This window comes from Rhinoderma darwinii, chromosome 7 (assembly GCF_050947455.1).
Source record: "Rhinoderma darwinii isolate aRhiDar2 chromosome 7, aRhiDar2.hap1, whole genome shotgun sequence".
Lineage (NCBI taxonomy): Eukaryota > Metazoa > Chordata > Amphibia > Anura > Rhinodermatidae > Rhinoderma > Rhinoderma darwinii.
The window spans coordinates 7,764,124-7,900,230 of record NC_134693.1 but is presented as its reverse complement, the minus strand read 5'-3'; the positions used below and the strand labels follow the sequence as shown (position 1 = coordinate 7,900,230).

The 136,107-nt window shown below is 43.5% G+C and overlaps 1 protein-coding gene across 2 annotated transcripts; it reads left to right on the top strand.

Annotated features, from left to right (window-relative positions):
* Positions 1–25,000: 25,000 nt before the first annotated feature.
* Positions 25,001–76,517, top strand: PLPP3 (phospholipid phosphatase 3). 2 transcript variants are annotated; one of them, XM_075832682.1, is made up of 6 exons: positions 25,001–25,558; positions 50,397–50,554; positions 59,242–59,522; positions 60,095–60,152; positions 68,371–68,547; positions 74,872–76,517. In XM_075832682.1, exons 1-6 carry the CDS (start codon positions 25,420–25,422, stop codon positions 74,983–74,985), a joined length of 927 nt encoding a protein of 308 aa, XP_075688797.1. In that variant the 5' UTR covers positions 25,001–25,419; the 3' UTR covers positions 74,986–76,517. The 2 variants fall into 2 exon arrangements, with proteins under 2 accessions (XP_075688797.1, XP_075688796.1); XM_075832681.1 differs by lacking the exon at positions 50,397–50,554 and adding an exon at positions 50,763–50,920 and having other exon boundaries at positions 25,004–25,558.
* Positions 76,518–136,107: the final 59,590 nt, after the last annotated feature.

Here is a 136,107-nt window from a genome sequence, read left to right as displayed (position 1 = left end):
AGATATGAGATAGATAGATGATAGATAGATAGATAGATAGATAGATAGATAGATAGATAGATAGATAGATAGATAGATAGATAGATTAGATAGATAGATAGATAGATAGATAGATAGATAGATAGATAGATAGATAGATAGATAGATAGATAGATAGATAGATAGAGATAGATAGATAGATAGATAGGAGATAGATAGATTAGATAGATAGATAGATAGATAGATAGATAGATAGATAGATAGATAGATAGATAGATAGATATTAGATAGATAGATAGATAGATAGATAGATAGGAGATAGATAGATAGATAGATAGATAGATAGATAGATAGATAGATAGATAGATAGATAGATAGATAGATAGATAGATAGATAGATAGATATGAGATAGATAGATAGATATGAGATAGATAGATGATAGATAGATAGATAGATAGATAGATAGATAGATAGATAGATAGATAGATAGATAGATAGATAGATAGATAGATAGATTAGATAGATAGATAGATAGATAGATAGATAGATAGATAGATAGATAGATAGATAGATAGATAGATAGATAGAGATAGATAGATAGATAGATAGATAGATAGATAGATAGATAGATAGGAGATAGATAGATAGATAGATAGATAGATAGATAGATAGATAGATAGATAGATAGATAGATAGATAGATAGATAGATAGATAGTCAGTGCATGGAGAACGGATTATAATTATTCTGTCCTGAATGGCTCTGTTCAAACTTCGTCCTCTTTTTCTTCTGTTGGAGATATACATCAGGAGTTGCTGGAGGCCACGGTCAGACATGCAGTAACATACGTTGCCAATAAATTCATAATATAAAAAGAAAACATAGACCATACCGTCCTATACAATGAAAAAAGGACATGCCGGCAGGAGCACTTGTTTGGCATCAGCTGGTTGCATGGGGCCCTCTGTAAATGTACGACGCGTGCTCCGGAAGATTTCTCGGCACATATGACGACCAGAACTGAAAATCAAAGTGCGAACAGAGCCTGAACCACGAGAAAGGGAGGACCCAGCTGCAGATAGAATGAGGGGAGGAGCGTCTATGCAGGGGAGGAGCCTCTATGCAGGGGAGGAGCGTCTATGCAGGGGAGAAGCCTCTATGCAGGGGAGGAGTCTGGAGAGCGGCTTAAAAAAAATTAAATGTATAAATATTATATTTTTTTTATTGTATTTTTTTAATGGTCTGGAGAAGCTGAGCGACGAGCCCACTGAGCGCTGCAATGGCGGCCATATTGGTTATCGCCCAGCTTACCCTGAAATGACTAAATAGAATAATAGGAGCCGGCAGTATTGAGTCAGCTACATAAACCCTCATGTAAACACTCCAAAAAATCCTTTCAGAACTTAAATGACTAAATGCTTTCAGCACGGATTAGAAAAAAATGTCATATTAGGTGAAGGCGAGCAGCGGACGAAGGAAATTATTTTATGGTGGACCCGAAATTCAGGACGCAGGTGCAATAACACAGATATGAGTGAAGCCCGGAGTCATCGCGCCTCCGTGTAATAAGCGTTTCCATGACTCGTTTTCCCAGGTAAAAGCTTTTTTCTCGGCCGGTCCTGGGCGGTGAATGATTTAAGTGTCGCCGCCGGGTGTAAGAAGCCATTATTGCCCTCTGCTATTTGTAGCCTTGTCGATGAAGGTGCAATAAATCTTCAGCTTATTTTGGATAGAGGAACAGAAACATTTCTAGTAAACGCCGGCGTCACCTCATAAAGTCCTTGTATGTCACCAAAAATGTTATATGTGGATCCGCAGAAGAGCGGAAGCAGCGACCGCACGCAAATGTTCAGCAGCCTCGGGAAAATGACTGACTCAATGCCTGAGGCTGAGTTATGGGATGTTACAGGGGCCCCAATGTTATAAAGTTTCTCTAAGAAACCAACTCCATAAATGATCTTAAGAAATGTTCTTATATATTTGGTAAAGCTCCGCAGGGGCGTGTGCCGGAATTTATCCACAAAGGGTTCACAGGTATAGTATATACAGTGCACACAAACACACACACACACACACACACACACACACACACACACATACATACATATATACAGCGCAACACACACACATACATATATACAGCGCAACACACACTGCAACGTCTATGGCCAGGGGCCGTCGTTCAGACTTACCCTCTGACGGCCCCGGCCATGGACATGTTTCTTCTATGTGTCAGCTCCCTCCAGGGAGACGCCGGCACTCACTTCCGTTTTTCTAATAGGGCGCGCGCGCCCGCGCGTGCCCGACCTTAAAGGGCCAGTACGCATCCAGCTGTCACCAACCAATAATTAGCTCAAATGGCTGCTGGACTATAAAAAGGGGCTCTGCCCACTTGTTCCTCGCCTGAGCGTTGTTGTATACCTAAGTTTGTCTTGCACATGGTCTCCCAGTGTTTTCTAGTTCCCAGTGTTACCCGTTCCCAGTGCCTGTACCCTGAATCCCGTGCTGTGAAAGTCAAGTCGTGTCTTCCACTACTGTCTACATTGCCTCAGGTACCCGTTCTGAACTATAGACCTTGTTTTGTACCTTGTCGGCCAGCTGCTATCCCGCTACGCGGTACGGCCCAGTGGGTCTACACCCCGTGCCGTGACACACACACACACACACACATATACATACAGCGCATAGACACACACACACACACATATATATATATATATATATATATATATACACAGCACATACACACATATATATCTATATACAGCACATACACACACACATATATATATATATATATATATATATACTCACACACACACACACATATATATATACACACACACACACACACATATATATATACACACACAAACACACACACACATATACATACAGCGCATAGACACACACACACACACATATACATACAGCACATAGACACACACACACACACATATATATATATATATATATATATATACACAGCACATACACACATATATATCTATATACAGCACATACACACACACATATATATATATATATATATATATACTCACACACACACACACACACACACACATATATATATACACACACACACACACACACACACACACACACACACACACACACACACACACACACACACACACACATATATATATACACACACACACACACACACACACACACACACATATATATATACACACACACACACACACACACACACACACATATATATATATATATACACACAGCACGTACACACATATACAGTGAAGGAAATAAGTATTTGATCCCTTGCTGATTTTGTAAGTTTGCCCACTGTCAAAGTCATGAACAGTCTAGAATTTTTAGGCTAGGTTAATTTTACCAGTGAGAGATAGATTATATAAAAAAAAAAAAAGAAAATCACATAGTCAAAATGATCTATATTTATTTGCATTGTGCACAGAGAAATAAGTATATGACCCCCGACCAACCATTAAGAGTTCAGCCTCCTCCAGACCAGTTACACGCTCCAAATCAACTTGGTGCCTGCATTATAGACAGCTCTTACATGGTCACCTGTATAAAAGACTCCTGTCCACAGACTCAATGAATCAGTCTGACTCTAACCTCTACAACATGGGCAAGACCAAAGAGCTTTCTAAGGATGTCAGGGACAAGATCATAGACCTGCACAAGGCTGGAATGGGCTACACAACCATAAGTAAGACGCTGGGTGAGAAGGAGACAACTGTTGGTGCAATAGTAAGAAAATGGAAGACATACAAAATGACTGTCAATCGACATCGATCTGGGGCTCCATGCAAAATCTCACCTCGTGGGGTATCCTTGATCCTGAGGAAGGTGAGAGCTCAGCCGAAAACTACACGGGGGGAACTTGTTAATGATCTCAAGGCAGCTGGGACCACAGTCACCAAGAAAACCATTGGTAACACATTACGCCGTAATGGATTAAAATCCTGCAGTGCCCGCAAGGTCCCCCTGCTCAAGAAGGCACATGTACAGGCCCGTCTGAAGCTTGCAAATGAACATCTGGATGATTCTGAGAGTGATTGGGAGAAGGTGCTGTGGTCAGATGAGACTAAAATTGAGCTCTTTGGCATTAACTCAACTCGCCGTGTTTGGAGGAAGAGAAATGCTGCCTATGACCCAAAGAACACCGTCCCCACTGTCAAGCATGGAGGTGGAAACATTATGTTTTGGGGGTGTTTCTCTGCTAAGGGCACAGGACTACTTCACCGCATCAATGGGAGAATGGATGGAGCCATGTACAGTCAAATCCTGAGTGACAACCTCCTTCCCTCCACCAGGACATTAAAAATGGCTCGTGGCTGGGTCTTCCAGCACGACAATGACCCGAAACATACAGCCAAGGCAACAAAGGAGTGGCTCAAAAAGAAGCACATTAAGGTCATGGAGTGGCCTAGCCAGTCTCCAGACCTTAATCCCATCTAAAACTTATGGAGGGAGCTGAAGGTCCGAGTTGCCAAGCGACGGCCTCGAAATCTTAATGATTTACAGATGATCTGCAAAGAGGAGTGGGCCAAAATTCCATCTAACATGTGTGCAAACCTCATCATCAACTACAAAAAACATCTGACTGCTGTGCTTGCCAACAAGGGTTTTGCCACCAAGTATTAAGTCTTGTTTGCCAAAGGGATCAAAGACTTATTTCTCTGTGCACAATGCAAAGAAATATATATAATTGTGACAATGTAATTTTCTGTTTTCTTTTTTATATAATCTATCTCTCACTGGTAAAATTAACCTAGCCTAAAAATTCTAGACTGTTCATGACTTTGACAGTGGGCAAACTTACAAAATCAGCAAGGGATCAAATACTTATTTCCTTCACTGTATATATACAGTGCAACACACACACATATATATACAGCGCATAGACGCACAAATATATATATATATACATGGCGCATACATACATACACACACACACACACACACACACACATATATACAGCACATACATATACGCATATATACACACACACATATATATATACACACACACACACACATATATATACTATATTGACACAATCAGCGCCCTCATTCTAAAGTTAATTAATAAAGCCATCATTCAGCATACATAACTAATGCCACCATATAGTAGACATAAGCTGTGATGTGAAAAACAAAGGGTACGGTGCATATTTTTTTACATATGTGGACGTACACTATATGGCCAAAAGTATGGGGACCGCCTCCTAATTATTGAGTACAGGTGTTTCAGCCACAACCACTGCCATCATGTGCATAAAATCAAGCACACAGTCTATGGAGGTCGCATGGCTAGCATTACTAGTAGTATGGGTGCACTAAAGAGCTCAGTGACTTTACACGTGCCACTGTCATAGGATGCCACATTTACCACAAGTCAGTTGGTGAAATTTCTGCCGCAGTCACCTGTAAGTGCTATTAATGTCTGCTAGATTTTCCCCGGACACTTGTAAGTATTATTATGTGCTATATCTGCCCTGGTCATCTGTAAATGTTACTATTATATGCTAGATCTGCCCCGGCCACCTGTAAGTGTTATTATTATCTGCTCCGGTCACCTGTAAGTGTTATTATTATTGGCTAGATCTGCTCCAGTCATCTGCAAGTGCTTTTATTATCTGCTACATCTGCCCTGGTCACCTGTGTTATTATTATCTGCCAGATCTGTCCCGGTTACCTGTAAATTCTATTATTATCTGCTAGATCTGACCCGGTCACCTGCAAGTACTATTATTATCTGCTAGATCTGCCCCGCTTACCTGTAAGTGCTATTTTTGGTTAGATCTGCCGCAGTCGCCTGTTAGTGCTATTATTATCTGCTAGATCTGCCCTGATCACCTGTAAGTGCTATTATTATCTGCTAGATCTGCCCTGTTCACCTGTAAGTGCTATTATTATCTGCTAGATCTGCCCTGTTCACCTGTAAGTGCTATTATTATCTGCTAGATCTGCCCCAGTCACCTGTAAGTGTTATTATGTGCTAGATCTGCCCTGGTCACCTGTAAGGGTTATTATTATCTACTAGAACTGCCCTAATCAGCTGTAAGTATTATTATTATCTGCTAGATCTGCCCTAATCAGCTGTAAGTATTATTATTATCTGCTAGATCTGCCCTGGTCACCTGTAAGTATTATTATCTGCTAGATCTGCCCTGATCACCTGTAAGTATTATTATTATCTGCTCCTGTCACCTGTAAGTATTATGATCTGCTAGGTCATTTGTAAGTGATATTATTATTTGCTAGATCTGCACTGATCACTTCTAAGTGTTGTTATTATTATCTGCTTGATCTGCCCCAATCACCTGTGTTATTATTAGCTGCTACATTTGCCCAGAATGCAACACTCTGCGCTTAATTTCCATGTTGGCTCAGATACTGGCTGTGTGATGGGTTCATGCAGCTTTATTTATATTCCACTTGCCCAACACAAAGGGCTGGTCCCATTAATGGATGTTTCTTCCTTACAACTGAACCTTAAAGAGGCTCTGTCACCAGATTGTGCAACCCCTATCTGCTATTGCATGTGATCGGCGCTGCAATGTAGATTACAGTAACGTTTTTATTTTTAAAAAACGAGCATTTTTGGCCAAGTTATGACCATTTTCGTATTTATGCAAATGAGGCTTGCAAAAGTACAACTGGGCGTGTTGAAAAGTAAAAGTACAACTGGGCGTGTATTATGTGCGTACATCGGGGCGTGTTTACTACTTTTACTAGCTGGGCGCTCTGACGAGAAGAAACATCCTCTTCTCTTCAGAACGCCCAGCTTCTGACAGTGCAGATCTGTGACGTCACTCACAGGTCCTGCATCGTGACGGCACCAGAGGCTACAGTTGATTCTGCAGCAGCATCGGCGTTTGCAGGTAAATCGATGTAGCTACTTACCTGCAAATGCTGATGCTGCTGCAGAATCATCTGTAGCCTCTGGTGCCGACACGATGCAGGACCTGTGAGTGACGTCACAGCGTGATCTGCACTGCCAGAAGCTGGGCGTTCTGAAGAGAAGTGGATGATACTTCTCATCAGAACGCCCAGCTAGTAAAAGTAGTAAACACACCCCGATGTACGCACATAATACACGCCCAGTTGTACTTTTACTTTTCAACACGCCCACTTGGACTTTTGCAAGCCTCATTTGCATAAATACGAAAATGGTCATAACTTGGCCAAAAATGCTCGTTTTTTAAAAATAAAAACGTTACTGTAATCTACATTGCAGCGCCCATCTGCTGCAATAGCAGATAGGGGTTGCACAATCTGGTGACAGAGCCTCTTTAAGTCTTCAATATAATTAATAGGGGTTTTCTGCTTTGGACAATCCCTACTTGTTAGAAGGGTGTCTTGACAATAAGAAGATCACAAAGTGTCCCCCTGCTGAGACCCCCAGCGATCACCTCCAATCAGTGGGGAATCCTGGCAGTAAGTATTCAATTTCCCTGCAGTGCCACCACAGGTGATATAAAGTATTACACAGGGTCCATTTATATCAATGTGTTGTCTGTGTAATACAGGACAGGTCCTCCAGAGATAGAGAGATGCTCTATGTAACCGCTCCCCACTCTGACCGAGAGATGAGGAGCCTGAACAGGGGACCCCCCCCCCTCTATTAGCTCAGAATTCACTTATAGGGGGTATGAGACGGGATTTTGAAGTATATTTTCCTGAGTCATTTTATATCTCCCTCTTTAAGCCCTGAGATTGATGGACTGGATAGATGTGGATTTATACCTTCATCCACTTCTCACTATTGAGGTTGACTTTCTGGAGATAAGGTCTGGTAAATCTCATAGTGGAGGAGTCTGGTTCCTCAGACCTTGTATCCCAAACCTTTTATGTATCCTTAGTAGACGCCATGGTGGATAAAGCTGAGCTGAGGGTGCAAGGTTGGGATGTCATCTTGGCATCTACCGGCCTCAGTGAGGTCATAGGGAGCCTGCTCCACACTCAGGTTACTAGGTTCTTAATGTAGCCACAGACAGTGCGGCTCCTGCACAGATCTCTGGTGTAACTGAGATCCTGGGGTGCAGTCCTGGTTCGTACTCGTTCCATGCACGCAGCTCACCACTAATGTGTTTATTTGGTTTGATGTTACATTTTTGCAATGCGACATTCTACCTCCAAATAGAATTGATCTGGAATCCACAAGAATGAATGCAAAGTAGCAGCAGTGAGGTTCTGGATTTGGGTTCGGGATTGGTGGAGGTGTTAAGAAAAGGTAAACATCCCCATAATATGGCTACCCTGTCCCCTTCCCCTGCATGGACCCTGGGGAGGGTCTTTGAGTTAGAACGTTGTCGAAAAGGATTATGGTTAAAATGAAACATAATTTATTATTTTTATATAATTGCCAAAGACTTATAAAATAAGGGATCTACAAATATTATATATGTGAAAAACTGCAAGACTACTCATGACCACTAGATGGCAGTATGTAGTAACTGTTTATCACTGTTATGTAGAAATGTGGTCAGTTTAGTGGGAGGTCACAGACTGAGAGTTACATAGTGAAAAAAGCAGCCTCCATAGAGTTACATAGTGAAAGATCAGCGTGAACTGATCTTGTAGGGGCAGTGACCTGTACTCTCCTGTGATGATGTTGATGATGACAGGGCTGCATGTGACAGACACAGTGTAAGGCCTTATTCACACGAACGTGTTATACGTCCGTGATACGTGGGTGATTTTCACGCGCGTCGCACGGACCTATGTTAGTGAATGGGGCCGTTCCGACTGTCAGTGATTTTCACGTAGCGTATGTGCGCTGCGTAAAACTCACGACATGTCCTATACTTGCCCGTGTTTCGCGTAGCTCGCGAAGTTGATGGGTGCGTGCAAATCGCGCACGGCACACGGAAGCACTTCCGGGTGATGCGCGTGATTCGCGCTACAGCTGGTAAAGAAGAGAAGGGAAACATAAAATCCCTGTCACATAAAAAGGGAGTGACATAATGATGCCAGCTGCGTGAAAAACGCTAGTATCGGCTCTGCTCCGGGACTCTGGAATTCTCTGACATCGCTGTCCATATATGGACATTGTGTCAGGTGTTCCCCAGAGCGGAGACCCGGGCAGAGCGCTAGTATCGGCTCTGCTCTGGGACTCTGGAATTCCCTGACATCGCTGTCCATATATAGACACGTGATGTCTGGGACTTCCCCAGAGCCGTAGTCCCGGGCAGAGCGCTAGTATAGGCTCTTCTCAGGGACTCTCTGGAATTCCCTGACATCGCTGTCCACGTATGGACAGCGAATTCTAGGGCTTCCCCAGAGATGGACAGTAATGTCAGGAGCACAGCTGGAGTCCCAGTAGGAGCGCTACTAGCGCTCTGCCTGGGACTCCAGCTCTGGGGTTGCCCCTGACATCTCTGTCCATATATGAACAGTGATGTCAGGAGCAGAGCTGCAATCCTAGGCAGAGTGCTAGAAGCGGCTCTGCTCCGGGACTCCAGCATTGGGCAAGCCCCTGACATCACTGTCCATATATGGACACTGATGTCAGCTGCTTCCCCAGAGTTCCGGAGCAGAGCATATACTAGTGCTTTGCTCCGGGACTCCGGCTCTGGGGTTGTCCCTAACGTCACATTCCGGTCCAGGAGGATCCCCTGACGTCACAGTGTATGGACAGTGACATCAGGGGCTCCTCCAGCAGAGGAATCCCTGGCCAAAGCGTCGGCAATGCTCTGGCTGGGGATTCAACTCCTAGAGGGAGCCCCAATGGAGCTGTCTAATGGGTGTGTGTGTGTGGCACTATCTACAAGGGGTGTGTGTGGCATTATCTACAGAGGGCACTGTGGCATTATCTACAGAGGGCATTGTGGCAGCATCTATGGAGGGCACTGTGGCAGCATCTACAGAGGGCACTGTGGCAGCCTCTACAGAGGGCACTGTGGCAGCCTCTACAGAGGGCACTGTGGCAGTATCTACAGAGAGCACTGTGGGTGTGTGGCAGTATCTACAGAGTACACTGGCATTATCTGGGGTTGTGTGGCATTATCTACAGAGGACACTGTGGCAGTATCTACAGAGGACACTGTGGCAGTATCTACAGAGGGCACTGTGGTAGTTTCTACAGAGGGCACTGTGGCACTATCTAAAAAGGGGCTGCCAACTGAGCCGCCGGACTGCATTTAGCAACACTTAAGCTGGAAAACTGGATTGTTGAAATAAGCACATGGAGAAATCTCGCAAATTTCCGTTACGTTTAAACCTAGCGGTATTATTCTAGTAATGTAGTATTATTATAGTACTTCAAATAACTAATTGATTAACAATAATTTTGTATTGTATCAAATTTGAAAGTAATGCGGCCCGTCAACTTTACATTTTTTCTATATGTGGCCCACTTACCCGGCCGAGTTTGAGACCACTGATGTAATCTATCTATTCTCTCTAATGTCTCATTATGTCTCTTCCTTGATTACCACTAGATGGCAGAACTACCTAATTTTTAAAGCAACATTTGCTGCTATCTCTTTTACTGCTCTTGTGTCTCTCAGTGGCAAATGTTCAGTTCTTTTATAATTGTTTTAACATTATTTTGTAGAAGTGATTAATATTAGTTACTGATATCTTACAGTAACATTCATCTAAAGTTAATAGTAGTAATTATATTCTTGTATATAGGATCTATAGAGAGAAAAAAATAGATACACAGCACACATAGTGCAGGTAAAAAGATAATAGTAAAAAAGTAGCAACAGCAATGTGCTCACCTATACAGGCTGTGCTAAGTCCCGACACAACACTGATGTAATCTGGCCTGATGAAGACGTTGGTCCGGCGTCGTAACCCGTAGCCTTTTATGAATAAATACGATCTTATTATTTAATGCCAACTTTGAACTTCATGTATAGCAGCGCTACTTTTTGGTCAAATTTTTTTCTATGAACATTTCTTCCAACTGTTTGCAGGGGGCAGTATAAGGGCATGTTCACACGTGGCGGAGTTTTTCCGCCGCAAATGGTGGTGCAGATTTGGGGCAATTACGCAATGAATCTGCACCAGCATTTGCATATTTGACAGGTAATTCAGACGTTGCAGAAAAGACAGCGGATTTGCCACAGATTTCAGTTTTTGCATTGCAGAGGCTGAAATCCGCAGTGAAATTCCGCTTCTTCTCCGCAACAGTCAGTGCATGCGGCGGAGGGAAAATTCTGCACCGCAGCCAATGATCCGCAGCGGAGTTTTCCGCAACGTCTGAACTAACTTGCAAGAAAATGTATTGAAACAAATGTAAAAAACGGCCGCAGGAGAATTCCAGAGCAATTCCGCCACGTGTGGCCGTGCCCTTATAGTAGTTATATTCTTGTATATAGGGGCAGTATTATAGTAGTTATATTCTTGTATATAGCGACAGTATTATAGTAGTTATATTCTTGTATATAGGGGCAGTATTATAGTAGTTATATTCTTGTATATAGGGGCAGTATTATAGTAGATATATTCTTGTATATAGGGAGCAGTATTATAGTAGTTATATTCTTGTATATAGGGGGCAGTATTATAGTAGTTATATTCTTGTATATAGGGGCAGTATTATAGTAGTTATATTCTTGTATATATGTGCAGTATTATAGTAGTTATATTCTTGTATATAGGGTCAGTATTATAGTAGTTATATTCTTGTATATAGGGGCAGTATTATAGTAGATATATTCTTGTATATAGGGGGCAGTATTATAGTAGTTATATTCTTGTATATAGGAGCAGTATTATAGTAGTTATATTCTTGTATATAGGGAGCAGTATTATAGTAGTTATATTCTTGTATATAGGGGCAGGATTATAGTAGTTATATTCTTGTATATAGAGGGCAGTATTATAGTAGTTATATTCTTGTATATAGGGGGCAGTATTATAGTAGTTATATACTTGTATATAGGGGGTAGTATTATAGTAGTTATATTCTTGTATACAGGGGGCAGTATTATAGTAGTTATACTCTTGTATATAGGAGCAGTATTATAGTAGTTATATTCTTGTATATAGCGGCAGTATTATAGTAGTTATATTCTTGTATATAGGGGCAGTATTATAGTAGTTATATTCTTGTATATAGGGGCAGTATTATAGTAGTTATATTCTTGTATATAGGGGCAGTATTATAGTAGTTATATTCTTGTATATAGGGGCAGTATTATAGTAGTTCTATTCTTGTATATAGGGTCAGTAATATAGTAGTTATATTCTTGTATATAGGGGCAGTATTATAGTAGTTATATTCTTGTATATAGGGGGCAGTATTATAGTAGTTATATTCTTGTATATAGGGGGCAGTATTATAGTAATTATATTCTTGTATATAGGGAGCAGTATTATAGTAGTTGTATTCTTGTATATAGGAGCAGTATTATAGTAGTTGTATTCTTGTATATAGGAGCAGTATTATAGTAGTTGTATTCTTGTATGTAGGATCAGTATTATAGTAGTTATATTCTTGTATATAGGGGCAGTAATATAGTAGTTATATTCTTGTATATAGGGGCAGTATTATAGTAGTTATATTCTTGTATGTAGGGGAAGTATTATAGTAGATATATTCTTGTATATAGGAGCAGTATTATAATAGTTGTATTCTTGTATATAGAAGGCAGTATTATAGTAGTTATATTCTTTTATATAGGAGGCAGTATTATAGTAGTTATATTCTTGTATATAGGAGCAGTATTATAGTAGTTATATTCTTGTATATAGGGGGCAGTATTATAGTCGTTATATTCTTGTATATAGGGGGCACTATTATAGTAGTTATATTCTTGTATATTTGGCCAGTATTATAGTAGTTATATTCTTGTATATAGGGGGCAGTATTATAGTAGTTATATTCTTGTACATAGGGGGCAGTATTATAGTAATTATATTCTTGTATATAGGGGCAGTATTATAATAGTTATATTCTTGTATATAGGGAGCAGTATTATAGTAGTTATATTCTTGTATATAGGGGGCAGTATTATAGTAGTTATATTCTTGTATATAGGGGGCAGTATTATAGTAGTTATATTCTTGTATATTGGGGGCAGTATTATAGTAGTTATATTCTTGTATATAGGAGCAGTATTATAGTAGTTATATTCTTGTATATAGGGACAGTATTATAGTAGTTATATTCTTGTATATAGGGACAGTATTATAGTAGTTATATTCTTGTATATAGGGGCAGTATTATAATAGTTATATTCTTGTATATAGGGAGCAGTATTATTGTAGTTATATTCTTGTATATAGGGGGCAGTATTATAGTAGTTATATTCTTGTATATAGGAGCAGTATTATAGTAGTTATATTCTTGTATATATAGGGCAGTATTATAGCAGTTATATTCTTGTATATATGAGCAGTATTATAGTAGTTATATTCTTGTATATAGGGAGCAGTATTATAGTAGTTATATTCTTGTATATAGGAGCAGTATTATAGTAGTTATATTCTTGTATATATAGGGCAGTATTATAGCAGTTATATTCTTGTATATATGAGCAGTATTATAGTAGTTATATTCTTGTATATAGGGAGCAGTATTATAGTAGTTATATTCTTGTATATAGGGGCAGGATTATAGTAGTTATATTCTTGTATATAGAGGGCAGTATTATAGTAGTTATATTCTTGTATATAGGGGGCAGTATTATAGTAGTTATATACTTGTATATAGGGGGTAGTATTATAGTAGTTATATTCTTGTATACAGGGGGCAGTATTATAGTAGTTATACTCTTGTATATAGGAGCAGTATTATAGTAGTTATATTCTTGTATATAGCGGCAGTATTATAGTAGTTATATTCTTGTATATAGGGGCAGTATTATAGTAGTTATATTCTTGTATATAGGGGCAGTATTATAGTAGTTATATTCTTGTATATAGGGGCAGTATTATAGTAGTTATATTCTTGTATATAGGGGCAGTATTATAGTAGTTATATTCTTGTATATAGGGTCAGTAATATAGTAGTTATATTCTTGTATATAGGGGCAGTATTATAGTAGTTATATTCTTGTATATAGGGGGCAGTATTATAGTAGTTATATTCTTGTATATAGGGGGCAGTATTATAGTAATTATATTCTTGTATATAGGGAGCAGTATTATAGTAGTTGTATTCTTGTATATAGGAGCAGTATTATAGTAGTTGTATTCTTGTATATAGGAGCAGTATTATAGTAGTTGTATTCTTGTATGTAGGATCAGTATTATAGTAGTTATATTCTTGTATATAGGGGCAGTAATATAGTAGTTATATTCTTGTATATAGGGGCAGTATTATAGTAGTTATATTCTTGTATGTAGGGGAAGTATTATAGTAGATATATTCTTGTATATAGGAGCAGTATTATAATAGTTGTATTCTTGTATATAGAAGGCAGTATTATAGTAGTTATATTCTTTTATATAGGAGGCAGTATTATAGTAGTTATATTCTTGTATATAGGAGCAGTATTATAGTAGTTATATTCTTGTATATAGGGGGCAGTATTATAGTCGTTATATTCTTGTATATAGGGGGCACTATTATAGTAGTTATATTCTTGTATATTTGGCCAGTATTATAGTAGTTATATTCTTGTATATAGGGGGCAGTATTATAGTAGTTATATTCTTGTACATAGGGGGCAGTATTATAGTAATTATATTCTTGTATATAGGGGCAGTATTATAATAGTTATATTCTTGTATATAGGGAGCAGTATTATAGTAGTTATATTCTTGTATATAGGGGGCAGTATTATAGTAGTTATATTCTTGTATATAGGGGGCAGTATTATAGTAGTTATATTCTTGTATATTGGGGGCAGTATTATAGTAGTTATATTCTTGTATATAGGAGCAGTATTATAGTAGTTATATTCTTGTATATAGGGACAGTATTATAGTAGTTATATTCTTGTATATAGGGACAGTATTATAGTAGTTATATTCTTGTATATAGGGGCAGTATTATAATAGTTATATTCTTGTATATAGGGAGCAGTATTATTGTAGTTATATTCTTGTATATAGGGGGCAGTATTATAGTAGTTATATTCTTGTATATAGGAGCAGTATTATAGTAGTTATATTCTTGTATATATAGGGCAGTATTATAGCAGTTATATTCTTGTATATATGAGCAGTATTATAGTAGTTATATTCTTGTATATAGGGGGCAGTATTATAGTAGTTATATTCTTGTATATTGGGGGCAGTATTATAGTAGTTATATTCTTGTATATAGGAGCAGTATTATAGTAGTTATATTCTTGTATATAGGGACAGTATTATAGTAGTTATATTCTTGTATATAGGGGGCAGTATTATATTAGTTATATTCTTGTATATAGGAGCAGTATTATAGTAGTTACATTCTTGTATATAGGAGCAGTATTATAGTAGTTATATTCTTGTATATAGGAGCAGTATTATAGTAGTTATATTCTTGTATATAGGGGCAGTATTATAGTAGTTATATTCTTGTATATAGGGGCAGTATTATAGTAGTTATATTCTTGTATATAGGGGCAGTATTATAGTAGTTATATTCTTGTATATAGGGGCGGTATTATAGTAGTTATATTCTTGTATATAGGAGCAGTATTATAGTAGTTATATTCTTGTATATAGGGGCAGTATTATAGTAGTTATATTCTTGTATATAGGGGCAGTATTATAGTAGTTATATTCTTGTATATAGGGGCAGTATTATAGTAGTTATATTCTTGTATATAGGGGCGGTATTATAGTAGTTATAGTCTTGTATATAGGAGCAGTATTATAGTAGTTGTATTCTTGTATGTAGGATCAGTATTATAGTAGTTATATTCTTGTATATAGGGGCAGTATTATAGTAGTTATATTCTTTTATATAGGGGCAGTATTATAGTAGTTATATTCTTGTATATAGGAGCAGTATTATAGTAGTTATATTCTTGTATATAGGGGCAGTATTATAGTAGTTATATTCTTGTATATAGGGGGCAGTATTATAGTAGTTATATTCTTGTATATAGGGGGCAGTATTATAGTTGTTATATTCTTGTATATAGGGAGCAGTATTATAGTAGTTATATTCTTGTATATAGGGGGCAGTATTATAGTAGTTATATTCTTGTATATAGGGAGCAGTATTATAGTAGTTATATTCTTGTATATAGGGGGCAGTATTATAGTAGTTATATTCTTGTATATAGGAGCAGTATTATAGTAGTTATATTCTTGTATATAGGGGCAGTGTTATAGTAGTTATATTCTTGTATATAGGAGGCAGTATTATAGTAGTTATATTCTTGTATATAGGAGCAGTATTATAGTAGTTATATTCTTGTATATAGGAGGCAGTATTATAGTAGTTATATTCTTGTATATAGAGGCAGTATTAGGGCACGTTCAGACCTGGCAGAGTTTTTCCGCTGCAATGTTGGTGCAGATTTGGGGCAATTACGTAACGAATCTGCAGCAACATTTGCATATTTGTCAGATAATTCAGACGTTGCAGATATCACAGCGGACTTGCCACAGATTTCAGTTTTTGCATTGCAAAGGCTGAAATCCGCAGTGAATTTCCGCTTCTTATCCGCAACGTCATGAGCAGCTGCGGAGGGAAAATTCTTCACCGCAACCTGATTTCCGCAGTTATTTTCTGCAAGGTCTGAACTAACTTTCCTAAAAATGTAAAGAAAGAAATGAAAAAAACGGCCACTGGAGAGTTCCACTGCGGACTGTCCGCCACGTGCCCTAAATGTATTGTTATGTTATATTCGCGATGATGTTGTACGTTTTTCTACTTAGTTTGTCAGGTCAGTGGCTGAATTACTTAGCTTAGAGACATAATATTTCGGGTGTTGCAGGTGACTGACCGCTGGCTGATGGGCAGCACTGGGCAGGATATTTTATACCATCTGACGCTCTTGCAGCTCTGCCCATGCAGGTAATTGCTCTAAGATGTGACAGGGTTTAATTGCTCAGGAAAATAAACCATCAAAATGCATTTAAGTACAAAGTAAATGAATGCGTTGAGTGAGCTGTTGGGCACTTGCTCTGATGCTTTCTTGCTGCGGCTGATTATTTCTGTAGGGTTTCTTATATATAGTGGATTCTATGCTGGGAAGGTGTCGTTCAGTTTAGGGAAGTGACACCCGCTCTGTTGTTGGTTCCTGTTCTTATTCACAAAGAAGCAGCAGGTAAAAATAGTGGCACAGTAATATGATCGAGCATCTATAGAGAGCATCTCCCCTAAAGCCATAAAAAATACCACTGAATGAAAGTTATATCTGTTCCTGGGAAAGTTGGGTGACAACCGTTATAGGTAATACAGCTCCCACAAATTTTGTCACCCTGCTTTTCCAGACTTCTGAATGCCAAATGTGCTTATTTATGACATGTTCTGTCCCCAGCTCCCTTTTTTGCTTTTGCATATACAGGTAGTATTGCCTTTTAGGATTGTAATGGTGGCTCTAATGGTCACTCAGCTTTCCCAGAAACAGATATAACTAAGAATTGGCTACATGATAACCAACATGGCTGTCCATACACAGGGGCTGTCAACCAGACTTTTGAATGGCAAGTGTGATGCTAGATGTCAATCAGGACTCTAGGAAAGCTGGATGACAACTAAATGTATTATTTACATTTATTGTTCTTTTGTTTTTTCTCCATCCTGATTCCTATTTAGTAAGGAATTCCTGAACCGCAGTTCGTTTGTGTGTTAATCTGCCCCTTTGTTCAATATTATACTGTGGTCCCCTCAACCCCTCCCCCGCAATACCCCCCCCTTAATTTTATCTACAACATGGGGTGTTAGTCATCAGGGATTAGAACACAAGAACATGGTAGGAATCTGCTCATAGTGTCAGGAAGGACAGAAATAGTAGGGATCGCCGGTCGTGTTCCGGCGCGGTTATTGTCCGGAATTGTTACAGGTACGTACTTTTCCGGGATAACATCGCCACCATGTATATATAGTATATATGATAAATCGGAGTCATAAACGCCAATCTATAAATATCTCAGGGTAATCTCATATTGTAAGCTGCTACAGAGTATGATAGAGGATAGATGAGTTGCAGCTATGCTTCTTAAAGGTGAGCTCCACTTTGAAGCACTCAAGCTCCAAATTTTCATGTATGACTGCGGTTTATCCAAATATCTTTATGTCAGACTCACTGGAGTCCAGGAAGCTGAGATACGGGGAGCTGTTTGTAGGACCCTTACACTGTAGAGCTGCTTTAGCTGTACCATTGCTTTCTATGACATGCAGGGAACACTATAGTCACTGGAGAATTTCTGCAGAGTCAAAAATTCTTTATTTTTTTATTTATGTAAATAGGCACAGAGTTCCCTCCATGTCACAAGAAGAGACGTTTAAAATGTACCGATAGTATCTAAATAGAGTAAATATTCTGTGTGGATTCATTTTATAGTGAATATTTATAGTGTTTTTATATGAGAGAGTAGAAGAATTTTATCCTGTAACTCTATGGGAGCTGTATATATCTGTATGTAGTGAGCTCCCCCTAGTGGTGGCTGCAGGTAGACAGAATGTTATCATGTAACTCTATGGGAGCTGTATATATCTATATGTAGTGAGTTCCCTCTAGGTGTGGCTGCAGGAAGCACAATCTTATCAAGTAACTCTATGGGAGCTGTATATACCTGTATGTAGTGAGCTCCCTGTAGTGGTGGCTGCAGGCAGCAGACTCTTATCATGTAACTCTATGGGAGCTGTATATATCTGTATGTAGTGAACTCCCCCTAGGGGTGGCGGCAGGAAGCAGAATGTTATCATGTAACTCTATGGGAGCTGTATATATCTGTATGTAGTGAGCTCCCTCTAGTGGTGACTACAGGGAACAGAATCCTATCATGTAACTCTATAGGAGCTGTATATATCTGTATGTAGTGACCTCCTTCTACTGGTGACTGCAGGCATCAGAATGTTATCTTGTAACTCAATGGGAGCTGTGTACATCTGTATGCAGTGAGCTCCCCCTAGGGAAGGCTGCACATAGCAGAATTTTAATTGATAACTCTATGGGAACTGTATATATTTATATGTAGTGATAGTGAGCTCCCTCTAGTGGAGGCTGCAGGCAGCAGAATATTATCATGTGACTCTATTAGAGCTGTACATATCTGTATGTAGTGAGCTCCCCCTAGGGCAGGCTGCAGGTAACTGAATTTTAATATATATCTCTATGGGAGATGTATAGATCTATATGTTGTGAGCTCCCCCTAGTAGTGGCTGCAGGCAGTGGAAACTTATTATGTAACTCTATGGGAGCTGTATATATCTGTATGTAGTGAGCTCCCCCTAGTGGTTACTGCAGGCAGCAGAATCCTATCATGTAACTCTATAGGAGCTGTATATATCTGTGTGTAGTGAGCTCCCTCTACTGGTGACTGAAGGCATCAGAATGTTATCATGTAACTCTATGGGGGCTGTGTACATCTGTATGCAGTGAGCTCCCCCTAGGGGAGGCTGCACGTAGCAGAATTTTAATCGATAACTCTATGAGAACTGTATATATTTATATGTAGTGAGCTCCCTCTAGTGGAGGCTGCAGGCAGCAGAATATTATCATATGACTCTATCATAGCTGTCTATATCTGAGTGTAGTGAGCTCCCCCTAGGGCAAGCTGCAGGTAACAGAATTGTAATATATATCTCTATGGGAGCTGTATATATCTATATGTTGTGAGCTCCCCTAGTGGTGACTGCAGACAGCAGAATCTTATTATGTAACTCTATGGGAGCTGTATATATCTGTATAAACCTGACAATGGAACAGATATGACGATAAGGACACCAATTATTGGTATACACTCTTGTTTTCAGTTGGACCAGACAAATTATTGAGGCATCTATGGCCCATCTTCCTCTAAGGCAACTGACTTGTTGCTGAGCCACACGCTATCTATGGCATCTAGAGTCATTGTCCTTTTGACATCTATGATCCCGCTGCAGTCATAAATGGGTTAACATTGCATGATAGTGAGTGGAACTTGTAGGACATAATGAGTTCCTTTATCTGTGGGGTGTCACAGCCGCAGGAATCCTGTATGGCCAATGATATTTTAACAGATTTCCTCTTTTCTCTTGCAGGAATCAGCTAATTGTTTTAGTGTTATTGATTCTCGGAGGAGATAATGTGATGGGACCTTTTGGTGGAATTCCAGAGACATTTCTGACAAGTGGCTACAAGTCACCAGTCATCCCTATGAGAGGGGGAGAAAACCGAGTTCTTAAAAAGCAAATATACATAATAACCCGATAATAACCAATGCCATAGAGCAGAAGGAAACAATGTAGCAATTTCATCAACCACCGGCATTGGGAACCCAGAGATTTTTGGCACAATGGGCCCAGAATCCCTCCATACAGGGACTTGGGGGCTTCAGGTGATCAATGGTGCTCAATATTGGAGATGGCCATGCTGCATAATCTCCTTGGGTTTATATGAACCTGAAAGGAATGGGTCGGATCTCACTGCGCTGACGGCACTACTCTGTGTGGTCACAGTAATGTCGACCACACAGGGTGAGAAGTCTCATTGACACCAACCCCCACTGTCCATAGTAGAGGTGTAGGGTGGGCTGCAATGCAAAATCTTTACGAGGGCTCCTAACCATCATATGCCATGTAAAGTACTGCTGTGGGAGAGGGACCGTTGAACGCTTTAGGGTCTAATTGTAACCAAGTCCGCACTTTGTATAGCTACACCACTGGTCCATGGTATGATAACAACCGAAACTCCACGAAAACTGTTCCAGTCATACTAAAAACCAGTCATTGCCCCCAATGTGAAACTCCTGTCCTCATTATGTAGTCTACATTACCCAGGAACATGCGCTTAGCTGATCGTATATGTTATGGCAATAGAGCAGGGGGAGTGGGAGAGTTGTCAGACGTATTTGGCGCCGCTTATCTCTGGGGAGAAATTCATTGTCACATTCTATAGAAAGCAATAAGACACAAATCTATTGTCAACTTTGTCTACACACATAATTACACAACGCGCCGTATTTCACCAGCGCAGATGTTACGGAAGGACGCAGATCACATGTTACGTTGTAGCGTTAGGAATGTCAAACCCGATTAGTCCCGTTAACGTTTTCTGTTTTGTGGGGGCGGGTAGCAACTTATGAAGCGACTCATTTTACCCTAACCAGACTAGTTCCAGAAATGACCACAGAGATTTGAGGAAATTAGGCAAAAAAAATAAGAGGACCCTTAAATGCAGAGCAGAGTATAGATGAGGTGAGATAACAGCTGACCATAGACAAGGGATAGCTGCCGGCCCTAACCGCTGACCCCCTCCCCCAATAACATGAAAGCGCAAGTTATTTCAGTAGAGGAGGTGGCGAGATAACCATCTGCCAAACAATTCTGGTGCCCCTTATCTCTGGGGAAACAATGGATATGACAGGTAAAAATCCAACCTGTCGGAGACTGGTGGAATCGGTTGGCTGAAATCTAACATCTGAGTTAATGGATCTATGACAAGCTTTTATCCTTAAAAATTTTTACAAAATCCTCAATAAATATATAAATCCCTGAGTCATCCTATTGTGGCTAAAAATTCCGTTTCACTGTTTACCTAATTCCATCTGTTTCTATAGCTTCCCAAGAGATTGTCACTCAGCTTTCCTAGACTCCTGAACTGTAAATCCACCCAGTGATGCACCCTAAACATCACTTTCTCTGGTCCTAATAGTTTGTTACTTTTTATCTGCACTGATACATTGTATCAGTCTGGAGTTCAGATTGTTTAGCTCACAGAGGATTGTCCAGACTGAATACAATTGTAGCAAAACAAAGCCTTGAGATGTCATAGTTATGTACGGTCTCATTCACCAACAGCAAACAGTGATCTTGAAAATAGTATGAAATTGAAACACAAAGTCTATTAAAAAGTTTCAGAATTTTCCACTACACAATTTACATTAGACTGGAAACCCCCATTAAGAAAAGACAAAGAGCATCTTGGAACCTCATAGAAGACGTCTTGGAGCTGAGTCCATCCATTCCAGGCTGTCTTTCAGATTACTGACTGCTGCTCTGGATCTGAGAGACATAGATGGAGAGATACAGGCAGATCTCTATCACCTGTCACAGCGGCTCAGCATCCATAGGAGTCTAGACTGCACTACAGAGAGCGCATCCTATGTACATTCTAATGGACGTCTCACAGTCACTTTACTCCAAGACATCTGGGATCATCAAGGCCTCTCTCAGCAAGCCCCTGCCTCTTACCTGTGTGCCACCTCAACTCCGCCAGGGGTAACATGTAAGATTAGACTCGACTGACATCTCAAGAAGTTATGCAACCAAAGTCATTTATAGGTCACTAAAGAAAAACCTGGTTGTTATGTCAGTCCAAATAGTTTTACAGTTTATGGGTAATAATATATACTCCAGTCCAGTTACATTATACTCTAGTGACATCCAGAGCTGCATTTGTCTTCATGTCTAATGATACTCATTTGGCATAAACCCACATACCAATAGTAACAAGTGTTATATAAGATAATAGCCAGTAAAAATCTGTTTATCAAACCTTTATGTAGTATTAAAGAATACATTCAACGTATACACTATTTACATATAATAAGCTGTGTCACTGTGTACATACATTACATTACTTATCCTGTACTGATCCTGAGTTACATCCTGTATTATACTCCAGAGCTGCACTCACTATTCTGCTGGTGGAGTCACTGTGTACATACATTACTTCTCCTGTACTGATCCTGAGTTACATCCTGTATTATACTCCAGAGCTGCACTCACTATTCTGCTGGTGGAGTCACTGTGTACATACATTACATTACTTATCCTGTACTGATCCTGAGTTACATCCTGTATTATACTCCAGAGCTGCACTCACTATTCTGCTGGTGGAGTCACATACATTACATTACTTATCATGTACTGATCCTGAGTTACATCCTGTATTATACTCCAGAGCTGCACTCACTATTCTGCTGGTGGAGTCACTGTGTACATACATTACATTACTTATCCTGTACTGATCCAGAGTTACATCCTGTATTATACTCCAGAGCTGCACTCACTATTCTGCTGGTGGAGTCACTGTGTACATACATTACATTACTTATCCTGTACTGATCCGGAGTTACATCCTGTATTATACTCCAGAGCTGCACTCACTATTCTGCTGGTGGAGTCACTGTGTACATACATTACATTACTTATCCTGTACTGATCCGGAGTTACATCCTGTATTATACTCCAGAGCTGCACTCACTATTCTGCTGGTGGAGTCACTGTGTACATACATTACATTACTTATCCTGTACTGATCCAGAATTACATCCTGTATTATACTCCAGAGCTGCACTCACTATTCTGCTGGTGGAGTGACTGTGTACATACATTACATTACTTATCCTGTACTGATCCGGAGTTACATCCTGTATTATACTCCAGAGCTGCACTCACTATTCTGCTGGTGGAGTCACTGTGTACATACATTACACATAACAGTGACTCCACCTGGTGGAGTCACTGTTATGTGTAATGTATGTACACAGTGACTCCACCAGCAGAATAGTGAGTGCAGCTCTGGAGTATAATACAGGCTGTAACACAGGACAAGATATGTAATGTGACTAACTTGTTATGTAAATTTAATTAATTCTTTATGTAAACTGTAATAAAGTGTTTGATTGTGGGTATTGACTGTGTTATATAAGATCAGCAGACAGTGCAGTGTGTAGCAGTCTAGATATATAAAATATACAGTAATAGAGACAACCTATTGACGTTCTGTAACAATGACCTGGGGAGCAGTGCACAGGTAGGCGACTTAGGTAAACACAATGTGCAGAAGGCTGTAAACCTGTTGTATTGTAATGCTATAGTTAATGAGTATACAACACTAGATTACCTGAGGCCATGGGTGGCTCTTAACCCTTTTGTGACCAGCCTACCTGAGTATCTCCAACTGTGACTCGTCACCCTGATGTGACTGCAAAACACATAGCAGCAACCTTCTGCCTGACAGCTGTTGTCACACTACAAGTTCCAGCATGCCCTGTCAACACAGTGTCTTTCTGTCCTATCTTTGCTGCTTCTGGGGTGCTGGGACTTGTAGTTCCATGCATACCTGGTTTACAGGGAGAGTATTATTATGTCAAAACAACTAACCTGTCGCTGAACTACAACACCCAGCATGTCCTATCTGCCCAGTGGCTTAGAAATACAATATCTTTGCACCCTCTTCTTGGGTTACAGAATCCAGCTAGAGATGAACTATAAGTCCCAGTGTGCCCTGACATGTAAATAACACAGTAGCTTCCTGATGAACTAAAATTCCAGCCAGAATTGTCACCTTCATCTATGTTGGAACTTGAATTTCCAAGACCTGTTTAATATGATGAACAGTCTAAGGCCACGATCACACACACGGTTTTGATGCAGTTTTTGGCTCCGCTTTTTTTAACCAAAGTCAGAAGTGAATCCAAAAGGAAAAAAATATATAAGAAAAATCTGATGCGTCTCCTTTGCTTTATGTCGGTTTCTGTGCGCAAAAAACAGAGCCAAAAATTGCACCAAAAAACTGCATCCAAACTTGATGTGTGATCCTGACCTTAGGGTGCACAGCTATGGCAAGCAAAGTGTTAATGGCCCAGCCTCTTTGACATGCCAGCAAGTTTCTTCTCACAAGTTTCTACATGCTTGGCATCAAGTGAATGAATATAGGAGAAAAAAACCCAAGGGATTTACATTTCTGGACCTCCTCCCCAATCTTTACCTGCACTCAATAGGATGACAAGGTGAAGGAGCCTAAAAATTGTCACTGCAGGAGGAGCCTGAGTTTACAAGTTTTTAGAGAAGAAAAAAAGTTATGTGAGAAGTGAACACTAGGGGCACCCTCCTCATTCTGCAGGACTTTGCATGGACTCTTTTTCTCTGCTGGAAACAAATGTGCTCTTAATTATCATATGTATAAGTGAGTTTCAGGAAAGGGGCTGAACAAGTCAAATCCCATCAGAGCCAAGAGCAGGCAGTAACTTTCAGGGGGCTGGAAACACAGCTCTGGAATAAAAGTGCAAGAGGACAGGACTGAGCAGCAGCAGAGCCACAGACTCGCAGCTTCTTTATCAGCAAAACTGACTGAGCCTTTGTGCAGGAGGCTTGCAGCTCTGTCCAGTGGCACCACAGCCCCCCTGGCATTCACTGGAGCCTTGGATTGTACCCCAAGATACCCTCCATCCACTTTCCAAAAACTTTTTCTGACTTTTTTCTTATGTGCCTGTGCAAGCTGGGAATCTGATCTGGAAGGACTTTGCTCCCTGGGATTGTCAACAGAGGACAAAGTCAACGGCTGCCTGTCCTGTCAGTGACTGAGTGCAAAGCTGGGCAGCCTGGATTTAAAGAAAATTGTCTCCAGTTGCTCCACCAGCATGCAGAACTACAAGTATGACAAGGCAATGGTGCCAGAGAACAGGAATGGGGGCAGCACCACTCTGAACAACAATAATGGCACTGGGAACTGCAAGAAGATTCTCCTCATCTTCCTGGATCTATTCTGTCTTGTAGTCGGTAAGTCGGGTCTTATGTTTCCCTTTGAATCCTTGGTGCTCAGGTCAAAGCTGCAGGGTTGTCACTGTGTGTCACTTTGTGGCTTTGAAGATCTGCAGCCCATAGGGTGGACTTCTCTGTGGCATTTACTCCTCTGACAATACAATGGTCCCAGATACATCTCATATTTGATACATTCATTTGCATGGTATTTTGCATTTTTATGATACTTCCTTATTGCAGAACAGCCCATAGTTTATAGTGCAGTCTGGTGCTCATCTGGTGCCAGTCACCCCCCTCCTTCCCCTGTTTAAGGTTTTACACACAATATTTTATTTCACTTCATATTTGTGGCAAATATTTTTGTTAGGAAAAAGTGATGTGTAACATTGTATCCTGTCTACTCCACTTCTCCAAACTTTGACTGACTTCATATCCCTGGTGTATGTGCAGTGTTGAGTTTCACTTGTGGTGTAAATTGTCACAGCAAAAGGGAAAGTGTGTGATTAATATATGGAAAACACCTAGCAGAGCCAGACCTACGGCTTTTTAGTCCTTGATAATGACGTTTTTGTATTTAAAATGACATACAAATCACTTTCGGAGCTGTTTACATGGAGGTGGTGTGGATAGGTGGATTTATGGCATGTGGACCCTGCAGGTAAATATAAAATGGAACTACAACTCCCAGCATGCCATGACCAGGCTGCTCACTACTGCTGTGTATGCTACTCTATGTTCTTCTGCTGGGAGCGTGTGTTTGTGTGTGTGTGTGTGTGTGTGTGTGTGTGTGTGTGTTTACATTGTATCTTTTGCTATATAAACCATATACATGAAGTTGTATACACTACTGTGTGGTCCTGGAGAATATAGATTGTATATTGGAGAGGCACATGATATCCCCTGGTGTATAACGTAGGGTCCCTGTGAGTGAGCAGCTGGTGCCTGTGTGATAGGGGTAGCTGCCTGTGGGTTATGGTATTGCCTGGGTCTCTGGAGGAGCAGATCTGTCCTGGCAGGAATGGTTCAGCCTTATCAGATTTAAGAGAAAACCTTTCAATATCTTCAAAGAAAACCCTTATCGTTTGGTCTGAATTCTCCACATTGCATTCTGCAATCACTGAGGTATAACTTCTCCTCCACTCAGCTGTACAACCCTTATGATATGATTTTCCAAAACCACAATTCGATGCAAACCCCCCTCCTTCCAGGCTAAAATCTGCAGCTTACTGTGGGCTGTAACTTGATAACTAGGAGTAAGGAGAGGCGCCGGGTCCACAGTCACTTACTCCAGCAGATATACGATCATTACATTATCATTGCATTGGGGTCACTTTTTGCCATATGCTGTCCCTTTAAGAGCATCCACATCGGTGACAAATGTCCCATTTACCATGACCATAAGAGCAGCCGCAGTGACTTTTATCCAAAGGTCATAGAAGCCTAAACATATCAAGCACATATTGCAATGACTTGGCTCTATGGCTAAACTGCATGTCAGCAATGTAGTAAGTAGCCGGTCAATAGTAGATATTTAAAGTTGACTTAAGGGGTTTCTAAAGCTGAGCTCAAGCCATGAATTATTATATAATTGACATCTGGTTTGCATTGTATTCCATGTAACTGAGAATGGTTGGGGATTGGATAGCATTAGGTCCTTTAAATCTACTAAGCGCCCCCTTGATATACAGTCTGAGTTGGCGCAGGTCCAGCTAGTACAGTTGAGATCTCTTTTTCTCCATGACATTGTAGTGGACGCTCTTTGAATGGTTATGTTACAACGATTAGGGGAGATTGCAAGAATTTTGCCTTCGAGGAGCCCTCCAAGGCTACAGAAAAATTCTATCCATACTCATGGCTCTACCATTGACACCTTATGATAGCTGACAGGTAATCCCAGCATCAGTGCGCTGTCCATCCAGATTAAAGGCACAGATTCCAGATAATAGTATCATAGGAGGAGATAAGACTTGGCAGGTTACTCCACGTTTGCACTGTAAACTTTCCAAATATAGGAGCTAATCCCATGCTGCCCCAGTTAATCCTCCACCGTAATCCTTAGATTATTACCAGATCCTTTTTATTTTGAGGTTTTGTCCTTTGATTTTGATTATTCAGCTTTTTCTACTCTTGAGCCTTTTCTATACATGAGGGGGGTAGTTGTCTTCTTTGTGCACAGGGAGTCTCCAGGGATCCTTAGTAAAATGTTCAGTTGAGTGTTGAGTACACGACTCCTCTGAGGACACTTTGGTGTCACAGGATTTTTCCTAAATTCACTTTATGGCTGGCAGCTATGAAATACGATGTCCTAATGCTTTCTACGAGGAGCAGCTATCGTGTGACATTGTGCAGACGCCTCTCAAACATGGCTATTCCTGAGGTTGACTGGTAAAGAAGATCGGGAAGAAGATGTTGAAGATCTTTGTATCTGGCAGTCAATGAATTTATAAGAATTTGTATTCTTTGGGTGAAAAGTTTATGTGACTGGAGACTAGGAATTGTCCAATGTTACAGAATTTGTTCGAATACAATTCAGCTTGTTGGATTTTGGATCTTCCTAGTGGTCTCGTCAATAGTCTATTTAGACTGCTCCTTTAGTCCTTGTCCCCAGTAAAAATCCACAATCTCCTTGCCTATGTCCTAGGGCCGGTTTCTTAGAACCTAAGCATGTTCTGGAGTGTGGGAAGAAGCCCAAGGGAACATGTGAAGAACATACAAACTGGATTTCGAGGTTGCCCTGGTCCGAGTAGAACCTGTAGCCCCAGTGCAGCACCTAATGGGCATTTTCTTCTATAAAGACTTCGCTATCCAGCTGGGGAACCTGCTGCTATGTTGACTAATTTAAGATGAAAGGTATTCCAACTGCAGGTTTCTGGGTTATACCATAACACTAAAGTAAAGGCTACTGTATCTTAAGTCAGATGTCTTAGGCTAAGTCTATAAATCAAGGAGCGTAGACATTGACTGTCAACAAGATGTTTGCTTTGTCAGGGGGTGGCAAACGTTTCATTAGTAACTTCTGATCCTCGTTATTGCAAAATTCCTCAGACTGACCCAGTGGGAGTCATATATCTTGTCAGCCGATGTTCTGCATTGCGCCCCCTGACTCCTCCAGGAGATAGGTCAAAGGGACAGTGCAGAAATATGGAATAAAAATTACCATTCAATGTGTGTCAGCGTTTACAGTAAACCAAAAATAGTCAATCTGTCCATTGTGAATAATTGCTGCTGCCTCTAATTATTATCATTATACTCAGTTTCATCTGATGCCCCGTCACACTGGAACGTCTTGACAAAAGCTTCATTAACGCGTCTTCCGCATCTTAAAGAACCTGCACCAATCAAAACATTAACCTCATTTACATGACAAATTGCACAGGCAGTCTTGTGGTATCACCCATAATAAACAAGCATGGTGGAGTTTCATCATCTTGTCTAAGGAGGTCACCATAGAAGAAATAAGAAAAGAAAATATCAAATAAACCATGCTAAGACAACCTTTATAACATTTTAGTCCAAGGCAGTAATAGGTTTCATCAGTAAGAGATACCCCTCTTTGTCTTGAGGACGATAGTGGTTGCTAGGACATGCTTGAAGGCATCTGAGATAAGAACCAGGGCTTCTACTCAACACCAACATTCCCTGACAGACTCAAATGCATTACCTTGAGCAGATATGACTGGAAACTGGGGGCAGAACTCAACATCTGGTCATTGTGAGGGGAACTGGAGGTTATGTAGACTGGTACGGCTGTGTACAGTCAATGAAGATAAGCACCTTGGTCTTCAAACACTTCCATGACTATCTATAATGTACCTTTTGAGAAACACCTTGTATCTACAGAGCCTCATCATGAGTGACTGACAAGGGCAAATACTTTTCTCCAAAAATGTGCTTGAAGGCATTACCAGAGATACCTGCCTTTGACTTGATGAGGATAGAGGTTGCTAGGACATGTTAGGAGACAACTGAGATAAGAACCAGGGCTTCCACTTAACACCGATATTTTCTGGTTCCTTGGCAGATGATAATACATTAACAATAACAAAAATAACTAGAAATTGAGGGCAGAACCCACCATCTGGCCATTGTGAGGGGAAGAGGAGGCTATGTAGACTGGTACGGCTGTGCACAGTCAATGAAGATAAGCCCCTTGGTCTTCCTACCTCTTCACCATTCCTTTCGAGGAACACCGTGTAGATGAAGAGCCAAAGTTTTCTTACTGAATGACTGACAGGTGCAAACACTTCTGGGCTTTCCTTAAAAATATGGATTGAAGGATTAACAAGAGGACTCTCTTCATCCAAATTTTCCATAGTCTTAGATGGTATCACAAACTTGAAGGCAGTAGGAAAATCCCAACTATTTCATAAATGCCAGACAACAGATTGGAGTAATTGAACCCACCCTGTTAATAATATTTACAGAAAAGTTTCTTATTCCTGTCTTGCTAGAGTGGATGGGGTTTTGGGACCATCTGGAATAACTTTAGAGATGCAGAACTTGGAGGGTGGGGGGGGGGTTAACCCTTCATGGCTTCACCAACCACATAACGTTGACTATACCACGTCCACCTCACTGTGGCCTCAGCTGGGCCATTTGGGGACTCCGTCTCTGCAAATACAATAAACTTGAACGTGTCTGTTATGTGGGTACAGACCTAATGTAAACTTTCCAGGAAACACCTAATGAAACAGCAAGTAACGTGCAATCCTCCTTTTGTGGTCAGAATTTTCAAGAGAAATTCTGTTACTTTTTGTACTTTTTTTTTTCTTAATTAGTCTCTTTTTTTTAAAATGGAAACAGGATCTCCCTGATGGTCTTTTAAAGGAGAAGGAGGGGAGCTGGCTTCATGCTCCACAGACAAGCCTGACGGGGTCTGGAAACTGGCAGTCTGATGAGATATATGTGTCTGTTGACTTTTTATTTCTCCAGAATATTTTTGCTACTTATTTTTTTTTAAGCAAAAAACATTCATAATCTTATAGAGCTGAGTCTGCAGTCTTTGATCTAAGCCTTGAAATATGAGAAGCCTTAAATGGAATCTGATTTGTAGCTTTGGAGGTGACCTTGAGCGGGTCATATGATTCTTCATAGGAGGGACAGGACATTTTTGTAGCTTGATATGTAGCAGATCTAGAATGTGTGTACGTATAGGTTTGCATACACCTGTTGGCCCCAATCTGCCATGTAGGTCTTTATACCTCATACATCTCTGTTGGGGGAAGGTTATCTTAAACTCCTATGATTTATGTGTAATTCTATAGACTGATTTAGGTACATAAGCATTTATAAATTATATAGAGCTTGAGGGTACACGCGCCACCTAGTGGTTAGTTATTTTGAAAAATTACAAGTTGTCATGGTTTTTTATTTGCAGCTAGCTTCAGGTAAAACGTCTTTAATATCATCCTGTATGAGTGATGTGTCGGGTATCGGAGTGGGCGGCTGGGTCAAAGTCCCAAATATTCATTCGTTGTTGCAAATTCCTTTAAATGCTGCTTTAAAAGTTTTCTAAGTATAGGCAGCGCCATAGAACATTATCCAATTATAAAATCACTTAACTGCAATTCACTCAACGCCATCGGCTACATAATCAAGGAACACAACGTGGAATATTTGATATTTAAAAGATATTAGAGCCCAAAAAACGCTATGGAGGGTGTTGTAACCCACATTTCCAATAGTCCTGGAAGGCAAATATTTTACATTTTAGGGAAGGGGTAATTGATTTCCTATAAGAAGCCTGGAAAAGAAGGGTAAGAATGCCTGTTGGGAGTTGTAATAGCTGAATTTGTTGTGTCCCCCCCCCCCCCCGAACCAGGTAGAGGCTAATAATAGAAAAGGACAATTCAAGGTCAAATATTCACTGGGGAATTTCTGATTTGTAGTGGAAATACTAATATTGGAATTACCATTCTAAACGTTTCTTGGCTTCCTGCTCAGTTACAAATTAACTAAAATATATTGTGAGAATAGAAGGTGGAGGACGGAGGCGCTCTGCGGGCGTGGAGCGAGGTCAAAGTCTTGTCAGAGCTTGTAACCAGGGGAGAAGACGTCAGGAGGGTTTCTCTGCAGAATTTACCTTTCAAGGATTTACTCACGTTTCCTAAAAAGCGTCTTCATGCGCCATCGTGATACGAGCCCCGGGGATTTCTGGACACATGACCGGGATTTGCTGCAGCATATTTCCCATTTTCCTGTTTGATATTTTTTCGCATTTATTTCTGTATTTGTTTCTAGAATTCTTTGTGCATTTTGCAGGGCAGTTGAGACGTCTTATTTTCCTTTTCTGTAAAGCTGTTGGCGAGAATTCGAGGGAGGGTTGTGGGAGGCGAAATATATTAAGACTGGCGCATGAAACGCCATTATTAAACTAATTTACGTTGGCTGAAAATGCAGCTGTCCGTGCAACAAGAAGCTGCGAATCTACGTCTGCTACGAGCTTGTGTAGATTTGCAGCATAAACTAGGTCTGCTTATGGCGTAAATTATGATATATCTGTCGGGGGCACCGCCCCCTTTGGCTAAATCCTGCCCCTTTTCTCTGTCGAAAAGTGGCAAGAATAGTAACATAGTGCGCCAAAATTTGCAACCTTTTTACGCCAGAAAATTGTCGGAAACCTGTTGATATATTCCCCTACAAGGATTTTGCATCTATTGGGGACTAGGGAACGGCCCAGTCCTTCCACTTCTCATCCTGACTAATTCCACTTTCAGGATATGGTAGATCGGTGATTATCTTGTACCTGGCCATGCGTTAAGGGCCTTTTACACCTGCCAATATTCTTCCGGTGCAGCGAGCGCCGATCAACGAGACATCACAGATAGGCCCTCGTTTGCTCCTGTCACACGGAGCTATGGATGGGGACGAGCGGTCGGTCGTTACTCCAATCGCTCGTCCCAATACATTATTATCATGTCGGCAGCGCGTCGTTGTTTACACAATGATTCTATGAACTAATTATATGCCCGATAATCGCCCGGTGTAAAAGGGCCTTTAATTCCATTAGATGATGGGGGTCAATGACTGGACGTGGAGATATATTTGCTGTTCCGAAGCTTTTCATTCAATATCACAAAAGGATATTTCACAACATATTATTTTTGTAGAATAGGGAAGGCTAAGAGGCTAATGCCACCACTTGAGTTGGCAGTCACACGTCTGAAAAGTGGGACCAAAAAGTGGACTACTGATTCCACCCAAGATCAGTTGTCAGGATCGTCCATTAGACAATCACCCACAGACATAAGACAGTCACCCCATGCCAGCGAAATGGGCCAGATCGGCCTATAAAAGCTTTGGACCAAAGATTTAGGTTTAACTCAGATTAAGGTCAAGACGCCATCTCTAGTTATACTCTATTGGAGTCACCCGACTTAAGTCGTCTTCTAGCCCAACCTTGAGTTGAAGCAGAAAAGTTTTGACCTGTAAATCCCCCCAATGGATAATCAGATTTACTCAAACCCAACAGTTCTACCCACCATCTCCTTTATCTATTGGTATTTACCAGCCTACTGATAAAATGACTAAAACGTAATGTCTCAACATGGAAAGTCTGAAGACCGACGCCATCATCTAGCCCAGACCTTCAGAGTCTCTGACTGGTCAAGATCAGGCAATTACATTATAACTATATAAACCTCTAAACTCTCCTGAAGGCCGCATCTTTGTATCACCTTCCGTAACAATGTTGCAGAGATGTCTTCTATCTACAGTCTGTGCTCAACTGCTGTGACTTCGTTGTCTTGTGTCGCCATCTACCATTTTCGGGGCTTCCCTCCCGTCAGCCATTTGATTAGGAAATCAAGAAGAGCGGAGAGGGAGCCGAGAACAATGCCCCTTTCAACTGCCTGATCTAATTTAGTATCTTTGAAAAGTGAATACAGCCTTGTACTCTGCGCTTTAACCGTCCATAGAAATGTCTCTGTGAATGCCAATTCATGCCGTACAAAACTCTGAGAGAGCCCAATGGCCGTTATTTTTTCCCACCAATTCTATTGAAAAGTTTGCACAATGGACATTGTTTCAGAGCCGTCTCCTTGGCAACCACCATTGATGCCCAATCGTACATCTCAGTCTAAATAATCCATCACCGCTCATAAATAATCCAGATATTTCTATTCTAAAAAAAAAACACAAAAAAATGTAACAAATTTTGGAGCCAGTCAAAAAATAAAACAATGACATCATCAGTCATCACCTTCCTAACACATTCCCACAGTTGTACATGAATATTAATTGATACTTTGTAACCTGTTTGGCCGCGGAGCCGCGTTGTGTTCAGACTTGCATGAAGTCTCTTACAGAAAGTGAGGATCGTTGCGTCCTTAAATTACACGGCATCGTTTTATGAGCTCTCACTAATAAGAGCGTGAAAACAGTATTCTCCCGGAGTGAAAGGACGGAGCTTTGTGGAGCAGGTTCAATACGCCTCTGGCCCATTGTCAAAAGCCTATTCAGGCCGAGGCTTTAGTTGAATGGTGCCGCGATTAACATGGGAGACAGGAGCTGGAGCGCTGGTGTTCGTGCCACTTCTCTGTAATAGGACAAGGCTTCATTCTGAGGTGACAAACACTAAAGCAGATGGTGACAAATACACAGTGAGAAAGAGCGGAGCGAAACACCCGGAGTAAAAATAATAATATTAATGATGTATAAAGAATAATAGAATTGTATAACGGTCATGTCCAGTGGACGGTCATGTTGGGGGTTGTAGTGTTCTATGTATAGAGTAGAATAGAATTGTATTATGGTCATGTCCAATGGTTTGTCATGTTGAGGGTTGTAGTGTTCTATGCATAGAGTAGAATAGAATTGTATAATGGTCATGTCCAGTGGTTTGTCATGTTGGGGGTTGTAGTGTTCTATGTATAGAGTAGAATAGAATTGTATTATGGTCATGTCCAGTGGTTTGTCATGTTGGGGGTTGTAGTGTTCTATGTATAGAGTAGAATATAATTGTATTATGGTCATGTCCAGTGGTTTGTCATGTTGGGCGTTGTAGTGTTCTATGCATAGAGTAGAATAGAATTGTATAATGGTCATGTCCAGTGGTTTGTCATGTTGGGGGTTGTAGTGTTCTATGTATAGAGTAGAATTGTATAATGGTCATGTCCAGTGGTTTGTCATGTTGAGGGTTGTAGTGTTCTATGTATTTTTATAGTCATGGTCACTCTCCTTTGACTAGTAGATTGCTTAGCCAAAAATGTCTTCCAACTTCCAGCCTGTTGACCCTGTCCTTGGTTTTTAGTCTGAAGGTGCTCATACATATTGGATTAAACTTGAATGAACTCAACTGGCGATCTGATGTATATGGGGCCACCCGACTCTTCGCTGATGGCAGATATTTAAACTTCCCTGATCCTTTGCTCCAACTGGAGATACACCGCTGCCAGACGTTCCCTGCATGTTTATGGGGGAATCACAAGAAATAACTGTCAGCTGACAGTTATTTCATGCTTATGACCACCTTAAAGGGCTTCCCCCCTTTTGTACAATCCCTACTTGTTACAAGGGTCCCTTGACAATAAGCAGATCACAAAGTGTCCTCCTGCTGGACCCCCAGCGATCAGCTGTGATCTGTTTGGAAACCTGGCAGCAAATGTCCAATTTCCCTGCAGCGCCACCACAGGAGAAATGAAGTATTACACAGTGTCCATTCATATAAACGAGTTGTCTGTGTTAGGCCCCATGCACACGACCGTAAAATTGTCCGTAATTACGGGTCCATTCATTTCTATGGCCGACGGACACCTTCCGAGGGTGTCCGTGCCGTAGAAACTGGCCGAAAAAAATTTCCTATTTTTTTATTTTAAGGACCGTGCTCCTGTACTTTATAATGGGAGCACGGCCCATAAAAACGGTCGGCTGCCCGCGGCCGTTTGTGTGCATGGAGACTAATACAGAACAGGACAGGTCCTCCAGAGAGAGGCGCTCTATGTAACCGCTCTCCACTCTGACCAAGAGATGAGGGTCCTGAACAGAGGACCCTCCTCTATTTACTCACAATTCCCTAATAGGGGGTATGGAAATAAGTTTTCTAAACTGGACAAGTCCTTAAATTGTCCTCCAACAGTCCCAACTTTTGTTACTTTCTCTGGAAAAAATTTTTTAAAAAAAAAAACAGTAAAACACAAGAGTTTATTAGTGCAGGTTAATCTTCAAAATCAACTGTAAAGCAGAAGGAGCCCTGGACGCTGCGAGTCTTGACTTTATCATGGAGCGTAGTCACAGAACTTTCTTTGAACCCGCTACACGTTGTTAATCCCTCTTTGTTTTTCTTTTAAGAAATTGCTTTTATTTCCTTCCCATGAAAAGGTTTCCTTGGAACGGGCCGTGTTCTAAGATTTCGAGGTCTATTATGAACCACAGACCTGCTGGCAGAACTTGGTTTCTTCTCAAACATTTCACCAGTTCAGATCTTTGGGGTTCAAGTTCAGGATACAGAGAATTTGAAAGCTCCTGGGTAAAAACAATGAGGCTTTTCAGGAGGACAGCGGCCCGTTGGCTTGAATGCAAATCTATTTCTATAGAGGAGAACACTTGGGAATGTGCGGAAAACAGGAGTGTACGATTTCAGACATTCGATTTTATTTGGATTTCTTCACTCTTGTTTCTGGTTTGGTTTTCTTTGCTGGGAAATTCATTTGGAGAAGTGGAAAAAAAAATCTTCAGAAGTTTTTGTGTTTGTCTTAGAGGTGGAGCCGGCCATCCCGAATGCCCATAAATTAGCTGGGAATTGATCGGTCGTGTTTCATGTGAAGGGAAGTGGCATCTCAGGGTTGGAGTAGCGATCGTTTACATCCATTTAAATTCGATTAAGTTATTTTTTTTTCTTCCCTCTCTGACTTTTTGGCAAGTTCATGTTTAACATCTGCAGTCATTTCCAACTTTTTGATTTTAAGGATCAATATTTAATGTTTGGGTATGTTTGATCGGAATATATTCAATGCAAATGGTAACAAACTTACCATCCATACGTCATAGTACAAAAAAATGTAGGAAAAATTTGTACGTTGGGATGGGGGGGTTTTTTGAATCATTTTAGTTTATTCTGAATTTTTTCCATACATCAGGGATTTCAGACGGCCGTCTCCTAAACGTCTTGTCGTTCATGGTTGGTCTGTAAATGTTAACGATTTGGATACCAACACAACAAATGGATGATCAATCTCTGCCTTGATTTGTGGCCTGGTCTTGGCTACTATTGATGGGATGCAGATCTGTCGTTTGGTATGACTATCCAATGTGTATGCGGATGTCCCGCACCCGATGGCTGATTTCGGGGGAAAGAAGGATATGTCATGTTGAAATCTCCTTTGTTCCCGAACTATTGTTAGTGTATGGGCAGCTGTAGTCACAGTTCCCACCATGCACCCATTGCTTTCTTATCTCTTTAGATTGCTAGCTCTTGGGAACGCCATCCTCCATAGTCTGTTCCCAGCGCATATACATGATTATAGTCCAGTGTCACAGATTATATTGGTGCTATAGGAGATAATATTCTTCTCGGGACCTTTCTCTCTTCCATGCTGTCATATCCTTCAGCCTGAACTGCCCATCGTCATCACTTTATTGTGGGTTCAGTCTTCAGATCCCCCAGGCCCCAGCGATATTGTGTCTGCCATACCGCTCGGGTTTTTTTTCTGCAGCTTTCCCACTCGAGCTGTCTCCAAAGACAATGGAGAGACAATCTGTCAGCACACGCTTATCTGTAAACTCTGCTTACAAACCAGATAGCAGCTCGCTCTGTAGAGGCTCTCAGGCGTTAATCATTAGATGGTGCCAACTCAAGATGTTGGGTGCTAGAGAGTAAACATAGAGGCTGGAAAGAATGTATTTGATCTGGAGGATGGTTACAGTAGAGAGCCCGTGGGTTTACAAAGCGGAGCCTGCACTGACGGGCAATATGTTATAATAGACGGTTATTTGTTTGGCGAGTGTAGGGTCCTTCATGAGGAATAATAGAGGGTGAATGGAGCTGTCCGCGCACTTATTGATCGTCATTTTGTTTCAATTGACAACGCAAGCTAAATAACCAGGATACAAATTACAGGGGAAAATCAATTATTCAACACTCTATTAAAAGCTGCCTTTCCTTTTCCACTCTGGTTAATGATAGGCCTCACAGACATTTAAAGAAGATAATTAGCCTTAGCTTGTGGTTGGGAAAGGGTTTTAAATACCCCTTCCCCTCCTCTTCACTTCTCACAGACACTTACAGTAAATGTCACCATATGATCTTTGTATTTTATCATTTTGGTTGGTTTGGAACTTCAAACTGTATTTTTATATCCTAGTTGGAAATCCCAGTGACATCACTGAGAATGCAGCCTGTCCATTCACTAGAGAGCGGTGACATCACTGAGAATGCAGCCTGTCCATTCACTAGAGAGCGGTGACATCACTGAGAATGCAGCCTGTCCATTCACTAGAGAGCGGTGACATCACTGAGAATGTAGCCTATCCATTTACTAGAGAGCATAGACATCACTGAGAATACAGCCTATCCATTCACTAGAGAGCAGTGACATCACTGAGAATGCAGCCTATCCATTCACTAGAGAGCGGTGACATCACTGAGAATGTAGCCTATCCATTTACTAGAGAGCATAGACATCACTGAGAATACAGCCTATCCATTCACTAGAGAGCAGTGACATCACTGAGAATACAGCCTATCCATTCACTAGAGAGCGGTGACATCACTGAGAATGCAGCCTGTCCATTCACTAGAGAGCGGTGACATCACTGAGAATACAGCCTATCCATTCACTAGAGAGCAGTGACATCACTGAGATTGCAGCCTATCTATTCACTAGAGAGCAGTGACATCACTGAGAATGCAGCCTATCCATTTACTAGAGAGCAGTGACATCACTGAGAATGCAGCCTATCCATTCACTAGAGAGTGGTGACATCACTGAGAATGCAGCCTATCCATTCACTAGAGAGCAGTGGTGGCATCACTGAGAATACAACCTATCCATTCACTAGAGAGCAGTGACGTCACTGAGAATGCAGCCTGTCCATTCACTAGAGAGCGGTGACATCACTGAGAATGCAGCCTGTCCATTCACTAGAGAGCGGTGACATCACTGAGAATACAGCCTATCCATTCACTAGAGAGCAGTGACATCGCTGAGAATGCAGCCTATCCATTCACTAGAGAGCAGTGACATCACTGAGAATGCACCATATCCATTCACTAGAGAGCGGTGACATCACAGAGAATGCAGCCTATCCATTCACTAGAGAGCAGTGGTGGCATCACTGAGAATACAACCTATCCATTCACTAGAGAGCAGTGACATCGCTGAGAATGCAGCCTATCCATTCACTAGAGAGCAGTGACATCACTGAGAATGCAGCCTGTCCATTCATTAGAGAGCAGCGGTGGCCTCTCTGAGAATGCAACCTATCCATTCACTAGAGACTGACGACATCACTGAGAATACAACCTATCCATTCACTAGAGAGCAGCGGTGACATCACTGATAATGCAGCCTATCCATTCACTAGAAACCAGTGACATCACTGATAATGCAGCCTATCCATTCACTAGAAACCAGTGACATCACTGATAATGCAGCGTATACTTTCACTACAGACTGGTGACATCACTAATAATGGAGCCTATCAGTGATGTCACCAGTCCGTACCAGCAGTGGCCTGGGGTTCATTTAATTCCCATTTTATTGCCCTTCATTTGCTATGTAATTATAAATATAACGTTCCTCGCTTCCCTCCCCAGCTAAGGCTTTAGAAATAAGATGAGAAAAGTCAAGCCTGCGAGCAATAAATGCCTCCATCCTTCTGTAGGTAAAGCTGCTCCTCATAATTACATAATTACACAGTCACCGTTGGACACTACCAGTCTTACTTGCTCTCCTGATTAAATCGTTTTCCAGGCCGCCCTAATTATTGACCCCCCAACCTCCTCCCTTGATGATGTTTTAGCTGGAAAAGCCCCATATAATTACAAGCCCCTCGGTCCTATTCTGAGCTGCTGCCAATCCCTTCTCTCTTTATTAGGTGCTGGAGTCTTCTTGTCTTTCTGGGTCTTGAGGACCTTGTAGAAAATCCTCACCCCCCCCCCCCCCCGGTTGGTCCCTGATTAATTGGAGCATTCAGTGGAGCGGTGACTAATGCGTCCGAGTGTCTGATTATTCCAGCGCAGAGTCCTCCATTAAATGAGGGCCCTGAATCGTGACCGTCCGTCCGTCCGTCTGGGTCTGTGGGTTTCCATGTTTGTTTGCGGGCACCTGAGCGGGATACAGTTACTTCTAATCATCCATTTCTCTAACATTTCAGCCAAGTTTTCGCTCTACAGCTGTAAGTTCTCCCTTCCTGGCAATTTGTGACCATGATACAATCGCTTCTATGTGGGAGAAAGGCAGTGACAAGACCTCTTAGTGCCACAAGATGGCGTTTAGAGGGGTGGTCACTTCTATAACTCCACCCCCTGGACACTGGACTGTTACCTCAGTCCTACAGTTAAAGGGGTATTGGGAGAAACGGCAGTGACAAGACCTGTTCGTGCCACAAGTTGGGTGGCCACTTTTATAGCCCCACCCCCTGGACTCTGAACTTTTTCCACTGGGGACCTGCGCTGCAGTTAAAGGGGGATTCTAGTTAAACATAAATACTTAAAGGGCATGTCTACATTGGACAACTCCTTCCAATATACATAATGGGATACTTTCCAATGGTTGGTGGTTCTGCCAATGACAACAGCTGAACCCTCACCCCCGACCCCATTATCAGCTGGTCACCACTATAGTCTCCTGTCTGAAAACTGAACAATTCCTTTAAGACTTACACCATTCATTTAATGCCGAGTGGAGGTCACTATCCCAGGTCCCCCTTGATCATTCCAAGGCAAAAAGGTCCTAAAAACACATTAAGAGTGACAGCCATGTACGGATTGGCTGTATGTTCTCCAGCCAATCAGCAGGCACCGTTCACTCCTATTGGTTCAATGTTGACTTTTACATCCCACACAAATATCCTGTCATTGCCAATTGGTTCCTGGTGCTTTTCGACTTACTGGAACTAGGATCCTCAACGATCATCATGGATCATGTAGAAATAGGTATTCTCTTTTTTAGGCTGTCCTTCCCCTTTAAGAAATCGTGGCACATTCTGGCGGAATTGGTCCATTTTTGGTGCTAGGCCTATGAAATTGCTGCAACATTGGGTTCTTTGGGTTTCATATAATATGGAAAGGAGGGTTTCCGTCTTGACACTGCTGCCCGTAGAAGCTAAGAGTGGACGCCTCCCTCCGCGGCCCGTGTCGCTGCCAGGACGGTGGAGCGGAGCTTTGCCAGTGGGAGGACATTCTGCTGATCCATGTGATTTTCTATAACAGGACAGTGCGGATATTGTGCCGGGGACGCGGTGAATGACAGATTTTTTTTCATTTGGTCGTAGAGCTTAACCTGTTCACTCCTGGTGGGCATTGGACAGACGGCACAGTTAGGAATATAGAGGGGGCACACAATGCCTCCTTCATAGCAGGGTCTTTGTCTTTCTGGGAGTAGGAGAGCGGTGAATGGAGGTCAGCGGCTCAGTCACCATCCTAGTGAAATCCCTCCCGTGGGAATTGAAAGAACTCCCTTGTCACCATGTGATCCTCACAAACCTGCGTGCCACCACACAAAGGCGGGGGATTTAGTGCGGCAGAATTCCTATTCAGTCCAGGTGATTGAGCAGATGTAAGCGGAATTACCCCACAACTGAATGGTGCCCCTATTCCCGGGCGGTTCAGATGCTCCTCACGTCAAGTTCTTCTCTCCAACACCAGAAACGTAATGAATGTCTGCGATTCCGGAGATCAACAAACTATCCTGCGCTTGTCTCCCGGCTTTATAAATATTTTAAGCATGAAATTGGGTTGGAAAAAAATCTGATGACTTCTTTGTCTCTGCACCTGTTTACCAGAAACGCACACTAAGGCTGAGTTCACACTGTGCGTTTCTGTTGTGTTTTTAACATGCGTTTTTTTTTGTTTTGGTTGATGGACTCCCATTGAGAGACATAGGAGGAGATTTATTAAGACTGGTGTTTCATACAGACCAACTATTACATGAATTATCTAATCAAGGGGAATTTACTTCCAAAATATCTATCTATCTATCTATCTATCTATCTATCTATCTATCTATCTATCTATCTATCTATCTATCTATCTATCTATCTATCTATCTCATATCTATCTATCTATCTATCTATCTATCTATCTATCTATCTATCTATCTATCTATCTATCTATCTATCTATCTATCTATCTCATATCTATCTATCTATCTATCTATCTATCTATCTATCTATCTATCTATCTATCTATCTATCTATCTATCTATCTATCTATCTATCTATCTATCTATCTATCTCATATCTATCTATCTATCTATCTATCTATCTATCTATCTATCTATCTATCTATCTATCTATCTATCTATCTATCTATCTATCTATCTATCTATCTATCTATCTATCTATCTATCTATCTCATATCTATCTATCTATCTATCTATCTATCTATCTATCTATCTATCTATCTATCTATCTATCTATCTATCTATCTATCTATCTATCTATCTATCTATCTATCTATCTATCTTCGTCCAAGGGACCTTTGAAGCCGTAACGTTTGTGAAGAAATGATGTCTGTGTACACACCTCCGTAGAGCCGCGGCCTCCGCTCGACCACCACCCGCCGCCTCATAACACGTGGGAAGTGATTTGTGGGGCCTATTAATGCCCGTGTGTGTTCAGCCGCCAGTATTTACCCAGTGCATGGAGCTCTGTCCTGACATCTACCTGTGCCGCCTCATGTCACGATATATCTAATGGTCTTAGGAAAATTCTGGTTTTATTTGGTTGAGGAGGAAAACGTTTCAGTTTTGCTCTCACATCCCGAAAAACATAGAATATCATATAGTAGTGCGGATAGAACGTGTGCTGTGGTATCTATCTATCTATCTCTCTATCTATCTATCTCATATCTATCTATCTATCTATCTATCTATCTATCTATCTATCTATCTATCTATCTATCTATCTCATATCTATCTATCTCATATCTATCTATCTATCTATCTATCTATCTATCTATCTATCTATCTATCTATCTATCTATCTATCTATCTATCTATCTATCTATCTATCTATCTATCTATCTATCTAATATCTATCTATCTCATATCTATCTATCTATCTATCTATCTATCTATCTATCTATCTATCTATCTATCTATCTATCTATCTATCTATCTATCTATCTATCTATCTCATATCTATCTATCTATCTATCTATCTATCTATCTATCTATCTATCTATCTATCTATCTATCTATCTATCTATCTATCTATCTATCTATCTATCTATCTATCTATCTATCTATCTATCTATCTATCTCATATCTATCTATCTATCTATCTATCTATCTATCTATCTATCTATCTATCTATCTATCTATCTATCTATCTATCTATCTATCTATCTATCTATCTATCTATCTATCTCATATCTATCTATCCTCATATCTATCTATCTATCTATCTATCTATCTATCTATCTATCTATCTATCTATCTATCTATCTATCTATCTATCTATCTATCTATCTATCTATCTATCTATCTATCTATCTATCTATCTATCGTCCAGTATCTTAATAATCTTATCTTCTTTCGCAAATCTAGAGGAACAGGGAATATATCAGTGAAGGTTTTATAATCAGGAACATGACAAAAGTTGCTGACAACCCCTGTGGGACCTCTAATATTGGCCAAGCCTAATAGTAAAAATTGGAGCTCCCTATATATTTTTGTTATGAATATTTTCAGTAAGATCAGTGAGCGACACAGAAGTAATGGAGAGTCTAATAGACCATATATATATACAGTATATAGAAACTTAGAAAATACCTTAACCCCCCCCCCCTTTAAGAAAAAAAAAAAAAGCAGCGATTAGTGCATTTTTTGGAGGGACTCTTAATATTTCCGCTCTGCGCAGTCCCTGGATTTTCATCCTCATTCATAGCGTGCGCTGTTTGTGCAGGTGGCGGCTGTCGACACTGAAGAGAGATTTCCACATCCACAATAGATACATTGACAGAGCGGCGGCCGGAGCTCGGCCCCGGCGCACAAGATACACAAAATCGCTGCTTTACGGCCGCATCCTGGGATTCTGCTGAATCGGATATTACATTAATCAGCCATTCACTAAGCGACGGCAACTGCGGAGCTGCAGAGACCCAGTGTTTACTATTATTGCTCTTTACGAGATTCAGAAATGTCGTTACTGCGGCGGAAATCGCCCATTAAAGCCGCCGCGTACAATTCTACACTGTCCTGAAATTGGCTACTGCGACCGTTAAATGCCCCTTTATTTCTATTCACTGTTTTACTTTAAAGTGGCGCTGTCTCATTAAAATCTGCATTTCCCCATAAATCATAAAATCCCTAATCTGTTTCTTAGTTATATCTGTTTCTAGGAAAGCTGGACCAACCAATATAACTCTCATAGGAGTTGTCACCCAGCTTTCCCAGACTCCTGAATTTCAAATTTCACTAGTTATGCGATGACACATGCCCTACTTAGACTAAGGCTGCTGTTTTGTCCCTCAACCATGCTTTACACTGCAGCTCTGCTTGTATAGATTGGCTGTTTTGTATAAACACAAGCTTAGATAGGCTCCTGAATGGTAAATCTGATATGTCCCCGGCTAATACTCTGCCAGTCCATCATGCTTAACTCTGCAGCTTTGCCTAATCTGATTGGCCGGTATGCAACTTTATTGGAGAGAGGAAAGTATGACGTCTTAACAAGGCATTTATTAAAGGAAATCTGTGTGACTGCCCCTTTAAGAGCTATAATGACATCCTGATTGGCTCTCACCCAGCTTTCCTAGATATTTGATTTTTTTTCTACTTTTTTTTTTTTGGGGGGGGGGGGGGGTCCATAATTACGCCGCAAATCAGTCCTAGGGTGGAGCCAATTGAAATATAGTTGTATCTTATCTGTTTCCTTCCTCTCTTATAACCCCTTCCCACCTTTCCTGGAATTGTTCCTATTTTGGTGGAGTCTATCAGTTACCTGGTGCCCTGGGATATTGTAGCATGGCGAGAGAAGAATGGCAAAATAAGGGCTAATGCCAATAGATAAGGGGTTCAGGTGGCTATAAATATAGGAGTGGGGGGCACAGCCCTGGACTGGATGACAATTGACGGTTGGAGAAATAAAGGGAAGCCTTTTGAAGTTTGTTTTTCCTATTATTAACATTGTTGCTATTCAGTTCTTCGTCTTCTCGATACATTGTAACTATTTGTATCAGCCGTATTTCCTGAGCTTCTATATACAGAGCTATATACGTGTTATACTGTATTCCTGCGGGCCGCAGATTATCAGGGGTCAGATATGGACCCCTCTCCGTCCCGTTCTCATGAAGCTGGAATGTTCTGAATACCACTATAAGGTTATTTAACATCTGCTATTTTCCCAGGGAATTCAGAACACTGGACATAAAAATAAGGATGATCTGCGGCTCCCGCCTGTAGAGACGTCATATGGGTCAGTATATGGGAGATTAATGGGCTGGAATCACTTTATATTCTACTCTTACGGAATGTTTTCAACACTTGGATCTTTGGGAAATGTTCACATGCGGCAGATTCGCTGCAGAAATTTTTGCAAATGAATATTTGTTCCATCTGAATGGGATTGTGTGTGGTTTTCTGCAAGTCTCATCAGATGAACAGGACAAATCTGCCGCATGTGAGCAAACCCGTATGTGACCGCGATGCCCCACGAGGGTCACTGCTAAGGACGTGAGATACAGCAGACGTGGCCTGGTGGGACTTTCAACTATTTATCGTGTTGATTGTGGGGTCAAGTATCAGAATGAAAAAAAAAAACTTTTTGTAAATGGTCTCAAGATTCAGGCCCCATGAACACAACCGTCGTTTTTATCAGTAATTACGGATAATCTGCAGATTCATTCATTTCTATGGACCACAGACACCTTTCCGTATATTCACGGATGTGTACGGGCCGTAGAAATGAGCCGCAAAATATAGAATATGTCCTATTCCAGTTTGTAATTGCGGCAAGGACTCCCCATAGAAGTCTACGAGCGTGTACACACTTGTGGACAGCTACGAATGTGCACTCGTAGCCATCCGTAATTGCGGAAGCGTCGCTATGCGACAACAGGGGATGATAGATAGATAGATATGAGATAGATAGATAGATAGATAGATAGATAGATATGAGATAGATAGATAGATAGATAGATAGATAGATGATAGATAGATGATAGATAGATAGATAGATAGATAGATAGATAGATAGATAGATAGATAGATAGATAGATAGATAGATAGATAGATAGATAGATAGATAGATAGATAGATAGATAGATAGATAGATATGAGATAGATAGACAGATAGATAGATAGATAGATAGATAGATAGATAGATAGATAGATAGATAGATAGATAGATAGATAGATAGATAGATAGATGATAGATATAGATAGATAGATAGATAGATAGATAGATAGATAGATAGATAGATAGATAGATAGATAGATAGATAGATAGATAGATAGATGATAGATAGATAGATAGATAGATAGATAGATAGATAGATAGATAGATAGATAGATAGATAGATAGATAGATAGATAGATAGATAGATAGATAGATATGAGATAGATAGATATGAGATAGATAGATAGATAGATAGATAGATAGATAGATAGATAGATGATAGATAGATAGATAGATAGATAGATAGATAGATAGATAGATAGATAGATAGATAGATATGAGATAGATATGAGATAGATAGATAGATAGATAGATAGATAGATAGATAGATAGATAGATAGATAGATAGATAGATAGATAGATAGATAGATAGATAGATAGATAGATATGAGATAGATAGATATGAGATAGATAGATAGATAGATAGATAGATAGATAGATAGATAGATAGATAGATAGATAGATGATAGATAGATAGATAGATAGATAGATAGATAGATAGATAGATAGATAGATAGATAGATAGATAGATAGATAGATAGATAGATAGATAGATAGATATTAGATAGATAGATAGATAGATAGATAGATAGATAGATAGATAGATAGATAGATAGATACCACAGCACACGTTCTATCGTCACTACTATATGATATTTTATGTTTTTCGGGATGTGAGAGCAAAACTGAAACTTTTTCCTCCTCAACCAAATAAAACCAGAATTTTCCTGTTTCTTTAAGACCATTAGCTATATCGTGACATGAGGCGGCACAGGTAGATGTCAGGACAGAGCTCCATGCACTGTGTAAATACTGGCGGCTGAACACACGCGGGCATTAATAGGCCCCACAAATCACTTCCCACGTGTTATGAGGCGGCGGGTGGTGGTCGAGCGGAGGCCGCGGCTCTACGGAGGTGTGTACACAGACATCATTTCTTCACAAACGTTACGGCTTCAAAGGTCCCGGGCAGAATATAAGTCGTTCGCTCTCAGCTACTTTGGCCTGTGGCCAATTTCAATAATTTGAGCTTCTATTACAAACCAAATGAGGTTTACAGCCCCCCCCCCCCCCCCCAGGACCAGTAGCCCTGAACTGCTTAAAATAGCACCCAAGTCACAAGCGTGCAATCATAATATTTATAATGCGAGCCCACCTCCAGTATCACATGCCCCGCCGGGCGCTCCCGCACAGACCTGGCAAGGTGTTTTCTTTTTTTTTTTACTTTTCCTTTCTAGTCATTGGCCCGGTTCCCAAAATTAAACAGCTACCAAATATTAAAGAGAAATTTCCAAGCTCCGTCATCAGCCCACTGAACCTTGTCATGGGGAGATTAGTGTAAAAGTCACTTTGTGGCTCCATGCGCCGGGCTGGTAATAAATGGCTCCTTGTTGTATTGAAAAGTAAAGGGACAGCATCTAAATAATTCAGGGGGGAAGCTGTAAGGGGTGCAGAGATAGCATTCAAACCCGGGCCCTGGTGTCTGAGGGGGCCCAGTGACCCCTCTGTGCCACACAGTAATATAAATGGTAGATAACTGCCCCCTTACAGATTTTGCACTAGAGCCCAGAGGCTTCACATGACCCGACTGTTGATATTTGTTGCTAAATTGTTACAAAAAGACCAAAAACATTCATGTCAGTTAGTTCCATTCACGCTACGCATGGTATATCATATTGGAAGCCTCTGCATCTGATATAGGCGCCCTATGGGGGTGGGGCCCAACTTCGGTTGGCCTCACACCCTCTGACCAAGTTCAGGGCTCCTCCTCCGCTCCTCAAGGGAGGTAACTGAGCATAGGCCACACCTCCAGCTCAGGTTGTTCTCACACCCTGTGAACCAGTGCAGGGCTCCTCCTCCGCTCCTCAAGGGAGGTAACTGAGCATAGGCCACACCTCCAAGGAATGGTTAGATTATAAGATATACCAGCACTGGATCCTCCAGTCTTGGCATGAAGGCATAGTAGGGTGGCATGAACCAACACACTCCTCTATGTACATGTCTGTCCCTTGTCATGTTTAATAAGACATTATTGATCACTTGGGGCACATATTGCTAGGACTAACGCAACCCTCCACCAGGACAGTAAGTCATACAAGACAGTATGTGAAAGTCATGGGTTAAAGTTGTTTCCATCCAAAGTTTACTATATAATTCACAGTATTGGGTCATTTGTGTGACTAATATTCTGCACTGTAATCAGGCAGCCATAGAACAGCGCCACACAGTGGTCAGATGAGTCATTGACACTCTTGCTATATGATCGATGCCGTAATTAATGAATAGAAATTAAGACGATGCTCAGTGTTATTTAGAGATGTAATGTAAATGTTTAGAAAGTTCTTTTTCTACAGGATAAATCTTTACATCAGCAGAAGCAAAACGTTCCCAGAAATTGCTTCATATACGAACCGAACTCCCCCTACTGTCGACTGAGTCCAAAAAAGATGCCATGAGATTCAATATGCAAGAATCTGATTGGTTGTATCCAGTCTCGACAATCCTCTGTAAGTCTGCCTCCAGGCTGATACATTTCCCTTCACTGATACATTGTAGCAAACAATCAGGACACGATAGAAATGTATGCTTCTGGTGTGTTTAGCTTACAGAGGGTTGTCTAGACAGGATACAATTGTCACAGACCCTCAGCTGTGAGACGTATTAGGTCAGGAGAGAGTTTCAGTCTCTGGATGTAAAGAAGAAAGTTTCCATTCACTAACAGCAAGCAGAAATGTTGAGGAATTGAAACATAAACTATATTAGAAAGTTGCAGAACTGTTCATTATACTGTACAATGATTAAGCTTTAGTTGCACACGACTGGACGATCCCTTTAATTGTGCCCTGGTCGGCCATTTCTATAATTCTATTGGTCATATCGGATGGGAGTCTGAACATTGTGTCCAGTAAACATCTTCTTCATCCTCAGCATCTGAAATCACTTAACCTCTCGAGTACTCATCCCTTCCAGTAACAAAAGGATTAAATGGCTTCCCCTGAAATAACGCAACATGTGTCAATTTTGTCACGTGCGACCATCTTCCAGGGATTAAGTGGTTAACGTTCCCCCGCAGCAACATGTGTTACACAGATTTGTCATGTGCGAGCCATTTGTAGAAGAAGCTGCGTGTAAAATAATAGTAATGACACAAAGCCACGTAATGCAAGTACCACAGACCTGGCTGCGGCCGCCTTGTCTTCCTCGTGCAATCTGATTGGTTGGATCTTGTCTGCGCCAAAGCTTCTTCTTACAGTCCAGGCTTCTCGTGACTGCACAGACTCAGTCTCTTTTGCAAACGTTTGGCACGCAGGACGCGTAGCCTGGCCAAGTTGGCCGACTCCTAGAATATTTAGGTAGTGAAATAGAGATGAGCGTGGTTTATATAAGATGATTCGCTGCTTCTCTCCCAGGTGCTGAAGGCTTCTCTGTCTACAGGAGAAAGATGTTACTGTGTGCAGCCTTTGTTTATTGTGTCAGAGGAGTAATGCCTTTATTAAGAAGTAACTTGTAACATTGTTGCTGTATTTTTATGTTTATTATAAGGCTGGGGCTGCCTGACAACTTTTTTCTCGCAAAAAATGTCATAGTCCGCTTTTCATAGGAAAGCATTGAGTTGCACAATTTCGGATATTTCTATAAACTGTTGTGCAGCAGCCCCAGCTTTACATTTTCTGTACATTATTTTCTTGGAATAGAAAATAAAAATAAATGCCAAGGTAACTTTCTCTCAGTGTCGGTCAATCAATGCTGGGTAGCTCCACTTTTCACCAAAATTGACAATGGAAATCTGCATACAATGTCTAGGAATGGCAGATATTTTGCTTTTCTTATCTTGACCTCAATCATGTATTTTACTCCAGTCACATCCAGAGCTGCATTTATTATTCTGCTACCTGCCACTTCCAGTCTGTCAGCACTATCATGACAGACCCCCCCCCCCCTATCAGTTTATATTGTTCTGCACTCTTCTGCATGGCATTCTGGGAGATATAGTGTTGTCTACATTACATGTTGTGGGCAAATTCAGAACCAGCAGTGGGCAGTAGAGAGTTTGGAGGTTTTGTAGCCTGTCAAATAACAGTCAATCAGTAAAATTGTGATTGCAGCTTTGGATGTGAATGGAGTAGGATACAAAATGTATGTCGATTTCAACTGTAAAATGATGTTCCCTGGTGAAGCTTTGTTTTAAAAGAGACAACAGTTAAATTTAAGTGCAAAATTTCTAGTATTGATCGATCGCCACTGGTGTTTCAGAAGTGCATTGTGATTTCTGACATTTGACTATTTGTCCTCACAGCCTGTGCCCCGGCAGTCGTGACCAACTGTACCTCTGCCATCTTACCCCACCAGAGGGGCTTTTTCTGCAGTGATGAGAGCATCAGATATAAGTTTAAGAAAAGCACAATATCAATCCCACTGCTTCTTGCACTGGGGGTGCTGGTGGCGCTGGTTTCTGTAAGTGACATGTGGCACAGGAGCCCGGCCCCGCGGAGCCCTGCCCCCCTCTCATAGTAAAGATGGCGTCCTGGCCATCGTCATTACACCTGGGAGGTCCTGCATGGCTCCGCGCCGCCTGCCCTGCGCATTGATCTCATGTGTATTATTTTGTGCATTGACCCTGTTTTCCGTTTTTTTGTGTTTCTCTCTCTTGCGCTATGGCTAGCCGCCCTCCCTTTCCTGATAATTGAAACTAACAGAATCCAACCGTATCATCGGGGGTTCTACTGTAAGGATGAAAGTATCCGGTACCCCAACAAATCGGGAGAGACCATTAATGACGCTGTGCTATCTGCTGCTGGCATTCTTATTTCCATCCTTGCTGTAAGTGCAAACTGTCAATCACAAAAAAATCTTTTTTCCGTGTCCTTCAATAATGGGGGGTTCTTAACCTTCGGGCCATTGACTTGAGATGTAGAGGGGACCCCTTAGGTTTCCATTTTCCATACATTCTCAATTGGAATTGACCCTTTCCAAGAAACCTTGAAAACCACCCTATAGTTTGGGTGGAGTTTTCCTTTAATTATAGAAACAATGTTATAAGAAAAGACATTGAATGATGACAGAAAAAGGGGCGGAGCTGTGACAACTTGTCTGTCTTCATTACAAATACTGTCAGGTGTGGATCTTAAGACAAGTGAACATAAAATTAACAAAGGGAAGGTGGATTTTATCCTTTAATATCATTATTTGGTGTAAAGCACCTGTACATTATTAGAATTGATGTTACTCTGAAGATCACACTGACGCAAAGGGGTTGTACAGGATTAGAAAAACATGGCTGCTTTCTTAAAGGAACAGCTCCACACCTGACCATGGGTTGTGTCTGGGATTGCAGCTCAACTTCTTTGAATTGGGTTGGGCTGCAATACCGCACACAACCTGTGGACAGGTGTGGCACTGTTTTTGGAAGAAAGCAGCCATATGCTTTTATTCTTGTACAACCCCTTTAAAGAACCATAATCTTTCAAAATTTTCACAGATCTTATCAGCCCACAAGAAGGTTAAGAACTCCTCAGCCAAATGTTCTGTATCAATTCTGTTTATTGAATATCTGAAATAAAGTCCGAATTGAGAATTACAACAAGTCACTCAGTGTCACTCACATAACTTTACCATTTTCATCTAAGCAGATCCAAAATTCTGTGGTGATTCAATTAATAAAATTTATATTTATCAGTCTGAGATCTGTTTACCTGATACAAAGCTCCAAATCCTCTGCATAGACATAAATTTAAAAGATAGCATTCTGGCCGCCCCCAGCCACCACTAGGGGGAGCTTACAGTGTACGGTATTTACATTGATCTCTATAATAACACAGTATGCAGTAAGCCCCCTAACTCCCCCTAGTGGTGGCTGCAGGCAGACAGAATCTCTATACAGGGGATTTTTTAGCTTTTCGTCACAAAAACGTAGCTACAACCCTATGTAGATAAATAATGAAATGAATCAGCTCAGAATTTTGGATCTATAAATTACATGGGCTTAAAAGATAAAAATTCACTTTAAAGGGGTTTTCCGGGACTATAATATTGATGACCTATCCTTAGGATAGTCCATCAATATCTGATCATTGGTCGTTTGATACTGGGCACCCCTGCCAATCAGCTGACTGAAGGGGCCTCATACCTTACATTATTTACCTGGCACAGTGCCGTACATTTGGTAGTGGCTGTGCCTGGTATTGCAGCTCAGTCCCATTCACTCGACAGTGAGCTGCAGTACCAGGCGCAGCCACTACTAAATGTACGGCGCTGTGTCCGGTAAAGAATGAAGGGGATGAGGTCCCTTTAGTCAGCTGATCGGCAGGGGTGCCCAGTGTTGGACCCCCACCAATCAGATATTGATGAAGTATCCTATAGAGAGGCCATCAATATTACAGCCCCAAAAACCCCTTTAACCCCACATCTTACCAAGCAGCCATTTCTCATCCCGACATTTCCATGAAGCGCCACAATTACAGTTCATCTCAGAGTTCAGTGCATTTATTTTTCTTCTCTCTTTTCTTGAAGCAATTATTGGAGTTTTATGGGATCTGGTCTTAATTATTTCTGATTTATTCCACGTTATCTCTGCTTCTGCATCGGTGTTGGGAAAATCCTTTGCTTTTCTTCCATATGTGGATTAATCCTGATTGTCCCGGGGTCCCATGCTAGAACTTTCTATATAGAAGATGGCGCTCCAGGGACAGAGGTCGAGGCTCATTGCACAATCCGCCTCTGTGTCTGGCTCATCGTCCTTGAATCAATCTTCAGCTTTGTGATTATAAAGCCTCTAGATGTCACCCTGATTATGTTTAAAGTTACATTTCATGTATGGAGGAGGGAGGAATATTCAGGCACTCAGTGCGGGGTTAATTCTCTGTATGGGACAGGTAATGTATATTCTAATAATCATCTGTATAATGTTAAAGGGCATTTTCACCGCTAAACACCAATAAACAGCATACATCTAAATAAACACTACTTAGGAAACGATTTAGTATTACTTATACTGATCTTGAGTAACATCTTGTCTCATACTCCAATCACAGCCAGAGCTGCATTCACAATTCTTCTTAACACTTTTTGAAGTCAGTCAATACTGTGGGGACAAACACACCTCTAATAGCTGAGCCACGATCCTCTAATGTATTGCATTCTGGGAGATGTTTTTTTCTATATCAGACTGCCCTTCAGTGCTTGGTATAAAGCAATTCTCTACGCAGACAATGAACCAGCAGGGAGTGATGGAAGTTGAAAATTCGAGCTGAGAGAAAACCAGCAGAATTGTGAATACAGCTCTGGAGGTGACTAGAATATAAGACATGATGGATACAAGTTTTTGCAAATGTTCTCAACATATAGATTGTTGTGAACTGTAAATAATATTAGTAAGTGAGGCTATACATTAAACCTGGCAGCATCAGTGCTGTGCTCATCTTGTGGGCATTGGGGTTACTGACCTTCTCAAGCCGCACCTTGGCCACTGTCTATATGGTCTCCCAGAATTCAAAGCTGTAGGAACACATTAAAGGGCAGAGGCTGTAGACACATGAGATTGTGGACCTCCCCAGTTCAATCAGCACAGATGCCAATTTCACAATTCCAAGTGATTCCTCGTTGAGCTATTAAGTTATTAAGTCATAGAAAGTTAAACTGACGCATTTCACAAACGTCTCATTATGTAATAACATCAGTCTGAAGGACAAGATCTAATATGAGTTACAAAAGGCAAAAAACTGAAGGCAACAAAGTAACAGAAAATAACATAAAAAGACAATAAAATGAGGGCAACAAAGTAAAAAAGAATAACATAAAACTTGTCTCAAACCCCAAAAATGCTACCGGTCCGGCTCCCGGTGATCTGCCGTTATCGCTGGGGGTAGGTAAGAGTGACTGCATATTTCTCCGATGACGGGCAAATGTAATATTACATGCTAAGCATTCCAATGAATGGCCAACAATGTAATACATGAATGGGCCGAGTCCCCCGGAGTAGAGACGATTTTACTTAGAGGGGTCCCGAGAGGGTCATGGGCTTCTTACCCACCACTAGAGCCTTGATACACTTGGTTTAGGTTAACAAATTGCATTAGAAGAAGACTCAAGGAGGATCTACCACTAGTTTATTAATTCCCTATCTCGTAACTAATCTAATAGGCGCTATGATGCTGATAACTTCAGTGGGATTTTTTTTCAAAAACGTTTATTATTTGCAAAGTTATGAGCATTTTTTTTGAAATATGCTAATTTGGCTCTAATAGCCAAATAGGAGGGGACTCTAATAGCCAAATGAAGTGATTCCCCCTTCCCTCCAGCCTCAGTCTCTCACACAGTGTGAAGCAGCTTCATGCTGATAGGACAGTGTCAGAGGCTGGGAGGAGCTCCACCTCAGGAGAATCGTTGATGGTCACACCCACTTGTCTAGTATAGACTCATCTGCATATTTAGAAAAAAGCTCATAACTTCTAAAATAATAAACTTTTTGGGACACAATTTTCACTATTATTATCAGTGTGACAGCGCCTATTAGATTAGTCAGGAGATTGGGCATTACTAAACTAGTGACAGATCCTTTCTGCATGCCCTGCACTCAAATATTCTGAGTGCTGAAGTGGCCCCTCTAGCCATGGGCCCCCGGGCACTGCCCTGATGCCCGAATAGTCACCCCCCGGTCATAATGATAATAATAATAATTGGATCTTCAGTCCTGATAATTGGTAATTAGACAGAGTTTGACATTTGAGAGCCCCTTGTTTTCTCACCTCAGCTACATCTGTGAGGAGTCAGGACCTTTACTTGCCCCGATGCCCGGCACAGAATGGACGTCTGTTCTGTGTCCTATGTGTTTATCTACAAAAAGAAAAACTCTGGTTACTTAGTAAATTCTCCAATTAATTCTTTACAGCTTGTTGCATCTGTGTAACCATGAAGACCACCAGCAGTGTCAGAAGAGGGGGGATGGGACCCTGATAGTAGCATAAATATAGATACAGAGTGCCCCCGGGGGCTTTGTGCTTGGAGAACTTTTTAGGATCAGTATAAACTTTTGATTCCTATATTTTGGAGGACTCGATGAGACCTCAACACTGAGTGAGACCTCAACAATGAGTGAGACCCCAACACTGAGTGACACCTCAACACTGAGCGAGACCTCAACACTGAGCGAGACCTCAACACTGAGCGAGACCTCAACACTGAATGAGACCTCAACACTGAGTGGGACCTCAACACTGAGCGAGACCTCAACACTGAATGAGACCTCAACACTGAGTGAGACCTCAACACTGAATGAGACCTCAACACTGAATGAGACCTCAACACTGAGCGAGACCTCAACACTGAGCGAGACCTCAACACTGAGCGAGACCTCAACACTGAATGAGACCTCAACACTGAGCGAGACCTCAACACTGAGTGAGACCTCAACACTGAGTGAGACCTCAACACTGAGTGAGACCTCAACACTGAATGAGACTTCAACACTGAGCGAGACCTCAACACTGAATGAGACCTCAACACTGAGTGAGACCTCAACACTGAATGAGACCTCAACACTGAGTGGGACCTCAACACTGAGCGAGACCTCAACACTGAATGAGACCTCAACACTGAATGAGACCTCAACACTGAACGAGACCTCAACACTGAGTGAGACCTCAACACTGAGTGAGACCTCAACACTGAGTGAGACCTCAACACTGAATGAGACTTCAACACTGAGCGAGACCTCAACACTGAATGAGACCTCAACACTGAGTGGGACCTCAACACTGAGCGAGACCTCAACACTGAATGAGACCTCAACACTGAGTGAGACCTCAACACTGAATGAGACCTCAACACTGAATGAGACCTCAACACTGAGCGAGACCTCAACACTGAGCGAGACCTCAACACTGAGCGAGACCTCAACACTGAATGAGACCTCAACACTGAATGAGACCTCAACACTGAACGAGACCTCAACACTGAGCGAGACCTCAACTCTGAGCGAGACCTCAACACTGAGCGGGACCTCAACACTGAATGAGGCCTCAACACTGAGTGGGACCTCAACACTGAATGAGACCTCAACACTGAATGAGACCTCAACACTGAGTGAGACCTCAACACTGAGCGAGACCTCAACACTGAGTGGGACCTCAACACTGAATGAGACCTCAACACTGAGTGAGACCTCAACACTGAGCGAGACCTCAACACAGAATGAGACCTCAACACTGAATGAGACCTCAACACTGAGCGAGACCTCAACACTGAGTGAGACCTCAACACTGAGTGAGACCTCAACACTGAACCTTATGGTGGTCTCCTACCAGGAAAGTAAGAATTGCGCAGCAGAACCCGCGGTCCATGTTAGAGGCAGCAGTTTATTACCACCATTGTGTTATTAAGGCAGCGGATTCCTGTCCTGCCTCATTAGTTCTCCTTCTCCTGCCTGGGGCACAGATACCGATATAAATTCCTTGCGCCAAAGTTTACAGGACGTATAAAGTTTTATAAATAGAGTCGAGTTATTGTAGTTTTTTACAATGCGGCCATTATCTTCCTGTATATCTAATCCCAATTCATCCCATTTTTGTGCATTCTGCATTTTTTGATCTTGCCCCCTATGGGCAGTGCCAGCCCGGTAATATAGCGGGCACTCTCTGTGCTGTAGAGATTCCGCCCCATGGCCTGCAGTCTATACTATGGAGGGGGGTTGGCATGACCACTTGGCGCTCAGGCCTGTCCCCTGCTGCAGAGGTGAGAGAGTTGGACCCGGTTTCACAGTCTGATTTTAATTATGTGCCCTGTCAGAATGGCGGAGCCTCTCCTCGGGTCATAACTCTGATTTATAGCCGCTCCGTCACATCCAAAAGTCTTCACTGTGAGTTGTGGAGTCCATGATCACAGAATTTACAGTCCACAGTCTGGATCAGAGGTTATAACAAATGGGGCCGAGTAATGGTCCCACATCTGCTGGGAGGACCGGTGTTATTGGGGGAGGGGGGATCGGACTTGTGGTCATGAGGGGATATTCTGGAACTATTATTCATGTTTAATATGGAGTTTAATGATCTGAAGAGCAAATAATATTATTACATCTGTCACCGCAGCGCAACACTGGCGATGGGACACAGCACCGAGTCCAGGAGAAGTTCTACAAGTACAGTCACCGCACATATTATACACTACACACATATACACTACAGATATATACACCATACATATATACACTATGCATATATACACACTATATATATGCACTACACATATACACTACACATATACACTACACACATATACACTACACATATACACTACACACATATACACTACACATATACACTACACATATACACTACACACATATACACTACACATATACACTACACACATATACACTACACATATACACTACACACATATATACACTACACATATATATACACTACACACATAAATACACTACACATACACTACTTATATTCACTACACATATACACTACACACATATATACACTACACATACACTACATATTTACAATACACATACACTACACATATATACACTACACATTTACACTACATATATGCACTACATATAAGCACTACATATATACACTACACACAGGTATACACTACACATACACTACATATATACAATACACACACTACACATATACACTACACATATATACACTGCACACATACACTACACATACACTAAATATATACACTACACATATATACACTATATATATAAATCACACATATACACTACACATATAGATCACATATATACACTATACACTGCCCATACACTACACATGCACTACACACATACACTACACATATACACTACACATACACTACATATATACACTACACATAAATACACTACATACATATATACTACACATATATAAACCACACATATACACTATATATATATAAATCACACATATACACAACATATAGATCACATATATACACTATACACTGCCCATACACTACACATATACACTACACATACACTACATATATACACTACACATAAATACACTACATACATATATACTACACATATATAAACCACACATATACACTATACATATAGACCACATGTATACACTGTACATATATACACTACACATATATACACTACACATATAGACTACACATATACAGACTACACACTTATAAACTATTCATATAGACTACTCATAGTCTTTATACATTTACTCTATTTCAGGTCATGCATTGATATACAACAGACTGAAACTTAAAATAACTTTATGGGAAAGCGAGTGATCTCCGGCTTATCAAGATATATACAGCATTCATGTGTAAATAGGGCTTAATGGATGGAATACTTTGAAAGGGTCTGGGAAGGAGCCCACTCTGTTATAGTCACATTTCTGCTCTGATATCTTAGTTATAGGGTCTAGGAACGTCAATGCTTTATCATTGTATTATCACCCTCCAGAGCGGAGGCCGCGGAGGCCATTGTGGTTCATGGGTGGTTGGATACTCTGAATAAGCATTACTGTGCTACAGGTTCTATAAGCCCCACGTAGACACTTGTATCTTCACATAATCCCCGGGAGCTCAATTTAGTCTTTTGGTCGTCATAGTGATAGAAATGACGGATATATTAATCTATAAAATAGGTGACAAGGAGACTAGAGCACAGTTCTTATGTTTATTGGTGATATTTTAGATTTTGGGTGAAACTGCTCTTTAAGTTTCATCAACTCAGTTTAGACTCATGGTGCCCATATGGACAATGTTGCTCCAGAATGTCCCGTCTTGTGTTTGGGTGTTCAGTCTTCTGAATGGATCAAGGTTTGGGATTCTTGTGATTATCTGTATTCATCTTACTGGTCTTCCTCTTCCTTCAACTCTTCCAAGTATAATGGTCTTCTCCAACGAGCTGAGTCTTCTCATAATATGTCCAGATTAAGTTTATGCTTCAGTCTGGTCTACCGGAAAGTTGGGCTTGATCTGCTCAAGGATTGACTTTTTTGGGTCCTCCGACATGAGAACATCAATTCTTTCGATGAACTGGCTGCTTGCGTTATAATTGGTGGTGGGTCGTGTTCTTCTTCCGTTTATGTCTATAACATAATAACACATCTTGCATTTCTGTAATGAAGGTTCGCTGTCTTTTGCAGATCATAGTGGGTGAATTCTTCCGGATATACTACTTGAAGGAGCGTTCTTATTCTTTCATCCAGAATCCCTACGTCTCCGCCCTGTACAAGCAGGTTGGGTGCTTCGTCTTCGGCTGTGCGATAAGCCAGTCTTTTACGGACATCGCTAAGGTGTCGATTGGACGTCTGCGTCCCCATTTCCTGGAAGTTTGCGATCCAGATTTCACGCAAATCAACTGTTCCCTTATATACATCCAAGATTATAAATGCAGAGGTCCGGAGAATAAAGTCATTGAAGCAAGGTATGTGATATGCTGCATGAATGTCAAGTATTTGCTCATAGATGTGACTAGTTGTTGGCTCAGGGTATTGGGAGAATCAGTGGTGTATATAGAGAAGTAGGGGCCCATAAATAGATTACAACGGGGCCCCTCTTCTGGTGCTGGTTCAAACTTGGTTCTTTTTCTCCCATTTCCCCGTTCATTGTAGAACAGAAGGGCAATGTCCACCAGGCCAGGTCCCCTTCGCATGTCTGTTCACACCCGCCATGGGTTTGGGCCAGCTTGAGTGGTACCGCAGGGGCAGTCCTTTGCCATTTGTAACCTTGTGTAGAGTTACATCCCAGGAGGTCTTACCCCCTCTTCACTGATGACCGGCAACATCCTGTGCTGTAATAATGAATCATTCTGAGGATATGATTGTGTGATCGGGTCCATTATCTCCCAGTAAACATTGTATGACATTCCTTCCATCCCTGACAATCTGTATAGATGTATTTATACCTGTACATGTACTAAAAACTGATTAACATCAAGATAAGGCCATGAGTCAGGTCAACGTCATGTCTCATCTTATCTACTTTTATCTTTTACAGAAAGTCGTTTTTCTCCGGCCACGCCTCGTTCTCCATGTATACCATGCTGTATTTAGTGGTAAGTTATATACGTTGTACAATACATGGCATACAGTTCTTCACCTTGTATTTAAAATGTGGTCAGTGGAGAAACCAGTGGTTGAGCCCATCTCCAACTTCCCACCCCCAATCCTAAAAACAAGGGGTTCCAGACTCCATTCTTGGTGAAGAGTGTCTACAGATGCCCGGTCACCCTCCATTACAACGTACCATCTCTACCAAGACTATAAATTCCTTTAGTCTCTCATTTTATCTTTCATCAAAATTGTTGTTTCACATAAAGTTTTAGTTAAAGGAGAAGACCACATGTAAAAATTTTAAAGGGGTGCTCCACCTGCCAGACACCTACCAGTATTTTGATTTAAAAAAAACTCTTGATATAATTATAGCAATGATTTATTTCCTTTAGACACCTGTAGGAACTGTGGATATGGCTGAACTACGCTGTACTGATTCCACCATGCAAGGGGCGGGGCTTGTACAAAAGGGGTGTGGTCACAGTGAATAGGTGATTTATGTCAATTGTAGGTCTTTTACTATGAAGATGAACTGCTCTACTGCTTCATAACAAGTTCACATCGTTTTGTTCCAGAGCAGAGGTTGTCACTTCCCCTCCCCCACATCGCAGTGAAGGCCAGACTAGGAGAAGCCCAGACTAGGAGAAGCCCAGACTAGACTAGGAGAAGCCCAGACTAGGAGAAGCCCAGACTAGGAGAAGCCCAGACTAGACTAGGAGAAGCCCAGACTAGGAGAAGCCCAGACTAGGAGAAGCCCTGACTAGGAGAAGCCCTGACTAGGAGAAGCCCTGACTAGGAGAAGCCCTGACTAGGAGAAGCCCAGACTAAGAGAAGCCCAGACTAGGAGAAGCCCAGACTAGGAGAAGCCCAGACTAGGAGAAGCCCTGACTAGGAGAAGCCCTGACTAGGAGAAGTTTGACTGCTTGAAGCAAAGATTGAATAAGACGTATAGGAGTCATAGTGATAGCACCTATGTATAATAATATTCCGGATGGAACATATGACTAACGCTTTACGTATCTAGATAAAATTGCAGGAGAGTGCGAGCAGTAAAATAATTCCTAAGACGACCCTCATAGTGTTATAACAGGGATGTTGTTTTCCAGCTGAGATTCTTTCTTCACTTTTACAGTATTTATTTTGCTTAATGTCTGGAAAATGATTTGAAAGCCGGGCTCGCTGTAAAATATTACCTGCTGCAGGTGTTAGAGGGGAAAGGTGGTGCTGAATTTCCTTCGTAGTAGTGTAAGACCCCCACATCCCCCCATCATAGTGTCTGTGAGCAGTTATACCCCCATCCCTGCTCGGATACTATGAAAACATTTAGCCAGCTAAGCCCCTCTATAAAGGCCGTCACTTTTATTTCTAAATGTTTTTGTAAGCTCCCTCCCCCAACATTTATTAAAACAGAAGTTGACCTATTTCTTTTGCTGAATGAAAGTTTTGTTTTGCCCCCCTGACTTCCATTTTCTGAGGTGTCCCGAAAATTGAACAGTGAGTTCTATTTATAGAAACGTTTTTCTATATTTAATTACAACAAAAATATACATTCATGTGTTAGATAGGAGACTAAGGCGATTAATGTAGATTTGCAACTTTTTTTTAGATGGGGGGGGGGGGGTCAGCAATGGTTGGTACCTAAGTCACCTGGAAGCCTCAAAATGTATCTCCACTTTCAACAAACATATAACAATGTTTAGGAACCCGTAAAAAAAATCATCAATGCTCCACTCACATCCAAAGCTGCCTTCAAAATTCTGCTGATTGACCCTTGGAAACAGGCTACGGTTTATCTGTACTCCAAAGTCAGTCATGTGACCTAGAAGCTTAGCTCTTAGGCTGGGTTCACACGAGCATGTTCGGTCCGTGATGGACGGAACGTATTTCGGCCGCAAGTCCCGGACCGAACACACTGCAGGGGGCCGGGCTCCTAGCATCATAGTTATGTATGACGCTAGGAGTCCCTGCCTCTCCGTGGAACTACTGTCCTAGCGTCGTACATAACTATGATGCTAGGAGCCCGGCCCCCTGCAGTGTGTTCGGTCCGGGACTTGCGGCCGAAATACGTTCCATCCTTTACGGACCGAACATGCTCGTGTGAACCCAGCCTTATAGTCTTACTCTTATAGGAGCTCCAATGCACTACACTCTGGTAGCATGAGCATTTTTGAATGCAGCTCCGGATGTGATTGGAGTAAAACAAAAATAATGTAATTTTTCTAAAGAGCTCCTCAGCGTTTGTAAGCAATCAATGCAGTTTGGCAAGTACCTTGCGAGTTTGGCGAACATTCATCTTTTCCTTTCAGAAAATTACCACGGCAGAACCTGTCCCGTCAGATATGACATCATCGCACTTGGCGGCGAGATAGTGATAGAAATGGTGTTTTAGCGCAGAGGTGCCTGGCGTATCGGATTTGTTTTCAGAGTAGTGTTCAGATCTTTGGACGCTGGGGGATAAGATTGTTCTGCGGGTTTATACACGACTAATATCTTAGAGACAGAAGGAATGAGAGAAGACGACTTCCTTATTAGTATGAAGCAAAATATGAATCATGAGGCCGTTCACCTGTCTTAAATAAACATTACGATAAACAGGTCAATGGCTTGTAATAAAGCCACGCCTGTCACTTTAAATGTAACGTTAGCCTTTTATAAATGATTGCTCCTTAAAGGACGCGTGTCACCGGCTCAGACTGCCCTTAGATTAGGGCATCTACATGTTGTCCTATCAAAACCTCACCAGTGGGCACAAGTCCCTACACCAAATAGTCCCTAGAAGAGCCAATAAAGGGACCAGGATCTCTGTTACCATGAGATTCCTGTTTCTGAGGAGTCAGTGCTACAGAGAGGTGTGTCATGTGATGTAGTTTGGCTCTGCTGACTGGCTGAAAGGGATTATTGAGGGGAGGGGCTTGATAAACTTTTCCAGCTCCTGACTGGCACTTTAGAGGGGAATTTAGACTAAACTTCCCTCTAAAGTGCCAGTCAGGGGCTGGAAAACCGTTTATCATTCGTTAGTGCTCATAATTGTGCCCTCTAGTTCTGTATTATTAGGGCATCATCTAAATGTAACAAGGGTTTGGGTTGGGGCAAATTTCCCTTTAAGGGCCAGTTCACACTGAGTTTTTTTTGGAAAATTTTTTAAGCGGAAAACGCGCAAAAAAACGGCCGATAATGCCTCCCATTGATTTCATGCATAGGCATAGGCTCGCGGAAAATCGTCTTGCGGGAAAAAGAAGCGACATGCTCTATCTTATGTTTACGTCTCTGACCTCACATTAACATCAATGGGAGGCAGAGAAAGCGTATTTGGCAGCGCTCAATGCCGCAGGTGAAAAACGCCGCATAAACGCGGCAAACAGCGTGCAGGCAGATGAGAATCTGCCTCAAAATTCTAGACGGAATTTTGAGGCAGAATTTCTGCCTGCAAAAAGTTCTGTGTGAACAGGGCCTAAGTTAACTAGAAGACAATCCATAGAAATCGCATTGATCCTTCGACACAATGTAACAAATGTTGCTGAATTGTATCATATAATGACATAATAGTTACATTGTCGTCATTAACATCTTCATTTCCAGCTCGGTTGACCATCAGATTAGTATTTGGTGATGTATTTGTCCAGGAAAGCTGGGTGACCATCAGTATGGCTGCCTTCACAGCTTCCACAGGGTTTATCACCCAACTTTTCTTGACTCCTGAATGGTAAATCTATCTAGTTCTGCAGTTTCTATTACTGTGATTCATGTATAATCAGGTGGATATCCTACTCATGTATATGGGAAATCTAACAGATTTCCTATTGCGGCCATATTGCATTTTTTTTTATTCTTGTTATTCTAAATGATTGATACATCTGGATCAGTAACAGAAAGGCAGATAAAAAATATTAACCCCCAGGTACTTCCCGTGTAGAAAGTCCTGAGATAATGTCAGATAAGAGGTTAATAATTCAGCAGACAGATCTGTGGATTCCTGTTCCGCGTTGGCGCCTGAGTGGAGTTATTGTTTTTCAGGTGTTTCATTTCCTTATTTCTTCCCCTCGAAGAGCAGCGGCGCCCATGTCACTTATTGATCGGCCTAAATAACAAAGGCTCCTGGTAGTGATCTGGGTTTATTGCCTTTTGCAAATATAAAAAATATCAATTACATGCCATAAAATATAGACGCGGTAGTTTTATATTAATAGTGGATCCCCAGCCCCCCCCCCCACTAAGACCCCTCTCCCTCAGTCTAATCTGTTCTTCTCACTGGTGGTTTAGAATAAAACTGTCCTTGCACTAATTGATATAAGATTCCCATACCCTAGGAAGTTTGTGGTCATACACAGCAGTTAATCTAAACATTCATAGCAGCAGCAGTGTAAAGCATGGGGGAAAGAGGACGTTTCAGGTTTAGTAATAGCCGGTAATGTATCAATGTATAACTAAGGAGATTTTTGATTCATTAGTTTGGACATGTTTGTACTTATACACATTGGCCAATCTGAAGAAGCAGAGCTGCAGTGTAAAAAATGGGGGAGGGACAGAGCAGAGAATGTATTGCTATATAACTAGGTAGATTTGACACTTAGGAGTCTAAGAAAGCTAGTTGACATCCTCTATGGGATCTATAATGGTGGGCAGATGTGAGTATAGGTTTGTGTAGAAGATAACTGATCTCCTGCACCTATTGTGGGATAATCTTAGTCGATCACTGATTACTTTTTGGGAATCTGGTCTGTTAATCTGGGAGCGGGATAAGAGATCGGATTACCTGCTGTCCCACCACACCCTGGGGATCCCTATCTGTGGCCATTGTGCGTCCTTGTGATGGGGCTGATAATAGGGACTGATGGAGTCTGATCCGCCTCCGCGGCAGTCGACATACATCATAGGGACCATCCCTTACCCCATGTAGACGAGGCCGGAGGTCAGGAGTGCCCGGCCCGCAGCCTGCGTTGACATGACTTTATTCCGGGTCACTGTTTAATGCCACAAACGTTTCGTTAGCACTTTAATATTTGCTCTGGAAGCTGAAACTCCTTCATTAACAAACAATGGGAATTCCAGCAGCTCTAATATAAACAGCCGAGCTGCGGGCGTGCGGGGTCAGCAGCCAAATATAGCTGCTTGTATCTCCAGGGTTTATATCAGGCTGTTGGGAAACTACTACTCCCAGCAAGCCATGGAGGCCTCAGGGTCATCTAATTATTAAGATTGCCATTTTTTCTGCCTTCCCACAATGACCTGCGTTGCTGCCCCCTATAGTCCTGCTCATCCAGAGCTTCCTGGTTTATGAATAGAATGCCAGTACTACAGTGTGGACTGACACACAATCTTGAGAGAAGGTATGGGTAATTCTTTATAACACATGGGGGTGGAACTCTTCATAGCAGTGCAGATTTATCTGGGTTTCAGGGTCCGTGGAAAGCTGGATGACAAACTCCACTGGCAATGATTGGGTTATTTTCTGTTTAATTGTTGGAGGGGGGGGGGCATTGCTTTTACATTTTATGCTAGGGGCATTTCATGAGCTGGTCAGGACTTATCGGTTACACATTGACTCGGAGGACGTTGCGCTGCATTTATCAGAAGTCATGTACCGATCATTAATAGGAAAAGTTCTGATGGACTGGAAATAAACTCCGGGTCATCAGCGTTACATTTTCTCTTATGTTAATGCAATGATCCAACGAGATCCCCGTGATCACATGACTGCGTGTATAAACTAAGACTACAGCAGAATAAGGCATTTTACGGGGGACTACAAGCCCCAGCATGTTAAATAATACTTTATTGGACAACCCTGTGGGGGTTGCAATCAATGCACAAAAAAGCCTGAAGGTGAAAGCCATGCTATGGGCTTCCAACTAAAAAGTGGGTCCCAATCAGAGAACTCCCATCTATCCACCCCTCATATTAAGAAGTTATTTAAAAGAGCCTGTCCCTTTAATTCCCTGTTATAACATAGGACGCTCAATAATTTAAAATTTTTGCTAAATCCCCCCCAAAAATCCATAAAATCCAGTTCCTGTCATTACTCACTCTTACATGGGAGTCACCTTGGATTTTTATAGGGGACGGTAACTAATGACCACAGCGCTGAGTAAGTCGATGACAAAGGAAACATCGGGGCCCCGTGTCAAAGGGCAACACTAGGAAACGAAAGCCGTCGTCATATAACGTCATCCTAAAACAAGCGAAATCCGTCATCTGTCTGAGGGCCGGGGAGAAAAGCTGCAGACCTTGCAAGAAAAATTGGAAATTAGGGTTGAGACGGAAGAGGTCACAATATAAACAGATGCAGGAAGCCGAAAACCTGCCAGATGTAGCAAAAAATTATTTCAAAAATGTCTTTTTTTGGTAAAGCTGGGTGACAACCATGACAGATCTTGATGCAACTGGACAGATATAAATGATGCATTCCCACTCTGGTGTGCTGCCATTCAGGAGTCTAGGAAAGCTGGGTGACAACCATGACGGATCTTGATGCAACTGGACAGATATAAATGATGCATTCCCACTCTGGTGTGCTGCCATTCAGGAGTCTAGGAAAGCTGGGTGACAACCATGACGGATCTTGATGCAACTGGACAGATATAAATGATGCATCCCCATTATGGTGTGCTGCCATTCAGGACTCTAGGAAAGCTGGGTGACAACCATGACAGATCTTGATACAACTGGACAGATATAAATGATGCATTCCCACTCTGGTGTGCTGCCATTCAGGACTCTAGCAAAGCTGGGTGACAAACAGGACAGATCTTGATGCAACTGGACAGATATAAATGATGCATCCCCATTATGGTGTGCTGCCATTCAGGACTCTAGGTAAGCTGGGTGAAAACACTTGTGGATAATGTAATCAAAGCCATATTGGTAGTCACCCAGCTTTCCCAGGCACAGGTACAGTGTAGCGCTTGATCTCCCGGAGGATCTGCTGCTGGCGACTGTATGAAGTCATTTATAAATATACAGGTCACCTCCAGCCGCGGCGTCCAGGCCGTTCCCTCGGTTTCCTTCCTATAGGAAGGGTGGGGTCCATCGGGGGTCTTGTCAGCTGCCGCTGCACTCATCCCAGCCTGGTCATGTCCAATAGATTTTAATTTTTAGAACAAAAGTGTCCAAGTTCCCTGCGTCTCTTTCCCTTTGTTTCAGAAAGTTCCCACAGAATTCTGTCAAGCGGAAATAGCAACAATGAATCTCTCACAACATATATAGATTCAATGTATACACGCATATCATGGCCAGCTTGAGGTCTTAGAGGGGATGTCCAGAATTAGGGAAAACAGAAACAGCACCACACCTGTCTATGGGTTGTGTGTGGTATTGCTGCTCGACTTCATTGAAGTGACTAGAGCTGAGCTGTAATACCATGCACAACCTGTGGACAGGTGTGACGCTCTTTTGGGAAAAAAAGCAGCCATGTTGTCCTTAAATTTTGCAACAGGACTCTACAAGGGACCCTTCCGTATTAAGAACCAAGAGTCTCATCATGTAATGCTATTGCGCTTTTTTTTTTTTTATAGAAATCTAGCACAAATTACATTTTTTGTACTTTTTCGTAACTTTAAAAATATTGTTCCATTTTTGGAAATTATACCGATAGTTTTAATGTATTAAAAAAAATCATTTATTCTCAACACCAGAAATGACAAAACCCCTACGACTTAAATCATTTATATAATTTTTAGATCAATTACAATTTTAAGCATTTTTGTAGTTATGTTTTCTAAAAATATTGACCTGAAAATTGTAATTTTTAAAATCAAATTTTCCCCAAAAATTTTTATCTGTTAAAAAACGGATGCACTTAGCTGAATGGCAGGACGATCGGGAAATAACGTCGCGCCTCAGAGTTTACATTGTACAATCGTTTTGTTGGCCTAGATATTTACCAGCCGTTAGCCTCCTCCATACTGACGGGTCTTCCGGCCTTGACTTGCCTTCGGCCTCCTTCTTCTTCTGCCGCCGCTAATCACAGACATTTAGCTCAATTAAGAACTTGCTGAAGGTTTAGGAAAAAATAACGTCTTATTAGATCAGGTGAAGGACGATGAGGGACCCTTCAAATGTTTTTGACTGTAAAGTTAGGAGCTACCATGTTTACTCTTCAGTTGATGTGTAATAATAGAACAGCGCCCCTAGTGGCCACCATAAAATACAACCATAATATTTATTTATAGACTACTATTTATTTGGCTACAAACAGTAATGATTGTTTTCTTTTTTTTCCAGTTTTACCTTCAGTCAAGATTTACATGGAGAGGTGCCCGGCTCCTACGCCCCCTGCTGCAGTTCACCCTTCTTATGATGGCCTTCTACACAGGGTTGTCCCGAGTCTCGGACCACAAGCATCATCCCTCCGACGTGCTGGCTGGATTCGTGCAGGGAGCTGTGGTGGCTTATTGCATAGTAAGTATCGCCCATGATGGAAAGTTCAAGCAGGAGATTAAACAGTCGGTCAAAATTCCCATCGATACAAGAGTTTGAAGTCTGTCTAATGGAAGAGTCAATGAGCTGTAACTAAAGCCACCCATACACTTTACATAGCTGTCGGCCGGGTGCCCATGTGGCCTATAGCTTTTCCTCCCGACTCCCCCTTATACATCCACGTCTCGTTATTGGCCTAGAATGAAGCGAAATCTAAGTGTCACATTGTTGCGTGTCCAAACACTCAATGTATCAAGGGTAGATCTGTCCAACGTCTCTTGGGTTTTGGAGGTTCTCCGGTTCAGGCCACGTCCATAGATCAATGGAAACCAAGAAGATACATTATAATTGTTGGAGAAGATACACAACATCCTAACCTTGAGTTGTTACAATAATAATTCGGCCATCAGGTATCTTCCCCATCTCCCCCCATTGAGATGCCAGTTTGGATCACCTGAGCGGGGATGTTATTTCTATGGAGGTGGAGATGAGTGGCTGCCAGACACCTCTGCCTCCACTTATCTCTGGAGAAACAAAGGATCAGACAGATAAAACTCCAACCTCTCCGACCTCCTGTTTCCCTCAGAGGGAGACAATCGGGTATAGTTGAACTATAGATACAAGGTTGTTGCCAGATCCCAATAAATTTGGCGGATCCACCAACAAAAATGGAATATGTTTGGAGAACTTCAGTTAGAGAATTTCTCACTAGAAGTATCTGCCCCCTGTGCTGTGCCAACTCCTGCCTCCCAGGGGAATTTCTGCCAGCTTGTTTACATTGGAGAAAAAAAACAAAACCCTCTTAATTGTAGATTTGTGGAGATCCGCTGACCATGATTGCGGCTTGTAGCCACAGCGCTTGTTCTCAGGCAGTTTACACAGCAAGCAGTGGTCAGACCGCCGTCGCCTTTTTTTTTTTATGACCGGCGAGCCATGTGTTACCATTTAATTTAGGAGCTGAGGGCAGAAATGATCATGTAATCAGGTTGTGTCTGCAGTTCTATCTGAGCTGGAGGCTTCGGGTCAACAAAAGAAAAATACGGGCAAAAATGCCCAAGATTACACCGGTCTGTAAAACGCAGCAACTTCCTCACTTGTAGGTCTGAACTATGAACTTTTTATGGGGGATTTACTTGGGATATCGAATTTTTATGAAGTCGCTTAGAAACTACCTGGAGAGAAATTTGGGGACTTCTCCCCTGGCCGGAGGCCATCTCTTTGTTACCATGTTACGAGTGCTACAAGGGGATTTTTTTTGTGGCCTGACTAGCCACAGAGGTAGCACAAGATTCAAGCCCTATGACTTTTTTTCCGCCATGGAAGTTTTCAGGTCATGCAGACGTTGTGGTCGCAATGCTTGCGCACATTATATGACTTATTGCCCTCCCATGCCACTATGGATGCCAAGGTGCCTTGTAGCCCAAGTAATAAGAGGGTCTTAAATGTATCTGAACCCTGTTGGAATCCCCTTGCTTGGCAGCGACATGGCCATTGAGTCCCTTCAGTAGAACCCCTTCCTATAGATTGTCACCATTGTTGTCTCCGCAACGTACAGGTGACGTCTACATATGTCATCGCCTGTTTCTATGCCGACCGTGCCAGTCTTGTAAAATGTTTGGGGACAAAGCAGTTTTTATGGACTGACGTATGACAACCGCGTAGGAAACAGCTGGTCCTACACATTGGTCGTAAACTATTGTGTGTCCTTACACAATTCCCTCACATTGTGTGTATGGTACAAATCACTTTAAAGAGACAGGAACGTTGAGATTCACATACTAAAAGTTTCGGTTGTGCTACCATGTTGTTGAAAATGGCGCCACCTGTGATCAATTTTTAAATAGTTGATTTGCATTTTATACTTTGGTTGCAACTTTAACTTTAACCCTATAGCACCAGTCTAGCCTTCCACACACTTCTCTTTTCTTGTATCACCTAACTGCCTTATGGCCATCTCACACAAAAAAATTTGGCGCTGTTTTTGACGCGGAAACCGGGTTTTTTCCTGCCTGCATATTCCTCCGCGTGAACTAGGCCTTAATTTTTTTTTGCAATATTCAGATGATAGCGCATTCTTCATACGCAATGGGGGAATATATTAAGTCTTAAACTAATTTACGTGGGTGGAAAATGCGCCATATATATATATCGGGGTGCACACATCTTAATATATTTGGCGCATCTTTGGCTGTCCGTGCGAGAGAAATGCAAATCTGCACCTGCCATGAGCAGGTGTAGATTTGCGCCATAACTTACGCCGGTTTCTGACGTTAATTTTGATAAATCTGTTGTTTCGGGGGAGCCAATGCCCCTTCAGCAAAAAACACTTTTGGAAAGTGTGAGAAAAGAGTCGCAAATTTTACAGCAACTATGACGTGAGCCAAAATGTGCAACTTTTTTATACCAGAAAATATGATCTGCGGGCTTCTTCTATGTTCTACACAATCAGCAGCCACCAAGATTTTTTTTTAGGCGTATCTGATTTCCATGGGTCGGAATGGAGACGCGTGTCACTAGGGACGCATTTTTGGTCGGATCCGGAAAATAGCAGTAAAAAGTTTTGGATGATATTCTCTCAATCAAAAATTAAATAATTGACTCATTCTGGGTCTTTGTTGGACTGAGCACTGACAAGTCATTGTGCTGGACGCCGCCGCCACCGCCGCTATTCAGAAAACGTCTGTAGACAAGCAACAGGCTCTTCAGTGTCACACAAATGTCAGGGTAGATGCGGCGCTCATAATCATCTCCGGGCACGGACTGAGGTCATTGCTCTTGGACGTGGGGCTGAGTCTTTTTTGATTGTGGGTAATGGTGGCGTGATGAGATTTCACCGCCGGCGCTTCGTGCTGTCATAAAATCATAATTCTATAGGAAATGTACACTGTCATCGTCAAGGGGCCTGCGGCAGGATGAGAGCACACGCTGACCTTTATCATATCCCATATGGTTAAAAAACACAGCATCTCACCAGCGGAACAAAGACTTATTGTCTTATCCCAACATGAGTCACATTTCAAAAACATCCCCCCCCCCCCCAAAAAAAAGTCCTTGAGTCAGAAATCCTATACATCCCTACTGGTTGTCACCCAACTTTCCCGGAAAAGTGCATAACAGAAGGGGACAACCCAATGTTGTTATTTTAAAGGGACACGTTCCGTAAGGATCTGGCCCCAGGTAACTCTCCAGAATCCAAAAATTCCAAAGTCAGCAGAAATCTATAATATTTTGCCCTGGCAGCCGCTGTATTTCCCAGAGACGTGTTTGGTTTCCACTAAAATGTCCAAAAATAGATGAAGAGGTCCAAAAAATGTACAATTCGACACATCAGCCGGCAATGAATGCACATTCCTATCCATGAGAAGACCTGGGGAGTTTATTTTAAGGGTGGAGAACTTCAGTTTGCAGGAAAAGGACCAAACCCAGTAAAAGAAGCTTTCCTCCTTCTCTCCCTGTATTCACCGCCCTTTATTGTGTGCCCCAGAGAGGAGTATTCGCAGCCCGGGAGAGGTTGTATTTCATGAGCGCTGCCAGTTGTTTATTTAACCTCCAGCCATTGGGAAATGGTCGACAGCTGCTGAAAAAAGACAAAGTTCAACATATTAGTAAGTTAACAATTCCAGACCTGTCACTCCGAAATACCTGGGGAAGCTTGGAATGAATTATTAACGGCTGATGATTAGAAGAATATTTCATATTTATAGTAAATTATTCCATGGGCCGTGCTTTACACTACAGTCACCTCCAAGAAAAGACGTGGTGGCCTTCATAGACCATTAAAGGGGTGGTCCAAGTTTTGATAACCCCATTTAAGAAACAAGGTCCTCACCCCAACCTTCTTTGCTTGTTTTTCTGCTTGCTTAGCAAAACATAAGAGTCCATCCATCTTACCATCCATCCAGCCAAGAATTCGTCTATCCACCTATCTAACCATCCATCATCTGTCCATTCATTCATCCGTCTGTCCATCTGTCCTCTGGTCAAAACCAGAAGAATGACAGGCTGGCCATACATACGATAATTGCCAGATGAAATTAGTTTAAAGACTATGTACACTATCGCAAGCAAATTAAAATTTACAGCTCCTATATGCGCCTATGTGTCTCCATGGTAACAGACCACAAACAAACTTTGTGTAGTCTGACCCTGCAGTTATACTTTATTTCTTTTGTCCCCTACTTTATGCTAATTCAGTAGATTAGGAAGAAGTACAGGACAGATAGAAGGGAATATGACTTCTGTTCCCCTTTTTCCATGTCTGTTCCCCCTGAGGTTCCTCCTTTGGGAGGGTGATCTTCTGCCCAAGATCTCTATCGCTACTTATTTCAAGTGGAAATAATTGAATTGGCCATGAAAAATCAAACATGGTCCATCTAATTTCCTCAAAAGTTTATGTCCAAGGATGTCCCACAAACTAGTGAAAAACTTTGGGATCCATTGAGAGAAGCTTTACCCCTCCAGTAGAAGAGCCTCCAAGGGTCTTGACTCTCGGCTGATTTGAGAAGGTCCTATTTTATTGGGTGATCAGGTCCTAAAAAGGTCATGTAAAAAGTAATTGTCCTAAACTGGGTGTAATGAATAAGTAGAGGTCTCGCTGGTGCTCAGAAATGCCGATCCCCGATGTGATTGAGAAGTGATCGCCATCATCCCTTGTCTCCTATAAGATTTGTTTTTCCTCAAGGTTCTCATTTTCCTCCAATACAACATCCAACTTGAGACCCCCCAATGCAAAGTCTTTCCCAAAGTCCTGCCCCACTGTCAGACACCATTGCTGTGACAGAGAACATTTTGGGGTCTTATCAGGCTCTAGGGCCCAGGGGGACTGCTCCTCATCTGATTATAGGATCAGGCCATAGAATTGGGTCAAATATGACGAGCATTTAATTGTTTTGTTTTTTCTGTGCCTTCTACAGAAGTATCAGTCAAAGTGCAAACGTCCGTTGTGACCTCTAATTAAGTGCAGGATAAATAAGCCCGCCCTGTGCAGTAATAAGATAGAGGCCGTCTTGTAATACTGAGCAGTAAACCACCAGTGACAGATGACCCCGGAGGGGGAGACTCTTTTTTTGTTATCCTACACATTTTTCCACCCGCATTGTGTGCTGTCCCCAGCTGACACTTCACACTATGGGAAGTTGAGTGGACCTGGCTGGTGATTTCCCCGCACACACCCCTATGTTCCGTTCTTACTGTATCCCGGCCCTGATATGTTAAATGTCGTCTATTTCACATCCTGCAGACGGCTTCCGGTATTGGGTACTCAGGATACCATGGCCAAATATCTCTTCCTTCCATTGGTTTTGACCTAGATGTCAGCAGGGTAAAGGAGCTTGAGGCTTGTGGAAATATAGGATGACGTCCATTCAGCATTATTCCAGCAGCGGAAGGAGGACTACGGCCTCCCCTAAACTAAAAATTGGCTGATAGCAGGAAACAATAGATTGCCTTCACAGCAAATACAGATAAGATCGGCATTAAGATATTCGATGAGTCAGCCAAACCTGCCAAATTCAGTGGGACCCGATGACTATTTTAAGGCTTCGTTCACATCTGCGTCAGGGCTCCGTTTCGACGTTCGGTCTTAGCTTTCCGCCGGAACGAAGCCCTGGCTGACACATAGGTTTCCGTTTCCATCACCATTGATTTCAATGGTGACGGATCTGGTGCCAATGGTTTCCATTTGTCTCAGTTCTGTAAGGGTTCCGTCGTTTTGACGGAATGAATAGCGCAGTCGACTACGGTATTGATTCCGTCAAAATGATGGAACCCTTGCACATCGGAGACAAATGGGAACCATTGGCACCGCATCCGTCACCATTGAAATCAATGGTGATGGAAACGGAAACCTATGGTTTCCGTTCGTGTCAGTCACGGCTCCGTTCCGACAGAAAACTCTGACATTAAGTTGGAACCTAACCCTGACGCCGATGTGGACAAAGCCTAATATGTATGGGGATTCACCAACTCTCCTCCAACGGCAGATGTCGGGGGAAGAAGGATCGGGCATACTGGATTTCCTCTACCCATTGAAAACACTTGCTCAGCCGAGCGTGCATGTATAGGGGGAAGTCGGGAGGAATGGCGGTCGGTCTAAAAAACGTTAGGCTGACAGTTATACAAAGTGTACGGGCAGCTTTAGTGTCCCTTTAAGCTAAACCAGTGGTGGCACAACTATTAATCCTGGTGGCCTATAGTCCATTATGTCTATTTTGTTTTAATTTTTGTAATTTTTTTTGTTTCTGTGTTGTACGATATAAAAATGTTCTCAATTTATAAACTGGTCAATTAACCAATTTTTTTTTTCAGGTGTTTTTCGTATCGGACCTCTTTAAGACACCGAAGAAAACCTGCACCACCCCTCCTCCTGTGAAGAAAGACTCTCTGTCACCTGTGGACATAATTGACCGAAATATTGTATAAAACCACCGCCAACCGATTGCAGAAGAACTTCTGACAGTGAAGTCATTGACCTGCTGCTCTCCAATCTCATCAGACAGTAGAATGTAGAGAAAGACTCTTTGACCCAACCAAACAGAGACTCCAAAATGAAAAAACAATATGTCTGCTATGAGGCCTTTCGATTGCAACGTGGCAAAATGTGGGGGAAGTTCAGACTAACGGATAAGTGATGACGAAACGCGGAGTTGGAATTCCAGATGTACAATTGGTCTTTATCTGTTCATGTTTTAATGGACAACCTATTGTTCATAAATTTATGAACTCAATTTTTTTATTTTTTAACAAAAGGGAGTCATCTTTGACTATAGATATTCTTGGCTCGAAGTAAAGCTGATAATTAACGATAGCACTATATAGATCTATAAAAAAAAAATAGCACTCATACGTGGTAAGGAGACTATCCGGGACCCATGGTTGGGGATGGTGGCTCTATTATTGACCGTACCAGATGGGTCTTCTTACACAAATTATCTATGTAAAGATATATATAAAATGTATAATGGACCCAACCAAACCCGAGTCAGGCATTGCCACTAAGGACATCAAAGTTGACACCCTTTCCGTATCTCTCTAGAAACCGGCAAGAGCAGAACGTACCCAACCCAAACCCAACATGTTTCTTGGCCATAAGATGCTAAGAAGGTGGAAAACCATTAGTGGCCTGTCTTGTTTGAGACTTTTTAAGCACTATAGACTTTGGGTTTGATACCCAACGTACATGACATACAGCAGTTTTTGATGGGTACCGCTGGACGGTATGCGAACCTGAGTCAATTGTAGTCTGTCCAATTTCGTTGACGTTCATTGATAGTCATGACATTTCACACAACAGTCATACAAAATGAAGTGTTTTCCGAACCATCGAAAGTAAGGATTTGAAGGCATATATAAAAATTTTTGTAACCATTACAACCTTAAAAGGGACTACACAAATAGTTTAAAATTGACCACAATGTTAACAAAAAAATAAATGAAAAACAAAATCCGTCCTATCATTTCAACAATAGCAAACAAGCTAATTTTTTGTTTTTATATGATATATGATATAAATAATGTATAAAACAGTCAAAAAAATTAACTATGTAAAAATATTATTTTTGAAAAAGAAAAAAAACCACAAAAACAAAATAATTTTTAGATATATCCACTATGATCATTAACGGTGTCTCTACCTGTGTTATTATTTTGCTGCTTAAAAAGAAAAAAAGCAACAGTTTAATTTTTTTGTATATTCAACTAAAGTCTTTTTAGATCTGTGGTAGTAATTTCACACTATTAAATGAAAGCAATAACTAGTGGCAATTGTATAAAATGAAATAAATTGTCAGTATTTTTGTAATGTTTCATATTGTAAAGAAAAAAAAAGAAAGAAAAAAAAAGAATATTATTCGAATGCGTTTTGTAGAACACAAAATCAATATTTTTTTTTTTCTTTTTAAATCGCTGTACAAAGATGCTTTTTAAATAAAAGCTCATAATGGATAATTCTTCTATCCCTTTGTGTATTGTCTATTGTTATATTCAAAATTCAAGAAATTAAACAACCCCATATGCTAATTATGACCTATTGCTCCGCCCTTAGATTGGTTAGAAGTCATGTGAGCCTCTCTGATGTTTATCATTGGCTGGGAGAGGTCACAATACCTTACAAAGCCAATCTAAGTAATGATACAATGTTACTACTTCACTCATTTGCATAACAATTTGAATATGCTAATTAATTCAGACCTAAAAGGGCCAGCCATGGATGTGAAAGGGTCTCACTGACACAGGTGGTCAGTTTAAACCAAAAGTACTAGTCCCTGGACACCCCCAAATGACCCCGGCAAAGCTTCCTAGATCTCACCAGCATCTCCTGAAATGCATGAAGATATCCGTTTAATACACATGGGCAACATAGAGAATTGTGATCTTCAGTAGAGCTTGGTCTCCCCCCACTAAGCCTAATTCTCTGATGACTCCAATTACGCAGGTCAGGCTTTAGATTTCGGCCATGCATGGTCAACATAAGACATGAATGATGTCAACTGAAGCAGAATTGGCCTCCACAAACCAAGCGAAGGTTCCAAATAAGCCACTCCCACTATCCCATAAGCCACACCTTTTCAAGATCTTCATGACAACCCAATGAAAATCAGGGCTAACGGGAGAGATCTGTAGACCTATAAAGAATGGAGGATGATTTGGTGATGCAACTTGTTACAATGAAGGATCATTACATGATACATTTTGTTACATTGGGCTCTAGGCCAAAAGATTCAGAGGATAAGATGAATACAATCGGTTTTTTTGGACTCGGCCCAGGTTCTCGGATTTGGAGTAAGATCTCTGACTACTGTATTTTAATTGGATTGATACATCTGCTGAATTCTGGAATCATGTATCAAGCCACATGATAATAGGTTGTGTAGCTGCTTTACCTTACGGGTACGAACAGACGCAGCGTAGATACTGCGGATTTTCCGCAATGGATTAATTGCGGAAAATCCACAGCGTATTACAGTAGCAGCAGAGTGGGTGAGAATTCAACAAATCTCGTCCCCACACAGCGGAAAAATGCAGCCGAAAAAAACGCACACAAATTGATTTGCGGTGCGGTTTCTTCAACCACAGCATGTCCATTAATGCTGCGTATTCGTAGCTTTTCCGTTGCGGGATTCCCCATTGAATTCAATGGGGTGTTTAAACCCGCAAACAAAGCAATGTGTGTTGCGATATTTGCGGCGGAATCACAGCGATTATGACGCAAAAATCGCAAGTTAGAAAAAAATAAATAAAGTTATGCTTACCCAGAGTTCTCTGCTCCTTCTCCAGTCCGGCCTCCCTGGATGACGTTTCAGGCCATGTGACCACTGCAGCCAATCACAGGCTGCAGCGTCACATGGCCTGCAACTTCATCCAAGGAGGCCGGACTAGACATTTTTTTAAAAATTTTCCGTGGGCTGTCCGCAATCACGGACCATGCACACACGAGATGTGCATTGATTTCAATGAGCCCGGACCACAATTGTGGACCGTATTATGACATGTCCTATTTTTTTGCTCTCCGGGCTCCGGGAAATACATGGACCGTGGCAACCACAGTCATGTGCATTGGCCCATAGGATAACATGTGTTCTATACTATGCGCAATTGTGTATAGTATAAGGCAGTAAATGCACGGTCTAATATGTATGTTCTCGACATCCGAGGTATCTCACCAACCCTAGGAGGCCATTTTGGGCAATTGGGCAACTTTTTGAATTTGGAATAATGCCCGGTAATGTTTTTGGAGTCCAGTTTTATGTGGGACATTTGTCCCCAGGTTGAACTTTTAGTTATGGTTGGAATTAGCTTTTTAAGCTTTTCCATATATAAAATTATTTTACTTAAGCAAGCGCCTATTTTGGGATCAGTAGATCTTTAACCAACGGAGGTGCCAGGTCGCCCCCCCTTGGAATCTTCTAAAGACCAATAATCCCTGCTGGACGCAGTGGAGTTAAATTTGTTTATGAAGCGGAGTAATATCCTGTAGGTCCAGGTACAGCGACGGTGAGAAACGTGCGCAACTTGGCAGAGGCCGCAGGACAACACGGTCCCACACACATGGCGGCTGGCAGCTTCTCCTGCACAGGGTCCTTGTTGTGCTGCTGCTTATTCGCTGGTGACGCGACTCTGACACGAAGGGTTTCAGCTTTTTTACTCTTTCAGGCTGTAAATCTCTGCTGGAACAACTTAGTCACAGTCTCTCCCAATCTTAAATTAAATGCAGGCACAAAACGCGGCCCCGTTCTCTGTTCTCACCGCTCCGCCAGCTTTTTACATTTTTCCAAAAAATTTCAACGGAAAAGAACATTAATTTCAATGGGTTAGAAATTATCTGTTTATGATTTTTTATTTTATATTTTTAGATCAACCCCCAAAAACATGAGTGACAATCTCATCTCACGCCACTCTATAGAAATGTGTGGCTCTGAAGAGCTGGGAAACTACAACCCCCAACATTCTAGCTTATCATATATCTAAGTACCACAATTCCATGCGCTGTAACACCCGCCTATCTGGGAAGGCCATATATCACTTCATCCTGAGCTTGCTGGATGATGAATAGAATACCGGAACGACAGTGAAGACTGGAACTTACACAGACAACTCCATTTTTTAAAAACAACCTAAAAGATTTTGGATTTTTTTCAGACAGTCTGATTCTGATGATAGGCGGGAAGGTCGTCAGCATGGTCATAAGCGACCTCCTAATGTCAAACTCTAATCCGTGTTACAAAGGAAACATTAGTGTCCGACGGAAAAAAAATGAACATGTGTAAGTACTGGAATCGTTTGCAATCAGTCAGGGGCAAACTAGGCAGTTGCTCAGGACCCTCGTTTTCCTGGCCCCCCCGAAAACGGGCCCCCAGGAGCGACGTTCTACTCCGGCAGGTTAGAATGCTCATTTCCCCAATGATAAGTGTTAAATGACAGACGTCTCTGTTTCTGCTCCGCACTGATCTTTATGGGGACACTGTGGCAGTTTTGTTTAGGCATTGTATGGCGGTATAGTAGTAAGTGGTAGTTTTATTTGGGCACTGCATATTAGATGGTGGTATTGTGGGGGCAATATATAGCAGTGTTATGATTGCACTCTATGGTAGTATCATGTTGATACATATTCTTCAGGCATTGTGTGGCGGTATTATTTTTTATATGGCGATGTTGAAATGATAAGAAAAGCTGTCAAAAAAACGCCAAGCTGTCTCGACGATGCTCGCTACCCAGCGCTCTATAAAAATTGCCCTGCAATCAGCCTAATAATTGTATACCCGTTTTCCAGGGTGGTATCGCAAAGAGGCGTGGCTTATGCAGATTTACATAAAAGCGCTTGGAGTCATTCTCAGGAAGGGCATTGAATGGATCGATTCTTGGTCCACATGTCCTTATAATCTTATAATTGCGTTTTATGACGTCATCCAATAAAATATGGCCCCGGTTAGAGGATTTGGACGGCGTTCTGAGTGTTTTATATCATTTTATATCATTACAGCCCTTTTTGCCTCTTGACATCTATAAGAGGATTACACATGATGATAAGTCTGTCTGGACTTTATCTGTCTCTTGATGGGCGGGTGAAGCTTCGTGCTGAGTCTACGGCCAAGTCTACGGCCAAGGTCGCCTGCGATGAGACTCCCAGACGTAACTGATAAGTTCAAGAATGTTTATCCCAAATAATCTGCAGACGATACAAATATAAAGACGCAATGTAACAATTACTTTTTGATTTATTTCCCACAATGCATTTCTGGGAACCCAAATGAAATCCCTGTACAGCGCTGCAGAATATGTTGGCGCTATGTAAATGAATAAAATAAACAAATGATAATAGTACAGGGAGTACATGTAATATTCAGCCATTTCTTAGTTATAGTCCACCATCTTTGGGGACAGATGTAGCAGAGCTGAGTTTGTCATTTGGCATCATGAGCTGCTATCTGTGCTTTTACATAGACGTACATGTAACCTGACAGAAAGGACAATCACTTTAATATTTAGAAAAAAATCATGTCTTAACCTATAGATGTAGCAGTGCTGAGTTTGTCATTAAACACAGCTTATTATAGTATCACAATGTGTTGTTAGTAGTTTTCCACAGGACTGAAGGTGAATATACCGCATCTTAATGGTGAGTTATCACAGTGCACAGAGAAACAGTTGATTGGGAAACTCAGCTCTGCTACATCTGTACATGAACTCATATTTTCCTATGATCGGGACAGTGAAGGAAAGGTCCACCTTCACAACCATTTTTTTTATTGCCCCTTTGCATCTAAAATGAAAAATGAGGCAACTTTTCAATCTGCAATAAAAATGACCGACCGTTTTGTGTATACAGCTCCTATGCAGACCTATGTATCTCAATGGTTACAGACTGGAAAAAAAAACGATGGAGTCTGATCTTGCAGTCCTATGCCTTCTCATATATCCCCTACTTCTCACTTACCTACTGAATGTAGATTATTAAGAAGTAGGTATTACTCACCTTGTCCCGATCCAGCGCCGCTCCCCTGCTCACATCCGCTGGCTCTCTGCCCACAGCCGAAATTGCATCAGGCCTCCATGACGAGCAGCTTGCTCTGATGATGACCCCCAGCAGCTAATCTAAAGAGAGATTTGGCTGGGTACATTTGCCTGTGGATTAAGGTCTATCCCTTTTTGACTAGTTGTTCTGTGTTTTGACCTTGACCTTCACATTCCTATATCTTACCCATTCTGGTTGCCATAAGGTTCTTGTAGTTCAATCCCGTGGTGCTGACCATTGGCTCGTCTCCTGGTCACATCTTTGTCTGCTCTTCTGACTTGTCACATCTTGATCTTCTCTCCTAGTGTCTACTTCTGCCTCCCGCCACCAATTGGTGACTACTCTGGATATACGCATCCTGGGAATCCGGCTGGGAAAGTCCATACCCCCTTGTGGAGGTTCTAAGCTGAAGAATGGGGAGATTCCTTAGACCCCCATAACTGTAGGAAACAGATGAAATAGAGTAGGAGTGCAGATTCAGACTACACAGTTTGTTTGTAGTCTGTTGCCATGGAGACACATAGGTGTGCAAAGGAGCTGTATACACAAACAATAGAGGCTTTTTAATCAATACTATTTGCAAAATTGCGTTATTTTAGATGGAACCCTAAACCAAATTTGATTGTGAAGGTTGACATAGCCTGTAAGGATATACAGTGAATTCTTTCTCCAGTAAACATACGTTGTATGGAGGACAAGCAGGAAATCTGCTCTATTTCATTCTCTTGTGATTCTGCTTTGTGACCTCCACCTCTTCACTGGAAAGGAGGATTATCCTTGGTGTTCTGCTGGGAGAACACACTGTGACGACTAATGCTGTGTGCTGCCATTGAAGAAAACCTCCCTTATTGCTTCCTCATGAGACTTCCCTTCAAGCCCTTGTTTGGATTGTAATAAAGAGCCCGGGGACTGTAAGTCCTGGTTTTATAGAGGTCCAGACCCTACGGAGCCTCCAGCTGTACAGGGGAGAGGGGAACGCTTTGCCCACAAAGCTCCAAAGAAAATATTTAATTCTGTCACAGTAAACAAGAATTAAGGTTTCATGTTCACAGTCAGTTCTTGGGCACCAGAATCTCGGATCCAGAGTCAGTAGTTAGTTGTCTATATCACAGTCTTGGCAGAAGTAAAGAAGTTTGATTCCCACTGCCTATTCCCAGGGGTCCTGGCAGCTGAGATATGGGCTGCTGTAATGATTTACAAATGTGTAATATATCTTATCAGGGGAAGAGCCATCTTAATTATATTTCAGCAGCCTTTAGTTTCCCTTTTCTTTGTAAATGTTCTAAAACCTCCTCTATCACCCAAAAAATCCATCTAGAGTAAATGGAAGAACGAGAGGAGGGTTGGAGGGGGATGCAGCTGCAGTTTCTAGCTTTCTCTTTGTCTATGAGATTGCATGCTGTGAGAGGGGAGGGGGAGCAGAACTTGGAAAACATGTGATCATCTGAATGTATAGATTTTGCATGACGCCAGGAAGAGCTCGTCCACTCAGCGGGCATGGAGAGAAAAAAATATTCATTTTCAGAAGGCTGAGTAATGGAAAACGTTCCCCGAAAAAACAGACCCAACATTTCTGACTGCACGTATACCAGTACAGCTATTACTTTGTCAGTCAGTAACAGTGGTGACTATATGTCAAAGATAAACATAGAGACAACTAAACCAGTCCTTCAAAGCAAGGATTCTACATACAGCACCCCAAATCTCTGCTTCCTGGGCTTCTGCTGGGCGTGACATAGAGGGTGGAAGTTGCAGGGTTATTCAATCTTCTGTAAATAATTATATCAAAAGAGGTCTGCAACTACCCAATATACTCTCAATGTGCTCCAATTATTCACAGTTTTCAAGATATTGGCTTTCCGCAAGTGAATACATCTTTTTGGAAAACCGGTGAAGACCTAGTCCTGCTCACGGAACCAGGAGCGTAGTTAAAGGCTCATGGGCCCTGGTGCAAGAATTCAGCTTGGGCCCCCCTACCCCTCCCCAACACCACCAGAACCCTGTGCGCGCCTATGCCCAGCGGCAGGACCAAAATCTTATCAGGGGTATACATTTTAATCCTACAAGAATAACGTTTCCATAGCTGCCCCCACACAGTATAATGTCCCTATAACTGCCCCCACACCGTATGTCCCTATAGTGCTTCCCTACACAGTATAATGTCCCTATAGTGCCTCACTACACAGTATAATGCCCCTATAGCTGCCAGTGCACAGTATAATGCCCCTATAGCTGCCCCCACACATTATAATGCCCCTATAGCTGCTCCACACAGTATAATAACCCTATAGTTGCCAGAACAAAGTATAATGCCCCTATAGCTGCCTCCACACAGTATAATGCCCCTATAGCTGGCTACACACAGTATAATGCCCTTATAGCTGGCTACACACAGTATAATGCCCCTATAGCTGCCTCCACACAGTATAATGCCCCTATAGCTGGCTACACACAGTATAATGCCCCTATAGCTGGCTACACACAGTATAATTCCCCTATAGCTGCCCACACACACACACAGTATAATGCCCCTATAGCTGCCCCCACACAGTATAATGCCCCTATAGCTGCCCCCACACAGTATAATGCCCTTATTGCTGCCCCCACACCATATAATGCCCCTATAGCTGCCCCCCTCACACAGTATAATACACTTATAGCTGCTCCCATACAGTATAATGCACTTATAGCTGCCCCATACAGTATAATGCCCCCATAGCTGCCCCGCATGGTATAATGCCCCCATAGCTGCCCAATACAGTATAATGCCACCATAGCTGCCCCCACACAGTAGAATGCCCCCATTCGGCCCCCCTTACCATACCCAGTATAATAGTCTCACCGCATAGTGAATGCTGGAGCAGGGAGCCGTCAGCTCTCTGCTCCAGCATTGAATTGCACTGTATCTGCGTCCTGAAGACGCAGATACAGTTGGAATCGGGACATCGGTGAGTGGCTTGCGACCCCCCCCCCCCCCCCCCGAGGTCTTCACATGACGCCCCCAGGGCGTCACGACCCACACTTAAGGAAACACTGATGTATTGTAACGTATTGTGCTGTCTGTGTTTGTGGTGGAGAGAGGAGAGGGGGGGCTGTAATTTAAAGCCCACCCCCATCTCCTCTCTCACAGACACAGACAGCACAATACAACACATATATATTACATTACGGGCCCGCTGCGACCCCTATAGCTACGCCACTGCACACAACTAAAGGTTTGCTACATTTCTATCCAGTCTGTGCTACCTCCGGAGAGCTATACTGCCTGGACTGTAGTCATTGGTGTTATCCTGCCTATCTAGTCTCCAGCAGCAAATAACATGTTTTTTCTAAAAATATGGCTTAAACGGATTCACCTCTTCACTATAAAATCTTCTGAAAAGCATCAAATATCTGGAAAAATATCATCCTTATTCTGTATTTACTTCCGTGTAGAAAGAAAAACGATTCCTCACACGGTGCCGTGAACGTGGCTCGGCAGGAGACCAGTGCCTTTGATTTGGGGCAATAACTGGGATCTGCTCTCTCAGAAAATGTGACATTATATAACGAGACACTTTTATTTCGAGCCACTTCGTTTTTAATCAGATTTCCATTCCCTCCAGGAAGCTGTTCCAGGAAAAACATCACTTATATTTCTTGACAAGAAGCTTTGCTGAAAAACTAGAGAAGAGAAACAAAACCATTTATGACAGATTTCAAGGGGGAAAGTTTGGTTAACAATGTGTGAAAAGTATCAAGACTCCGCCAGTGTCATGTGGAGAGAAGTTACCGGCCAGTGGGCACCAAAGCTCAAAGTATCTGCACAGGACGGATAATCCGGGGTCATCTGGAGATCACAGCTCGGGGTCAGCTCTGTGTCTTCTAGTTCAAGGATCATTTCTTAAAGGGCAACTCCAGTCACGGTTTATATTAACATGAATGGTGCAGTAAACATTATTAAGTTACAGGGTAAAGCAATTTGAAAAAGTTAGGTGCCCCAAACACTTTTTCGATCCTGGATCGAGCACAGATTTCATATTCTCTAGGGATGATCTTTCGCTGTGCTCATTATTGCCCCCTGCTGGCTTATATATGCCGAAATGTCAACTCTGAGCCTATTTCTGGCTTACAAAAGAGGTTGTTAAAGGGGTCTCCGCTTTGGACAATCCCTACTTGTTAGAAGGGTCCCTTGACAATAAGCAGATCACAAAGTCTCCTCCTCCTCGGACCCCCAGAGATCAGCTGTGATCTGTGGGGAAACCTGGCAGTAAGTGTTCAGTTTCCCTGCAGTGCCACCACAGGAGAAATGAAGTATTACACAGTGTCCATTCATATCAACGTGTTGTCTGTGTAATACAGGACAGGACAGGTCCTCCAGAGACGCTCTATGTAACCGCTCTCCACTCTGCTCAAGAGATGAGGATCCTGAACAGAGGAACCCCCTCTATTAACACATAATTCTTTAATTGAGTGGATGGAAAGGGGTTTTCTAAAATAGACAATTCCTTTAAGTTTCAAGCTCACTGAAGCAATAACTAAGGAAGGGGTCTATACCTCATGTGCCACATTCTCTACTATAGGGGGCATCGTTCATCTCATTTGCATTATTATTATTATTATTTATTATGGTCATATATTTCAATCAATCAATCAATCAATCAATCAATCAATCAATCCTCCATTGATTCATTAAATAAATGACTGGGAGGTTGTCAAAGCCCCGCCCCTGTAAGTAGCTGCACATAATAGTCACATGATCTAATGCCATGACTCCACCCATAATATTTCTCTAACCCAGGCCCTTGAAGGAACACCAAGCCTAAAGTGTGAAGCTTATAATAGTACAGCAGCTTTATAAGAGGGGAACCTGGAGCGCTGGAGAGATGTGGAATAAAGTAGTGATCATGGGGGAGGGGAGGTTTCTGCGCCTCCTGTCACTGATCCCATTGAAGAACACTATTCCCCCCAAGCCTGAAATGGCTGATAACAGGGAGCAATTGGGAGATAAAGATAAACTAAAACTTTAGTGTTTAGGATCCAAAAACACATCTGATCACAGCCTTCATGGCGGGCTATTTATTGTCCCCCGTCCCCCCCTAATTGGGATTTTAGTAGTTCATGTATTGGCTGAAATTGCACCCTCTAGTTTCGCACTGATTGGGCGCCCGTCTGATGCTGTATCTAATCTATTTTACCAGAACACAATTGTATAAATGTTTCAATATTTGGATAATGTAACAAATCTCGTGCGCTACATAATAAATACGTGCCGACTCTCCCGGGTTGTCTAGGAGACTCCTGGAAGAAGAAAAGACCACCCAGACGAGCAAGAAAATCTCCCAGATGCCCCACGTTCTGACCAAATACTCAGATCTCCTCGTACTGCAGGGCGGCACTGCAGAAAACGTCTGTATTTTGGGGGTCTGGTCTGGGGTCTGTATTAGTAAGGGTCTGGTGTGGGCCCTTTTTATAAGGATATGGTCTGGGGTCTTGTCTCTATATTTAGGGGGTCTTTATTTAGAGGTATGAGGTCTGTAATTAGAGGTCTGATCTGGGGTCTGCATTTAGGGAGCCTGGTCTGGGGTCTTGTGTAATGGCAGGAAGGAGGTGAAGGGAAAGTGAGCCCTAATCTACCCACCGCCCTGTCCCTGCCTACTTGCAACGACCCGCCCTAGGCGACGAGGTACAACTGGGCGGCGGTCCCTACGCTGGCTAAGTGCACAGGAAGACAAACAGGGAACACGCAAGGGAAGGGGCAGTAGCCACGGAACGCCACGAGGAAACGGGGCGGCGAACGAACAGTCAGGAACAGGACGAAGTGAGTACACCCGAGCAGGCACGGAGACAGAAGCAAGCCTGGGCAAGCAAGCAGGTCAAGCAGAACTGCAGCAAGGCAGAAGCACGGCAGAAGCAGGCTGGAGCAAGCAGTAGTGGGGCCAGGAATCCAAAAGAATTACAAGCACTGAGGGAGAGCACAGGGCAGGTAATAAAGGGCAGGGGGCGGAGCTAACTCCGAGAGACCAGGCCGCGATAGGCTCTCCCACTCCTGAGCCTGCCACCCTGGTTGGTGGGAGATGGTGTCAGTCGAGCAGGTCTGGCCTCAGGTGTGGATTGATTAATCCCAGGAGTATAGCTAGATGAAGTACCTGGCAGATCCCTAACAGTACTCCCCCTTTTATGAGGGGCCACCGGACCCTTACTAAGGGGACCCGGTTTAGTGGGGAAGAGGAGGTGGAACCTCCTGATCAATACCCCAGCGTGAACATCACGGGCAGGTACCCAAGTCCTCTCCTCCGGCCCGTATCCTCTCCAATGGACCAGGTACTGGAGGGAGCCCTGGACCATCCTACTGTCCATAATCTTGGCCACCTCGAATTCCACCCCCTCAGGGGTGAGAACGGGAACAGGAGGTATCCTCGAGGGGGACCAGGACGGGGAGCAGCGTTTAAGGAGGGAGGCATGGAAGACGTCATGTATGCGAAAGGATGGGGGGAGCTCCAGACGGAAGGATACAGGGTTGAGGACTTCAATGATCTTATAAGGTCCAATAAATCGGGGAGCAAACTTCCTGGACGGGACCTTAAGGCGCAAGTTCCTGGACGACAACCAGACCAAATCCCCGACGACAAACCGGGGGTTAGCAGAACGTCTACTATCCGCCTGAATCTTTTGTGCGCTCTGGGACGCCTCTAGGTTCTTCTGAACCTGGGCCCAGACAGTGCACAGTTCCCGATGAACCTCCTCTACCTCAGGATTATTGGAACAACCAGGGGAGACGGAGGAGAACCTTGGGTTAAACCCGAAATTACAGAAAAACGGGGAGACGAACGAACAGTCAGGAACAGGACGAAGTGAGTACACCCGAGCAGGCACGGAGACAGAAGCAAGCCTGGGCAAGCAAGCAGGTCAAGCAGAACTGCAGCAAGGCAGAAGCACGGCAGAAGCAGGCTGGAGCAAGCAGCAGTGGGGCCAGGAATCCAAAAGAATTACAAGCACTGAGGGAGAGCACAGGGCAGGTAATAAAGGGCAGGGGGCGGAGCTAACTCCGAGAGACCAGGCCGTGATAGGCTCTCCCACTCCTGAGCCTGCCACCCTGGTTGGTGGGAGATGGTGTCAGTCGAGCAGGTCTGGCCTCAGGTGTGGATTGATTAATCCCAGGAGTATAGCTAGATGAAGTACCTGGCAGATCCCTAACAGTGGCTTGTAATTATGTAATGGCAGGAAGGAGGTGAAGGGAAAGTGAGCCCTAATCTACCCACCGCCCTGTCCCTGCCTACTTGCAACGACCCGCCCTAGGCGACGAGGTACAACTGGGCGGCGGTCCCTACGCTGGCTAAGTGCACAGGAAGACAAACAGGGAACACGCAAGGGAAGGGGCAGTAGCCACGGAACGCCACGAGGAAACGGGGCGGCGAACGAACAGTCAGGAACAGGACGAAGTGAGTACACCCGAGCAGGCACGGAGACAGAAGCAAGCCTGGGCAAGCAAGCAGGTCAAGCAGAACTGCAGCAAGGCAGAAGCACGGCAGAAGCAGGCTGGAGCAAGCAGCAGTGGGGCCAGGAATCCAAAAGAATTACAAGCACTGAGGGAGAGCACAGGGCAGGTAATAAAGGGCAGGGGGCGGAGCTAACTCCGAGAGACCAGGCCGTGATAGGCTCTCCCACTCCTGAGCCTGCCACCCTGGTTGGTGGGAGATGGTGTCAGTCGAGCAGGTCTGGCCTCAGGTGTGGATTGATTAATCCCAGGAGTATAGCTAGATGAAGTACCTGGCAGATCCCTAACAGTGGCTTGTAATTATGTAATGACAGGAAGGAGGTGAAGGGAAAGTGAGCCCTAATCTACCCACCGCCCTGTCCCTGCCTACTTGCAACGACCCGCCCTAGGCGACGAGGTACAACTGGGCGGCGGTCCCTACGCTGGCTAAGTGCACAGGAAGACAAACAGGGAACACGCAAGGGAAGGGTCAGTAGCCACGGAACGCCACGAGGAAACGGGGCGGCGAACGAACAGTCAGGAACAGGACGAAGTGAGTACACCCGAGCAGGCACGGAGACAGAAGCAAGCCTGGGCAAGCAAGCAGGTCAAGCAGAACTGCAGCAAGGCAGAAGCACGGCAGAAGCAGGCTGGAGCAAGCAGCAGTGGGGCCAGGAATCCAAAAGAATTACAAGCACTGAGGGAGAGCACAGGGCAGGTAATAAAGGGCAGGGGGTGGAGCTAACTCCGAGAGACCAGGCCGCGATAGGCTCTCCCACTCCTGAGCCTGCCACCCTGGTTGGTGGGAGATGGTGTCAGTCGAGCAGGTCTGGCCTCAGGTGTGGATTGATTAATCCCAGGAGTATAGCTAGATGAAGTACCTGGCAGATCCCTAACATCTTGTCTTTGTATTTAGATATCTGCTCTGGGGTCTGTATTAGTTTATAAGCTCTGGGCTCTGTATTTTGGGGTAGGGTCTGGGGTATTGTCTCTGTATTTAGGGGGTTTTCATTTAGGGGTATGGGCTCTGTAATTAGGGGTCTGCTCCTGGGTCTGTATTTAGGGGGCATGTTCTGGGGTCTTTTTTTTTATTTAGTTGGGCTTCATTTAGGGGGTATCGGGTCTATAATTATGGGTCTAGCGCTGGGTCTGTATTTAGGGGGCCTGGTCTGGGGTCTGTATTTAGGGGGCCTGGGCTGGGGTCTTGCCTCTATATTTAGGGGGGTCTTCATTTACTAGATATGGGGTCTGTAATTAGGGGTCTTGTCTGGGTTCTGTAATTATGGGTCTGGTCTGGAGGGGTCTATATTTAGGGACCTAGGGTCTTGCCCCTATATTTAGGGGGTCTTCATTTAGGAGGTATGGGGTCTGTAATTAGGGGTCTGGTCTGTGGCCTGTACTTAGGGGTCTGGTCTGGGGTCTGTAATTAGGGGTCTGGTCTGGGGTCTGTAATTAGGGGGCCTGCTCTGGCGTCTGTATTTAGGGGGCCTGTTCTGGGGTCTTATCTCTTTATTGAATCTGTATTTGTTTTGCAGGTTTGTATTTATTGAGGGGTTATTTTCATTTTGGGGTGTAATGAAGGGGGCAATATGCATTACTTGTGATTTAAATTCCATAGATTGGGGCGTGTCCTATATAAATGGGCAGGGCATAGGGTGAATCATTTTTGCGCGGTGCATGTGCCGCTTCATCTGACACTTTTCAGTATCTCCCTGATGTCACTTGTCAAAAGTTGACAAATATGAAATCCGTGATTTACATGGCGCTCATGTGACCGGAACCTACGGGATTTTCAACCATTCTGGAAACTATTGCAGCGAATCCGATCATTCTCTGAAGCTTCTATTTCTCCATAAATTTGCAAAAATTTCTGTGCAGAGTAAAATGTGACGGGCTTCAGAGTCTCATCCACATGCTTTAGCGCTTATCCAATATCCTTGAAAACAGCTGTGCCTTGACTTTTTCCAGCCTCCTGAATCAACTGTGCCTCAAGGTTTGCCAAATTCTCCCTGTTTTTTTTTTCTGCTTTTTTTTGGGACATGGGCCTTTTTTCTGTGCACTTTGCACGTTTTCTTTCCTTTTTCTTTCGTCCAGCATGGAAATTCTACACAAACCATCGTCCGCAACCACAAATGCCGCAAACTCCCAGTAGCCCACATTAACCCGCTCTCACAGGACCCGGCTGGTTTTTAAATCCATTTTCTAACCACTGTACTGGCAAAAAGAGTCAGGAGACATAGACCAGGCATTCTCCATAACAAAGACTTTACCATAGTTTCTCCATCCCCTCAGCCCCCACGAAGGTGTTCTCAATCTCAGTGTAGTTTGTTAGAAAAATCTGATTAATAATGAAGCCTCTGCTTTTCCCCATTTGACAGACTGGTTGCTATACATACACTGCCTAGCAACTAATGTTATTAAATGTGATTGTCCCTAGCAACCAGTCAGAGAAGGGGCAAGGAGTCACAGTACTCATATCCCTCTATCTACTATGGTCATATTAATCAGATTTTTATGGTCATATTAATCAGATTTTTATGGTCATATTAATCAGATTTTTATGGTCATATTAATCAGATTTTTATGGTCATATTAGTCCGATTTTTGTAAAGAAATTTTTTTGGGGTGGAAATTGCCTTTAGTTGAAATTTTAGGTGGAACTGAAACTTGATTGATATAGTATATTTAAGGTCCATTTCCCTAGTGTTAGTTTTCTAGGTAAATTACCATGAGTGTGTGCATCTTGTATGGAAACTTGAACTAGAGTGCGATTTACGCAGGATAGAGAGAAAGGAGCAACAGTCAGATGACAGCCGCTCTAATCTCTGTAACCAGGCAGGACAGCTCAACGTACAAGAAAGTTCCTACAAATCATTCACCAGAGGAAGGTGGCCCTAATATAGACCATAAATCCCAAGGAGGGGAAGGGAAGACAATGTTAGTTGACTCTCCTTCTCTGTCAGTAGATAGTGGGTCAAAGAACTGGCAATTGTCTCAACCATCTGACAACCTCAAGTTTAGAATCATAAGCCTGTAATCCATTGCATAGTCCCTTGGACCCACTTTTCATTATCACTAGGTAGGTCAACCAACCAACTAACCAACCAACCAACCAACCAACCAACCAACCAACCAACCAACCAACCAACCAACACTGCCCTTCCTTTTCCCTCCATGGGGTAGGGGTAGGCTTTAGAGCCTATCACTACCCCATGGAGGTACAGGGAAGGGCGGTGTTGGTGGACCTGGCTAATAACAGTGCAAAGTGGGTCCAAGGACAGGCAAATATCTCACCATCTAAAGGGTATGCTCACACGAGGTCATTACGTCCGTAATTGACGGACGTATTTCGGCCGCAAGTACCGGACCGAACACAGTGCAGGGAGCCGAGCTCCTAGCATCATACTTATGTACGACGCTAGGAGTCCCTGCCTCGCTGCCGGACAACTTTTACGTACTGTAATCATGTTTTCAGTATGGGACAGTTGTCCTGCAGCGAGGCAGGGACACCTAGCGTCGTACATAACTATGATGGTAGAAGCCCGGCTCCCTGCACTGTGTTCGGTCCTGTACTTGCGGCCGAAATACGTCCGTCAATTACGGACGTAATGACCTTGTGTGAACATACCCAAATACTTTACATTAGGGTCAAGCCTTTATTCCATGGTATAGACCGCAAAAGCCAAAACCTCTCACCACCTCAAGGAGGGAATAGGAAGAAGATGTTGTTTGACTTTTGGTGGTGCATAGTGGACCCAAAGACAGACAAGATGTCTCCAACAATCTGGTGAACGTTAACAGGGTTTTCATTCATCCAGAGATCATGGTACACAAGTGGTGGTACGTCAAAAATCAACTCAACTTTTTTTACGAAAACTTGAAGATGTTCTGCCAATCATCTAAGTGTCTTCTTGAGCTGAACTAAGTGCAGGCGCACACGACCAAGTGCCACTCAGGCCATTTCTCACGGCATCCGAGTGGCACCCGATAGTTTCCATTCACTTTAGTGGGTGAAGTCAAGTCTAGTTAAACCTGATTTGCCACAATTAGATACATCTGTGTACCATGTCTCTCAGCCGTGATATTACTACTGCTCCCGATCATCATTCCTTGTACCCCTGTTGCTCCATTGTCCTATAAAAATTCTATTTGGTGGAGCTTTAGATGTTTTTGGAAAAAAAAAACATTCAAGATTTTAGTGCAGACAATTGACTATTGTTTGTCTCACCGTGAAGGACAGTATTCTCCAAGGACGAGCTGAGGATATCATAAGATCTTACATTGTATTTATAACCGCTCCGTCCCGTAATGTACAGTAATAACGGATAACGCGAGGTAATAATAATAGAAGACACTGACAAGTCGAGGAAGTAATATTTATATATCTAAAGGAAAACACTGTTTCCTTTCCAGGCAGGAAACAGAAGTTATTCTCGGGACTTCACCCAAGTCGGTTTACAGAAATGGAATTAAACATTGGCCACCTTGTTCTTTAAATTCCTAGAAGAAGGTGTTTGTTTTAGCTAAAGATAAAATCGAAGGTTATTATTATTTTTATTATTATCTCCATTGGATAGTAGACGACGTGTGGAGACGTAACCTGGAGCCTTCGGTGGAGACGCTTTTTTCCCCATGTCACCGGGTGATGATGCTATAAGGAATATTTTATCTTGTGGATCTGGATGACTCGGGGCAGGTTAGATGTTAAGTAGAATAACCTCAGTCTTGCAGACAAGTCTTGTTGATGCGGTCGACCTGTGTTATTCTTGAAACCTATCCCCTGCGTTGACAGATTTCTATTTATTCTTTAAGTCCTTAGGAGAAAGAGTCTGGGGTCTTAGTTTGGCAGAAGACCACATGGAAAAAAAACATGTCTGTGCCCCCGCTGATTGCAATGCTCCTTGGTTTTCTTCTTAAATTCTTCCCGAGACGTTGAGCGGCCGCCTCTTCTTTTGTTTATTTAAAAAGAGAAAATCCCAAGTAAATAGAAATCCTTCAGTCGTCTTCTTCTATCCAGAAGTTTTCTAGTTATGTCTAGTTACCTGGGAAATCTGGGTGTCCACCATTATGGCCGCCATTTTTGCTCCAACATTAACCAAATTTTCTAGTCGTCTATTATTATTTATATGTACGAATAAGGGGGACGGGCTCCTGGTGCCCATTGCTATCAATGCTACCGTACAAATTATATCCCGCAATGTATCCAGCTACCGGTACTTCAGATACAAATGACATCACAATGGTTGATCATTTGGTACCAAAATTCGCTCTCTATGGATTTCGCCAACGTGCAAATTCTCTATTATGGAGCCGTATTATAACACATATAAGGTAATGGAGCTTTGCAGGGTAAGATACCTGCTCTTTAGAGTTGCCTCCGCATCAGGACCACCCACACTCAAGGCTCTCATGGGGTATTTACTTGAGTTGTTCACCGGTTTTGCCGCAGCTTTTGGGGCACAATTGTGCCATATTTGTAGAAACTGCAACTAAAACCGAGTTAAAAATATGCCCTCAATCTCTGAGCAGTTGAAGACTTCTGGTCGGAATACGCGGTACTCATCCTCATTTGACATACTCTTAAATACAGATCCATTTTTCAGCCTCCATTGTCTTATATGCAGCAAATTTTGCTCCGTAAAAGAAAACCCACCTGACGATAAAAAACAGGGCATGCCTTTGGGGTGTGCGACCTGTGCTATCGCACAGGGCGCATCACTCCAGCAGGTGGAAGGGGGTACTGCGCTGGCTCCCTTCCCCTGCTTGTGTTTGTGAAGCAAATGCCCATGCCCGGTGGCGCCCCTAGCAGCTGCTATGGCTGCTACAGTGATAGCGATGCTACATTCAATGGTATCTGCGTCCTTAGAATGCAGATACTATTGAACACTATGACAGAGCAGTGAGGTATCTCCATGCTCAGCCATTTACTAGGCTACAGGCCTGCAGCCTATCAGGTACGGGATCCCTGCGCAGGCCGGCGTGATGACGACACTGGATCATGCCGGCCTACACAAGGATCCCATCGATGTTGCGGAGAAGCTCCACTCGTCGCGTGAATGGCACCTAGGTGGGTACAAATTTTGTGTTCTATTTGTTTGGTTGGGTATTGTCTACAAGGGGGAGGTGGGAGGCTGTATGGTACAATTTACAGTAGGGCACTGTCTACAAGGAGGGGGCTGTTTGTGGCACCCAAGGGAAAGGAGGGGGGACATTATACTGTATGGGGGCCACTAAGGGGACATTATACTGTGTAGGGGAACTACAGGGGGCAATATACTGTGTGGGGGCACTGTAAAGGGCATTATACTGTCGGGGGACATTATACTTTTTTATGGGGCATTTTTTTCTATGATGGGTTGGGGCGCTGAAAGAAATATTTTAAGAAATATCTTAAGGCCGGCCCTGGTGAAAAACCAGCGAAAGTTTTTTTTCACAGATTCGCTCATCTCCAATGATTCCCTTATTGCCTTGGTTGAGACCTTCTTCATCTTTACTCTCCGTGCAGCTATGGAGGTTTGCAGGAGACGGGTCCATAGGTTGAGATCAGTATCAGATGTTAATCGGCATATGATAGGGGTCATCAGATAAGTCCTCGCTTATTACACTATGACCCATGTATGACATTGCATATTACAATTAGCACAGTGGATTTATAGCAGGAAAAAACCTCATGGGTTGTGGCTTGTGCAATACTTGAGATATAATAATGCACTTATCATATAAGAATATAAGATATTCAGGAGTCACAACATGAGGATCGCAATCTCCTGAATCTTATCATCCATACATGTTGTACAGGTATTTAATATCTAATGGGGTCGCTCTCTATTCACGCTGTGGGTTCCCTTAGATATGCTGACCATGGGGGTCTCAGTGTTGGGAGGAAATCACAATGTTAGTGCTGGAAATGAAGGCATTAAAGGGCACCCAAAAACATCAATGCCTTTCTACAGTCTCGTGATTCCACTACGTGTCCTGACATCTTGGCTCTAGTTATTAGTAGGGGGTCCTGAGAAGGAGGGGGGCACCTTTACTTGCAAAGCATGCCCTAAAATAAGACATTGGATAGTCTACTACACACAGCTCCTGCACTGCACTTTTGTTTTTATTGCTATACCTTTTATTCACCTTTTGGCCTCAAAAATTGTTTTTCGTTTTTTTTTTTAATTCGGTATAGCTCCTTATATCAGAAAAGTGATTAAGGGAAGCACCAACATGTCAATGGAAAAAGGAGCATGTCCAGTGGAGGAGGAGAAGTGAAGGTCATTAAAGAAGGTCTCCGGTCATTGCTATGAAACATTTTGTGTACATGTCCAGTTTGTATGATTTTGTAAAAATCAAACTAATGTCTTATTTTCTTTATCGTCTTCATTCCCAAGGCTCTTATAGATCAGAATCTGCTCACAATTCAGTGTAGAATAGGAGGAGCCATAGAGAGAGATGAAGAGAGCAGGGGCTATGCATTTCTATGAAGCTTGGGTGACTGTATGACAAAAAAAAACAACGTCAAAAATGGCTGCTGGGTAAGAAACGATGAAGATGTCAGGAGCATAATTGGCTAACATGAGAAGAAAACAGCACATAATTATAGGACAAGATAAGGTCTTTTTAAGCGGTATAAGTGGTAATGGTTCCATCCATGGCCAGCTATAGACATTGGCAGACAATGGGGAGCTGGCTTCAGACCTTACAAGTTGAAGATAAAGAACACAAGACGGAGTATCGTACAAGTCAGCAAATAAATCACCTTTAATATCTCAGAGGATATTCTATAAATCCTCGGCCATAAATACTTTACTTACGTCTGAGGTCCATTAACAGACCCTTTAGACGTAATCTTTTATGGGTTTATGTGTACATGCCATGGAAAAGCCTTACTTCTCAATCTCTGGATACGTCAGGAAGACAACGCCGATCTCCAGCTGCTACTTATTCTCCTCGAAATGAGAGGAACGGACAAGAGGAGAAGCAGCAGAGCCCTGATAACCGTCCATGCAGGATCGGGAGGCTCTGTGATTTCACATGTTGTACTCATTGACCCCAAACAAACCTGAACATCATCCAACAAGGTCAACGATGAGAAAATAATTACAGATAGTTACATATTTAATGGACTGAGGGAATAGACGCAGCCGGGCCGCTGGCACAATCCACTTCACTGCACGAAAATGTGTAGATAATCAAACTCCACAACAAAGATGGAAAATGTGGAGACATCTGGTCCGAGCTGTTAAATAACGTGAACTGAGCAGATGGTAAGTGTCTTGTGGTGAGAGGGGAAAAAAAAGAATAATGTTACATAGATGAATCAGCCTGGAAACAGGACGGCCGAGGCTTCAAAAATAAGGGAATTAAGGAAAAAGTTCACAGTATGTGGTAGTTCAGCCCCATGTATTGGACTAGACAAGTAACAACTACACATAGGACTGGATCAAGAATGGTGGGGGCAAAAAATGGGCGAACATTATAGAAGGAACCCTAGTAGAAGTGTCTTATGATGCTCAGGTATCCCATGCTGGACACGAGAAAATTGATGGCAGGTATCGACAATATAATGTGTGGTGGAGGCCCAAGGGCAATTGCCCTTTTTGCCCTCACTATAATCCTGCTCTTATTAAAGGCTCTCAGCGTGGTTGTCACTGTCACAGACGTTCCAGTTATCTGGCGTAAATTATAATGAATTTGTCAAGCCACTGTGACCCCGCCCCTTTATACAGCCACACCCCTTCTCACAAAAGTGGCGAGGGCGGTGTAAAAAGTTAAAAAGTTGCAATTTTCAATGCAAATTACGACTTTTGGGCACTTTTGTGACTTTTCTAAGCCAGAAAACTGGCATAGAAAAGTTGATAAATTCCCCGCATAGAGTGAAAAAATTCTGTCTACTGCCACCACTAGGGGGAGCTTAACGTATACTTTGTTAATATTTGGTTCATCGTATTAATAGTATGTGATAAGCTCCAGAGCTCCCTCTAGTGGTGGTTGCAGGCAGTCAGAAATGTATTATGTAACTATGTCTATGCAGGGGATTTGGAGCTCTGTATCAGAAAACAGAATGTTGGACCTGCATAAAACAATATGATAAATGGTAAAGATTCACTATAAAGATGTGATAATAAATGTATGTTGATATAATGAACCCCTCTGTCTTTGGCTCTGTAGAAATGACAATGTTGCACATTTCGGATCTATATTCTGATGGTATTTGATGTATAATAAGGCTGATTGTAACACCAATAATCCACTTATGGGTCCATCATTGTTACAGTAGATGAATTAGACCAAGCTTTGTCAGAAAAAATAAAATAAATCCCTAATTATATTTAATACAAAACTGAAACATTCTGGAGGACATTCAACGCTGACATGTAACCGCATGAACTCACATGTGGTCTCCATAAACAAATTAATTACATTTGTATTTTTTGCTAAAAAATAAATAAATCTGTCTTGATCCTGAACGATCCCTCCTGCTTCTCTGTTAGAAAACAACAGCTGTAGATGATCCCCCTACGACAGCCAAATAGAATCCAAATAAAAACAGTGCGTGGAATACACGACCCAAGAATACAAGATCGAATCTGCCTGCAGCAACAGAGAAGGAAACATGGCGGCCTGCCGTGAGAAGAATATCTAAGGAGCTTGATGGAGACCTGCGTCACACCCTGGAACGCAGCACAAGCCGTTGTCCATAGGAAGGAATGGAGGGTCATAATGCCTGTAATTCAATGTGTTCACAATGTGGCAGCTCGCCTGGAGATTTTCTGTTACATAGGATGGGTGCACATAGAAGAAAAGAGATCCCATCGCGAAGATCAAAATGGGACCTCCTTCAAGTCGTGGCTCTTGGGTCTACCAAACATTTGTTCATTTCCTGTGGATAGTCTCAAAACTCATCGGGAAGGGGAATGTGGCCGAAATGCGTTAGAACCCTACTTCTTTGGGGACAACCCTAGCCTCACGGACTGCTTCTATGTCATGTACTTACTTGTCCCATAGAGATAAGAACGTCACCGGATCCTACCGAAATCATCAGACCCAGAAATGGTCATCTAAAGTCCATGGGTGACCTCACCACCTGGAGCCGCATGAATATGGGACATTTGCATTTCATGTTATAGGCATATCATTAGGAAAGATCAAATTCTTTTCACATCAAAAAAAGTAAAAACAATTAAATGTAAAAAACAAAAATGTTGGCCTCCTTCAATTTAGTCTGACAAATACTCTCACAAGAAGATGAAGATTGATAATCTGAAGCCTGTAGAGAATTTATTTATTCCAGGCTAAAGGACCTTTACTGTATTCTTTATATCTTGGCGCTGGTGACCATTACTATCTTGTCTGGAGTCTTCGGGAACACTGAACAGATGAGATGTGACATCCAAATGAGCTTTCCAACTGGATAAGATGCCAAACATATTCCAGCAATACATTCTGTTTCTTCAATGTCTTGAAACATTTAAAGAAAACGGTAAAAGAGGCAGCGGGCAGTTGTAGGTCTGGACTGGTACGAGGCGTATGGTGGCCATAGACAGAATTTTATCACTTAACTCTATGCGGGGAATTTATCAACTTTTCTATGCCAGTTTTCTGGCTTAGAAAAGTCACAAAAGTGCCCAAAAGTCGTAATTTGCATTGAAAATTGCAACTTTTTACACCGTTCTCGCCACTTTTGTGAGAAGGGGTGTGGCTGTATAAAGGGGCGGAGTCACAGTGGCTTGACGAATTTATTATCATTTACGCCAGAAAACTGAAAAGTCTGTGACAGTGACCATACTTAGTCCATGTTGATCATCAGATGCAGGATCCAGATGAAGTGGAAACACGTGTGTTATGGATTCGATTTTGTAAAGTTCGGAGGTCAATTCATTTTTCCCCTTTAGCACCAGGATACCTGATGGATCGGCCCTTATAAAACTTTAAGACATGACTTAATACCTGTAATAGACAAGAGGCAGGACTAGTAAATTTAGTTGCTTAGTAAGAGCTTGAGTTTTTTGTGTTGCCTATCCTTACCGAAAGAGGTAGAGAAGAACCAAGGGCATAGCTAGTAGCAGTTACACCTGACCCTGATGCCTAAAGGGGTCCAACAGCCCCTCTGCCACATAAGAAGACACCTGGTAGATGGGGGGATGCTACAGATTTTTCATTGAGTTGAGGTCCAGGAGCTTCAAGTTACGCCTCCAGAAAAAAACTTTTGTTGTACCAGAGGTTATGTGAAGAGCTTATGTTGTCTATCTAGATCAGTGGTGGAGGTGATGAGATGGTAAGAAGGAGCACCAGAGGTTCTGAGGTAGAGCATGTGTTGCCTTTCTATGCCAAGGGTAAGTGAAAAGAACTTGTTTTCCTTATCTACACCAGAGATGACCGGAAGAGCTTGTCCTGACTAACAGAGATGGACTAGAAGGTCTTATATTAGACCAGAAGTTTTGTGGAAGCTTTTGTGTTGCATAACTGTCCCAGAGGCGATAGCAAGAGCTTGTGATGTCTCTTTTTCAATGCTCCAGGCAATGGAAAACTTTTGACTATCTATACCAGTGTAGCGTCCATGGCCGCGGACCGTCGGGTTTACAGACCCCCCAGTGCCCGCTGCCATGGATCTGTAAGCGCTGGCTCGCATATCCTTCCCAGGAGATGCCAGCGCTCAATTCCGCTCCGATCTGCTCTGTCCTGTAGGGTGCGCGGGTACGCTCGTGCGCGGCACATGGGAATCATTATCATCAATTAGCCCATGATTCTCCTGGACTATAAGAAGGGTCCTGCCCCTTTGCTCATTGCCTGAGCGTTGTTAGTATTCCCATGTCAGTCTTGCAAATGGTTCCTTAGTGTTACCCGTTCCTGATGTTACCCGTGCCCTGTTACCTGTATCCTGTATCCCGTGCTGTGTCCTTGTTCCTGAGCCTGTTAGTGTTGGAGTCGTGTCCTACTGCACCTGCTGTCATCTGCCACGTCCAGTGTCATCTATCACATCCAGTGTTATCCGCCACGTCCAGTTTCATCCGCCATGTCCAGTGTCATCTACCACATCCAGTGTTATCCACCACGTCCGGCGCAACCTGCTGCACCCACCTCCATCCGTGCTAAAGCCCCGGCCACTGTCTGGAATATTCATGTACCCTAGAGCGGGACTTTGTATTGATTGGGTGCTCTGTTGCTTGGCCAGCTACCTCCCCGCTACGGCGGTGAGGCCTAGTGGGTCCACATACCCACAGACCGTGACAACCAGAAATGAAGGGGAAGTCCTTATCTTACCTATCTGCCCAAGTGTTGAAGATCTTGTGTTGCCACACTGCACCAGAGATCATGAGAAGTACTTGTGATGTCTCTTTTTCAACCCACCTAGAAGGAATATCTGTTGGCAATCTATACCAGAAGTGATGATTAACGACCTGCCTATCTTTATAATGTGAATTAGAAATGATGTGCATCAGATATGGCAGGAAGATAGGGAAGGTCTTTCATAATGGGCAAGGTCTTGTTTTGCCTATCTGCACCAGAAATGATATGGTAGAGCTTCTATTATGGTGGGATGACTTTTGTTGCCGATCTGCACTAGAGATGATGGTGAGAAGATCTTGAGATGTGTTATTTACCCCATGGCAGGGGAGAGCGTGAGATGTCTATACGATACAAGGTACAGTGGGAAGGAGTCTATATCGCCTATCTCCACCATAGACATCAGAAAGAGCTGGTTACCAAGTTTGTAGGTCTTGATTTCTCTTGTTTGGAGAGAGTAACTGCAGCATTTTTCTGGCAAAATGTATTGCCAGTACATTGATCCATGTCAATCAGACATATTGTTGGTGGTCCAGGAGTTGGGACAGCCACCATTGTCAAGAGGAAGATGAAACAGGTCCCAGTGCCACGGGAGGAGAGTTATGGTAACGTATGACTAAAATTGTTAGGGATCTGCCAGGTACTACGTCTAGGTATACTCCTGGGATTAATCAATCCACACCTGAGGCCAGACCTGTTCGACTGACACCATCTCCCACCAACCAGGGTGGCAGGCTCAGGAGTGGGAGAGCCTATCGCGGCCTGGTCAGTCTGAGTTAGCTCCGCCCCCTGTCCTTTATTACCTGCCGTGTTCTCTTCCTCAGTGCTTGTAATTCTTCTGGATTCCTGGCCTCACTGCTGCTTGCTCCAGCCTGCTTCTGCCGTGCTTCTGCCTTGCTGCAGTTCCGCTTAACCTGCTTTGCTTTGCCCCTGGCTTGCTTCCTTCTCCGTGCTCTCTTTGGTATACTCCACTTCATCCTGGTCCTGACTACTCATTCACCGCTCCGTTTCCTCGCGGCATTCCGTGGCTACTGCCCCTTCCCTTGCATGTTCCCTGTTTGTTCTCCCGTGCACTTAGACAGCGTAGGGACCGCTGCCCAGTTGTACCCCGTCGCCTAGGGCGGGTCGTTGCAAGTAGGCAGGGACAGGGCGGTGGGTAGATTAGGGCTCACTTTCCCTTCACCTCCTTCCTGCCATTACATAATTACAATCCCTTACCTAGTCTACCATTTCTCCTACGCTGACGCTATCATGGACCCCCTTGAGACCCTGACCCAGCAGATGCAGGGCCTCTCCCTACAGGTCCAGGCCCTGGCCCAGAGGGTCAACCAGGGTGACGCTGCTTTAGTAGTACCCCTCACCTCACCTCTAGAACCCGACCTCAAGTTACCTGACCGGTTCTCAGGGGACCGTAAGACGTTTCTCTCCTTCCGGGAGAGTTGCAGACTGTATTTCCGCCTAAAACCCCACTCCTCAGGTTCCGAGAACCAGCGGGTGGGTATCATCATATCCCGACTCCAGGAAGGGCCCCAAGAGTGGGCCTTCTCCTTGGCTCCTGACGCCCCTGAACTTTCCTCTGTTGATCGTTTTTTCTCTGCCCTCGGACTCATTTACGACGAGACTGACAGGACTGCTTTAGCCGAGAGTCAGCTGGTGACCTTACGTCAGGGTAGGAGACCGGTTGAGGAATACTGTTCTGATTTTAGAAAGTGGTGCGTAGCTTCTCGGTGGAACGATCCGGCCCTAAGGTGCCAGTTTAGGTTAGGATTATCTGACGCCCTGAAGGATCTGCTGGTTAGCTACCCCTCTTCTGACTCCCTTGACCAGGTTATGGCCCTAGCAGTACGACTTGACCGACGTCTCAGGGAACGTCAGCTTGAACGCTTCAATGTGCTCCCCTCTGACTTTTCTGCGATCCCCCCCGAGGTCCCGTCTCCTCGCCCCTCCACGGAGGACTCGGAGGTACCTATGCAACTCGGGGCCTCCATGTCCCCTCGACAACGTAGGGAGTTTCGCAGAATGAATGGTCTCTGCTTCTACTGTGGGGACGACAAGCATCTACTGAACACCTGTCCCAGGCGCAAGAATATGAAGCCGGAAAACTTCCGCGCCTAAGTGATCATCGGGGAGGTCACTTGGGCGCACAGGTATTTCCCGTTAATGTGAAACGCAATAAAATTTTGCTTCCCTTTCAGGTCTCGTTTGCTGGCCGGTCTGCCACGGGCAGTGCTTTCGTGGATTCTGGCTCATCTGCTAATATCATGTCTGTGGAATTTGCTATGTCTCTAAAGATGCCTTTTATTGATTTACCTTATCCTATCCCTGTAGTAGGTATCGACTCCACTCCTCTTGCTAATGGTTATTTTACTCAGCATACTCCTGTTTTTGAACTCCTGGTTGGCTCCATGCATTTGGAGCAGTGCTCTGTACTGGTGATGCAGGGATTATCGTCTGATCTGGTTTTAGGCCTTCCCTGGTTGCAGTTGCATAATCCCACGTTTGATTGGAATACTGGGGATCTCACCAAATGGGGTAATGAATGTCTTATGTCATGTCTTTCTGTTAACTCTATTTCTCCCCGGGAGGAGGTAAACACGCTTCCTGAGTTTGTTCAGGACTTCGCCGATGTGTTTTCTAAGGAGGCCTCCGAGGTGTTGCCCCCCCAAAGAGATTACGATTGCGCCATCGATTTGGTGCCTGGTGCCAAGCTTCCTAAGGGTAGGATATTTAATCTTTCATGTCCTGAACGTGAAGCTATGAGGGTGTATATCCAAGAATGCCTGGCCAAGGGTTTCATTCGCCCCTCGACTTCTCCTGTAGGTGCTGGCTTCTTCTTCGTGGGGAAGAAGGATGGTGGTCTTAGGCCATGCATTGATTATCGTAACCTGAATAAGGTCACCGTAAGGAACCAGTACCCACTTCCTTTGATTCCGGATCTTTTTAATCAGGTTCAGGGAGTCCAATGGTTTTCTAAGTTCGATCTACGGGGGGCATATAACCTTATCCGCATCAAAGAGGGAGATGAGTGGAAAACTGCGTTCAACACACCCGAGGGTCATTTTGAATACCTGGTCATGCCCTTTGGGTTGTGTAATGCCCCTGCTGTCTTCCAGAATTTTATTAATGAAATCCTGAGAGATTACCTGGGTAATTTTCTTGTTGTGTACCTTGATGACATACTGGTGTTTTCCAAGGACTGGTCCTCCCACGTGGAGCATGTCAGGAAGGTGCTCCAGGTCCTTCGGGAGAATAATCTGTTTGCTAAGACTGAAAAATGTGTCTTTGGGGTACAGGAGATACCATTTTTAGGGCAAATCCTCACTCCTCATGAATTCCGCATGGACCCTGCCAAGGTTCAGGCTGTGGCGGAATGGGTCCAACCTGCCTCCCTTAAGGCGTTACAGTGTTTTTTAGGGTTCGCCAACTATTACAGGAGATTTATTGCCAACTTCTCGGTCGTCGCTAAGCCTCTTACGGACCTTACTCGCAAGGGTGCTGATGTCCTCCTTTGGCCCCTTGAGGCCGTCCAGGCCTTTGAGACCCTCAAGAAGTGCTTTATCTCGGCCCCCGTGCTGATTCAGCCCAACCAAGAGGAGCCATTTATTGTGGAGGTTGACGCATCCGAGGTGGGAGTGGGGGCCGTCTTGTCCCAGGGTACCAGCTCCCTCACCCATCTCCGCCCCTGTGCTTACTTCTCTAGGAAGTTTTCGCCCACGGAGAGTAACTATGATATTGGCAACCGCGAACTTCTAGCCATTAAATGGGCTTTTGAAGAGTGGCGGCACTTCCTGGAGGGGGCCAGACACCAGGTAACGGTCCTTACGGATCACAAGAATCTGGTTTTCCTAGAATCGGCCCGGAGGCTTAATCCTAGACAAGCTCGGTGGGCACTATTCTTTACCAGATTTAATTTCTTGGTTACCTATAGGGCTGGGTCCAAGAATATTAAGGCTGATGCTCTGTCACGTAGTTTCATGGCCAATCCTCCTTCCGAGAAGGATCCTGCTTGTATTTTACCCCCTGGTATAATCGTTTCTGCCACGGATTCTGATTTAGCTTCTGATATCGCGGCTGATCAGGGTGCAGCTCCCGGGAACGTCCCTGGGGACAAACTGTTTGTTCCCCTGCAATACCGGCTAAGGGTACTCAGGGAAAACCATGACTCTGCTCTATCTGGTCATCCTGGCATCTTGGGCACCAAACACCTCATTACCAGAAACTATTGGTTGCCTGGGTTGCCTAAAGACGTTAGGGCTTACGTCGCCGCTTGTGAGGTTTGCGCTAGGTCCAAAACCCCTAGGTCCCGACCTGCGGGCCTACTACGTTCCTTGCCCATTCCCCAGAGACCTTGGACCCATATCTCCATGGATTTTATCACCGATTTACCTCCATCTCAGGGCAAGTCGGTGGTGTGGGTGGTAGTCGACCGCTTCAGCAAGATGTTCCACTTTGTGCCCCTTAAGAAGCTACCTAACGCCAAGACGTTAGCTTCTTTGTTTGTGAAACACATCCTGCGTCTCCATGGGGCCCCAGTCAATATCGTTTTTGACAGAGGGGTACAATTTGTTTCCTTATTTTGGAGAGCTTTTTGTAAAAAGTTGGAGATTGATCTGTCCTTCTCCTCCGCCTTCCATCCCGAAACTAATGGCCAAACGGAAAGGACTAACCAATCCCTGGAACAATATTTAAGGTGTTTCATCTCTGACTGTCAATTCGATTGGGTCTCATTCCTTCCCCTTGCTGAATTTTCCCTGAATAACCGGGTCAGTAACTCGTCAGGGGTCTCCCCGTTTTTCTGTAATTTCGGGTTTAACCCAAGGTTCTCCTCCGTTTCCCCTGGTTGTTCCAATAATCCTGATGTAGAGGATGTTCATCGGGAACTGTGCACTGTCTGGGCCCAGGTTCAGAAGAACCTAGAGGCGTCCCAGAGCGCACAAAAGATTCAGGCGGATAGTAGACGTTCTGCTAAGCCCCGGTTTGTCGTCGGGGATTTGGTCTGGTTGTCGTCCAGGAACTTGCACCTTAAGGTCCCGTCCAGGAAGTTTGCTCCCCGATTTATTGGACCTTATAAGATCATTGAAGTCCTCAACCCTGTATCCTTCCGTCTGGAGCTGCCCCCATCCTTTCGCATACATGACGTCTTCCATGCCTCCCTCCTTAAACGCTGCTCCCCGTCCTGGTCCCCCTCGAGGATTCCTCCTGTTCCCGTTCTCACCCCTGAGGGGGTGGAATTCGAGGTGGCCAAGATTATGGACAGTAGGATGGTCCAGGGCTCCCTCCAGTACCTGGTCCATTGGAGAGGATACGGGCCGGAGGAGAGGACTTGGGTACCTGCCCGTGATGTTCACGCTGGGGTATTGATCAGGAGGTTCCACCTTCTCTTCCCTACTAAACCGGGTCCTCTTAGTAAGGGTCCGGTGGCCCCTCATAAAAGGGGGAGTACTGTTAGGGATCTGCCAGGTACTACGTCTAGGTATACTCCTGGGATTAATCAATCCACACCTGAGGCCAGACCTGTTCGACTGACACCATCTCCCACCAACCAGGGTGGCAGGCTCAGGAGTGGAAGAGCCTATCGCGGCCTGGTCAGTCGGAGTTAGCTCCGCCCCCTGTCCTTTATTACCTGCCGTGTTCTCTTCCTCAGTGCTTGTAATTCTTCTGGATTCCTGGCCTCACTGCTGCTTGCTCCAGCCTGCTTCTGCCGTGCTTCTGCCTTGCTGCAGTTCCGCTTAACCTGCTTTGCTTTGCCCCTGGCTTGCTTCCTTCTCCGTGCTCTCTTTGGTATACTCCACTTCATCCTGGTCCTGACTACTCATTCACCGCTCCGTTTCCTCGCGGCGTTCCATGGCTACTGCCCCTTCCCTTGCGTGTTCCCTGTTTGTTCTCCCGTGCACTTAGACAGCGTAGGGACCGCCGCCCAGTTGTACCCCGTCGCCTAGGGCGGGTCGTTGCAAGTAGGCAGGGACAGGGCGGTGGGTAGATTAGGGCTCACTTTCACTTCACCTCCTTCCTGCCATTACAAAAATGTAGAGCCGTAACCCTTGGGAGGGAAGGGGTAGGTCCTTGAAGCTTGATGTGGCATTGGACTACAAAGTAAGGATGGTTTCTCCATCACAAATCCCTCCCATGCTAAACGTCTTGACCAATTTCTACAAATGTTCAACAATTTTGATATTTCGTTGACAGAGGAAATTGCTGAACTCTCGGTTTGATTAATTGACCGTGTCCTTCTGTAAGGAATAGAAAGATCCGGAGCTGGAAATCATCACCGAACCAAATCTTCTCCACCTATAATTGTTTATGCTTTCTCCAACAGGTCATTTTTCTGCACTTCCAAAATCCTTTAATGCTAATAGGTTTGTTTGTAATATTGAAGTCAAATAAGGGATGAAAGTCTGTGCAGCACTTCAGTCTACTACTCCAGTGGATCTGCCTGACAATGACAGCGTGGACTTGGTTTCTGCAGGAGACGGTCTACATTTTTACTCTTTGATGTCATCGGATTGAGGCTCGTTCCCCGTCTGAACTGGATAGGGACAAGCACGTACGTGGCTCCCGAGATGAGGGTAAATACTGCGATTAGCGGAAGACATTCAACGACAGCCCGAAACATGACCTCACCCGCCTCACACAAATGACACTTGTAGTTAGACATTAGCAAACACAAACTTCTTCTGCCAAAATGAAGCCTGAATTCAGGACAGAAGGCGACATTTTCTTCAAGGGATTGTCCAATTTCAGCAAATGAATGTTATTTTTTTGTATATTTAAATGTTCTACAATTTTTCAATAAACTTTTTGTATTCATTTCTTGCGGTTTTCAAGATCTCTGCTTGATGTTATTTAGTAGGAACAGTCATTGTTTACTTCCAGTGGATACAATTCTGGCCTGGTCATGTGATGGATACACAGGTGCTGGTAGCGTTACAGGATCATGTGCTGGACCGCCACTACAGCCTGTGATTGGCTGCAGCAGTCACATGGCATGAAACATCATCCCAGGAGGCCGCGCTGGAGGGAGGCACACAGACTTCTGGGTAAGTATGAGATTTTTTTTTTCTGAGTTGCGATTTTTGCGGTGGAATCGCTGCAAAAAACGCAACATCTTCTATTTGTTGCGGGATTTACCTCTCCATTGAAGTCAATGGGAAAAACCCAGGTCAATTTCCGAACATTTTTCTCCGCTCAGTATTTCCACAGCGTGTGGAGGAGATTTGTTTTATCTCATCCACTTTGCTGCTACTGTATTTGCTGTGGATTTTCTGCAACGAATTTCATTGCGGAAAAACCGCAGTATTTATGCAACGTGTGAACTGACCCTTATTGTAGTTTTGTTGCGGGTTTTTAGGTGCTTCTTAATTGCCTTGACAAACGCATTTTATAAAATGCATGCGCTTTACTTTTGATTTGCCGCGATTTTGCATTGAGATTCGTAGCAAATCGCGGTAAAATGTTTGTCTCAGGTCTGCGTTTTGGGTCTGTATTTATGGGTCTGGTCTGTATTTAGGGGGCCTTGTCTCTGTATTTAGACTACCTAGGTTGTGTATTTATGGGATCTGGGATATGTATTTGGGGGGGGGGGGGTCCGTATTTAAGGTGTCTGTATTTCTTTAGCCATCCTAGATTTATTTAGAGGGCCTGGGGTCTATATTTAGGGCACCTGGGCTTTGTATTAAAAAAAAGTCCATATTTATTTTAGGGGTCTGTACTGTGATAAAGGGGGGTCGTATACACTATTTGTGATTCCAATGCTTTAGTTTGGGGCCTGGGAAAAAAATTTGCACAATTTTTTGAACTCTTGCCCCTTCTCAACAGTTGGCAAGTAAGGATTACTTAGGACTTCAGCTCAAGATAGAATTGCCACTGAACATAAGTCAAAGTAGTGGCAATGTGGCTGGGAAAGACCTGACCCTTCTCTACCTCTTACTAAAACATTTTATTTCTTTTTGAAAAACTCATGAATGTGGAGAAGCTTTGCAAGAGTCAATCAACCGAATGTCATCGGCTTCACCCGAGGCTTCAGACGAGGATTCACTGGTGGGGCTAGTTGTCTGCATGGGGCACAATTGAAGCCTGTGAGCCCTTTCCTCGGGTCCTCTACCTACGCTCAGACCATCGATATTCTAGCTATACATAGTGAGTTACATTTTACTTTAGAGCTTGTAAAAAACACTGGGGTGCTATAATGTGGGGCTATAATGTGGTGCTATAATGGGGTGCTATAATGTGGTGCTATAATGGGGTGCTATAATGTGGTGCTATAATGGGGTGCTATAATGGGGTACTATAATGTGGGGCTATAATACTTTGTGCCATTCAATCTTCTTCTAGGCTTGCATCCTAAATATTGCTAAGTGTGGGGGAAGGGAACTGACAACTGATATGAACACATTTCTGGCCCAGATCAGCACTTGGTTGTCACTTTTGTATATTCCATCCCTGCCTATCCCTCTGGCTATTACTCAGAGAGGGGCACCCCATGGTCCACATCTAGCAGTATGAATGTCTAATTTAGACAGAGCGAAGCTTAATCTCCCTTCAAACCACCAGGGCTCATTTATCAATGTTGTGCGTATCAAACTGGAAAGAGATCTGGACCCATGTGACGCTACTAGTAAGGTCTATCTATCTATCTATCTATCTATCTATCTATCTATCTATCTATCTATCTATCTATCTATCTATCTATCTCATATCTATCTATCTATCTATCTATCTATCTATCTATCTATCTATCTATCTATCTATCTATCTATCTATCTATCTATCTATCTATCTATCTATCTATCTCATATCTGTCTGTCTATCTATCTATCTATCTCATATCTATCTATCTATCTATCTATCTATCTATCTATCTATCTATCTATCTATCTATCTATCTATCTATCTATCTATCTATCTATCTATCTATCTATCTGTCTGTCTGTCTGTCTGTCTGTCTGTCTGTCTATCTATCTATCTATCTATCTATCTATCTATCTATCTATCTATCTATCTATCTATCTATCTATCTATCTCATATCTATCTATCTATCTATCTATCTATCTATCTATCTATCTATCTATCTATCTATCTATCTATCTATCTATCTATCTATCTATCTATCTATCTCATATCTATCTATCTATCTATCTATCTATCTATCTATCTATCTATCTATCTATCTATCTATCTATCTATCTATCTATCTATCTATCTATCTATCTATCTATCTATCTATCTATCTATCTATCTATCTATATTTGCCTTGTATGAGGGATCAACGTAGGGAACTTATTGTGGGGTAACAGGATCTTCCAGCAGAAAGTGCCCGGAGCTGCATGTTGTGGAGGGTGCTGAGGTCCACACCTGCATTGTTCTGTGTGACAGGTGTTTGACAGATTGTAATAACCTTCAGCTTGTAAAAACTTGTTGACATTTAATGTAAATTCAGTGGCTGCAAAATAGATGATGATGTGAGAACAATGAACAGGAATCAGAATTACACGTGTAATCCCAGAACGTTACATCTCTGCGCAAAAAGTGTCATTAAGAAAAATTTAAATATTGGTTTCTGTTGCAACATTGTCTGCATATATATACATTATATACCAAGCCTGAGCCAGGTCACCCCAACCAGCCAATCAACATCCTTTATATACCAGACACAGGGTGCAAAAGAGGAAACATCAGAAGCGCTCATAGGTCAGAATTCTATCTATCTATCATCTATCTATCTATCTATCTATCTATCTATCTATCTATCTATCTATCTATCTATCTATCTATCTATCTATCTATCTATCTATCTATCTATCTATCTATCTATCTATCTATCTATCTATCTCATATCTATCTATCTATCTATCTATCTATCTATCTATCTATCTATCTATCTATCTATCTATCTATCTATCTATCTATCTATCTATCTATCTATCTATCTATCTATCTATCTATCTATCTATCTATCTAATATCTATCTATCTATCCATCCATCCATCCATCTATCTATCTCTCTCTCTCTCTCTCTCTCTCTCTCTCTCTCTCTCTCTCTCTCTCTCTCTCTCTCTATCTATCTATCTATCTATCTATCTATCTATCTCTCCCTATCTATCTTTTCTGCTCAGTGGCATCTTTATACAAATCACTGTATGGTTATCTGATGTAGGAGAAACTAACCCCCCTTCCACTGTAACTGTATTGTATGAGTTCAGCTAAACAGTAAAAGTGTGTGTCTGTCAACAAACTAGTTGACTGTTTCCAATAAAAATCAGCAGAATAGTGAGTGCAGCTCTGGAGTAAAAAACAGGCTGCAACTCAGCAACATTACAGCACAAGAAATTTAATGTATATGCACAGTGACTCCACCAGCAGAATAGTGAGTGCAGCTCTGGAGTATAATACAGGATGTAACTCAGGATCAGTACAGGATAAGTAATGTAATGTATGTACACAGTGACTCCACCCACAGAATAGTGAGTGCAGCTCTGGAGTATAATACAGGATGTAACTCAGGATCAGTACAGGATAAGTGATGTAATGTATGTACACAGTGACTCCACCAGCAGAATAGTGAGTGCAGCTCTGGAGTATAATACAGGATGTAACTCAGGATCAGTACAGGATAAGTAATGTAATGTATGTACACAGTGACTCCACCAGCAGAATAGTGAGTGCAGCTCTGGAGTATAATACAGGATGTAACTCAGGATCAGTACGGGATAAGTAATGTAATGTATGTACACAGTGACTCCACCAGCAGAATAGTGAGTGCAGCTCTGGAGTATAATACAGGATATAACTCAGGATCAGTACAGGATAAGTAATGTAATGTATGTACACAGTGACTCCACCAGCAGAATAGTGAGTGCAGCTCTAGAGTATAATACAGGATGTAACTCAGGATCAGTACAGGATAAGTAATGTAATGTATGTACACAGTGACTCCACCCACAGAATAGTGAGTGCAGCTCTGGAGTATAATACAGGATGTAACTCAGGATCAGTACAGGATAAGTAATGTAATGTATGTACACAGTGACTCCACCAGCAGAATAGTGAGTGCAGCTCTGGAGTATAATACAGGATGTAACTCAGGATCAGTACAGGATAAGTTATGTAATGTATGTACACAGTGACTCCACCAGCAGAATAGTGAGTGCAGCTCTGGAGTATAATACAGGATGTAACTCAGGATAAGTAAAGTTAATCCACTTAATTTGTAGATTTAATCCATCTCAAACTGTGTAAAGATGTAGCCGTTTCTACCTTGACATTTAACGCATTAAATAAACAGTGACTAGATCTCTTATTTGGACTTTTTCAATGGCATTTGTTGTGTGATATCACGCTTTAGCAAGTTATCAGAAGGCTACATCTGTATGTAATGATGTCCAAGGTGAAGGACATGCACTTTACATCCATTATATTACATTGGAAAAAGAAGCCCCATCCTTGACTGAACTGATATCTCACGGTGGATGCATTGCTTCAATACTTTGATATAAAGTTTGAAAAGGTGTCAGATATAATTAGCTCCCATAGAGACCCATTTATTTACTTTTAATCACATCCGTCAGTGTCACAGGATCTGTCAGCTGCATCGCACACGTCTCCAGGTTCTATTTCGCTGTCATGTCGTGTTTAACTAGCCTGACGAAACGTACAAGCGAGGACATGATGGCCTAATTATTCGGGGAGGGGGGGGGGCTCTTTTTGAAAAAATATTCAAACATCAAAATCGCTTTCTCCACGCTACTAGTTTTACAGGCTGCTGTTTATTGTTACATAAGCTCTTAATAGATTGTCCCTCCCTTGAAATTTTAGCTGAAATTCCTGATCTGTGTCTACAGATTTACAACAGAGGCAAAAAACTGATATTTGTTGGATTTTATGAGATTTGTTAGAAAGATTATCAAAGAAATCCTGATAAATAAATTAATGTATACAGAGGCCGCCTCCAAATTTCTTTAAAAATTACTTTATAGAGCTGCAGTCACAATTTTGCAGGAAATCCCTTAGTATCCCTGCTTGTTCAGTGTCTGCGCAGAGCTTTCTCTACCGTTTGCCATCCTGGGAAGTGTAAGTTTTTCACCAGGCACCATACAGTCATATGACCTAGGGAAGACACACTGTCCCACTGCATTAGAGGAAATGAGTTAAGCTGATAGGAGCCTGTTCACAAGCTTGCTGACTGTTTTCTAAATAACAACAATAAGCTCTGGAGTATAATACAGGATATAACTCAGGATCAGTACAGGATAAATAATGTATTGTATGTACACAGTGACTCCACCAGCAGAATAGTGAGTGCAGATCTGGAGTATAATACAGGATATAACTCAGGATCAGTACAGGATAAATAATGTATTGTATGTACACAGTGACTCCACCAGCAGAATAGTGAGTGCAGCTCTGGAGTATAATACAGGATATAACTCAGGATCAGTACAGGATAAATAATGTATTGTATGTACACAGTGACTCCACCAGCAGAATAGTGAGTGCAGCTCTGGAGTGGGTGGAGTAGGACGTGTGGAGAGAGCTGCTGAGACTTCCGTGCAGGCCTTGGATCCAGGGACTTTCCTTATCCTATCTGCCCAGGCCTCATACCATCTGCCTGGGTTTGGAAAGTACCCTGAGGGGGGTTCCATCCTAGGATGGAGCCTCAGACCTCTACCTCCCGGAGCATGCCAGCGGGGGGTAGAGGGTCATCCCAGCTGGCTGGGAATATGCAAACGGCCGCGGGGGTGAGGAGATCATCTCGGGGCAAGGCTATCCTGGCTCCCCCCGTGGCTGGAACCCTGGATAAGGGTATGGAGACGCGGTCCGGCATGGTGATAGAGGTGTTGTCGTCTGGAGAAGGACCAGCACTGTCCGGACATTTGGATGACGGTCGTGTGGAGGAATGGGGACAGCTGAGGACCGGAGAGACGGTGGAGAACTTCAGCTCCCGTCTGGCTATGCGGTTGGAGGAGTATCGGGACCTCAGGAAGTCGCTGCAATGGCTCCGTGCGGACTTGGCGGTCGCCAGAGGAAGGGCTGCAAAAGCCACAGGAGGTAAGAGGTCCCGATACCGTTTAAATGTGAAATCCTTGTTGGAGGAAATAAAAGAAGTGGAAGAGAGACGTGAGGAGATTTTGGCAGGCGGAGGGGTGTTTGGAGAAAAGTTAAAAAACGAAGAGAGGTTTGCCGAGATGGCAGCACCTATAAAAATAGAAAGCATGGAGGAAGATAGCAGAGCCCCAGACACAGCAAAGGAAAATGTGGTGGAGACAATGGAGCATGAGAATGTAAAGTCCAGAGAAGGCACAGATTCTGAGGCACCCAGGAGCAGTGAGGAGGAGGAGGGTGGACACACAGCTGGGAGAAATCAGGAGAGTTTTGAAACTGACAGTGAGCGGCCTCCAGGATTACTCACTCAGATCCGTAACGTGGAGTCGCCGGTATCCTTCCAGGGATTTTGTTTCGGTGCGGAGTTACCCGCAGAGGAGGAAAAGGAAAAGAAAAAAAAATTTAAGAAGAAAAAAAAGGAAAAGGAAAAAAAATCTGCTAAAGGTTCATTTAAACTTGTGTATACAGCAAGATCCTTCCTGTGCTCTGAGCCAGATGAAAGTCAGGATCAGGGCGCAGGTCCCGCAAGACCCCCAGCTCAAGCCTCTGCAGTGGGGCTGGAGCGGGAATGCGGGGAGAGTGTTACGGGTCCGGCATTAGAACACGTGGTGGTCAAAATGGCGCCGGACGCCAACCCCTGCAAAGGGGGCGGTACTGGTGGCCTGGTGACGCCAGGGGGTGTGTCCCCGTGTCCGGTGAATGGTGAGCCCGGGAAACTGGTCTTTGATGCGAGTCAGGGGTCGGGAGAACGGGTAAACCAGAAACCGGATGTGGTGTCTGAAAGCCGGAAGTCTGTCGGTGTCGCAGTAAAGCCGTCAGACGTTCCGGACAAGGGCGGTCACAGAGGGGGCTCCGGCTCTGTTGGCCACTCCTCTGTGGGAGGGGGGAGTGGTCCGGCGCCGGAGGCGGCTCCAGTGACGTCAGTGGCTCCTTCGTCCGCATCGCTGAAAAGTGGTGTAGGCGAGAAGGGGGCTGCTGGCGTCGGGGGCGACGGTGGCCCCTTTCCCAAAAATGTTCCGTGCATAGAACAGATGGAGGTTAATGAGGCGGAGGGCACAGCGGGGACACCGCTTATAACATCTGGTGGCGTCCCTGCAAAGGTGCCTGATGATGCGGAGACTGAAGCAGTGTCTAATCAAACAAAATGTACAGCAAAAATACATAACATAGAACCAGGCCTGGCCAGAAGATTGACTGCAGGGGGACCTGGTGGGTTAAATGAAAAAGTTGCGGCTGTGGATGTGGAAACTGCTGGGGGTATGCAGGTGTCTGTAAATAAAGTTGCTGGAGTGTCTGCTGGTAATGGGGTGTTGAGTGCTGTGTCTGTGGGTGGTGGGGATGGGGTATCAACCAGGGGCAATGGGCCTGGCGCTCCTCTTGCTGTGACACCCGGCAGGTCTTATGCTGGTGTGGCAGCGGGGGGACAGCGGGCCCACCCATCTTCATCCTCAAGGTCCGGGGACGGTAACTTGCAACAACGTCTCTTGGACGCTTTAAGAGAGGGAAAGCAAACCCTAACCATAGGGGGAGTGCAGAAGGACCTGTCTTTCTGGATAGACAGATATGGTCTAAATGCCTTCCGAGAGCAACGAGGAGATCAGTGGTCGATCCCAACAGCCGGGCAGGCTGTAGCCAGGAGGAATGTGGTCCGTCTCCGGTGGCGGGGCAATGATGCGTGCCCTCCCAGAAAGAGGGTGGTGGAGCTGCTGCTGGGGATGGGCTTCAAGGCGAGTGAAATCTTTGCCTTGATACATCCTCATGGCTCGGTCGAGTTTGACATCAGCTTTGTTCACCTAGGGGGCCTTGAGGTCTTCTGGGGGAACTACGAGCTGATGAAGGACGAGCCTGGCTGGCGAGACTTTGCTGCACAAGCAATTTCTCGCCAAAGTGGTCCCAAGAGAGTGACCGTTCTTACCCATAACGAGTCACTCTCTTGTATTGATATCATGACCTGGTTGGGAAGGTACGGAGAGGTAGTAGAGATGCCACGGAAGAACATGGATGAGTTTGGCATCTGGTCAGGGGCCTGGACGTTCATGGTTAAACTAAAGCGTCTGGGACAGATGGTGTCCCACATACCATCGTCTGCTTTCCTGGGAAGAGATCGGATCCTTGTCTTCTACCAGGGGCAGCCGAAGTTGTGTCACCGGTGTGGCGACCCCTCACATTTGAGTGCAGGCTGCAAGGTGCAGAAGTGTGCTCATTGTGGGGGGATTGGTCATCTAGCCGCATCGTGTGACCGTATTCGCTGCAACCTGTGTGGTGACTTAGGTCACCCGTTCAGTCGGTGTCCTCGCTCTGTTGTCAATGCTTGTTCCAAACCTGCGGAGGATGAAAGGAGGGAGGCCTCCGTGGGTGAGGGTGCGGGCAGGGACGATGGGGCACAGGGGCAAGGGAAGAATGCAAAGAAGGGTCCCCCTTCTCGCCAGAGAAGGGCGGAGAAGCGAAGGAAGGAGAGGATTTGGAGGGCGCTCCAGGAAACTGAGACAACCTCTGATTCGTATCTGGATGCCCCCCCTGAAGCTGATGCCCCTGGGGAGGCCGAATTGAACGGGGAGATGAGGAGGATCCAAAGGGAGCAGAGGGCTGAGGACTCTCAGTCCTCCCACTATGAAAGTGTGGGAGAGGAAGAGAGGACTCAGCCTACAGCAAAAGGGACAACGGGCAAAACCCAAGGGCCAAATACATCTGGCCCCACCCTGGCCCAGGAAGGTAAATCCTGTACCCCCCTGGTGCGCTCTACTGATCGATACCATGCTCTCGTGGACATTCCAGCCTCTCATACTAAGAGGGAGGGCATGGTAGGGCACCCTAGAGTCGTTGAGCCTCCCCTGCTGCAGGGGCCATTGCCCCCAGAGGGGGAGGTTGACCCGGAACTTGGGGATGAAGATGGGAATAGGGTGGTGAGTATGGACTCCTCAGTTTGCAAGAAGCGAGGCAAAGAAGGGGGGTCCTCATCAGATAGAGGGGGGGGTGGGAAGAAGAAAGCCGTCTAACTCAAACATCCATGATGGCGGCACCCACTCCGTTGACGCTGGCATCAATTAACGTTGCCAGCATTAAGTCAGATAGGGCGAGATTTGCAGCCTTTGATTTTCTTGGCCGAGTTGAAGCCGACATTTTGTTTTTGCAGGAGACCAGGCTGTCACTTTTGGCAGACGTCGTTAAATCTAGGAGGGAGTGGCGACGCGGGCCCTCCTACTGGTCTCTTGCGGCTGAGTCCTATAGCGGAGTGGCGGTCCTTTTCACCGCACCGGTAACATGCCGACGGATGATTGAGTTAGAAATGGGGAGGTGCTTGATCTTAGATGTCCTCATGAGGGGACAGGAATTAAGACTAATCAATATATACGGACCCCAGAGCAAATGGGACCGTAAAAGTCTCTTCATGAGGATTAAGCCTTTCCTTTTTTCAGGTCGACAAGTTATCTTTGGAGGGGACTTCAATACTGTTGTGAGGCCCCGAGATAGAGGAGGTTCCGGAGATAAAAAATTGACCTATGATAGTGTAGCATTAAAAAATATAGTTAGCGATGCTCGCCTGGTGGATATCCACATCAGGCATACCCCAGGCCACTCGGGTTTCACCTATCGTAGAGGTAGTTGTAGGTCTAGGATAGACAGGTTTTTTTTGAAGGAGGAAGCCATCTCTTCACCAGTGTCCGTTGTTGAGGTGGAGTTCTCCGATCACTGTATGATTATTTTCTCTTTGAACATTGCAGAGTCCCTCCAGATGGGAAGAGGTTAATGGAGGCTGAATTCTACTCTCTTGGAAGAAGCGGAGATAAGACAGGCCTTTGAGGATTTTCTTCAGAGCCAGGTACCTTTGTTGGATCTCAGTGGTACTAAGTCTGAGTGGTGGGAGTTGTTTAAAGTCCGGGTGGCAGGATTTTTCCGCAGGCTCTCAAGCCTCAGGTCCATGAGGTAGGTACCGCCTATATCAGGAACTGAGGAGGAAACTCGAACATCTGGTCTCAACCGGGGGTAGTGGGGAGGAGATCTCCGTGGTGAAAGCTTTGCTCAGGAGGTGTCAGTATGATAGGCACACATCTTTAGTTCTTGAGAGGGATTTCGGGAAGTACCGCTCGCCCGACCCCTACAGGAACTGTAAGATGTCAGTGAGTCGTAAGGTTGTGACAGGACTGATTGATAGTACAGGATCTCTGAAGAGATCCAAATCAGGGATCTTGGAGGTCGTCAGATCCTTCTACTCGCACCTCTTGGGGAAGCAAGATCCAAACCGAGACGAGATGTCGGCTTTCCTGGCTGAAACCATCCGTGAGCCAGGGGTAGACCCCTCTCTCGGTGTTTTGATAGACTCGATCAAGGAAGAGGAAGTTGGATTGGCGATTGATGGGCTTGCCCTCAAAAAGTCGCCAGGGCCGGATGGCTTAACATCCGAGTTTTATAAGACTTTTAAAGGAACCCTAGTTCCCCTCTTGACTGAGGTGTTGAATGAGTGCCTTTCCTCGGGTACTTTGCCAATGTCAATGAGGAGGTCGGCCTTGATCATTTTATCGAAGGGTAAAGACTCGACCCGTATTGAGAATTGGCGTCCCATAGCGCTGCTCAATACGGACAGAAAGGTTCTCGCAAAGGTGCTGTTTAATCGGCTGGTGAAGTTTGCATCCCGGCTCCTTTCGCCGGTCCAGCATTGCTCTGTTCCAGGCCGCAGCACATTTAGTGCTGTCCTCAGTGTCAGAGAGGCAGTGGAGCAGGGAAATTCTGGTCGGTGGGAGGGGTACATCCTGTCCTTGGACCAGGCCAAGGCTTTTGACCGGGTGGACCACGAGTACCTCTGGTCGGTCCTTCTGAGGTACGGCCTACCGGGGGGGTTTGTCAATTGGCTACAGACCTTATACACTGGGGCTGAGACTTTTGCGCTGGTGAACGGTTGGGTTGGAACCCCCTTTGAGGTTGGGTCTGGTGTCCGCCAGGGTTGTCCCTTGAGCCCTTTGCTATATGCGTTCGCAATTGATCCTTTTCTTAAAAGGATCGATCGTGGGCCATTGGCGGGAGTCGGGGCCGGCCTGGAGGGGCCGGAGGCCACTCAGAGGGTGGTTGCGTACGCAGACGACGTCTCCATTTTTGTCTCCTCGAAAGGGGAGGCAGAGTGGGTGATGTCGGAAGTGGAGCGTTACTCATTGGCATCTGGGTCCAAGATCAACCGGGATAAGTGCAAAAGTCTCTGGCTGGGAGGAGGAGATCCTGGTTTTGATCTCCCGGACACCCTTCCAGAGCCTCAGGGGTCTGCTAAGATCTTAGGAGTCGAATTTGGCCCGGGTGATTACCACAAGAAGAACTGGGAGGATAGGCTGAATCTAGTTGCCCAGAAGGTCGACCAATGGAAGGGTTGGTCCTTAACCCTGAGGGAAAGGGTTCACTTGGCCAAGGCCTACCTGGTGCCCATGTTGCTTTACCTGGGCAGTGTGTGCATCTTGCCAGAACCTCTCTGGACTCGGGTCTATAGCCTGTTCTTCCAGCTGTTATGGGGGAACAGGCTCAACCTAATCAAGAGGGAGGTTACTTACCTACCAAGGACACTAGGCGGGTTAGGTATGGTTAACCCGGTGGTGTTCCTAGTGAACACCTTTGTTAAGATCAACCTGGCAAACCTCTGGCAAGAGAGGGCTCCTTGGTGGATATCCTCCTGCAGGGGGTGGTTTCGGCCTTTCTTCCAGGAATGGGAGAGAGGAGGGCAAGTGAAAGACCTGCGTACACCTCACGGACATCTCCCGGCTTATGCCACCCTGGCGCTGAAGATTGTTCGCCGGTGGGGTCTGGAGGTGTGGGAGATCAGGACCATGTCGAGAAAATTTCTTGACAGGAGGGTCCTGATGACCCACTTCCAGAAGCCCCTGGCGCTCAAAGACTGCCCAAGTAGTGACCTCGGGGTGGGATTAAAACTTTTAAATTCAGCGAGGATTCCCCAGAAGTTTTGGGATCTGGCTTGGCGTTGCTTCCATGGGAGACTGTATGTGAGGGGCAATGTAAAGTGCAGAAGCTCTGATGATCGGGATTGCCCCCGTGAGGAGTGCGGCGGAGTGCTGGAAAGCATGGAGCATTTCCTGCTTCATTGCCCTTTCAATACAGAGGTATACAAAAGGGTGGGAGCCTCCATTGGTTGGCCAGGCCTAACCAGCCTCTCCTATGCTGGGTGGGCCTATGGAGTGTTCGGAGACCTCGGTGGTAGGGACCATTGCACCTTGTTTCTAGTCACTATAGTGGTCAGGCACTTTATGTGGAATGCACGATGTCTAGTTTCTACCCAGAAGAAAATCCTCCTAGTGGATGAGGTTGTTAGCAATATCATGGGTGACCTGGTGAAGGTGCATTCTTTGGAGGTTGGCAGATTGGGAGCATCCAAAGCCTCTCGTCTTTGGAGGGGCTTTTCCTTTTGGGTGCCTTAATGTGTCTGCCTTCATGAGGGAGGGGGGGTCGTCACCGGTGCTCAACTGGGGGTGGGGGTCTGCGTTCCGCTGAGGCACCAAAAAAAATAAAAAAATAAATATATAGCGATATAGCGATAGGGCTCGGAATAAGGGAAAGGTGACGGTCAGCATAGGGTCAGCTTTCAATAGGGTCAAGAAAGGGCTAGTAATAGGGTAAGGAGATAGGGCAAGCGATAGGGAGGGTGCAGCGGTGGACGTGGTACCTTGGCCTCTGGGGGGGAGCTGGGGGGGGCTTTCCCTTCTCTCTATCTGGTGATGGGCTAGGTAAGCACTGGAAGATTTTTGTTTTGTTTAGGATTGAAATGGCAGGAAAAAGGTTTACAAGCGACCGAACTTGGTGCTTTCGGGTACGGTGTATTTTGTATATGGTTTGGTATTTGGACAAGTTGGTGATGTGTATTGTATTATATTGTAGAAATGTTGTTAGAATAGGGATAGACTTAAGGGGGTTAATAGATAGGTTGGGAGGGGGTCGGGGGGGGGGTTTGCCTGACCCAGCCCCGGACTATGCGGACATGGGAGGACATGGGGCGGGGGGCTGGGCTGGGGTGTTGGGTGTGGTGGTGGGGGCCAGCATCTGGACTATGCGGACGTGAGAGGACATGAGGCGAGATGCTGGCTGGGGTGGTGGAGTTTAGGTAAGAAGGGTAAGGTTAGGGAAAGTCAGGATGTGTATAGTGTGTTTAAAAAAAATAAAAAATTGGGATTAGTATTATTATATTTTGGATTGTTTTTGTTATTATTATTATTTTATTTGTTATCATTATTATGTTGTTTCTTTAGGCCCTTGGTTGACGCGGGTCGGGGGATTTTCTGTTGGTACTTTTGATTACGTTTATATGATGTTTGTATATATTCTAGTTATTGTTTAGCTTCGGATGAAGTGTAGATGTAAGTATATAAGAGTGGGGTGTATGTGGCCGGGTCTGGTATGGTTTTCTCTTCTCATATACAGAAATGTATATAAGAAAATTTGTTTATAAGAATTTGGTTGTGACTTTTTGGTTATATGGAATTAGTTATGTATTTGTTTTTCAGTTTATGTTTTGTAAATTTATATAAAATAAAGAGATACAGGATATAACTCATGATCAGTACAGGATAAGTAATGTAATGTATGTACACAGTGACTCCACCAGCAGAATAGTGAGTGCAGCTCTGGAGTATAATACAGGATGTAACTCAGGATCAGTACAGGATAAGTAATGTAATGTATGTACACAGTGACTCCACCAGCAGAATAGTGAGTGCAGCTCTGGAGTATTATACAGGATGTAACTCAGGATCAGTACAGGATAAGTAATGTATGTACACAGTGACTCCACCAGCAGAATAGTGAGTGCAGCTCTGGAGAATAATACAGGATGTAACTCAGGATCAGTACAGGATAAGTAATGTAATGTATGTACACAGTGACTCCACCAGCAGAATACTGAGTGCAGCTTTGGAGTATAATACAGGATGTAACTCAGGATAAGTACAGGATAAGTAATGTAATATATTTACACAGTGACACCACCAGCTGAATAGTGAGTGCAGCTCTGGAGTATAATACAGGATGTAACTCAGGATCAGTACAGGATAAGTAATGCCATGTATGTACACAGTGACTCCACCAGCAGAATAGTGAGTGCAGCCCTGGAGTATAATACAGGATATAACTCAGGATCAGTACAGGATAAGTAATGTAATGTGTGTGCACAGTCACTCCACCAGCAGAATAGGGAGTGCAGCTCTGGAGTATAATACAGGATGTAACTCAGGATCAGTACAGGATAAGTAATGTAATGTTTGTACACAGTGACTCCTCCAGCAGAATAGGGAGTGCAGCTCTGGAGTATAATACAGGATGTAACTCAGGATCAGTACAGGATAAGTAATGTATGTATGTACACAGTGATTCCACCAGCAGAATAGTGAGTGCAGCTCTGGAGTATAATACAGGATGTAACTCATGATCAGTACAGGATAAGTAATGTAATATATATACACAGTGACACCACCAGCAGAATAGTGAGTGCAGCTCTGGAGTGGGTGGAGTAGGAGGTGTGGAGAGAGCTGCTGAGACTACCGTGCAGGCCTTGGATCCAGGGACTTTCCTTATTCTATCTGCCCAGGCCTCATACCATCTGCCTGGGCTTGGAAAGTACCCTGAGGGGGGTTCCATCCTAGGATGGAGCCTCAGACCTCTACCTCCCGGAGCATGCCAGCGGGGGGTAGAGGGTCATCCCAGCTGGCTGGGAATATGCAAACAGTCGCGGGGGTGAGGAGATCATCTCGGGGCAAGGCTGTCCTGGCTCCCCCTGAGGCTGGAACCCTGGATAAGGGTATGGAGACGCGGTCCGGCAGGGTGATCGAGGTGTTGTCATCTGGAGAAGGACCAGCGCCGTCCGGACATTTGGATGACGGTCGTGTGGAGGAATGGGGACAGCTGAGGACCGGAGAGACGGTGGAGGACTTCAGCTCCCGTCTGGCTATGCGGTTGGAGGAGTATCGGGACCTCAGGAAGTCGCTGCAACGGCTCCGTGCGGACTTGGCGGTCGCCAGAGGAAGAGCTGCAAAAGCCTCAGGAGGTAAGAGGTCCCGATACCTTTTAAACGTGAAATCCTTGTTGGAGGAAATAAAAGAAGTGGAAGAGAGACGTGAGGAGATTTTGGCAGGCGGAGGGGTGTTTGGTGAAAAATTAAAAAATGAAGAGAGGTTTGCCGAGATGGCAGAACCTATAAAAATAGAAAGTGTGGAGGAAGACAGCAGAGCCCCAGACACAGCAAAGGAAATTGTGGGGGAGAAAATGGAGAGCGACACAGTAAAGTCCAGAGAAGGCTCAGATTCTGATGCACCCAGGAGCAGTGAGGAGGAGGAGGGTGGACTCACAGCTGGGAGAAATCAGGAGAGTTTTGATACTGACAGTGAGCGGCCTCCAGGATTACTCACTCAGATCCGTAATGTGGAGTCGCCGGTATCCTTCCAGGGATTTTGTTTCGGTGCAGAGTTACCCGCAGAGGAGGAAAAGCAAAAGAAAAAAAAATTTAAGAAGAAAAAAAAGACAAAGGAAAAAAAATCTGCTGAAGGTTCATTTAAAATGGTGTATACAGCAAGATCCTTCCTGTGCTCTGAGCCAGATGAAAGTCAGGATCAGGGCGCAGGTCCCGCAAGACCCCCAGCTCAAGCCTCTGCAGTGGGGCTGGAGCGGGAATGCGGGGAGAGTGTTACGGGTCCGGCATTAGAACACGTGGTGGTCAAAATGGCGCCGGACGCCAACCCCTGCAAAGGGGGCGGTACTGGTGGCCTGGTGACGCCAGGGGGTGTGTCCCCGTGTCCGGTTAATGGCGAGCCCGGGAAACTGGTCTCTGATGCGAGTCAGCGGTCTGGAGAACGGGTAAACCAGAAACCGGATGTGGTGTCTGAAAGCCGGAAGTCTGTCGGTGTCGCAGTAAAGCCGTCAGACGTTCCGGACAAGGGCGGTCACAGAGGGGGCTCCGGCTCTGTTGGCCACTCCTCTGTGGGAGGGGGGAGTGGTCCGGCGCCGGAGGCGGCTCCAGTGACATCAGTGGCTCCTTCGTCCGCATCACTGAAAAGTGGTGTAGGCGAGAAGGGGGCTGCTGGCGTCGGGGGCGGCGGTGGCCCCTTTCCCAAAAATGTTCCGCACATAGAAAAGATGGAGGTTAATGAGGCGGAGGGCACAGCGGGGACACCGCTTATAACATCTGGTGGCGTCCCTGCAAAGGTGCCTGATGATGCGGAGACTGAAGCAGTGTCTACCCACACAAAATGTACAGAAAAAATACATAACATAGAACCAGGCCTGGCCAGAAGGATGACTGCAGGGGGACCTGGTGGGTTAAATAAAAAAGTTGCGGCTGTGGATGTGGGAACTGCTGGGGGTATGCAGGTGTCTGTAAATAAAGTTGCTGGAGTGTCTGCTGGTAATGGGGTGTTGAGTGCTGTGTCTGTAGGTGGTGAGGTGGTGGGTGGTGGGGATGGGGTATCAACCAGGGGCAATGGGCCTGGCGCTCCTCTTGCTGTGACATCCGGCAGGTCTTATGCTGGTGTGGCAGCGGGGGGACAGCGGGCCCACCCATCTTCATCCTCAAGGTCCGGGGACGGTAACTTGCAACAACGTCTCTTGGACGCTTTAAGAGAGGGAAAGCAAACCCTAACCATAGGGGGAGTGCAGAAGGACCTGTCTTTCTGGATAGACAGATATGGTCTAAATGCCTTCCGAGAGCAACGAGGAGATCAGTGGTCGCTCCCAACAGCCGGGCAGGCTGTAGCCAGGAGGAATGTGGTCCGTCTCCGGTGGCGTGGCAATGATGCGTGCCCTCCCAGAAAGAGGGTGGTGGAGCTGCTGCTGGGGATGGGCTTCAAGGCGAGTGACATCTTTGCCTTGATACATCCTCATGGCTCGGTCGAGTTTGACATCAGCTTTGTTCACCTAGGGGGCCTTGAGGTCTTCTGGGGGAACTACGAGCTGATGAAGGACGAGCCTGGCTGGCGAGACTTTGCTGCACAAGCAATTTCTCGCCAAAGTGGTCCCAAGAGAGTGACCGTTCTTACCCGTAATGAGTCACTCTCTTGTATTGATATCATGACCTGGTTGGGAAGGTACGGAGAGGTAGTAGAGATGCCACGGAAGAACATGGATGAGTTTGGCATCTGGTCAGGGGCCTGGACGTTCATGGTTAAACTAAAGCGTCTGGGACAGACGGTGTCCCACATACCATCATCTGCTTTCCTGGGAAGAGATCGGATCCTTGTCTTCTACCAGGGGCAGCCGAAGTTGTGTCACCGGTGTGGCGACCCCTCACATTTGAGTGCAGGCTGCAAGGTGCAGAAGTGTGCTCATTGTGGGGGGATTGGTCATCTAGCCGCATCGTGTGACCGTATTCGGTGCAACCTGTGTGGTGACTTAGGTCACCCGTTCAGTCGGTGTCCTCGCTCTATTGTCAATGCTTGTTCCAAACCTGCGGAGGATGAAAGGAGGGAGGCCTCCGTGGGTGAGGGTGCGGGCAGGGACGATGGGGCACAGGGGCAAGGGAAGAATGCAAAGAAGGGTCCCCCTTCTCGCCAGAGAAGGGCGGAGAAGCGAAGGAAGGAGAGGATTTGGAGGGCGCTCCAGGAAACTGGGACAACCTCTGATTCGGATCTGGATGCCCCCCCTGAATCTGATGCCCCTGGGGAGGCCGAATTGAATGGGGAGATGAGGAGGATCCAAAGGGAGCAGAGGGCTGAGGACTCTCAGTCCTCCCACTATGAAAGTGTGGGAGAGGAAGAGAGGACTCAGCCTACAGCAAAAGGGACACCGGGCAAAACCCAAGGGCCAAATACATCTGGCCCCGCCCTGGCCCAGGAAGGTAAATCCTGTACCCCCCTGGTGCGCTCTACTGATCGATACCATGCTCTCGTGGACATTCCAGCCTCTCATACTAAGAGGGAGGGCATGGTAGGGCACCCTAGAGTCGTTGAGCCTCCCCTGCTGCAGGGGCCGTTGCCCCCAGAGGGGGAGGTTGACCCGGTACTTGGGGATGAAGATGGGAATAGGGTGGTGAATATGGACTCCTCAGTTTGCAAGAAGCGAGGCAAAGAAGGGGGGTCCTCATCAGATAGAGGGGGGGGTGGGAAGAAGAAAGCCGTCTAACTCAAACATCCATGATGGCGGCACCCACTCCGTTGACGCTGGCATCAATTAACGTTGCCAGCATTAAGTCAGATAGGGCGAGATTTGCAGCCTTTGATTTTCTTGGCCGAGTTGAAGCCGACATTTTGTTTTTGCAGGAGACCAGGCTGTCACTTTTGGCAGACGTCGTTAAATCTAGGAGGGAGTGGCGACGCGGGCCCTCCTACTGGTCTCTTGCGGCTGAGCCCTATAGCGGAGTGGCGGTCCTTTTCACCGCACCGGTAACATGCCGACGGATGATTGAGTTAGAAATGGGGAGGTGCTTGATCTTAGATGTCCTCATGAGGGGACAGGAATTAAGACTAATCAATATATACGGACCCCAGAGCAAATGGGACCGTAAAAGTCTCTTCATGAGGATTAAGCCTTTCCTTTTTTCAGGTCGACAAGTTATCTTTGGAGGGGACTTCAATACTGTCGTGAGGCCCCGAGATAGAGGAGGTTCCGGAGATAAAAAATTGACCTACGATAGTGTAGCATTAAAAAATATAGTTAGCGATGCTCGCCTGGTGGATATCCACATCAGGCATACCCCAGGCCACTCGGGTTTCACCTATCGTAGAGGTAGTTGTAGGTCTAGGATAGACAGGTTTTTTTTGAAGGAGGAAGCCATCTCTTCACCAGTGTCCGTTGTTGAGGTGGAGTTCTCCGATCACTGTATGATTATTTTCTCTTTGAACATTGCACAGTCCCTCCAGATGGGAAGAGGTATATGGAGGCTGAATTCTACTCTCTTGGAAGAAGCGGAGATAAGACAGGCCTTTGAGGATTTTCTTCAGAGCCAGGTACCTTTGTTGGATCTCAGTGGTACTAAGTCTGAGTGGTGGGAGTTGTTTAAAGTCCGGGTGGCAGGATTTTTCCGCAGGCTCTCGAGCCTCAGGTCCATGAGTAGGTACCGCCTATATCAGGAACTGAGGAGGAAACTCGAACATCTAGTCTCAACCGGGGGTAGTGGGGAGGAGATCTCCGTGGTGAAAGCTTTGCTCAGGAGGTGTCAGTATGATAGGCACACATCTTTAGTTCTTGAGAGGGATTTCGGGAGGTACCGCTCGCCCGACCCCTACAGGAACTGTAAGATGTCAGTGAGTCGTAAGGTTGTGACAGGACTGATTGATAGTACAGGATCTCTGAAGAGATCCAAATCAGGGATCTTGGAGGTCGTCAGATCCTTCTACTCGCACCTCTTGGGGAAGCAAGATCCAAACCGAGACGAGATGTCGGCTTTCCTGGCTGAAACCATCCCTGAGCCAGGGGTAGACCCCTCTCTCGGTGTTTTGATAGATTCGATCAAGGAAGAGGAAGTGGGATTGGCGATTGATGGGCTTGCCCTCAAAAAATCGCCAGGGCCGGATGGCTTAACATCCGAGTTTTATAAGACTTTTAAAGGAACCCTAGTTCCCCTCTTGACTGAGGTGTTTAATGAGTGCCTTTCCTCGGGTACTTTGCCAATGTCAATGAGGAGGTCGGCCTTGATCGTTTTATCGAAGGGTAAAGACTCGACCCGTATTGAGAATTGGCGTCCCATAGCGCTGCTCAATACGGACAGAAAGGTTCTCGCAAAGGTGCTGTTTAATCGGCTGGTGAAGTTTGCATCCCGGCTCCTTTCGCCGGTCCAGCATTGCTCTGTTCCAGGCCGCAGCACATTTAGTGCTGTCCTCAGTGTCAGAGAGGCAGTGGAGCAGGGAAATTCTGGTCGGTGGGAGGGGTACATCCTGTCCTTGGACCAGGCCAAGGCTTTTGACCGGGTGGACCACGAGTACCTCTGGTCGGTCCTTCTGAGGTACGGCCTACCGGGGGGGTTTGTCAATTGGCTACAGACCTTATACACTGGGGCTGAGACTTTTGCGCTGGTGAACGGTTGGGTTGGAACCCCCTTTGAGGTTGGGTCTGGTGTCCGCCAGGGTTGTCCCTTGAGCCCTTTGCTATATGCGTTCGCAATTGATCCTTTTCTTAAAAGGATCGATCGTGGGCCATTGGCGGGAGTCGGGGCCGGCCTGGAGGGGCCGGAGGCCACTCAGAGGGTGGTTGCGTACGCAGACGACGTCTCCATTTTTGTCTCCTCGAGAGGGGAGGCAGAGTGGGTGATGTCGGAAGTGGAGCGTTACTCATTGGCATCTGGGTCCAAGATCAACCGGGATAAGTGCAAAAGTCTCTGGCTGGGAGGAGGAGATCCTGGTTTTGATCTCCCGGACACCCTTCCAGAGCCTCAGGGGTCTGCTAAGATCTTAGGAGTCGAATTTGGCCCGGGTGATTACCCCAAGAAGAACTGGGAGGATAGGCTGAATCTAGTTGCCCAGAAGGTCGACCAATGGAAGGGTTGGTCCTTAACCCTGAGGGAAAGGGTTCACTTGGCCAAGGCCTACCTGGTGCCCATGTTGCTTTACCTGGGCAGTGTGTGCATCTTGCCAGAACCTCTCTGGACTCGGGTCTATAGCCTGTTCTTCCAGCTGTTATGGGGGAACAGGCTCAACCTAATCAAGAGGGAGGTTACTTACCTACCAAGGACACTAGGCGGGTTAGGTATGGTTAACCCGGTGGTGTTCCTAGTGAACACCTTTGTTAAGATCAACCTGGCAAACCTCTGGCAAGAGAGGGCTCCTTGGTGGATATCCTCCTGCAGGGGGTGGTTTCGGCCTTTCTTCCAGGAATGGGAGAGAGGAGGGCAAGTGAAAGACCTGCGTACACCTCACGGACATCTCCCGGCTTATGCCACCCTGGCGCTGAAGATTGTTCGCCGGTGGGGTCTGGAGGTGTGGGAGATCAGGACCATGTCGAGAAAATTTCTTGACAGGAGGGTCCTGATGACCCACTTCCAGAAGCCCCTGGCGCTCAAAGACTGCCCAAGTAGTGACCTCGGGGTGGGATTAAAACTTTTAAATTCAGCGAGGATTCCCCAGAAGTTTTGGGATCTGGCTTGGCGTTGCTTCCATGGGAGACTGTATGTGAGGGACAATCTAAAGTGCAGAAGCTCTGATGATCGGGATTGCCCCCGGGAGGAGTGTGGCGGAGTGCTGGAAAGCATGGAGCATTTCCTGCTTCATTGCCCTTTCAATACAGAGGTATACAAAAGGGTGGGAGCCTCCATTGGTTGGCCAGGCCTAACCAGCCTCTCCTATGCTGGGTGGGCCTATGGAGTGTTCGGAGACCTCGGTGGTAGGGACCATTGCACCTTGTTTCTAGTCAGTATAGTGGTCAGGCACTTTATGTGGAATGCACGATGTCTAGTTTCTACCCAGAAGAAAATCCTCCTAGTGGATGAGGTTGTTAGCAATATCATGGGTGACCTGGTGAAGGTGCATTCTTTGGAGGTTGGCAGATTGGGAGCATCCAAAGCCTCTCGTCTTTGGAGGGGCTTTTCCTTTTGGGTGCCTTAATGTGTCTGCCTTCATGAGGGAGGGGGGGGGGTCGTCACCGGTGCTCAACTGGAGGTGGGGGTCTGCGTTCCGCTGAGTCACCAATAAAAAATATAGCGATAGGACTCGGAATAAGGGAAAGGTGAGGGTCAGCATAGGGTCAGCTTTCAATAGGGTCAAGAAAGGGCTAGTAATAGGGTAAGGAGATAGGGCAAGCGATAGGGAGGGTGCAGCGGTGGACGTGGTACCTTGGCCTCTGGGGGGGAGCTGGGGGGGGCTTTCCCTTCTCTCTATCTGGTGATGGGCTAGGTAAGCACTGGAAGATTTTTGTTTTGTTTAGGATTGAAATGGCAGGAAAAAGGTTTACAAGCGACCGAACTTGGTGCTTTCGGGTACGGTGTATTTTGTATATGGTTTGGTATTTGGACAGGTTGGTGACGTGTATTGTATTATAATGTAGAAATGTTGTTAGAATAGGGATAGACTTAAGGGGGTTAATAGATAGGTTGGGAGGGGGTCGGGGGGGGGGGGGGTTTGCCTGACCCAGCCCCGGACTATGCGGACATGGGAGGACATGGGGCGGGGGGCTGGGCTGGGGTGTTGGGTGTGGTGGTGGGGGCCAGCATCTGGACTATGCGGACGTGAGAGGACATGAGGCGAGATGCTGGCTGGGGTGGTGGAGTTTAGGTAAGAAGGGTAAGGTTAGGGAAAGTCAGGATGTGTATAGTGTGATTAAAAAATATATATATATAAAAAAAAAAAAAAAAAAATTAAAAAAAATTGGGATTAGTATTATTATATTTTGGATTTTTGGGGTTATTATTATTATTATTTTATTATTATTATGTTGTTGTTTTATTATTATTATCATCATTATTATGTTGTTTCTTTAGGCCCTTGGTTGACGCGGGTTGGGGGATTTTCTGTTGGTACTTTGGATTACGTTTATATGATGTTTGTATATATTCTAGTTATTGTTTAGTTTCGGATGAAGTGTAGATGTAAGTATATAAGAGTGGGGTGTATGTGGCCGGGTCTGGTATAGTTTTCTCTTCTCATATACAGAGATGTATATAAGAAAATTTGTTTATAAGAATTGGGTTGTGACTTTTTGGTTATATGGAATTAGTTATGTATTTGTTTTTCAGTTTATGTTTTGTAAATTTATATAAAATAAAGAGATACAGGATGTAACTCATGATCAGTACAGGATAAGTAATGTATTTTATGTACACTCCACTCTTTTGGTATTTTCATTCTATCAATTTACTATAAGATGGTGGCTAGCGGTGGACATTCTCTTTAAACTGTATTTCCATTTTTATTTTTTTTATAACCAGTCTTGTTAATCTCTTACAGTTCATATTTATATAAAAATCTGAGCTGCTTCCTAAACTTTATATTTCATGTCTTTTTGCCAGGTATTATTCCTCCTCCTCATGTGTGTAACTGTAGACGGGTCTTATGCTCAATTACATCTCCAGACTAATATTGTGCCTGAGATTTAACACCCGACAGATCCAGTGTCACTTGTGGATCCATTTACACATTTGTATTTCTGAGAATCCTGGACTGGCTGCAACTTAAGCTGGGCTTCAGGTACGCTGCCTTGGGCTCTCTGGCGTCCTGTTTACCGCTGTCTGTTTGGTTGGGTCGGTGCCTGCAGAACCTATTACTTTTACAGTTCAATGCTGAGAAAATAGTTTTGCTTCTCTCAATCTGTCTTTTTGTTGAAGCAGAACTGCAGCAATCACAGCTGGTTTCCTCCACCAGATGTGTCCGCACAGGAGACTAAAGAGCTCTCTATTTACAAGGGACCTAATGAAATCTTGGACCATCTCCAGCCATGGAGCAGCCAGTCATGCCAAGAGCAGCACAAACATCTCACCAAACGTGTTCACACTGGTAACTCCACTGATTGTCCTTTCCCGTAAGTCCATGAAAAATCGCCATTTTCTAAAACTTGATGGACTTGTCATCTAAAGAAGCGAAACGGCGGGATCTGGAAATACAGAAGCGCCAAGATATTGTGAAGAATGTCAGAAATGCCCCAGAAAGACTGGTTCCCACAAACCTCTCAATATTTCTAGATATTTCTTTTAAGATGCTAATTTAATAATTTGCACTGAAGCCAAAGAAAAGAATATTATACCAAGAGAGGCCCCAAAGATCACTGCCACAGATACCGTACAGCCCTGGTTACTGGGGACAACCAAAATCTACTTGTATATAGTGATATGTAGCATGCTGGTATAACCTGGGTATCTTCTGTATATAATTATATATGTACAGCTGGTATAAGTTATACATCTTCTTGTATATAGTGATATGGAGCATGCTGGTATAACCTGGGTATCTTCTGTATATAATTATATATGTACAGCTGGTATAAGTTATACATCTTCTTGTATATAGTGATATGGAGCATGCTGGTATAACCTGGGTATATTCTGTATATAATTATATATGTACAGCTGGTATAAGTTATACATCTTCTTGTATATAGTGATATGGAGCATGCTGGTATAACCTGGGTATCTTCTGTATATAATTATATATGTACAGCTGGTATAAGTTATACATAGTTACATAGTTACATAGTTACATAGTTAGTACGGCTGAAAAAAGACACATGTCCATCAAGTCCAACCAAGGGAAGGGAAAAGGGAAGGAAAAATTTCTACACATAGGAGCTAATATTTTTTTGTTCTAGGAAATTATCTAACCCTTTTTTAAAGCCATCTACTGTCCCTGCTGTGACGGCTCCTGCGGTAGGCTATTCCATAGATTCACAGTTCTCACAGTAAAGAAGGCTTGTCGCCTCTGCAGCTTGAACCTTTTTTTCTCCAGACGGAGGGAGTGCCCCCTTGTTTTTTGAGGGGGTTTTACAAGGAACAGGATATCACCATATTTTTTGTATGTGCCATTAATATATTTATATAAGTTAATCATGTCCCCCCTTAGTCGTCTTTTTTCAAGGCTAAATAGGTTTAATTCTTTCAATCTTTCCTCATAACTTAAATTCTCCATGCCCCTAATTAGCTTCGTTGCTCTTCTTTGTATTTTTTCCAACTCCAGGGCATCCTTTCTATGAACTGGAGCCCAGAACTGAACTGCATATTCTAGATGGGGCCTCACTAATGCTTTGTAAAGTGGCAATATTACATCCCTGTCCCGCGAGTCCATGCCTCTTTTAATACACGACAATATCCTGCTGGCCTTTGAAGCAGCTGATTGACACTGCATGCTGTTATTGAGTTTATGATTTACAAGTACACCCAGATCCTTCTCAACAAGTGAATCCGCCAGTGTAGCTCCCCCTAGGACATATGATGCATGCAGGTTGTTGGTACCCAGATGCATAACTTTACATTTATCTACATTAAACTTCATCTGCCAAGTGGACGCCCAAACACTTAGTTTGTTTAAATCTGCCTGCAATTCACAAACATCTTCCATAGTCTGAACTATATTACATAGCTTGGTGTCATCTGCAAAAATAGAAATAGTGCTATTAATCCCATCCTCTATATCATTAATAAATAAGTTGAATAATAGTGGTCCCAGCACTGAACCCTGGGGTACACCACTTATAACCGGTGACCATTCAGAGAAGGAGTCATTGACCACAACTCTCTGGATACGGTCCTTGAGCCAATTCTCAATCCAATTACAAACTATATTTTCTAAACCTATAGTCCGTAAGAATATACATCTTCTTGTATATAGTGATATGGAGCATGCTGGTATAACCTGGGTATCTTCTGTATATAATTATATATGTACAGCTGGTATATGTTATACATCTTCTTGTATATAGTGATATGGAGCATGCTGGTATAACCTGGGTATCTCCTGTATATAATTATATATGTACAGCTGGTATTAGTTATACATCTTCTTGTATATAGTAATATGGAGCATGCTGGTATAACCTGGGTATCTTCTGTATATAATTATATATGTACAGCGGGTATAAGTTATACATCTTCTTGTATATAGTGATATGCGGCATGCTGGTATAACCTGGGTATCTTCTGTATATAATTATATATGTACAGCGGGTATAAGTTATACATCTTCTTGTATATAGTGATATGGAGCATGCTGGTATAACCTGGGCATCTTCTGTATATAATTATATATGTACAGCTGGTATAAGTTATACATCTTCCTGTATATAGTGATATGGAGCGTGCTGGTATAACCTGGGCATCTTCTGTATATAATTATATATGTACAGCTGGTATAAGTTATACATCTTCCTGTATATAGTGATATGGAGCGTGCTGGTATAACCTGGGTATCTTCTGTATATAATTATATATGTACAGCTGGTATAAGTTATACATCTTCTTGTATATAGTGATATGGAGCATGCTGGTATAACCTGGGTATCTTCTGTATATAATTATATATGTACAGCTGGTATAAGTTATACATCTTCTTGTATATAGTGATATGGAGCATCCTGGTATAACCTGGGTATCTTCTGTATATAATTATATATGTACAGCGGGTATAAGTTATACATCTTCTTGTATATAGTGATATGGAGCGTGCTGGTATAACCTGGGCATCTTCTGTATATAATTATATATGTACAGCTGGTATAAGTTATACATCTTCCTGTATATAGTGATATGGAGCGTGCTGGTATAACCTGGGCATCTTCTGTATATAATTATATATGTACAGCTGGTATAAGTTATACATCTTCCTGTATATAGTGATATGGAGCGTGCTGGTATAACCTGGGTATCTTCTGTATATAATTATATATGTACAGCTGGTATAAGTTATACATCTTCTTGTATATAGTGATATGGAGCATGCTGGTATAACCTGGGTATCTTCTGTATATAATTATATATGTACAGCTGGTATAAGTTATACATCTTCTTGTATATAGTGATATGGAGCATCCTGGTATAACCTGGGTATCTCCTGTATATAATTATATATGTACAGCTGGTATAAGTTATACATCTTCATGTATATAGTGATATGTAGCATGCTGGTATAACCTGGGGATCTTCTGTATATAATTATATATGTACAGCTGGTATAAGTTATACATCTTCTTGTATATAGTGATATGGAGCATCCTGGTATAACCTGGGTATCTCCTGTATATAATTATATATGTACAGCTGGTATAAGTTATACATCTTCATGTATATAGTGATATGGAGCATGCTGGTATAACCTGGGTATCTTCTGTATATAATTATATATGTACAGCTGGTATAAGTTATACATCTTCTTGTATATAGTGATATGGAGCATGCTGGTATAACCTGGGTATCTTCTGTGTTTAATTATATATGTACAGCTGGTATAAGTTATACATCTTCTTGTATATAGTGATATGGAGCATGCTGGTATAACCTGGGTATCTTCTGTATATAATTATATATGTACAGCTGGTATAAGTTATACATCTTCCTGTATATAGTGATATGGAGCATGCTGGTATAACCTGGGTATCTTCTGTATATAATTATATATGTACAGCTGGTATAAGTTATACATCTTCTTGTATATAGTGATATGGAGCATGCTGGTATAACCTGGGTATCTCCTGTATATAATTATATATGTACAGCTGGTATAAGGTATACATCTTCTTGTATATAGTGATATGGAGCATGCTGGTATAATCTCGGTATATTCTGTATATAATTATAAATGTACAGCTGGTATAAGTTATATATCTTCTTGTATATACTGATATGGAGCATGCTGGTATAACCTGGGTATATTCTGTATATAATTATATATGTACAGCTGGTATAAGTTATAGATCTTCTTGTATATAGTGATATGGAGCATGCTGGTATAAACTGGGTATCTTCTGTATATAATTATATATGTACAGCTGGTATAAGTTATACATCATCTTGTATATAGTGATATGGAGCATGCTGGTATAACCTGGGTATCTTCTGTATATAATTATATATGTACAGCTGGTATAAGTTATACATCTTCTTGTATATAGTGATATGGAGCATGCTGGTATAACCTGGGTATCTTCTGTATATAATTATATATGTACAGCTGGTAGAAGTTACACATCTTCTTGTATATAGTGATATGGAGCATGCTGGTATAACCTGGGTATCTTCTGTATATAATTAAATGTCTACAGCTGGTATAAGTTATACATCTTCTTGTATATAGTGATATGGAGCATGCTGGTATAACCTGGGTATCTTCTGTATATAATTATATATGTACAGCTGGTATATGTTATACATCTTCTTGTATATAGTGATATGGAGCATGCTGGTATAACCTGGGTATCTCCTGTATATAATTATATATGTACAGCTGGTATTAGTTATACATCTTCTTGTATATAGTAATATGGAGCATGCTGGTATAACCTGGGTATCTTCTGTATATAATTATATATGTACAGCGGGTATAAGTTATACATCTTCTTGTATATAGTGATATGCGGCATGCTGGTATAACCTGGGTATCTTCTGTATATAATTATATATGTACAGCGGGTATAAGTTATACATCTTCTTGTATATAGTGATATGGAGCATGCTGGTATAACCTGGGCATCTTCTGTATATAATTATATATGTACAGCTGGTATAAGTTATACATCTTCCTGTATATAGTGATATGGAGCGTGCTGGTATAACCTGGGCATCTTCTGTATATAATTATATATGTACAGCTGGTATAAGTTATACATCTT

Coding starts and splice junctions, on each gene's coding strand:
- PLPP3 (XM_075832682.1), top strand. CDS start 25,420: ATGCAGAACTACAAGTATGACAAGGCAATGGTGCCAGAGAACAGGAAT. Junction 60,153..68,370: donor ATACCATGCTGTATTTAGTG/GTAAGTTATATA, acceptor TTTTTTTTCCAG/TTTTACCTTCAGTCAAGATT. Junction 68,548..74,871: donor CTGTGGTGGCTTATTGCATA/GTAAGTATCGCC, acceptor TTTTTTTTTCAG/GTGTTTTTCGTATCGGACCT.